This window comes from Denticeps clupeoides, chromosome 7 (assembly GCF_900700375.1).
Source record: "Denticeps clupeoides chromosome 7, fDenClu1.1, whole genome shotgun sequence".
In the NCBI taxonomy this organism is placed as follows: domain Eukaryota; kingdom Metazoa; phylum Chordata; class Actinopteri; order Clupeiformes; family Denticipitidae; genus Denticeps; species Denticeps clupeoides.
The window spans coordinates 10823336-10965914 of NC_041713.1; the positions used below are offsets into that span (position 1 = coordinate 10823336).

At 41.0% G+C, this 142579-nt stretch overlaps 8 protein-coding genes and 1 long non-coding RNA gene across 14 annotated transcripts; 7 read left to right on the forward strand and 2 right to left on the reverse strand.

Moving 5' to 3' along the window:
- The first annotated feature begins 2643 nt into the window (after positions 1 to 2643).
- Positions 2644 to 5526, forward strand: dnal4a (dynein, axonemal, light chain 4a). Of its 2 annotated transcripts, none has more exons than XM_028987056.1 (4): positions 2644 to 2752; positions 3287 to 3370; positions 3466 to 3549; positions 4326 to 5526. In XM_028987056.1, exons 2-4 carry the CDS (start codon positions 3299 to 3301, stop codon positions 4488 to 4490), a joined length of 321 nt encoding a protein of 106 aa, XP_028842889.1. In that variant the 5' UTR covers positions 2644 to 2752; positions 3287 to 3298; the 3' UTR covers positions 4491 to 5526. The 2 variants fall into 2 exon arrangements, with proteins under 2 accessions (XP_028842889.1, XP_028842890.1); XM_028987057.1 differs by having other exon boundaries at positions 2668 to 2752; positions 3260 to 3370.
- Positions 5527 to 16058: 10532 nt separating this feature from the next.
- LOC114793817 (uncharacterized) lies at positions 16059 to 37699 on the forward strand. Its single transcript, XM_028985946.1, has 36 exons — positions 16059 to 16225; positions 16337 to 16497; positions 16620 to 16788; positions 18899 to 19003; positions 19230 to 19408; positions 19524 to 19692; positions 20004 to 20048; positions 20318 to 20422; positions 20994 to 21200; positions 21331 to 21450; positions 21657 to 21854; positions 22471 to 22575; positions 22695 to 22828; positions 23025 to 23066; positions 23339 to 23366; positions 24314 to 24372; positions 24446 to 24512; positions 24720 to 24859; positions 24963 to 25031; positions 26226 to 26344; positions 27395 to 27497; positions 27599 to 27673; positions 28057 to 28200; positions 28288 to 28345; positions 31454 to 31632; positions 31853 to 32018; positions 32254 to 32397; positions 32511 to 32555; positions 32626 to 32730; positions 33245 to 33384; positions 33495 to 33563; positions 33821 to 33939; positions 35637 to 35751; positions 35886 to 35960; positions 36624 to 36767; positions 36856 to 37699. The coding sequence occupies exons 2-36, from the start codon at positions 16354 to 16356 to the stop codon at positions 36946 to 36948; spliced, it is 3978 nt and encodes a 1325-aa protein (XP_028841779.1). The 5' UTR covers positions 16059 to 16225; positions 16337 to 16353; the 3' UTR covers positions 36949 to 37699.
- A 424-nt stretch (positions 37700 to 38123) lies between these two features.
- Positions 38124 to 41235, forward strand: LOC114793380 (uncharacterized). Of its 2 annotated transcripts, XM_028985084.1 has the most exons (7): positions 38124 to 38753; positions 38852 to 39020; positions 39693 to 39797; positions 39898 to 40014; positions 40130 to 40225; positions 40311 to 40703; positions 40874 to 41235. In XM_028985084.1, the coding sequence occupies exons 1-6, from the start codon at positions 38613 to 38615 to the stop codon at positions 40697 to 40699; spliced, it is 1017 nt and encodes a 338-aa protein (XP_028840917.1). In that variant the 5' UTR covers positions 38124 to 38612; the 3' UTR covers positions 40700 to 40703; positions 40874 to 41235. The 2 variants fall into 2 exon arrangements, with proteins under 2 accessions (XP_028840917.1, XP_028840916.1); XM_028985083.1 differs by having other exon boundaries at positions 40311 to 41235.
- A 1166-nt stretch (positions 41236 to 42401) lies between these two features.
- On the forward strand, positions 42402 to 45599 carry LOC114793378 (uncharacterized). Its single transcript, XM_028985082.1, has 9 exons — positions 42402 to 42541; positions 42764 to 42939; positions 43038 to 43215; positions 43419 to 43523; positions 43624 to 43758; positions 43875 to 43994; positions 44073 to 44206; positions 44358 to 44407; positions 44537 to 45599. Exons 2-9 carry the CDS (start codon positions 42799 to 42801, stop codon positions 44979 to 44981), a joined length of 1308 nt encoding a protein of 435 aa, XP_028840915.1. The 5' UTR covers positions 42402 to 42541; positions 42764 to 42798; the 3' UTR covers positions 44982 to 45599.
- A 748-nt stretch (positions 45600 to 46347) lies between these two features.
- On the forward strand, positions 46348 to 53004 carry LOC114793377 (nuclear body protein SP140-like protein). The gene is made up of 13 exons (XM_028985081.1): positions 46348 to 46506; positions 47391 to 47569; positions 47768 to 47933; positions 48181 to 48324; positions 48944 to 49111; positions 49326 to 49394; positions 49496 to 49629; positions 49923 to 49976; positions 50588 to 50706; positions 51012 to 51126; positions 51261 to 51335; positions 51973 to 52107; positions 52207 to 53004. The coding sequence occupies exons 1-13, from the start codon at positions 46497 to 46499 to the stop codon at positions 52285 to 52287; spliced, it is 1449 nt and encodes a 482-aa protein (XP_028840914.1). The 5' UTR covers positions 46348 to 46496; the 3' UTR covers positions 52288 to 53004.
- Positions 53005 to 53811: 807 nt separating this feature from the next.
- LOC114793376 (nuclear body protein SP140-like protein) lies at positions 53812 to 62835 on the forward strand. Of its 3 annotated transcripts, none has more exons than XM_028985078.1 (16): positions 53812 to 53829; positions 54129 to 54385; positions 54555 to 54726; positions 54939 to 55091; positions 55720 to 55839; positions 55958 to 56091; positions 56200 to 56250; positions 56487 to 56517; positions 58434 to 58685; positions 59420 to 59559; positions 59670 to 59738; positions 59982 to 60100; positions 60334 to 60448; positions 60585 to 60659; positions 61797 to 61940; positions 62068 to 62835. In XM_028985078.1, exons 2-16 carry the CDS (start codon positions 54242 to 54244, stop codon positions 62167 to 62169), a joined length of 1821 nt encoding a protein of 606 aa, XP_028840911.1. In that variant the 5' UTR covers positions 53812 to 53829; positions 54129 to 54241; the 3' UTR covers positions 62170 to 62835. The 3 variants fall into 3 exon arrangements, with proteins under 3 accessions (XP_028840911.1, XP_028840912.1, XP_028840913.1); XM_028985079.1 differs by having other exon boundaries at positions 58437 to 58685; XM_028985080.1 differs by lacking the exons at positions 61797 to 61940; positions 62068 to 62835 and adding an exon at positions 61379 to 61401.
- Positions 62836 to 62983: 148 nt separating this feature from the next.
- Positions 62984 to 74401, forward strand: sec14l1 (SEC14-like lipid binding 1). Of its 2 annotated transcripts, XM_028985077.1 has the most exons (17): positions 62984 to 63224; positions 63313 to 63397; positions 64692 to 64841; positions 65988 to 66119; positions 66302 to 66430; positions 67151 to 67334; positions 67631 to 67740; positions 67816 to 68005; positions 68990 to 69078; positions 69183 to 69253; positions 71332 to 71503; positions 71901 to 72035; positions 72280 to 72414; positions 73139 to 73390; positions 73598 to 73776; positions 73885 to 73986; positions 74240 to 74401. In XM_028985077.1, exons 2-17 carry the CDS (start codon positions 63335 to 63337, stop codon positions 74247 to 74249), a joined length of 2103 nt encoding a protein of 700 aa, XP_028840910.1. In that variant the 5' UTR covers positions 62984 to 63224; positions 63313 to 63334; the 3' UTR covers positions 74250 to 74401. The 2 variants fall into 2 exon arrangements, with proteins under 2 accessions (XP_028840910.1, XP_028840909.1); XM_028985076.1 differs by having other exon boundaries at positions 62984 to 63397.
- LOC114793381 (uncharacterized) lies at positions 67324 to 67846 on the reverse strand. Its single transcript, XR_003750243.1, has 3 exons — positions 67793 to 67846; positions 67663 to 67716; positions 67324 to 67365 (listed from the first exon to the last, which is right to left on the reverse strand). It is a non-coding gene; the product is annotated as an uncharacterized LOC114793381 (long non-coding RNA).
- A 28728-nt stretch (positions 74402 to 103129) lies between the features above and the next one.
- nptx1l (neuronal pentraxin 1 like) lies at positions 103130 to 107291 on the reverse strand. Its single transcript, XM_028986644.1, has 5 exons — positions 106784 to 107291; positions 106323 to 106530; positions 105081 to 105325; positions 104580 to 104759; positions 103130 to 104407 (listed from the first exon to the last, which is right to left on the reverse strand). Exons 1-5 carry the CDS (start codon positions 107222 to 107224, stop codon positions 104186 to 104188), a joined length of 1296 nt encoding a protein of 431 aa, XP_028842477.1. The 5' UTR covers positions 107225 to 107291; the 3' UTR covers positions 103130 to 104185.
- Positions 107292 to 142579: the final 35288 nt, after the last annotated feature.

Consider the following 142579-nt stretch of genomic DNA (forward strand, 5'->3'; position numbering starts at 1 on the left):
CTGCTTGCACATTTATATTTTCTTGCATCAAACATATATCTGATGATGTGAGCAAAGAGTTGGATGAACTTGAATGCAGCAATCTATTGTAAAACACAATGGCATCTAGGGGATTATGTTCAAATGACTTTAGACAGCATATAAATTGATAATTCCCTGTAATCCAAAACATTACAAAGTATTTGCTGTCAAACATGATTTGGCCTAACATATATGTTTTTTTTACAGTCCTCTATACAGGGAGTGCAGAATTATTAGGCAAGTTGTATTTTTGAGGAATAATTTTATTATTGAACAACAACCATGTTCTCAATGAACCCAAAAAACTAATTAATATCAAAGCTGAATGTTTTTAGTTTGTTTTTATTTTTAGCTATTTTAGGGGGATATCTGTGTGTGCATGTGACTATTACTGTGCATAATTATTAGGCAACTTAACAAAAAACAAATATATACCCATTTCAATTATTTATTTTTACCAGTGAAACCAATATAACAACTTCACATTCACAAATATATATTTCTGACATTCAAAAACAAAACAAAAACAAATCAGCGACCAATATAGCCACCTTTCTTTGCAAGGACACTCAAAAGCCTGCCATCCATGGATTCTGTCAGTGTTTTGATCTGTTCATCAGCTCTCTGCCCTTCACCAATCCAGCCATGGGCCCATCAAGACTCACTCTCATTTCATCAGTCCATAAAACCTTAGAAAAATCAGTCTTGAGATATTTCTTGGCCCAGTCTTGACGTTTCAGCTTGTGTGTCTTGTTCAGTGGTGGTCATCTTTCAGCCTTTCTGCACACCTTGTGCTTTTGGGCACTCCAGTGATGTTGCAGCTCTGAAATATGGCCAAACTGGTGGCAAGTGGCTTCTTGGCAGCTGCACGCTTGACTTTTCTCGGTTCATGGGCAGTTATTTTGCGCCTTGGATTTCCACACGCTTCTTGCGACCCTGTTGACTATTTTGAATGAAACGCTTGATTGTTCGATGATCACGCTTCAGAAGCTTTGCAATTTTAAGAGTGCTGCATCCCTATGCAAGATATCTCACTATTTTTGACTTTTCTGAGCCTGTCAAGTCCTTCTTTTGACCCATTTTGCCAAAGGAAAGGAAGTTGCCTAATAATTATGCACACCTGATATGTTGATGTCATTAGACCACACCCCTTCTCATTACAGAGATGCACATCACCTAATATGCTTAATTGGTAGTAGGCTTTCGAGCCTATACAGCTTGGAGTAAGACAACATGCATGAAGAGGATGATGTGGACAAAATACTCATTTGCCTAATAATTCTGCTCTCCCTGTAAATGTATAGTATATTGAGGCAAGGTGACAGACTGCAGATAATCCAGAGATAATGAAATTAATATTTCAGTTCCTTATGTGACTATAGTGCTTGGTGCTACTCACCAGACTAGATCAGAGAATATTATTTCTATAGAAAGTTCTGACCATAGACAAGCTTTTATTAGACAGACAACATTGATTTGAGGAATATCTGATATCAGTGCTGTGTTTCACTATAACTGGTCTGCTTTTATGATTTTATCCAATACTATGTAGTCCATCAGTGTTTATAGGCAGACCTGACACTTCAATAGCAGTCTTCTCAGCTGTGTGTGGTATGCAGGGGAGGCAGCATCTGTTTGGTGGACATGCCATGGAACTATGGCTCTGTGGTTGGCATGAAGCTGGACACTTTAAACTCCAGCAGAAAGTGGTGGAGAAACAGACCCAAAAAAAACATCCTGCTATCAAAGAAGGACAAGGCCTTCCACCCTTTGCACTGCACCAACAGAAAAGGAATGGATTCGGTGGCAGACTGCTGTCTCAGTGGTGCTCAACCGAGAGGCTGAGAAAATCTTTCATCCCCCCAGCCATATGGCGTATTAACTCCTCCCAGGCATGTTCGGGTGAGGCTGACCACTGGGAGCAATTTTACCATGCTGGCTCAATGTAACGTCTTTTTGGACCCAGCTCAATGCATTACACTTGAATGTATTCTACTCTACTGCACTGAAATAACTTTTCCTTTGCACTCTCTTCATCACTGATGTACTGACAGTATAACTGCAATGACTGTGTTCTTTTTGAAGGTCTAAATTAGCACCTGGATGCCTACATTTTTTCTTGGAATGAACAAAGTAAAGTAAAGTAAAAAGTAAAAAACACATCCAGATAATCTGTCTAAACTTTGTTAAATGTGAACTTTGTAATAAAATAGTAATTGTCCACGATGAAGTTTCACCAAAACATGTATTGAGAAGTGCCAATAAAAATTTCACCAGAGCAACGTCCAAAGTTGACAACCCTGTATTAAATAATACATATAAACATTTTTAAACATATATTTCATTTTATTTAATGTGCCTTTCAAGACATCAAATAAAACTATGGACTTTAAACAATAATGAATACTATACTATACTGATACACTAATTTGTGCTAAAACTATATAAGTAGAATGAAGTAAAATACAATGAACATAAAAGTATTATAAACAGAAGGCTTTTGGTATTGCTTAAGCACATGCCTATAGGATAAGTGTATTTCTGCCAGATTTAAGCAACACAGTGCACTTATTCGGTCACCATGGAGAGGATGCCCGCATCCAGGCACAAAAAGACGCTCAATGGAAAACGAACACCGGAAGTGACGTTGGACTAACCGCTACCTAGCTGTTGCCATGGCTGTTGTCGTGTGTTTCTATGTCAACCTTTGAGCAAGCCTACTCTTTCTACTGTACGTATGAAACATTTTTACCGACTTATCACAAACGTCTTTTTTTCCCGTAAATGGCGCCGAGGGGATTTTCCCGCGTAGACCCTGCCTGATTAACTCTCCCAGCTAGCTAGCATCTGCAATGCTAAAAACAACAGTTAGCCTTTTATAAGAAGCCGTCTTCATGCGTGAGTGAACGTTAGTTACGTTACTTACGTAGCGAACCGACAAGACAAGAGGTTTATTTGAACTTCTAAACCTGCTGACCCAGGAGCAGTTGAGTATGAAAGCCATTGACAATGGGTAGCGTTGTAGGTGCTCTAGTGATTAGATGTGTTGGCATGAAAAAGGCATGGTCGGTAAATAATTACTCTACTGAGACTCCCTGCGCTTGTGTGCACCAATGTGATTCATTGTTATGTGCTGCATGTCAAATGCTTCTCTAGATCAGCCTGAGACTACTTAACAGCCTGGTCCTGTAGGATTTGGAATTTTTTTTTTTACCCCTGTATCCCCGGCTTTAAACAGTCTCACGTTGATTTGTTGCCTGGTTAGAAGACGAAGGGAATGGCAGACACGGTGGAGAGCAAAAAAGAAGAAGCGGATTACAAGAAGCTCTTCAGCTTTCCCCTCATCAGGGTATGTGTGTGGGTTTTGTGGCTTGTGAAACATTATTTTGTCTTTTGCACGCATGCTTCATCATGGTGGTAAAATACTTAATGCGCCCGAAACAGAACACAGACATGCCGGAGGAAATGAAAGTGGAGACCATGGAGCTGTGTGTTACCGCCTGTGAGAAGTTTGCCACCAACAACGAGGTGCATGTTTTTGATAATTTTTGTAGTTTAACTGTTAATGGTGATGGGTGTGTATGTTCATTTTATTATTGTTTTTTTTTTTTTTTTTTAACACACTGCAATGTCAAAATGTACAACATGTAGCATTTAGCTTCAGTAGCATTATTAGTTATCAATCTCAAAATAATGCATAGCAAGGAAGTGGATCAAGGTGCTACTGGGGTAAATGCCTGGAGAAAGTACCGTCCCCACACAACGCTTTCGCACTGCTCAGTAAGGATGATAGGTTAAATGCAGAAGATACATCTCACCGTGCACTTTCAGATTACAGTGTTAGATTGAAGTGTCAGGACATTCAACGTAACGTTTTTTTTTGTTTTTTTTTCTCCTCCACTAGAACATGTAGTAGCACATTACCACGATGTGATCTGGTTCCTCTCCTTCTCACCCTGATATAACACTCAATAAGTGACACCCTACTTACTTTGGCCGGAAATGGCTTTGGCCAGAATGTCCCAGCAGCTCAATGTGCGGTCATCTGTGCTGGCAAGAAATGGTTGTTTTCCTCCATCTGCTCTCGCTCTCTCACTCACTGCTATTTTTACCTTGCATCACTTGAGGCCGTGCTGCAGTTCCTTTTGATGCACTGAACTTTGGCCTTCGCTGATTCACCTGCACTTTTTGTTAGGATAGAATTACACTTTGCCATTCAGCAATGACGACATAAGACTTGATTTAATTTTTCAAATAAGCAATTATCATGTCTATTTTTCCCCCCTCTCCCTTTTGTTTTTCAGAGAGCAGCAAAGATGATAAAGGAGTACATGGATAAAAAGTTTGGCAGTTCGTGGCATGTGGTGATTGGGGAGAGCTTTGGTTTCGAAGTGACGCACGAAGTCCGGAACTTGCTGTACATGTTTTATGGCGGAAGTCTGGCCGTTTGCGTATGGAAGTGTTCATAGCACAAGCCATGACCTCATTCCCTATCAACACGCCCTTTCTTCCTCTGTTAAGCACTACCTTTTTTAAAAGCTGTATATTTATACAGACCCACACCTTTGTATTGTACACTAAACTATGCAGTTTTTGAACCTGATCTAGATGTGGTTTTGGGTTGTGAGCGAAAGAAAGAAAGAAAGAACGAACGAACAAATGAATGAATGAATGAATGAGTGAGTGTGTGTGTGTGTTGTAGGATGGAGCACTTTGATGCCTCCTCTGTGTCGTCCAGTACCACCCATCTCTTTCTCGTCCACCTTTACCCCCCCCCTTAATGTGCCCTAATACTAGTTTGCCTTAAGGAGCTGTGAGAGCATGAGTCTGTGAATTTGTGTCTGTGTGTGAAGCACAGTTATTAAAAATGCATCTTGCTCTGTGCGTGCCATTTCTGCACCGTCTCTCTCCCTCCTCTGGCACGCCAGCATGCGTCTCTGTGGGCTGTCATGCCATCTGTTACATACCTTTTTTCCTTTCTCTGGCAGCATCTTGGACCCTTTTTATTTTTCTCTCTCACCACGCTCGAAGATTTGCTTCATCTTTTCCTTTGTTCTGATCTGGTTGTCCCACGTCCTGCACCTTCATCTGTCAAAGTATGTCTGTCTATGATTTCTACAACTTTAGTACAGGGACTTCTTCAGAAATCTTACTGTAAATACTTGAATACCAATGTTTTGGGGTTTTTTAATTGCATCATGTTCAGAAAGTAAATCCTTTTGTTTCTTTTATTATTTAATAAAAAGGGCTGAGTATTACAAAACACTTAATTTTGTGATCACCCCCTTCCCTGTAGTTTGTGGTCACAACTCTTATATAGAGAGCCAGTTCTGTGTATAAGAGTGCAGAGAATTCCACAATGATAAGCACAAGTCCTGTTTATCTTGTTTGATGTCTGCTGCCCTTGCTGCTGCGAACACCAGTGCTCTGGTTTCTGGCCCCTGTTAACAAATCAACATCTTTGTATGATTGCATAAATAAAGAAATAAACTTTGACCAATGTGGTGTCTGTGTTGAGTTGGTCTCGTTGAAGAAAACTGTAGAAAATACCTGCTGTTGGAGAGAGAAAAGAAGACATTAAAATGCCTTGTTCTTTTGCTTATTTATTAATTGCTTTATTAATAGCATTCTGGGGTGATAAATAGCAAGTAGTAGGCATTACGATTAAAATTTGATTCACGAGACTGGTATTTATTAGGTCTCGTTCCACTTCTAATTTAAGAAAATGAAGCTGCAGAAAAATGCACCCCTAAAGCAATGAATTATTTATTTGCACCTCAGTAATATTAAAACAGTGATTCAGTACCAAGTAGTAAACAAGCCAAGATGTAGCTGGTAGTTAGTAGCCATAGAGTCTCACATATAGCTTCTTTATATCCATGCGCCTGTCTTACTTGCTTTACCTGAAAGTGACCAGATCTGCCTCAGTTGTCTGTCTTGTTTGATTTAGTGCTAAGAGCACTAAAATTTAAATGCCAATGTCAGATCCAGTGGTCGCCATTTCCTCCGTCTACCCTCAGCCTGTATCGTGACTGTAAATGTGCAGAGTAAAGCTGCACCCGCTCAGCTAGAGGAAGATCCCCGGCTGGGGATGGTTGGGTTTGCCCCTGCTGACCTCCTCGGTCTTCTCCAGATGGAGTCGTCCCTGTGGGGGTGGGTTCAGGCCACCTCAGTGTCATCAGGCTAATTAAACGTTGTCTTGGCAAGACCCGGGACCTCCACAGGGCTTTCACGCTGCGTTTGGAAGTCTCGGGTAGCCTGCTTAACGCTGGCCAGCCACGGCAGAGTGACTGATGTGTGATGTTGGTTTTGCTGCCGTTCTCACGGACATGGACGTGGTATTCGTTATTGGCCACTGACTAACAAGTCAAATGAGCAGTCATATGCCATTAGTCACAAAATGCTCAAAATGTCAAATTCTACCACTACATCTGTGTATAAATTAGACTAGATGTGATTTTAACCCTTTTTGTTATTAAGTTATTTAAAAGCAACATTTAAATTAACTTGTTAAAGGGATGATATTTCCAAACGTTTTAACGAACACATTTAAAAAAGTGTGATTTGTTTACTTGCTGTGTGATTTCAACCTATGACATGGATGCAAAATTATCCATTAAACATGGAAAGGGATCTTTGCGTGTGTATTTACATTATTTTCAAAAGCAGTCAGCTTCACAACCTCAGTCTATTACCTGGATGACTTGTAAAATTTACTACTACTTTTGTTTATTTTGCTTCTGTTCGGTAATTTCCTTCAGGATTAATAAAGCTTTCTGATCCCAATTGACTAATTAATTCCAGCCCTGCACTGTCACAGATTGACAGATGGGAAGACCCCTCTCTTAATTAACTATTGAGGTTTCTTCCTCTTCTCTTCAGAAAATCTTGTCATTTGAAAGGGTTCTATTAAAAGTACTGATTTTGGGCTACACAGGAAATAAATGCTGTGTTTGTTGACTGTGAGAGGCATGAGGCTAATGCTATTAAACGTGAGTCGTTGGTCATATCAGGTTTTTTTGTTTTTTTTATTGACGGCATTCTCACTCATAGCTATACAACTTTACTGCCAGGGTGTCAAACTCCAGGCTTACAGTCATCATACTGCATCAGCTCTAAACTACAGTGCTGAGGCTTCCTGGGACCCCTTGAGTGGAGTCAGAGCGGCAGAGAACCGATTGTGCTGCACTGCGTCCTCCAGGAGCCTGGCACCTCATTCTTAGTCACAAACACTTGCATCATATCTGTTTGTTTTGGCACTCTTTCTCTTCCCTCCTTCTTTTGACCTTTGCCACCTCCCTCCTGTGCATCTTCACTGCTCATTTTGGTGCTGGCAGTACTTCTTTCATAAATTCTATTGTATTTCTTTAAATTCGTAATCATTCACAAGGCGACAGATTTTTAGTATTATATCTAACATTTTTCTGTTTGAGGAAATGGGAGGGTTATCTGCCAGGACTTCAGATCCCATCTGGAAGTGGGATTATGTCTAAATTACGTAACGGTCCAGCCGTGTGCATGTGTGAAGCCTCTTCTATGATCATCCGCTAGTCGCTTGACACTTTTGCATTTTCATGATTGTTGTGCTGAGGCCGCTGCTGGACTTATTTAAATGCACATTGGAGGGTGATTTTTGGGACGGGGCTTTATATCCTAAGGCTGTAATCCCATATCTCATTTTCTCTTTTTTCATTCCCTCCCCTCCTTCCTTACCAACACATGGACGTTCAGCATATAACCAAGTGTCCTTTGAAGGGGTACATGAAATATTCATAGGTATGCAGAGTGTACATTTGGAGACTGTGTATCAGCTTCACATCTCAGGCCTACAGTTGCTTCACGCACAAACATCAATATTTAGGCACAACACACTGCGCATGCAATAGCAGCCCTTCACAATCTTCATCACTGCTTACCCCTTGTGAATTTCATATATGCTAAATGTGATGGGCATCTTTCTTATATCTGTCATCATTCCTCTTACAAGAGAAAGACAGCAGCAGAATAACATTCAGAAATTAATGGCAAGGGTTGCTGCTACTGTTTCATAGCAACACAGATCACTCCTGAACTGCTACATTTTGTTATGAGAGGGTGTATGTTTTAGGACAAGATGTTACAGCCTTATTCCAAAATGGATTTAATATGTTTTTTCCCCTCAGAACTCTACACACAACAATAATACATTTGCTGCTGTTGGGGTTAAGGGAATAGCCCTCTCCTGGTTCAGGTCATATTTGACTGATCGGTATCAGTTTGTGGACATTAATGGTGATTCGTGGAGTTTGGTGTTCCACAAGGTTCTGTCTTAGGTCAATAGCTTTTTTCCTTATACATACTTACATATACATACTTTTAGATAATGTTTTTCACAAACACAGTATTAACTTTCACTGCTATGCCGACAACACACAGGGGTATGTATCAGCATTGCAAGACAAGCGCCAGCAGCTGAGCAGAATAGAAAATTGTCTGAAGGACATAAAACAGTGGATGGTTGTGAAATGGCATGCTTGTCAGTGTTTGTGATTCAAACATAGTCTCAGTGCTTAAATCGAAACTGAAAACACATCTATTCACTTTGGCCTTCTGTTAAAATCCCAGACACAGTGTAAATCATTAAATCCTTTTTAATACACATCTAGTCAAGGATGGACAGTGTTCAATGCACCTTAGGCAGGCTGTCCTAGTTAGGGCACCAGGCCACTTTTGCACTAGAGTACCACCATAACCTTGTAACCTCGTATTTCTGTACCAGTTGTACAATTCCACCGTCTGCCACTGTTTCTGTTTGTTCTCTCCGAGGCACTGAATCGAGCGAAAAAAACACCTCTAGAGTGCAATGATGAGACCACCAGAGGAATTCTGGTCCCTGGCAATGAGCTTCTGACAAAACGACCCAACATGAAATGTACCAGAGGGTCACTACAGCCACCAGCTTAACAGCTAAAGCTTCAGGGATTTTCAAATGAACCAGTAGCATTATAATGGACATGCAATGTAGACCATGACACTGGACTGAAACCTACTCTGCACTGTCCACTACCTCCAAACATGGACAGATGCTCCATAGGGGTCCACAGTGAAAGGAAGGGAAGATGAAATAAATGAAACGGGGGAGGAGAACTTTGGACTTTTCCACCACTACACCTATTATACTTTTTTCCTTTTCTTAGACATCATCACCAACCCTGCACTGACACCAATTGCAGGCTCACTCTGCCCTGGAAGTGGTCCCTCCCTGTTTCACTCCTTCTCAAGTTCCTTCTTTTCGTTTCTTTCAAGTTTTTTATAATAAAAGTTGTTGTTGTTGTTGTGTAGAATTCTGATGGAAAAAAAATATTTAATCTATTTTGGAATAAGGCTGTAACATAACAAAATGTGGGAAAAGTGATGTGGTGTGAATACTGTCCAGATGCACTGTATTACACTTGTGTTTTTTGTGCATGTGTATGTATGCATGTGAATTGGGACTGGGGGTATAGAGACTTGAGTCTTATTATGCAGATTTATTACTCTACATCCCCACAAACAAACAAAACTTGAGTTTGTGTGTGTTTGTAAAAACACACTTATAATATATATTACATAGATTATGCTTATAATATATAATATATTTACATTTACATTTACAGCATTTATCAGACGCCCTTATCCAGAGCGATTTACAATCAGTATTTACAGAGACAGTCCCTCTGGAGCAACTTAGGGTTAAATGTCTTGCTCAGGGACACAATGGTAGTAAGTGGGGTTTGAACCTGGGTCTTCTGGTTCATAGGCGAGTGTGTTACCCACTAGGCTACTACCACCCATATTATGTCATATATTGCCTTTCAATGTAGATGTAATAAAACCAGACAAGTATGTGGCTCTGGGTGGAAAGGGGTCCACAGTGAAAGGAAGGGAAGATGAAATAAATGAAACGGGGGAGGAGAATTAACTAGAAATGAATTTTTGATCTAGCCTGTGCCAATGTGAGCTGTGTTTTGTAATATTAATGTCTGACAGTAGTACTGCTTAATGCTGCATTCACAACTGAAACAGACAGAAGGCTGCAGTAAGCACATATATCTGAGTATTTAAGGGTTGTGTTGCAGGATGTACTTCATTGAAACCTGTTAAGTTTTGGCTCTGTATCACAATTCAGACATCATCACATTGCAAGACCAGTGGAAGTGTTTGTTTGAATGATTTGTGTAAATGGAACTGCGCCCTCCTACATCAACACACTACTACCTAGATACACTCCTACACGCTCTCTCAGATCGGCAAACGAAAGGAGACTAAAAATTCCTTCTTCACGGGGTCTCCGATTCCAATCATGTCTGTTCTCCGTTGTTGTCCCTGGCTGGTGGAACAACCTGCCCTCCTCCACACGACTAGCCGAGACTATCACCACTTTTAAGAAGCAGGTGAAAACCCTCTTATTCCAAAAATATTACAGACAAATTTAACACATACACATGCATACACATTTAACAAACAAATACAAAATGTATAAATACATTATAATTTTTCTTAGTCTAGCACCCAACACTCTCCGAGCATGTTCTTCAATGACAAGTCTAAGCCTTATCAGGGCTCTTAGTTTGTATACTTGATATTCTATAGAAATCGAACGAGAATTGCTGGTGTCTTCCCATTGTAAGTCGCTTTGGATAAAAGCGTCTGCCAAATAAAGTAAAGTAAAGTAAAGTAAAGAATGATGCTCACTATACACTATACTGTCTATTACTTATAATTTAACAAAAAATAGATTGTCTTCCTTATTTTACCAGTCAAAAGAGGATAACCTACTCGACTGTTAGTTGACTGTCAACTAATATACATATGTATATGAAATGTATAGATCAACTTCAGTAAATCTGCTCTCCATGCCCAGCACACAGGTATCAGGTCGTGGAGTCTGCAACCCTCCACGTCTCCTAGCCACATGTCTCACCACAAATCAATCCACAAGGTTGTAGCAAAAGGCTTTATAGCCACAGGTACATCCTTTCAACATAGTCTATATCACAATGTATTGTGTGGAGTGCCAGAAAGGTTTCATGTACAGTGATATTTAAATATGTAGACAGTTGAAAACATCAAGTCTGTGCCAGGATTTCTGAGCACTTGAAGTCGGAAAAACATTAAAGCTAATTATCTCTGTAAAACAGACTCTGATATACCTCTGGGGAGTTAAATGAAACATGTGGAGTTCTGCTTCCTGCAGTCACATCACAAAATCAGGGAGAGGAGAGCAACAAAGCCGCTGGGACAAAAGTGGAATACACATGAGGGATGAGCAAAGGGAGCACATGCAAAATACAAAGAAAAAGAAAGCGGTCTGAAGCTCAGAGGGTGAGGTATGTTAAAACTCCATCCCTCATGCCGATGGTCCCCGGTGACCTTAAGTGTCTCACAGACAGAGCCCCAGGTTACATAAAGGAGTCAGTCATCAGTAAAGATTTAGATGCACAACTGATTGTGTGAATGTGCCTGACTCAGCCCATCACGGATTGCCTGTTGAGCTGAACAAGAACCATCTGTCTGTCTCCTGTCCTGTGATGTGTTGGATTATTATGTCAGGCTTTTGGGGCTCAGTCATGTGCCTGTCTGTCTATAAACAAAAAAAGCTTCATGGTTCATTAAAAACAAAACACCAAGACCATAGGATTAAAGAGGCTCACCAAGTTCTTCAGCAAAAAAAAAAAAAAAAGATATTTAGGACATTTTAATTTAGGGGTGCTAGTAGCCTAGTGGGTAACTCGCTTGCCTATGAACCAGAAGACCCAGGTTCAAATCCCACTTACTACCATTGTGTCCCTGAGCAAGACACTTAACCCTAAATTGCTCCAGGTGTGACTGTCCCTGTAACTACGGATTGTAAGTCTCTCTGGTTAAGGGTGTCTGATAAATGCTGTAAATGTAATATGTAAATGTAAATGTAAATGTTTTAATGTGCTGACATTCTAGTAGTTTTACTACTGAAGTGTAAAGCTAAACATAATGTAATTGAAAAATAGTTATGTCATATATTTTTCAGTTTTTGACTGTGTAGCGGTGTTGGAATTACTAGAGCTTTCCGCTTTTAACTATGATGTGCGCAAGTCAAGGGCAAAATGTGCATAAACTGTATTTGCATAAGACACGCCCACATTTTGAAGAAGCATATCAATCAGTCCAGCCAATGGCTGAAAAGCGTGCAGCTAAGCATAGTTTTCAATCTATGCTCATGGACAGACAGGGTCCTTAACGCATAATTTTTAATATGTCAAAATGACATGGGTGGCAGGACCAAGTAGAAAGGTCAGGACAACAGAGGTGTAATCTGTGGTCTCTGGAGGAGAGGCATCATTCAGCAGCAGGGAGGGTGAGGGGGTAAAAAGATTACTCCTAACCATTGAAATCCTCTGGTTTGATGGCCCTAAAAATCCTTTCCGCAGCATGGAGTCGCATTGTGCTGCACTAATGTTCTTCAATTCAACTGATGGCGGTGCCAATGGTATCACCGTACGTGAAACATCTTGCTGTGTAATATTCCGAATTTCAAAAATACTTAAATATATTATGAATAACTATATTATTTATAAATTCAATATTATATAATATTATTAATATTATAATAGTATTATATTATTAATATAAAATTAACAGTAACAATATACATGTTGTCTTGCTAATAAAACATATGGAATAAAAATACATCCTTTAATTGTTTTTTGAAGATATCTATCAAAATGGATTTCTCTTGCCTTCATTTGCCCAGGGTCAACAAGTCTTACCCTTTGCTGTGTGACACAGCCCTGATCTATAAACAAAGTCAGCTTTTGTCCCTCTTTATTATTTTTTTCACTCAGATGTTCATTGGTGTGAATGAAATCAGATATGAGTTCCCTTTTCTGGATTACAGTATAAACCAAACATGCCGATTGTGCAGCCACATCAGGATTGGGTCAGATTATATATGCCCACATCTGTTGCTCTATAACACTAATGACATGCATATCCATGGCTGTGTGCCACATTGCCATATATTTTCGTTTATAAGTCAGTGTCCAAAATATATTTGTTGCATAATTGTCAGTTTGGTAATTTAGTTAGCGCTGTCTAATTGCAGCAGAGCCTCCTACATCATTTTTATAAGGATCACATACAGACTAGTATGCAAACACATTCACTGCAAAAAAAGACAGAGACAAAAGACAAGCAGAAAAGCTTTTTCTACCCTGCCGCTTTATGACATCAAACCACAAAGGTGTTTTACTGCCCTCTAGCGTAAAGACTGGCAGAGTACATTAACACCAGCACCAACATACAGTACAGGCCAAACGTTTGGACACACCTTCTCATTCAATGTGTTTGCTTTATTTTCATGACCATTTACGTTGGTAGATTCTCACTGAAGGCATCAAAACTATGAATGAACACATGTGGAGTTATGTACTTAACAAAAAAAGGTGAAATAACTGAAAACATGTTTTATATTCTAGTTACTTTGCTCTGATTACTGCTTCGCACACTCTTGGCATTCTCTCGATGAGCTTCAAGAGGTCATCACCTGAAATGGTTTTCCAACAGTCTTGAAGGAGTTCCCAGAGGTGTTTAGCACTTGTTGCCTTCACTCTGCTCACCCCAAACCATCTCGATTGGGTTCAGGTCTGGTGACTGTGGAGGTCAGGTCTCCACTTTTTGTTAAGTACATAACTCCACATGTGTTCATTCATAGTTTGGATGCCTTCAGTGAGTGTCTGCATTTTTTTCCTGATTAATAATGTAACATGCATTCAATAAAAGAGAACCAATCTTCCTGGTACCACTGCTGCCACCATATTACAATTCTTCCCTGAGGGTTAACATGCATAGATACCGAAAGAAAAAAAAATCCCTTGTCACAGTTGGCTGCCTGCGCCAATCAGCCTGAAAACAGGGCCCTGTTATAAGGAAGGAGCTGTTAGCAGAACAATGCTGCTGTATTAATATGGTACCTGAGACTGACCTTTATGTTTGGGTTGTTTCAGTTCCTGTCGATTTCACACACGCCTTCAGGTTGATTAAGTTTCCTTTTGTCTTCTTTTCAGCCATCATGCCCATTATGTTTAGTTTTAATAAAATCCATTTTTTCAATGGCAACCTTCTGCACACCGAACTCCGGTTGTGGCATCCCTGAACAGAAGTACACTCTGTTCCCCCCACAAAAGCTATGTGTTCTCAACAGCCAGACTGTACAACTTAAATCTGTATGTTGATTTAATTATTGTCTGCCTCCAAAGTCCCACAAGCCAACCAGATTTTCAAGGCCTCCTTCTTTAGCCTGACGCCTCTCTTAACTGTGTGTAACCACCTCGCACCTAGGTGAGCCCAACAATATATAGACAGTATCTCTCTATCTCTCGCACTCAGGCTCCATTCTCGCTACAGAGGTTATGCTCCATGTCCCTAGAGCCAGTTTTTAACCATTAATTTGGACTCTTTTTCTCACAGATGTGTCCATACCTAAGCAAGCTGGTGTTAAACTCCAATTAAAGCTTGTGTTATTTATTTTTAACGAGTATATTCTGATGCATTATGATGTGATATGTATTACGACAGTTCCCTACCAACGAAATCTGCAGTATAGGAGGGGTTTTCTGGGTTTGGGACAAGAGAGAACTTGTTTAACTGTGTTGTGGCAGTAGGATGAGACAAGATCGAAACTCCTCACTCATGTGACCTTATAGTTTTGATTCATCATTAGTCATATTTTGTTCATTGCTTTGTTCTCAACAAATTTGTAGTTTCATTTTTAATATTTAGTTCATTGTGATCCAATGTATGCTTCAAGTTTCTCCTTTGTATTAATAGATTTTATTTCAATTAAGCAGTTCATTAAATCCTGTGAATAAATAATGTCTACTACCGCAAATCTTCAGCAGCTTTCCTTATCACTGATCATGTGGTCCTTTCCATGTGATCCTTTCCTTCTCAGCATCATGTGGTCTCTCTGGCACAATCAGTTAGCATGAAATGTTGGTGGTTAACCGAAATGTTGGTGGTTCAAGGTCTCCCAGTGTCTGTGTTGTCATTTAAGAGGGCAGTGGTTGGCATAGTGAGTAAGGAAGTGGACCCGTAATCAGGAGGTTGCCGGTTTGAATTGCTGCTCCCTGCTGCTTCAGGGGTTGGGTAAAGTGCAGAGGACACATTTCACGGTGTGTATTGGGTGCTGTGCTGTGGTATGACAATTAATCACTTTCTTTCTACTGTCTAAATATACTGGCCATAGTCTGAACTGGTTGCAACCTGCAGTGGATGGCCTAGTGGGTAAGGAATCAGACCTGCAATCAGAAAGTTGTTGGATCGATTCCTGAACCGCCAAGGTGCCATGGGGCAAAGTACCTTTCTTGGCTGCCCACTGCTTGCTCAGGGGATCGGTTAAATGCAGAGAACACATTTCACTGTGTGCATGTGAATAATCCCTTTTACCTTACTTCACTGCAGTGCCATCAACATATTCCCTTCAATACTTCCACAACACAAGATTCCCACTGACGTTATGGTGTCATTATAAATTCAATTATGAATTCAAGCTCACCCCCTACTGAGGAGCAGACAACAGTACTCACTCAAAAAAATAATAACAATATCAGTATATACTATATACAGTATATACTACACATATCTTTGTGTTGTCATGTGCTAGTATCAGTACATTGTCCTGTCAAATGTTAAGCCTTAACAAGCTGACACTCCCCTATCCTATCCTACAAAACAAGAACATAAACATTATTGTCTTTTTATTATTAATAAACATGTTTACAAGTAGTCTCTATATGCAGTTACTGTATGAGAATGTGACGTGACTGGAGTCATTTTTCTGGGTTTGGGACTAGACAGGACTTGTTTAAGTGTGTTGTGGCAGTAGGATGAGGCAGGAACGAAAGTCCACATCCACGTCACATTATAGTTTTGATCCGTTTGTTTTGTGACCTTTACAGAAGGTCCTTTGATTTAGATTACATAAAATCTCCTTTACATATTTTAAATTTACAGCAAATATTCAAAATGTCACTAAAGATGCCACAATATTGATATAATTTATCTAAAGGAAATGAAAGCTTTTATGGCCACACCCAGACTTTCGATCTCAACACGTCATTCAAAGCTCATCTGCATGACTGTATTTCAACCAGTTGCTACAACGCATCCCAAAGCAACTGCTTTGCCACTGCGGACTGTGTGAAAGGTAAGCAAAACTATTATAATAATGATTTTTTAAAAAGAATAAACTGTAGACAGCACAATTTTAATGCATTGACTAGACCTTCTTTTTGTTCCCCTCTGTACACTTTGGCAGCAAAATCAGTGAACAACATGGACGTGACTGATTATTTTGCTATTGGTGATCTGTACCAATTTTTCCGCTCCAAGAAGACAGAAATGTCATGCATGGAAAAGCCGGAGCTGTTCCTCAACCATCTCTGTGATCATGACCTGGTGGAAGAGAATCTCTGCAATGTGAGATTATGTTTCTATATGCAGGATGTGTGCCTACAGTCTTTGAAACCAAACACTTTAAATTGATTAGGAAATTAAGTCCCACACTACATTTGGGTCTTTGTCTCCCTCCTTCATTACAGGAAGTCATCCAGATGAGGTCTGAGGAGAAGGTAAATGGTGTATATGAGGTTTTGAAGAAGCTGCAGGATCAACCCCAAATTATAAAGACTTTCTGGAGTTGCATCTTTAAAAAGCACATGCTGCAGAAATACCCTACTCTCCAAGAGCTGTACAACGAACTCAACAGCAGTAAGTTTACATAATGCAGACACACAATAGGCATTTAGGGATAATATTTCTTTGTCATTCATTCTACAAATTATCTGTGTAGTTGTTTCCTTGAGTAAAACAGGAATTTAAGGAATTAACTAAGAAAGTTATTTTATTATTTTATTTCACCTTTTCCACTCAATGAGGCTGAATAAATTAATGTATTACATTTTAATAAATTATACTCTATCTTTAATTAAATTATAGGCTATCAGTTGACAACATTGGAATCCAAAACAAGAATCAGGCAGGGTCCGTAAAATTCTTAAGAACAGTCAGGCAAGGCAATCGATAGGAAGCAGGGTCAGTCAAGGAAAAAGGTGAGCAGGAACAAGGGAAAAGCAATGATCAGCCAGTGCTGAACAAGATGGCTGTAGGATGATGAGTGGGCTTTACGTAGATGGGATACAGGCTGACTCTGAGGGAACGGGGCAGGGAGAGGGGTTGATCTGGCAATGTTCTCAGAATGGACCACTGAATCGGTGGTGGGGCTGGGGACCAGTGGACACTTCAAAGGGTGAAATCCCTGTGGTGGAAGATACATGCTGGTTTCTTGCGAGTTCTGCCAGGAAGAGGTGCTTAGACTAGGTGGTGGATAAATAGCATGGGCGGAGCAATAGCAGCAGACGTACTTCTCTTGATTTATTTGCTCAGTCTGGCCATTGGATTCGTGGGGTCGAGGGAGGGGGAGAATGAGACCTTGGGGATGCTGGTTTTGCAGGTATATCCTGCAGTACTGATCTCTCTGCTGTTGGCAAAACTCGAAGTGATGAGGGACGTGGCCAAGTCACACTGAAGCAATGTCCTTGATGACTCCACTAGCCAAGGGAACTCCAGCAGGATGGGGTCGTGTGGAATGAACCGCCCAGGTGGGTTCACAAGGGTAAGTGGAAAGTCTAAGGTGGGTGGCCAGGTCGACATCCATCAGATTCATGGACACTCTGGTGGGTACCAGCGGTCGGAGTAGTCCAGCTGGAGCGACTGGAAGCATACAGGGGTGTTGGAGCAGGGGTTTTCAGGGCTCATCAGCTGTGCAAACCTTTTCATTTTCTGGCATCTGTCGGGGTCTTCTGTTGGGACACTCAGCGCTGTAATGGTTGTGACCACTGCAATAATAACAGACGTGCTGTGCCTCCTAGCGCTGTCGCTCCTGAGGTGTGAGTGGTCCCCTAGCATGGCCAAACTGCACGGGTTCTTCCAGTGCAACAGTCACTGTTTCAGTGGTCCATGGTGCAGGGGGTTGAGATGGGGGAGGATTCTGGCATCATTCCTAGTGTCTCTTGGTCTGTTGTCAGTTGATAATGGTGACCAGAGTGATGAGACTGTTCAAATACTAACCCTACTCCCAGGGCTTGAATGGCAGCTCCCAGCATTCTGCTGTTGCTGTGCCTCTGCCTGCTGTTGCTGCCAGGCCTGTTGTTGACATTGCTGGTGGTCGAGTTGCTGCTGGAAGTACTTTTGCTGTAGTTGCATGATAGCCAGCAGCTGACTGAGTGTGGTGGCGCCAGCCAGATGGTTCACTGAGTCTTTAGGTGGCAAATTCATTCTGTCAGAACGAGGGACGTTGGACGCAATAGTGGCTGGCAATTCAGTCTCTGGTGGGAGTTCGTGGTGTTGTGTTGGTACTGTGGCATTCAGTGGAGATGAGAAGGGACTGAGATGGGGGTTGCGGCTTTTTTAAGGTGTCCATGGAGTTCGCATAACAGCATGGGAAGATTCGGTGCTAACCTCTGAGTACTGGTACTGGCGGCAGGATGTAAGCATAGTCGACAGGCGTGGGGTTCTTTGGGGTGGATGGAGTTTCAGAGGTAACGCGAGCATCCAGATCAGGGACAGAAGAACCGCTCAAAAAATGTAGGGTTCCAAAAAATGCCAAAAGGGTCATCCAAAGTCGTAGTCAAGTTCTTCTGGTTCACCGGAGTTGCAGCTTTCGGAGCACCCCCTGGCATCCCAGTGGCTGGTTATCGGCCATGACACCCTCAAAATCCTTCAAATTTATCAGCCTCATAAATTACAGTTGTCTTTAACACTGTTTTCTCTTCTGTTCCATTTGGTAACTCACTCAAGGTTCTATGTTTATCTGTTTTAGCTTCCCTCATTAGGAAGGACCAGCAGAAGGTCATCATGAAACCACAAATCTTCATGACACCTGTGGGGACATGCGGGGGGTTGAACAAGGAGGTGACTGGTAACGGTAGGGAACCCTTCATTGTTGGAGAAAAGTGGTGTCTAAAGTTAGTTTGAAGAGCTGATTTGGATGTTTAAATGCCTTGAGGCAATCCACCTATTCACAGGATGTGAAAAATAGACTCGTATATGACTGTTTGTGTTCTGCTGGGTGAACACGACCTGCTGGTGAACACGACCTTCTGATGGGTGAACACGATTGTGTGCTGACTTCTTTCTGTCCCACTCTTTAGACTTTGGCAGTAACTGGACGAAATCAGTGAGCAACTTAGACATGCCGGATTATTATACGATTGAAGACCTGTACCGATTTTTCCGTTCCAAGAAGACAGAAATGTCATGCATGGAAAAGCCAGAGATGTTCCTCAACCATCTCTGTGATCATGACCTGGTGGAGGAGAATCTCTGTAAAGTGAGACTGTGTTTTTATATACAGGATGCGTGCTTACAGTCACTTTTAAACCAACCATTTTAGATTGATTAAGCAGTAAAGTTATTTTGGACTTTCTCTCCTTCCATCATTACAGGAAGTCATGCAGATGAGTTCTGAGGAGAAGGTGAATGGTTTATATCAGGTTTTTCAGAAGCTGCAGGATCAACCGCAAAGTATAAAAACTTTCTGGAGCTGCATCTTTAAAAAGCACATGCTGCAGAAATACCCTACTCTCCAAGAGCTGTACAATGAACTGGACAATAGTAAGTTTACACAAATGCAAATTCCATCAAAAGACATTTGGGCATAATATGTAATATATTTCTTAGTCATTCATTCTAAAAATTATCTTTGAGTAAAACCGGAAATTTAAAGAATTATGCAAGATTTTTAGAAATTCAGTCATTGACCTCTTCACTGAGACATGGCTCAATGCATTTATTTCTTATGTTTAAAAATATTATAGGTTAATTTATTGATTATATCACAACATTAACAGAAATGGCTGTGAGACCTTCCAGAATAATAATTATTCAAATGATTTAAATCAAATGAATTCCCTTTTTTAAAACAGGGCTCTACATTAACAGTTCTTCAACTCATGCCCCTCAAGGTTCAGGTACTGCTGATTTCTTGCCAACCTCTAACTGAGGGTGTAAATGTTCTGTAGCCGATCAGAATTTGTAAATCCCGGGCAGAACTGAAAACAAGGCCTGGTTCCAGTTGAAGATCTTTGTTCTACATGGTAGCAAAGTGGGAGGGTTTTTTTTTTCTGCTCAAACACCGGAATTATTAGATCTTTTTCCGTTCCTTTCAGTTTGTCTTTAATACTGATTTATTTTCTGTTCCAGTCGGCAGCTCACTGAAGGTTCTATAATTGTTTTATAGTTTCCCCCATTAAAAAGGACCAGCAGAAGATCACCAGGAAACAGCCAATCTTCCCATCACCTGTGCAGAAACACTTGGTGCTGAACAATGAGGAGGCTGATAATGGTAGGAGCCATTTTCTTAAAAAAAACAATAATAATAATAATTCTACTGTCATATTTAATTTTTGGTGTATTTACTGTTTGCGTCTTGAGATGACAATCATTTGAACATTGATACTGAAATGTCCTTGAATGTGGCATACCTCTAATTTAGGATTAGACGAGGCAGAAGAAGAAATAAGAGCGATATCAGTGAAGAGGAAAAGGGACAATAATACAGAGGAAAATGAGGAGGGTGATGAACGTCCAGGGCCTTCCACTTTTCATCTCCCTCTCACAACTACTCAGCAACAGAATGCACAGGATCCCACATTCTCATAATCGTTGAAAAATTTCAAGCCAACTGTCTTTTTTTGAGTAGAAGGCGTGTCAGTCATTCCTTCCTCCACATGGTCACACAGTTCACTTCGCACTCATATAATATATTTTGTACCTGTTGGCTGCTTCCTTTAATAAATGTACAGCTCACAACTTTGATTCTTGCTCCTTGCTCCTTTCTCATTTCTAGTTTCATTTAAAATTTTCATGTTTCATGTGATCATTTATTTGATTTGTTAAATCATGGGCCAACACAGGTGAACACACAACACATAAACTGGACGTCCATCACCCTGTGTCAGATGGCGAGGCCTACTTCAGTCCAGGACATGGCAACACCTCAAGTCCAGTCCATGCAGACACCACCTTTCAACTTGCAGGACTTAAAGGACCTGCTGCTGATGACCTGGTCCCAGATACAACAGCACACGTTCAGGCGTCTAGTGGAGTGTGTGGCTTGATGGGTCAGTGCTATTTCGGGGTTAGAAAGGCTGATGATCAGTAAATATGGTCTATGCATGTCTTTATCATACCTGTTTTTTAATGAACAACACACTGCATGTTACGATTAACAAAAATCTGTATTATTCACAGAACTCAGACTCGGGGATGTGACGACTCAGGGATGTGATAACAGTGAACTGACAACAGCCGAGCATGAAATGGAGACGTTTATACCCCCTGTGGAAGATGACTGTATTGATCTTGGCACAGGTGAAAAGCCAGCTCTAACAGTCCCTGGTACTGGAACATCACCATGATGGTGTCTTAGCATTCGCCAATCTTCTCTAAAATGGTTTTGAACTTCTTTTTGTCTTTGCTGAAGTGTATTTATAATGCAATAACTTAATTATTGCAGGATAGACCAAACCGTCTCCTATAACTCATTGTATTGACATGATGTTGCTTATATTTTTTAGGGTGGTCTGCATTCTGTCAAACACCACCAGTTTCCGACAATGAGAGGTGTGTGACATATGAGGAGCTTGACAAAACAACGTCAAAGAAGAGAAAAAAGAGTGAGAGTAGTGAGGAAAATGAGGAGGAGGATGAACAGCCAGGACCTTCCTCCCAGGCCACATCACCCCAGGAACAGAAAGCCAAGAAATCTGTACGCTGTGAGTTTACACACATGATGTCTCTGTTCTTATATCACACTTTCATGTCCCTCATATTCAATGAAGAATCATTTTTGTGTTCTGTGTGATGATTACATCAAGCATCAAACTGATCCAATCAGGGCCGTGAACCTTCACTGGTGTCATGATTCAATTTGAGTACAATCCCATCACTTTTTTTTTTACTTGTCACACACACAGTCATACAAGACACGATATGATAAGTAAAAAATTGTGCAAGTTGGGGGGTTGAATCCAGAAGTGATTGAAAGAGAAAGGACTGGAGTATATTAGTGTTATGTCCTTGAAGTGTTGTGGTTGTTGAGAACTCGTATAGCACAGACTGAACACTGACATTTTTCTACTCAACACGCTCAGCACCAGCATTCGGTCAATTGCACGCAATCCAATGCTGCGAAACAAATACTTAAGAAAATAACTAATCATTATGATATAATCGATTGTTCTTTGCAGTGCATCAGTGCCACGTTGGCGTCATGATGCATCGATTATGTTTGTCGATTATGCATGAATGTCTACATTTGGTTGCTTATCTTAGTCTTCAAATCTAGTATTTCCAAACTGCACTTCAATAAACATTTTGTTCCTGTCATAGTTTCTTCCTTTCTTAAGGAGCAGCAGGAGGACATCTGTAAAGGACACCTTTGTGTCACCTGTGGGGACAAAGAAGGGACACTCTGTAGAGAAAAGTTTGCTAAAGGTAGAAATTTGTCTTCATTCTTCCATTATGTTTTCTTAAATATAAGGCTCGTTCATACAGTTATTCTGTAAAACATTAAAGAAGAAAGTGGACTCTTGAGGTTTTCTCTCTGTTTTAAGGGGCAAAGTGCATTTTGGCCGAGGGTCGCTGGTTCACTCCAACTGAATTTGAGGAATTTGGAGGCAGGAAGAGCAGCAAAAACTGGAAAACCAGCATTCGCTTCAAGGGTAAAATGCTGCTAGTACTGATTCAGGTCAGTTGAAACATGAGTACTAGAACTGTACTAGATTCTTTCTTTCTATCTATCTATCTATCTGGAGAGAAATACAGACAGACAGACAGATTGGGTCTTGTTAAATGTGCTAATTGAGCTAAATTGGAGAGTGTTGAAATAGAATGTTTTCTGAAAGGATTTTAATTGTATATAAATTCTTACACTTTTATTTCAGGAGGGTCATTTGAACGCACCTTCACGAGGGACCTTTCAATCTGTAAGGGTGACTAGAAAACTGCTTTACTAATAAATCACCCAGGAAGCTGTTCAGCTAGTTTTGAATGGCCTGCTTCCATATCATTTCATAATCCACATATTCATATCCTGGCTGTCACTCTACGGTGACTTACCTCAATAACCATAGATTAGATGATCTGTATAGGAATCTAAACCTGTTATTTACTGGGGGTGTCAGTGTTGTGTATATGTGCATTGTAGTTGCAAAACTGGATTCATATTAATTTTTTTTTTTCTTTTTAACTCTTACAGGCAAGAAGATCGCTGTTCAACATCAAATGTTAGTATTTTAATTAATTCAAACATTTGTAAATGTGTATTTCTCATATGGAAATCCTGTGGTGATGTGGGTTCTGTGAAGGTTCTGTGATGTGGGTTGTGGAGGGGGGTTATTTATATCTGTCTTTTTATTTGTCTATTTATGGGGACAACTAGTGTTCTGTTGTTTGAACTCAGGAACTTGTTTATCTGAGACAGTTTTATTGAGGCTGAAAGAGGGTGTTGTTGCTGTAGCCATCATTCGTCTTGACTGCTTTCTTTATGATTTCTCTTCGTTCCATTGAAAGCTATATTTGTTTTGAATTTGGTCAAAAGTCATGGGCATCCCAGGCTGGTTTCTCATCTTTCTTTTTAAATTATTGATTATAAAAATGTGATTAAGGGGTGAGGGAGCATGGCTGCAGCTTTTTATTGTTTCATTAGAATTGGGGACCGAGTTGTCAAGAATGGAGAACCAGGCTGGGGGTGGGGTGGCAGGGATCATGGCCAAAGGTTGAATGTCATATTGGCAGACTCTCAGTTTGCTGGTGATTTGGTTGCTATGTCTGGATGTATGGTCAAAAAATCTTGATGAAGCCTTTTTTATTACGGCATATTAATGATATTATGGATTCCAGTCAGTGTCTTGCTCTATAAGCAAGACTTCAGACAGAACTAAAATTGCTGATCCAATATATATAGTTACTGTATTTATCAGATGCCCTTATCCAAAATGACTTACAATCAGTAGTTACAGCAGCAACTCAGGGTTAAGTGTTTGTTTAGGGACACAATGGAATGGAACCTGGATTGGAATGCATTTGTACGACTGCAGGCGGATTGTAGAATCAATATCACTTTCACTGACAAAATCGTTTGATACACTTTTAACTTCCCCAGATGATCTATTCTTTTTACAGTTGGTCAAGTCTTGTGTTTTTGCAATGGGTAACTACTTTTTTTCAACAGATGAATCAGAAACTGATGAAAAGGAAGATGACAGTTGCGAAGAAGAAGATCAGGGCATGGTAGTAACACTAACAGATGCATAAAAGACCAGGAACCAGCAGCCACGATGATGCTGACATGTCCATGTTTCAGGGAGAACCTCTGTCAGTCCAGTGTGGATCAGTCACAGCAAAACTCTACAAATTCCGCTTTGCATCAGGTGCTGTCTGTGTGTGTGTGTGTGTGTGTGTGTGTGTGTGTGTGTGTGTGTGCGTGGGCTTGCGTGCGTGTGCATGTGTGAATGTCTTTAGAATATGTTTTCCAATCAGATGGCTAACTATAATCAAGTTTTGCATCAGTGAAATTTTATGAAATGGATTGGATTTACCCATCAACTGAAATGAAATGCATCACTGGACTGTTCTAGGAAGTAAAGGCAAGAGCATTCGAACAGAGAGATGCTGGCTGACCCCATCAGAGTTTGTGCAGCAGGAATCCAGCATTACTGATAGCAAGTGGACGAAGCACATCCTCTGCAATACCAGGCCTCTCAAATACCTCATAAAGGTAAGGAGGAAATTTTAAATAAAAGATATTGTTGTCTACATCCACCTCTTTTTATGCACAGTAATCTACTGATTTCTTTCTCTAATTGTTTTTTTTTTTGTAGAAAAAAGTACTGCAGGTCCATTCTGCTCTGTGCAACTGTGAGCTGTGCAGTAGTGAAAATCAACACCTAGTAAGAGTATTTAGGTCTTATTCTACATCAGGCAAATGTAGTAAAACTAATAAATGAAAATCAGAAACCATATTACCTTCAACTAGCCTGCCAAATTGAATAAGAATAGGAATTCTTATTCAAATTGGATCGCTATTGTTAACACCCACGGCATCTGCAAAAAGCCTTGGGGTTTGGATAGATAACAAACTGAGTTTGAACCATCATGTTGCTGCGATCTCCAGATCCTGCAGGTTCACTCTCTACAACATTCGCAAGATTCGGCCTTTTCTCTCACAACAGGCTACGCAGCTCCTCGTCCAGGCAATGGTCATCTCCAAACTCGACTACTGTAACTCTCTCCTGGCTGGAGCCTCTGCAGTCACCATAAAACCACTCCAGATGGTCCAAAATATGGCAGCCCGCCTCATCTTCAATCAGCCAAAATACACCCATGTTACACCTCTCCTTACCTCCCTCCACTGGCTCCCGGTAGCTGCTCGCATTGAGTTCAAATCCTTGATGCTTGCCTACAGGGCTGTAAATGGAACTGCGCCTTCCTACATCAACACACTACTACCTAGATACACTCCTACACGCTCTCTCAGATCGGCAAACGAAAGGAGACTAAAAATTCCTTCTTCACGGGGTCTCCGATTCCAATCATGTCTGTTCTCCGTTGTTGTCCCTGGCTGGTGGAACAACCTGCCCTCCTCCACACGACTAGCCGAGACTATCACCACTTTTAAGAAGAAGGTGAAAACCTTCTTATTCCAAAAATATTACAGACAAATTTAACACATACACATGCATACACATTTAACAAATAAATACAAAATGTATAAATACATTATAATTTTTCTTAGTCTAGCACCCAACACTCTCCGAGCATGTTCTTCAATGACAAGTCTAAGCCTTATCAGGGCTCTTAGTTTGTATACTTGATATTCTATAGAAATCGAACGAGAATTGCTGGTGTCTTCCCATTGTAAGTCGCTTTGGATAAAAGCGTCTGCCAAATAAAGTAAAGTAAAGTAAAGTAAAGTAAAGAAAACAAAACAGAAATCACCCGCCCCCCAACCATGCCACCAGTCCCTTTTGCCCAATGCTATTCTATTTGAGCACATTTCGAATTTTACAGAGGTTTATCAGATGTTGAGTGATAAATTTTCAAAAAAATTTGAAATTTTGAAATTTCATTTTCAAACTTCACAGCTTGAGCAGGAGAACGATGACTGGTGTCTTGTCTGTGGAAGGGACGGAGAACTGGTGTGCTGTGATACGTGTCCCAGGTCCTTCCATGGGTTGTGTCACATTTCCAGACCTTCTGGCGGGTGAGTTCAGAAACAGAAAAAAGAGGAGATTTTTAGCCCGATTTTAGAGTGTTAACCACAATGTTGACAAAATCCATATCTAATATATTCCATCACTCACTCACTGTTAAAAACTCTAAACTGACTGCATTTTCACCATTCAGCATTTCAGCATTGCTCACATGTACATTACAGACCCAAATATTGATGAAAAATGTCACATTCCCAGACCCCCTGGCAGGTGAATTCAGAGACAAAGAGAGAAAATCTTTAACTAACTTCAGAATGTAAACCACAACATTGGCAGCATTGATATGTAACATAATCACTCACAGCACTGTTTAAAGTAGAGAAGCCACTCTAAAATTACTGTGTTTTCAGCATTGTTTACAATCTGTGGGTTTATAAGAACACCATTTACATTTACAGTATTTGTCAGACACCCTTATTCAGTGCAACTTCAATCAGTTATGGGGACAGTCCCCCCTGGAGACGCTCAGGGACACAATAGTCGTAAATGGGTTTTGAACCTGGGTCTTTTGGTTCATAGGCGAGTGTGTTACCCACTGGGCTACTACCACCCTGAGATCATCAGAACATTGGAGATCTAAATAAATACACCGACCAAACCAGTAAATGCAGAATAAAATTAAATTTAAAACTTACCAGGCAGTTTAGTAATTCTAATCCTACATTTTCATGGAAATTGACTATTTCTGACTGACAAGTCTGTTTGTGTCAGTCTCTGAATGGCACTGCATCAATCAACAGACTAAATCTGTTCAAGCTTACTGTTATTTGAAGAAGAAAATGCTATTTTAGTGATTTCAATAAAATATACATTGTCATATTCAGATCAAGAAAATAACTAGTGTCTCAAGAAAATAGAAATTTGTAAAAAGAAAAAAGAAATGTTGAGTTAACAAAAAAGTTCAAAAGTGGCAAGACCTCTACAGACATCCGTAGTGTACCAGTGACTTTGGCTGTTGATCAAAAAGTTCAATTAAAGTCTTGTCTGTTTTTGCTTTAATTTTTACATGTATTAAACTATTTGTTTGTGTTTTCCATCAGTGATAACAAATGGTCGTGCACCTTCTGTTTGGTGGAGAACAACCAGAAGGACCAAATTACTGAACAGCAGGCCCTGGGCAGACCCATCTCAGAGTATATGAATGTATGGACGCCAGCCATTCTCTTCACCTCTCATTAAAACACACAATGGCAAACTATTATGGCTACAAAGAGATATTTGTCTTCACCTGTGTCTGGTAACAGGAATGCCAGGCTCTCCTGATGAAATTGCTCAGTGAAGATAAGCAGCGCAACTTCACACCTGACCCTTCTACCACAGTGAGTGTGTGTTACTGTACACTGCAGGTTCAGACTCGGGCGGTGCCACTACAGCCAACAACAGAGGCTGTTGTGGTGGCTTTACTTCACAGAGCTTATTCAGTGTCCTTGTTTTATACTGCAAATTGTAACAGTGGAGGGGTGGTAGTAGCCTAGTGGGTAACACGTTCGCCTATGAACCAGAAGACCCAGGTTCAAACCCCACATACTACCATTGTGTCCCTGAGCAAGACACTTAACCCTAAGTTGCTCCAGGGAGACTGTCCCTGTAACAGCATCTGATAAATGCTGTAAATGTAATTGGTTTGGCCATTTATGTAAATGGTTTGGCCATGTAATCAGAGAAAGCCATAAAAACCTTTAGACTTTTTTTTATTCCACAGGTTGAACGTCACACTGGGTTTATTGAAAAGCCCATGTGGTTGGAGAGAGTAAAGCTGAATCTACATTCAGGTGAATATGAGCTTGTACGGGAGTTTGTCTCAGATGTACGGCTCATCTTTGAGAACTGTGCTACCTTTAACAAGGTAAAAAGCAAGTTTCTAAAACTAATACTGTCCTTATTATTTGAAAGGTGCAGAGGTCACATTCATGTGTCCTTTTTTCCCTAACAGAACAATGAATTTGGAAGAATGGGGGCTCAACTCAGCACCACGTTTGAGGAGGAGTTCCGTCACTTATTTAAAATCCAGTCGTCACCCCCCTGATGTCCTGTCCGTGCTCCATCTGACACTGGACTGGGTTTTAGTCTTCGCACTGGCCTGGCCCTGAAACCAGTGACCTTTGAGGATGGCTTTTTCTCTGGCTTAGACATGGGATGGACACACGTGATTCTTTTGAGGCTGTTTATTCTGATTTCATTGCATACAAAAAATAGGTTGAGATGTTCAGATGTTTGATTCAGTAACTTTCAGTCAATGTGAGGAAATCTACTATATTCAACATTCTCAATAAACATTTGAAATTTACTTGACTAAATCGTGTTTACAGAAGAAACACATATAAGAAACAGTAGTGGAGGAGTGTTACATTTACTATATTTATTTTTGCAATGTCAGTGTAGTGCTCAACGACAAATCCAGTTTTAAAAAAATTATAATTACACTTCAGTTTTAATATAGTCTATGTACTCTCATTACAGGGGTTTATGTTTTAAAGGAAGTGAATAAGACAGAAAGAAGGGATTCAAAGACCGTCTGATAAAACGAAACCATTTTAGGCTCCTCTGCATTTTATTTGTTAAACAAAGCATTTCTTTCTATTTATTTAAATAGAAACACCACAACAAATTAAACAATGTGCATCAGAAAAAATGTCACAGTGTTGAAGTTTTCCGTGCATGTATTTACTTATTCTTCAGCGACTACTATTATTACAGTTATTACCATACTGCCCAGCCATTTATTATGCTTGAAAACGCTGGCACTACCATATCAGTACATAACTCCACATGTGTTCATTCATAGTTTTGATGTGTCACGTCCATGCGGGCCTGTGATTCACCATTAAACCCCTGTGGAGTGACGAGGAATGAAGGACGCTTTCACCTGACATCACGGAACAGGGGTTTAATGGTGAATCACAGGACAGGGGAGACATCCGAGACGTAGACACTAGTGAACACGGAACATAACTTCAAAGACCTGACAGCGGACAGAAACGAACAGGGCAGCTTTATACAATTAACACAGGTGAAAACGATTAGGGAACATTACACAGGACAACAAATAAACTCCGGTACGGATCCTGATCCTGACCCGGACCGGAGTAACCCCCATTTCGGACCGGATCCTGACATGATGCTGGTTAGATGTAAATGGTCATGAAAATAAAGAAAATACATTGAATGAGAAGGTGTGTCCAAACCTTTGGCCTGTACTGTATAAACAAATAAAAAAAAAATCTAAATTTTCCAATGTACTTTTTTTTTTTTTTTTACCTTCCTAGTAACCTTTAGTAACGGGACGGTTTCTCAGTCATTGTACAAACACTAAAATATAGTTTTGTCTCCTGAATATGATTCTGCGGTTTTAGCGACGTGCAGACATGAGTTCTGTTTCATTTTCACGTCATTCCGAGCTCTTCCGCGTTAAAACCCCCTGGGAAGCTGAACCTGGCCACGCCGGATCAAATATCTCCTTATTAAATAAACGCCTAAATCCCGCGCCGTGCTGTTTTGGAGAAGGGGTTTGAGGATGGAGAACGGTAAGATGAACTTTTATTCCCTTCTTTCAGTCGAGTGAAACGACATCAAATTCGGGAGACGAGTGAACGTTTTGGGGTCTCAGGGCTGGAGACGTTTTGCTTGCGGTTGGTTTATTTTACACCAAAATAATTACATATGCAGCTCTCTAATATTAATATTATTTCTACATGTAGTTCCATTTCACATTAATATTTCTCTTTCTCACCATTATGATTTCACTGGTCAAAATTCCAACTAAATCAGCTGAATAACATTCTTACCAGCAGATATCTAAAACCTGGAAATATTAAATTAGAATATTTCTTTAAAATATCAGGTGCAGTATTCACAGACTGTGTACTGCAGATATTCAGGGTTCTTCCTAGTCAAAATACATTTCACAATTTTCCTATCCACAATTGTTTTATATATCTATAAATACATCAATCTATCTATTTTTATTTATACAGCGCTTTTAACAATGCACATTGGCACAAAGCACCGTACAATAGAACGGTGCTCATGTCCCCTGGTCAGCAAGTCAAAAGTGACAGTGGCAAAGAAAAAGTAAGAAACCTGGAGAGCAACCGGGCTCAAAAAGAGGAACAAATTGTCCTCTTCTCAGCACTAGGTTCTATCTACAACATCACTCTTACCAGGACAAATGACCTCACTTTACATTTACATTTACATTTATAGTATTTATTGGACGCCCTTGTCCAGAACGACTTACAATCAGTAGTTACAGGGACAGTCCTCCCCCCTGGAGCAACTTAGGGTAAAATGTCTTGCTCAGGGACACAATGGTAGTAAGTGGGATTTGAACCTGGGTCTTCTGGTTCATAGGCCACAACCATTCCCCTCACTTTCTGTCCTTAATTCATTTTGGGCTTCCAGTTTTAGACGTCCACATTTACGTCCACGTTCACACCATTTTCAACAGGTATCCATAAATACATTTGTGGACAGTTACAATTGCGATGTGACTAAATATAATTATATTTCTACATATCTGAATAGTATAGTCATAATATATATATACAAATAATATATATATATATACACACACACACACACACACACACACAAATGTATATCTGGAACCTTATTTCATAACAAGGGGCAGTGGTGGCCTAGCAGTTTTGGAAGTGACCTTGTAATCTGAAGGTTGCCGGTTCAAATCCCAATCCGCCAAGGTGCCATTGAGGTGTCAATGAGCAAAGCACGGTCCCCACACACTGCTCCCCGGGCGCCTGTCATGGCTGCCCACTGCTCACTAAGGGTGATGGTTAAAAGCAGAGGACTAATTTATTTTTGTCACCGTGTGCTGTGCTGCAGTGTTTCACAATGACAATCAGTTCTCTTTCACTTCACTAGTAACATTTGGTTTGTGGATATCTAAAATGGAAGTTTTTCATAGGAAGATGTCTTTAATGAAACGTCCCAGTGAGAATGACATTGTGGATACCTGAAATCACAATTGAAGAGTGTAATTATGAATATATGAATTGTTAATTTAGATGGATTTCTGCAATTCACATTCAGTGGACACAATGACTGGTGGTCACCTCAACTCTTTCTGTCTAATGCTGCAGAATCACACTTCAGTCGTGTGGAGGTCAGTGACCCGGCGAACCTGCTCGACTTTGTGACAGATTCAGAGCTGCTTCGCTTTTTTCGTCGCAAGAAGACGGAAATGTCGTGTATCGAACATCCGCAAATGTTCCTCAACCAGCTCCGTGACCATGACCTGGTACCAGAGGACCTGTACAAGGTGACGTGATCATGCTCTACATTTTTACAGGCTGCAATGCACAAATTGTGTTGAGCCTCTACTGCAGCTAGTTGCTCAATATGGTTACCAAAAAATCTATAAAGATATTTTAAATGAATTAAAGGATTGACTTTACTAAAATCAAATGAATTTTACTTTTATTGTGATTTTTTATTATTATTGTCTGTCAGTACTGCATTTATGGTCTCTCTTGCTTCAGAGCTGTAAGCAGTCTAAGAAGATTCAGAAGAATTGTGTTTATGAGATTTTGGATCACCTGGAACAACAGCCTGAAGTGATGAAGCCTTTCTGGAGGTGCATCTTCCAGAACCACATGCTGCAGCTGTACCCTGCTCTTCAAGCCTTGCGCGGTAGTCTCACTGATGGTGAGTTAGTCCGGTATATGTAGGTTCTGTACACTCTCTCATATGGACATTGCAGTGCACAAATACATTGATCAACCATAATAGGGACCACTGAGAATGTCCACCACCAAATTGGTTACATGAGACCTGGACCATAGAGCAGTGGGGGCCAGGTTCATGCACAATTATTCATATCTGTTTTTATTAATTAACAACCAAATACATGATGACCACATAACCATGTGTCTATGCTTAGAATTTAGACTAAGATGTGAAGACAGTGGACAGACAATGACTGGGTATGAAATGGAGACATTTATACCCACTGATGCAGATGAGCATAATGATCCTGGCACACAAGATGTCTTCACAGGTGGAAGGCGAGCTCTAACAATCCCTGGTACTGGAACTTAATCATGAAGGTGCCTTTGCACTTCTGATCTAACATGCCTTAACTTCTTTTGGCTCTGCTGAAATGCATAAGTGATTAATAATTATTTGTTACTTTTTTAGGTCATGGTGGTGTGGGGGATAGTGTTGTGGTCTCACACCTCCAAGGTCGTAAGTCTGAGTCCTGACTCTAACCTTGTGTGTATGAAGTTTATATGCTTTCCCTTTGTTGGTGCAGATTTCCTCCATGATGATGTCGACCTGTCCATGTTTGAAGGAGAACCTCTGACAGTCCAGTGTGGATCAATCAGAGGACGTCTCTACAAAGTCCGATTTGCATCAGGTGTCGCCTGTGTGTGTTTGTGTGTGTGAAAAACTAGTGGGTAACACACTTGGCTATGAACCATAAGACCACAAAGTCACATGTTCAAACCCTACTTACTACCATTGTGTCACTGAGTAAGACACTTACGAACATAGTGCTTTTCTTATGTGTATTATGTGTATATATCGACTCTCTACATATATACATTCAATAATTCTAGGTATACATGCATACAAATATTTTAGTTATCTAAGTTGGCATATTCACATACATTTATATTTTAAATACACTTGTCCATACTTTTCAGCACTTTCTGCTGTGACTAATGTCTCAGTTGTGGGACAAATAAAGGATAATTTTATCTTATTTTAACTCTGAGTTGCTCCACAATGGGTGTTCCTATAACAACATGGGCATCTGATAAAAGCCATAAATGTATTGTAAATGTAACTATAATCAGCTTTTGCACAAATGACAGCTTATCAAATGGATTGTATTTACACCCAGCTGAAGTGTCCTTGGAATGTTCTAGGAAGTAAAGGGAAGTGTATTCGGACAGCGAAATCCTGGCTGACCCCAACAGAGTTTGTGCAGCAGGAAACCAACATAACTGATGCCAAATGGAGGAAAGTCATCCTCTGCAATAGCTGGCCTCTCAGCTTCCTCATAGCGGTAAGGAAAGAATTCGAGAATTATGATAGAAAATATATGAATACAGCATTATTATTGTTTAATAAGCAGAAGACACACTTACAATTTCTGTATCTCATTATTTTTTGCAGAAGAAAGTTCTGCGAGTCCATTCTGTTCTGTGCGAGTGTCGACTGTGCAGTAGTAACGAACAAGACCAGGTAAGAATATCCACATTACACTATTATTTTTTTTTTTACACTAGACAAATTTAACATATCGAATCTTTAAAATTAAGAAACTGCAGTATACAATAAAACTGTATAAAATAAGATCTAACATTAGCCTGTCAAAAATCATATGAAGTAGATGAAAACCTTGTTACAAAATATCAGACTTTGACCCACTGACATTGCTGTGTGAAAATTGAGAAAACATTTTCTGAAATGTACTGCTTTTTCATTTTTATATTGCACAGCTTGAGCAATGCAATGATGACTGGTGTTTTATCTGTGGAGAGGACGGAGACCTGGTGTGCTGTGACGAATGTCCCAGGTCCTTCCATCGTCCGTGTCACATTCCCCCACCACCTAGCAGGTGGGTTCAGAAATCTGTAGCCTGACTTACAATGAAAAAGACATTTAATAATGTAACTTACAGGATGTGGGAATATATATCCAAATATTAATCAGACTGACTCAATCTAAACTGAGTGCATTGTCAACATTGATCACAGTCTGTGGGTTGATAGGTACATTACAACAACAACAACAACAACATTTATTTCTTATGTAGCCCATAATCAAATACAGTCTCAATGGGCTTTGACAAGCCCTATAGTTGACACCCCCCACACTTAACCCCTCTGTACACAACGAAAACTCCACACAAAAAAAAAAACTCTAGGAGAGAGAAAAAAAAAGAAAGGAAGAAACGTTGGGAAGGAGTGATACAGAGAGGGACCCCCTTCCAGGGTAGAGTGAACCTGCAAATGGTGTCAGTGCAGGGTTGGTGATGATTTGTCCAATAAGAAAAAAAAAGTCCTACAGTTGTAGGGTTGTAGGAGTCCAGAGTGTAGTCCAGTGTCATGGTCTACATTACGTGTCCATTATGATGTTACTGGTTTATTTGAAGCTGGTTCGTTTCATGCTGAGTCATCCTTTAGCAGTTGTCAGGAACCAGGATTTATTTGCTGGTCTCTTCACTGGGGTCTGCCAGTAGTCTGTGCGCTTGATTCCGTGTCTCTGAGAAAACAAACAGAAGCAGCGGCAGACGGTTGCACTGTACGACCGATACTGAAATATGTGGTTATAGCGGTATATTGGTGCAACAGTGGCCTGGTACCTTAACTAGGATAGCCTAACTAGGGTGAACTTAACTCTGTCTGTGTCTAACAGGGTGACTGTGTGATAAAGTGGACTTTATAATTGACACTGTGTCATAGTGAAGTGAAATGAGTGTCTGGGCCTTTAACAGAAGGCTCGAGTAGTACTGACACTGACACTGTGTCTGAGTCCCGGACACTGACTGGCAAGCCGTCCCACAATTGCGGAGCTCTATATGAGAAGGATCTGCGTTGACCTTCTGTACTTTTGGTACCAGTAGTGACCCTGCACCCATTAATCAAAGGGGGCGTGGCAGGTCGTAAAGAACTAAAAGTTCACTCAGGTACTACGGGGTGAGACCATTTAGAGCTTTATAGGTCAAAAGTTGGATTTTGTAGTCAATCCTAAATTTGATGGGTAACCAGTGCAGTGATTGTAAGACTGGGGTGATGTGGTCAAAATTCCTAGTTCTAGTTAGAGCTCTGGCTGCAGCATTCTGAACTAGCTGGAGTTTCCTCATGCAGTACAGTATGGCGTTGCAGTAATCTAACCTTGATGTAATAAATGCATGGACCAACTTTTCTGCATTGTGCATTGAAATGATATTTCTTATTTTTGCAATATTTCTGAGGTGAAAGAATGCTATCCTGGTGACATTATCTACATGCAAATCGCATGAGAGACCTGCATCAATTATGACACCTAGATCCTTTATTTCAATACTTGGTGAAATAGAACCTGGGACCTAGGACAGAACCTTGTGGAACACAAACTCTACTTTACTATGTAAAGACGAATCACCATTGGTGTCCACAAACTGATACCAATCGGTCAGATATGATCTGAACCATACATGGGCTGTTCCCTTAATCCCAATAACATTCTCTAACCTGGCAAGGATAATCAATACTCTTAGATATAAGACATTATTTTGTTTATATAATTCTTTGTTTTTTTTATTTTATGCAGTGGTGATAAATGGCTGTGTACTTTGTGTGTGTGGGAAAACTGCCAGGCTTGGCGTTATGATGACCAAATTACTGAACAGCAGGCCCTGGACCGTCCCATCACAACATACATGACTGTAATGACACCAGCCATTCTCTTTACTTACACCTAAACATAAAACACACATTGTGTGTTTTATTGTGGCAGACATCAAAATTATATTGTTGCCGTAGTCATTGTATTTTTGTCTTCATCTGTGTCTGGTAACAGGAATGCCAGGCTCTCCTGATGAAATTGCTAAGTGAAGATAAGCAGCGCATCTTTACATCTGACTCTTCTACCACAGTGAGTGTCTGTTACTGTGGCTCTGCTGTATTCCTCTTTGATAGAAATGAAGCCAGAACCCCTCTGCCGTGTTGCTGTAGTCTGGTCAGCAGATAGTGAATTATTTAGCAGACCCACCAAACATTCATGGTCATACAGACCTCTTACAAGGAGTAAAGTAAAGTGAAAGTGAAGTGAAATTGAAGTGATTGTCATTGTGAAACACTGCAGCACAGCACACGGTGTTACAACAAAATGTGTCATCTGCTTTTAATCCATCACCCTTAGTGAGTAGTGGGCAGCCATGACAGGCCCCCGGGGAGCAGTGAGTGGGGATGGCACTTTGCTCAGTGGCACCTTGGTGGATCGAGATTCGAACCGTCAACCTTCTGATTACAGGGCCACTTCCTTAACTGCTAGGCCACCACTGCCCAATAAGTGGTACAATAATGTTTCAGTGTAGAACTTATGAACCCTACAACGTTTGAAAAATGACAGAAAATAGGCTTTTCAGTCATAGGAACATCTGGGTGGTTCTACTGCACTCAACCAGCAGGGGCGCTAAAACTCTCGGGGTTTATCTTTAATGAGTATATTTATTGTATATCTGTTACTGCCTTTTCCATCAACAAACCTCTCATGTGAAAAATCACAGTAAGTCATAAAAATCATTTCATTCCACAGGTGGAACGTTACACGGAGTGTATTAAAAAGCCCATGTGGTTGGAGAGAGTAAAGCTGAACTTACAGTCAGGCGACTATAAGTTTGTACGCGAGTTTGTCTCTGATGTACGGCTCATCTTTGATAACTGTGCTACCTTCAACAAGGTAAGACACCTTATCAAACAGCAAAAAGAAGCATCACTATTCTCTGAAATGTGCAGAGGCTGGACACATTTTTGTTCTTCCCTGACAGAATAATGAATTTGGAAGAATGGGGGCTCGGTTCAGAAACATGTTTGAGGAGGAGTTCCGTCACACATTTAAAACCCAGTCGGCATCCTCCTGATGTCCTGTCTGCATCCAACTGACTCTAGACCGGATTTTAGAAGTTTTGCATTAGACTGGTTTTGCATTGACAGTATTTGTCTTGCATCTCTCTCTTTTTCTCTCTAGCTCACTGGTCTGGCCTGGAAGCCAGAACATTTTCTGAGAAATCTTGAAGATGTCTTTTCTCTGGTTTGGCCATGGGATAGTGTTTAGAATTTTTATTCTGGTAAAGTTTAAACCCTAAATAAGATATTCTTCAGTTGAAGGATCTGAGAAATAAACTGGAGCATAGTGGAAGGAATCCAGTGAACAGGTGGTTGAAATGGATAAAGATCTCAACGGATGTCAGAACAGAGAAGTATTTCAATGTCTAGCAAGGGGAGTCCTTGGAGTGTATTACAGGTGAGACAATGAGTGTGGAAGGGTGGGAATGAATGTGCTAATATTTCTTCAGAAAAGTTTGCAAACTCTGGCAGTTATTGAGGACGGCGCCGGCAACAGTCCAAAATGTAGGAATCTAGGAAGTCTCTTGGACATACATGGGTTTAAATTGTAAAAATTTTGAGCAACTTCTTTCAATGCAACACACAATTATGGAATTGTTATGAGGATGTATAATTGCTCATGTATAAATGTATCCTGGATGTTTTCTTATGTGCTTTTGCGATTTTTCATTTTTCTGGTTTAAGTGAAGAGTTGCAACAGTGCAAACTGTTATATGTATGATTAATATGCAAGATTAAATAATAAACCATTTAGTTGAGCTTTCATTAATGTCTTGTTCTCTGACCATCAATGAAGAAAATATTTTAAAATCTGCGGTAGTATTTGTGTTTGAATAATGCAGCAGCACGACTGATCTTCAACCTTCCAAAATTCTCCCACACCTCCCCTCTGCTACGTTCCCTTCACTGGCTCCCAGTAGCTGCACGCATCAGGTTCAAAATACTGATGCTGGCCTACAAAGCCAAACATGGAGTAGCACCATCCTACCTCACAGCCCTTATTACACCTCGCACTGCACCCTGTTTACTCCGAGCCTCCAGTACTGCTCGCCTGGTCCCTCCATCTCTGTAGGTAAAAGGAAGACATTCATCTAGACTCTTCTCCATCTTGGCCCCTCGGTGGTGGAATGCCCTTCTCCAGAGCCACTTACAATCAGTAGTTACGGGGACAGTCCCCCCCTGGAGCAACTTAGGGTTAAGTGTCTTGCTCAGGGACACAATGGTGGTAAGTGGGGTTTGAACCTGGGTCTTCTGGTTCATAGACGAGTGTGTTACCCACTAGGCTACTACCACAGATTAGAACAAATGATCAAAATAACAATTAAACTGTCCTGCCAAATTAGGTCTGAACAAACCTGTTCTAACCAGGAACATAAAAGCTTGTATACTTATTATTTATTTGTAATAAATATATTCTGATGTAGTTTGAAAGTCTCTTATGATGTGAGGTGAAGGGATTAATTTTTCTGGGTTTGGGACAAAACCAGATTTGATTAGATGCCTTGAGGCGATCCGCCTATTTTACATAACATGTAAATAAACTCATGTAAAACTCATGTATGACTGTTCGTGTACTGATTGGTGATCTGACCTGCGTTTGTGCTGCGTCAAGTGTGCTGACTTGCTTCTTTCTCACTCTGTAGACTTTGGTGGCAACTGGACAAAATCAGTGAGCAACATGGACTTCAGTGATTTTACAATTGAAGACCTGTACCAATTTTTCCGTTCCAAGAAGACACAAATGTCGTGCATGGAAAAGCCAGAGATGTTCCTCAACCACCTCTGTGATCATGACCTGGTGGAGGAGAATTTCTGCAAGGTGAGATTGTGTTTCTGTAGAAAGTTGATAAAGTCCTAGATTACTTGATCCTTCTTTTCTCTCTCTCTCTTTCTCTATCCTTCTCTCCCTGGCTGCAGGAAGTGATACAGAGGAGGTCTAAGATGGAGAAGATGAAAGGAGTATACCAGATTTTGGATAACCTGAAGGGTCAACCCCAAAGTATTAAAACTTTCTGGGGTTGTGTCTTCAAAAAGCACATGCTGCAGCAATACCCTACTCTCCAAGAGCTGTACACTGAACTGAAGAGTAAAAAACATATTTGTTATTTAATTATTAATGCCAAAACCTTCAAGTAGAATTATCAAGTGATAATAAAGTAAAATGACCTAAATCTACAAAGAAAATAAAATCATCAAATGATGAGAGAATTTGTACAGGAAAGTGAACAGTAAAAATAATTAACACTTTATTTCAAGTTATGATTTCCTGTTTATGGTGTATGTACATGAGAGTTACAATTTTTTTTCAAAATCCTTTGATTTGTCTCCTAATTCTCAAAAATCATTTACATCAAATCTAGAATGGATTATATTTTGGATTAATAAACTCAAATTTTCCTGCCTTTCTCTAGCGTTGTAGCCAATCAGAATTTGTCACTGCCTGGTACAACCGAGAGCAGGTCCAGAGTTGAAGATCTTTGTTCAACATGGAAGCAGACTGGGAGGGGTTTTATTCTGCTCAGACCCTTGAGGTTTATTAGATATAATCTTTTTATTCACTACGTTGTAGTTTCTATACATAAGACAGACAATATGATGGTTACAAGTTAATCTAAATATTAACTAAAGAGGAAGGTCTTACGCTGCGTTTGAAAGTGCTCAGTGACTGAGCTGTTCTGACCTCAAGGGGAAGTTCATTCCACCACCGAGGAGCCAAGATAGAGAAGAGTCTAGATGAACGTCTTCCTTTTACCTTCAGAGCTGGAGGGACCAGATGAGCAGTACCAGCAGATGGACATCAGGAAGAATCAAATCTTGCCTGTGGGGAAACTCGGGGTGCTGACCAATGAGAAAATTGGTAGAGGTAGGGTCTTGTCATTGTTGGAGCATATCTATTCACTGTGGTATGTGCCTTGAGATGACACTTTGGTGCTATAGAACTCTATACATCTTTCAAAATTCAGGATTAGACATGGCAAGCTTAATCAAGTGGAATAATTACAATCAAACAGAGGAACTTCCAGGGCCTTCGTCTCAGGCCGTAAGTTCTCAGCAACAGAATGCACCGGAATCCTCATACAGTGAGTACAGGTTGTTACATGATTCTCTTATGATGGCTGAAAAATTATTTTGGACTTTTGGACTGTTCCAATTTGCACCTCATTTAAGGTTTTATGTTTATCATTATTTTTGCAGTGGTCCCTGTTGAAAAGGGGCAGCAGAAGGTTATCAGGAAACGTTTCACCTGTGGGAGAAAATATGGGATGTTGAACAAAGAGAAGCTTGCTAAAGGTAAGAGCTCATCAGTGTTGGAGGGAGTAGCTTTCTAAAAGGGAGGGATACGTCCATAAAATGTCTTTTTGTCAAATTATGGTAGGGAACACATGGTACCATCCAACTGAATTTGAAGAGTTTAGAGGCAAAGGAGACAGCAAGAACTGGAAAAGCCTGTCCTGCAGTTCTGATTGGTCAATGGGTCCAGAGTGTTCTTCTGCAGTGCCACCCCAACCAAATCCACAGTTCCCAGGTGCCCGCAGGGTGAACCCAGTGCCAGCAGCTTTTCCTGGATCACATGCTGGCCTTCCAAGGTTCTCAGCTGCCCTTACTGCTCAGCCACCAGCTCAGACCAGCACAAGTCATGGAGGAGAAAGACAATTTGCCAGAGTCTTGAGGGGCCAACTTTCCACCACAACATCTCATAGACCTGTGGATTGTTCTAGACCCGTGCCTAATGACAGGACAACCAACTTTAGACCTTTACAGTAAAAAAGTGGGTCTTTTGTTATTAGTTAATTGCACCTCTGTATCTGTCTGTTTATCTCTACTGCTTTTCATTATAACATTTTATCATGGGCTCTTTGGCTTAAATGGTTTTCCATGGGATAGTGTTTAGAATTTTTATTCTGGTAAAGTTTAAACCCTAAATAAGATATTCTTCAGTTGAAGGATATGAGAAATAAACTGGAGCATTGTGGAAGGAATTCAGTGAACAAGTGTTTGGAATGGATAAAGATCTCAACAGAAGTCAGGACAGAGAAGTATTTCAATGTCTTGCAAGGGGAGTCTTTGGAGTGTATTACAGGTGGGTCAATTGTGAGAATGAGTGTGGAAGGTTGGGAATGAATGTGTCAATATTTCTTCAGAAAAGTACAAACTCTTGCAGTTATTGAGGATGGAGCCGGCATCATTCCAAAATGTAGGAATCTAGGAAGTCTCTTGACATACATGGGTTTTAAATTGTAAATTGTGTAAATTGTAATTGTGTTCCTTCTTTCAGTACAACACACAATTATGGAATTGTTATGTGGATGTATAATTGCTCATGTATAAATGTATCCTGGATGTTTTCTCATGTGCTTTTTCGATTTTTCATGTTTAAGTGAAGAGTTACAACAGTGCAAACTGTTATATGTATGATTAATATGCAAGATTAACTAATTAATCATTTAGTTGAGTTTTCCTTAATGTCCTGTTCTCTGACCATCAATGAAGAAAATATTTTAAAATCTGCGGTAGTATTTGTGTTTGAATATTTTTAGAAGCGTTGTTTGATAGCTCCACGTCAGAAAAGAAGAACCAAAATGGAGAGGTAATTAGCGTATTTATAAAGATGAAGAGTCTGCACACATGAGGTCTGTAACATGCATAATGCATAATAACTGCTAATGCTCTTCAACACTTCGCTATAATATTTCAGTAAGTGTTGTAATGATTGTCACGCCCTCAGCCTGTCTGCTCTGTGTGTCGTCGTCTGCATCCTGTCTCAGGAACGTGTGCAACGCTTGGATTGGAAGACATAACAATTACATTTACGGCATTTATCAGACGCCCTTCTCAAGAGCGACTTACAATCAGTAGTTACAGGGACAGTCCCCCCTGGAGCAACTTCGAGTTAAGTGTCTTGCTCAGGGACACAATGGTAGTAAGTGGGATTTGAATCTGGGTCGTCTGGTCGATAGGCGAGTGTGTGTTTCCCACTAGGCTACTACCACAGATTGGAACAGTTACACCCGTTTCCTGAATCACACATGAAATGTGTGTGTGTGTTTACATGTAAATATATATAAAATGATAAAAAAAACTCTCCTGCCAAATTAAGTCCAAACAAACCTCTTCTAAACAAATATGGTTTGTTCTAAACATAAAAGCTTGTTTACTTGACTATTTTTTGTAATAAATATATTCTGATGCAGTTTGAAATTTTCCTTGTGATGTGAGGTGACGGGAGTAATTTTTCTGGGTTTGGGACGAGACCAGACTTGTTTAACAGTGTTGTGGCAGTAGGGTGAACCCGAAACGAAAGTCCACACCGACGTCATCTTTTAGTTTCAATCCGTTATTTTCTTGACTTTTAGAGAAGCTTCTTCATTTCTTTGTTAGGTCCCTTTTGTGTCAGTCCTACAAAGCCATACAGAAAAATATCCCGAACTACAAGAAAATATGTAAAAAGAAAAAAAAAAATCTAAAAATGAAACTAACCACACCCAGACTTTCGATTTTTGCACAACACTACAAGCTCATTTGCATTATTTTTTGCACCAGTCGGGACAACACGTCCCCAAAGCAACTACTGCACTTTTTCAGAGGAACGACTCTGTGAAAGGGAAGGTATGAATAAAAAATCTTTTTTTTTTATACGAATAAACTGCTGAATTTTTAGCTAACTTACTTTTGAAAAATTGTTTTAAGCGTTTAGATGCCTCCTATTTTACATAACATGTAAATAAACTCATGTAAAACTCATGTATGACTGTTCGTGTACTGATTGGTGATCTGACCTGCGTTTGTGCTGCGTGAAATGCGCCGACTTGCTTCTTTCTCACTCTGTAGACTTTGGTGGCAACTGGACAAAATCAGTGAGCAACATGGACTTCAGTGATTTTACAATTGAATACCTGTACCAATTTTTCCGTTCCAAGAAGACACAAATGTCGAGTATGGAAAAGCCAGAGATGTTCCTCAACCACCTCCGTGATCATGACCTGGTGGAGGAGAATTTCTGCAAGGTGAGATTGTGTTTCTGTAGAAAGTTGATAAAGTCCTAGATTACTTGATCCTTCTCTTCTCTCTCTCTCTTTCTCTATCCTTCTCTCCCTGGCTGCAGGAAGTGATACAGAGGAGGTCTAAGATGGAAAAGATGGAAGGAGTATACCAGATTTTGGATAACCTGAAGGGTCAACCCCAATGTATAAAGACTTTCTGGAGTTGTGTCTTCAAAAAGCACATGCTGCAGCAATACCCTACTCTCCAAGAGCTGTACACTGAACTGAAGAGTAAAAAATGTACGCTATCGGTTATTTAATCATTAATGCCAAAACCTTCAAGTAGAATTATCAAGTGATTATAAAGCAGACATGGAAGCAGACTAGGGGTGGTTCTGCTCAGACCCTTGGGGTTTATTAGATATCACATACAGTTTGTCTTTGATACTGATTTCTGTTCTGTTCCAGTTGGTACCTCACTCAAGGTTCTGTGTGTTTTGTAGTTCCCTTCATTAAAAAGGACCAGCAGATGGACATCAGGAAGCAGCAAATCTTGCCATCACCTGCGGGGAAACTCGGGGTGCTGACCAATGAGAAAATTGGTAGAGGTAGGGTCTTGTCATCGTTGGAGCATATTTATTCACTGTGGTATGTGCCTTGAGATGACACTTCGGTGCTATAGAACTCTATACATCTTTCAAAATTCAGGATTAGACATGGCAAGCTTAATCAAGTGGAATAATTACAATCAAACTGAGGAACATGAGAAGGGTGATGAACTTCCAGGGTCTTCGTCTCAGGCCATATGTTCTCAGCAACAGAATGCACCAGAATCCTCATACAGTGAGTACAGGTTGTTACATGATTCTCTTATGATGGCTGAAAAATCATTTTGGACTTTTGGACTGTCCCAATCTGCACATCACTTAAGGTTTTATGTTTATCATTATTTTTTGCAGTGGTCCCTGTTGAAAAGGGGCAGCAGAAGGTTATCAGGAAACGTTTCAAGGACCAAACAGAAATTCTTGTCACGTGTGGGACAAAACGCGGAATGTTGAACAAAGAGAAGCTTTCTAAAGGTAAGAGCTCATCAGTGGTGGAGGGAGTAGCTTTCTAAAAGAGAGGGATAAGTCCATAACATGTCTTTTTGTTTTTAGGGGAGATGTGCATTATGGTGGGGAACACATGGTACCATCCAACTGTATTTGAAGAGTTTGGAGGCAAAGGAAACAGCAAGAACTGGAAAAGCAGCATTCGCTACCGGGGTAAACCCCTGCTAGAACTGTTCAAGGTCTGTCCAAGGAACCACACCTGCTAGTTTTAAAGATCATCCATTAATGCCATTATTTAAATTAACATTAATTAAGGCCTTAAATCAATGTATAAGTTGTTAGAGGTTTATCACCAAGTTTGGTGCATTGTGACATACATTGTGTTTCTAGAAGCATCTTCTGATAGCTCCACGTCAGAAAAGAAGACCCAAAATAGAGAGGTAATTAAGAGTATTTATAAAGTTGATCTTTATCTTCAACCATTGTTCATTTAACATGCTATACTGTATTATAATTCATTTTTGCAATATGGCCTGTATGTCTGCAATGACATCTGCACTTATGACCAGGACCTCAAGTTCAGGCCAAAGTCTGCCGTCCTTCTCCAGCTCCAGTGAGGGACATGGCCCTTCAACAGGAGGATTCGTTAGATCAAGATCTTTATGTGTCAATTATCATATGTCAGTTGATGCCAGCCTGTCCTGCAGTTCTGATTGGTCAATGGGTCCAGAGGGTTCTTCTGCAGTGCCACCCCAACCAAATCCACAGTTCCCAGGTGCCCGCAGGGTGAACCCAGTGCCAGCAGCTTTTCCTGGATCACATGCTGGCCTTCCAAGGTTCTCAGCTGCCCTTACTACTCAGCCACCAGCTCAGACCAGCACAAGTCATGGAGGAGAAAGACGATTTGCCAGAGTCTTTAGGGGCCAACGTTCCACAACAACATCTCATAGACCTGTGGATTGTTCTAGACCCGTGCCTAATGACAGGACAACTAACTTTAGACCTTTACAGTAAAAAAGTGGGTCTTTTGTTATTAGTTAATTGCATCTCTGTATCTGTCTGTTTGTCTCTACTGCTTTTCATTTTAACATTTTATCATGGGCTCTTTGGTTTAAATGGTTTTTTTTTTCATTTTATCTACAGTTTAATTGTTTTTGCTGTTTCTGTTAAATGTTCATCGCTTTACCCATTTTCAGTAACATCTTATGTTCGTGGGTGCAGGATCTTATCCTGGATTATGGAGCACATTCACCCTGCTTTGTGGGGGCCAGGGCACAATTTGAACATAGTGATCAATTTGGTCCTTTAATTTGTTTGCAAATTTCATTCCTTTTCCCTGGTATTGTGCTGAACTTGTGACCTTTTACATGCAGCATCTTGATATAAACTGTTATCCTGTACAATGCATGATTGCCTTGCTTTTATTATTTTTTGTTGTTGTTTGAGCATATTTTTTGTAATATGTAATTCTGGGCATACAGGTTCCTTTTGATGGAAAAGGAAGTGCTTTTGGAATGTAAATGCTTTTTTGCTTTTCTTACTTAAGAGGTTGCCCAGTTCTGCCTTTGTGACCAAGCTTACTCCTTCTTGACATTCTCTGCAGTCTCAGTAAATAAAGGATTACGGGATAAAGCATCTGGCTTAATTCTGTGTTGATGGAGGGCGTGCCATGTACTCTTTAGTGACAGTGACGGTGACACGATGTCTGACCAGTTTATTCAGTATACTGTACAGTGATTTCTCCACCCTAAATTTTACACTAATTAATTTGACACTAATTACACACTTGCAGACTGTCACACTCCGACTGGAACATCTACATTTTTCAACTTTTATCAACCTTAGAAGTCGCTTTACTAATACTTTGTTAAATACTGTCCCTTAGATAACTTTTCTGTAACCTTCCTACTGAAAAGCTTTCACGCAAATTTAAATATGCTCACATATCCAACTAAACATGTTCTCGTACAAATTTATTAAACAGACATGCACACACACTACACTGAAAAACACACACACGAGTGAGATGTTCTTACATAAACTACTGAAAAAGTCCTTTTATGTGTACTGAAACCTTGCTCACACACTCAATGGTAAAAAGGTGCTTACATACACAATCAAAACGTCATCTGTACTGCTTTTCTGTACTGTCTGTACAAGCTCTTACTGTTTTTATGAGAATATTTCAGCTGTTTGTGTGAGACAGTTTCAGTGGGGAATGTGCATGCATTTCACTTGCATGCGTGGGACGATTTCACTTAAACGGAAAGCTGTTTTTCAGTCATTGTACAAACACTAAAAGGTACTTTTGTCTGTTGAAGTATGAAGCATTTCCATTCCCTCCTGAAGTATGATTCTGCGGTTTTAGCGACGTGCAGACATGAGTTCTGTTTCATTTTCACGTCATTCCGAGCTCTTCCGCGTTAAAACCCCCTGGGAAGCTGAACCTGGCCACGCCGGATCAAATATCTCCTTATTAAATAAACGTCTAAATCCCGCGCCGTCCTGTTTTGGAGAAGGGGTTTGAGGATGGAGAATGGTAAGATGAACTTTTATTCCCTTCTTTCAGTCGAGTGAAACGACATCAAATTCGGGAGACGTTTTGGGGTCTCAGGGGTGGAGACGTTTTGCTTGCGGTTGGTTTATTTTACACCTAAAAAATGATATACGCAGCTCTCTAATATTAATATTATTTCAACCTGTAGATCCATTTCAGATTAATATATCTCCTTCTCACAATTATGGGTCAAAAAGAACCAGCAAGTCAAAAGTGACAGTGGCAAAGAAAAAGTAAGAAACCTCGAGAGCAACCGGGCTCAGCAAGAGGAACAAATTGTCCTCTTCTCAGCACTGGATTGTATCTACAATAGTCCTCTTACCAGGACAAATGACCTCACTTTACATTTACATTTACATTTATAGCATTTATCGGACGCCCTTGTCCAGAGCGACTTACAATAAGTAGTTACAGGGACAGCCCCCCCCATAATCAGAAGGTTGCAGGTACTAATCTCGATCTGCCAAGGTCCTGAGGTGCCACTGAGCAAAGCACGGTCCCCACACACTGCTCCCCGGGCGCCTGTCATGGCTGCCCACCGCTCACCAAGGGTGATGGTTAAAAGCAGAGGACACATTTCGTTGTGTCACCGTGTGCTGTGCTGCAGTGTTTCACAATGACAATCGCTTCACTTTCACTTCACTAGAAACATTTGGTTTGTGGATATCTAAAATGGGAAGATTTTCATAGGAAGATGTCTTTAATGAAACGTCCCAGTGAGAATGACATTGTGGATACCTGAAATCACAATTGAAGAGTGTAATTATGAATATATGAATTGTTAATTTAGATGGATTTCTGCAATTCACCATTCAGTGGACACAATGACTGGTGGTCACCTCAACTCTTTCTGTCTAATGCTGCAGAATCACACTTCAGTCGTGCGGAGGTCAGTGACCCGGCGAACCTGCTCGACTTTGTGACAGATTCAGAGCTGCTTCGCTTTTTTCGTCGCAAGAAGACGGAAATGTCGTGTATCGAACATCCGCAAATGTTCCTCAACCAGCTCCGTGACCATGACCTGGTACCAGAGGACCTGTACAAGGTGAAGTGATCATGCTCTACATTTTTACAGGCTGCAATGCACAAATTGTGTTGAGCCTCTACTGCAGCTAGTTGCTCAATATGGTTACCAAAAAATCTATAAAGATATTTTAAATGAATTCAAATGAATTTTACTTTAATTGTGATTTTTTATTATTATTGTCTGTCAGTACTGCATTTATGGTCTCTCTTGCTTCAGAGCTGTAAGCAGTCTAAGAAGATTCAGAAGAATTGTGTTTATGAGATTTTGGATCGCCTGGAACAACAGCCTGAAGTGATGAAGCCTTTCTGGAGGTGCATCTTCCAGAACCACATGCTGCAGCTGTACCCTGCTCTTCAAGCCTTGCGCGGTAGTCTCAGTGATGGTGAGTTAGTCCGGTATATGTAGGTTCTGTACACTCTCTCATATGGACACTGCAGTGCACAAATACACTGATCAACCATAATAGTGTGACCACTGAACATGTCCACCTCCAAAAGTGCCTATAATGGTTACACGAGAACTGGACCATAGAGCAGTGGGGGCCAGGTTCATGCACAATTATTCATATCTGTTTTTATTAATTAACAACCAAATACACGATGACCAAATATCCATGTTTTTATGCTTAGAACTCAGACTAAGATATGAAGACAGTGGACAGACAACGACTGGGTATGAAATGGAGACATTTATACCCACTGATGCAGATGAGCATAAGAATCCTGGCACACAAGATGTCTGCACAGGTGGAAGGCCAGCTCTAACATTCCCTGGTACTGGAACTTCACAACGTTGCATTTGCATTCGCATTTGAGCTAAAATGCTTTTAATCTCTTTTTGACATTAATGATTATAATAATTAGTTACATTGTTGGATCATGTTGGCATAGTGGATAGTGGCCGCAAAACTCCAAGGTTATGAGTTTGAGTCCCGGCTATGGCCTCATGTTTACATGCTTTTTTTGCATGCTTTCGGTGCAGTGGTGGCCCAGCAGTTTAATTAAGCGTCCCCGTAATCAGGAGGTTGCTGGTTCCAATTCAGATCTGCCAAGGTGCCACTGAAGTGCCACTGAGCAAAGTGGCAATGACAATCACTTTACTTTTACTTGCCTGTGTTTTCATGCTTTCCCTGTGTTGGCACACTTTCTCTTCCGGGTTCTCCGGTTAATTGGTGACTCTACACACTTGTGTGAATAAATGGTGTGTTCTGTTTGTGTGTGTGTGTGTGTGTGTGTGTGCGCATGTCCTGTGATGTCCTGACAGCAACTCGTATATGGAATTAGCGGTAGTGGTTAGTAAGTGGGTGGGAGTAATTTTGATCGGCAGCATAGTTGAAGACCTTACTGTGTCAATACTGCATTGGATTTAAAAGGTGTTGCTTATATTGTTTAGGGTCATCTATGTTCTATCAGACACCACCAGTTTCAAATGATGAGAGGAATACAACACATGAGCAGCCTGAAGAAACGATTGCTAAAAAGAGGAAAAAGAATGAGGAAAAGGAGGATGAACAGCCAGGGCCTTCTTTTCTGGCCAGATCAACCCAGGAGGCCACACAATGTGAGTAGCACATTGCAACATTGCATATTTGCATGTGTGCATATATATATATATATATATATATATATATATGTGTGTGTGTGTGTGTGTGTGTGTGTGTGTGTGTGTGTGTGTGTGTGTGTGTGTGCCGCTTAATTAATTAATTAATTGATTAATTTATTAATTATATATGCATGATTTCTAATCTCTATTCATTTCTATTACTGTCCAATAGATCCTGTAGGGCTTCCTGTCACATGTGGAGATAAAGAGGGGCTGCTCAACAGAGAAAAGCTACAAACAGGTGGGAGCTCATCATTCTTGGAGCTCAAAAAAAGTGCTCAAAAAAAAAGGAGGGGGGGGGCTTACTACTAACCAACAGCCAAGTATCTCTGTCTATTTTTAGGGGAAAGTGTATTATGTCCCAGGGTCGCTGGTTCACTCCAACTGAATTTGAGGAATTTGGAGGCAAGAGTAAATGCAAGAACTGGAAAACCAGCATTCGCCAGAATGGCACAGTCCTGCAGGATCTTTTAAAGGTCTGTTCACACAACTTTTACATTTAAATGTGCTAGGTTGGTTAATTCATTGGTTGGTTCACAGCTTCAACCAATCAAACATATTTGAGTATTTATTTTGCACATAATATACTAATTGAAAATATAGTTAAGAGATCTTTAATTAATAAGAATATTTCTTTTACATATCAAACAGTGAATTCATCCATTCTCAGGTCAAACCAGTCTCTCTTTCAAGTGTTGATAGAGAATGTTGTGTGAGACTTTTAGCAAATTCTGAAAGCAGTTTCATTATTATAACACTTTTTCTTCAGAACGGCGATCTGAAAGCTCAACGTCTCAAAAAAAGGACATCTACAACTGGACAGGTGAATTTATTAGATTAGTTCTTGCTTTGTACAAGAAATCTTTTCATTACTTTTGCACTGTTCTGTATCCCTATGTAATAGATAATTGTGCTTTATTATGTGTAAATTTGCTACATCACATGCTCATTATAAGGAATTCCATTTAAATTGAGATAGAGCTGTGTTTTCCATGCAGTCTCTTTACCCAAAAGCCTTTGCCATATCATATTGACCTTGGCTTTTTAACAGTAATTAAAAACTCATTCTAAAATAACATTTAGACCACAAATGACAATGCAATCATTTCATATTGATAATTTGATAAAGCAAACCCTGCCTTCACTGTATTTTCACAAAAAAATATAGTTACAGAGTATTTCCATGAATGCACTTTAAGGTCTAATTTTCCTCAGGGTCTGGTTGAGTTCACTAGTCAGTGGGAACAGTTGAGTGATACAAGCAGACCAAGAGTGCCGTTATTGTATGCAGTGGCGTATGCCAATGTATGCCAACAGTCAGTTCATGATGTAGCTGGTCAGACCCTACCTTGAAGTGGGATTATTTGTTTATAGTAAGTTTATTTGTTCCTCTCAAATTTCTGATCTTGGGAGTTTTTTCTTCCTACTGCATAGCTCCAGACAGACAGCAATAAGCAGTGCTTTATCTGTAAAGCTTGCGGGAACCTGGTGTGCTGTGATCAGTGTAAAAAGTATTTCCACCAGGACTGTCACCTTCCCCCACCTACCATGAAGTAAGTAGAAGGAGGTAAAGCCTTACATCTGACACACATAGAATACTGACTATATTATTAAGCATCAATGTCCACAAGCAGTAGCCAATATCACAGTGTAATTTGCATTATAATAATGGATTTAGCCAGCCTTTCACTGTTACACCTTACACTGATGACCTTACACTAGTGAACAAGCCCCATTTAGCACATAGTTTTGCACATAGCTACAGTTTTGAAAATATTGCCCTCAATGTCCTTTTTAACTGGCTGCTGTTTTACTGCCATTGTTACCTTTTTAACCCTTGGTTTGTGTTTTCGCACAGGGACACCAAATGGTTGTGTACCTTCTGTGTGCTGGAGAAGACCCGGGCTTGGCGTTATAATAATAAAATTACTGAACAGCAGGCTCTGGACAGTCACATCTCACAGTACATGCTTGTAAGGACATCAGCTAATAGCTTCCAGGCAATCCCAAGAGCTACATTTACTCTTAAAAGACATCCCTGTTACTAACTTGAGATTAAGTGGTCTGTTTAATAATTGTATGTTCCCATGTGTGTGCTGTGTAACAGCAATGCCATGCTCTCCTGCTGAAACTGCTCAGCGCCGATAAGCAAGGCATGTTCACGTCTGAACCCAAGCACAATGTGAGTGTTACAGTGTTGTACTGCATGCTGCATGTTAAGTGCATCAGCTTTTAAAAGCATGGATGCTGTGGCTTCCATTCAATTAAATGGGAGGTAAAAGGCCTATGCCATAGTCTCAGAGTCTGTGCAGTAGAAGTGAGAGTCCATGCTAGATATAAATCCTGCAGCTGGTCTGTTCTGACTTCTTTCAGTTTTGGTTCAACACACTCACACACACACACACACACACTTAGCAGACACCGTAAATGGGAAGACAGTTTAAGATTTAAAAAGTTTTTTAGATATGAAAATTTTACATATGAAATGTAGGGTGGTAGTAGCATAGTGGAACATTCACCTATGAACCAGAAGTTCCAGGTTCAAATCCCAATACTACCTTTGTGTCCCTGAGCAAGACACTTAACCCTGTCTCCAGGGGGACTGTCCCTGTAACTACTGATTGTAAGTCGCTCTGTATAAGGGTGTCTGATAAATGATATAAATGTAAATGAATTGCTTTCTGTAAGGTCTTGAGATTTTTTGTCTTATACATTGTCCATCTTATTAAGCATTTTGAATTGATTGATCGGATCATCTCTGTGATCATGCATGGGTGATCATGTGATAATGAATTATTTTTTGTCCTTTTGAACCGCAGGCTAAATGTTACTCTGAGTTAGTTCAAAGACCAATGTGGCTGAAGCGAGTAAAACGGAAATCACATGATTATAAGTTCGTACGGGAGTTTGTCTCAGACGTACGCCTCATCTTTAAGAATGCTGCCCTACACAAGGTAAAAAATCAACTCACAGACCAAAAAATACTAGCAATTATTATTGTTACTCTTGATACTTTTTCATTTGAAATGTGCAATATTTGTTTTCCTTGACAGAATACGGAATTTACAAATATGGGTGTTGAACTCGGAAATATGTTCGAGGATGAGTTCCGTCGCTCCTTTAACATCCAGTAGCTTTTCACTTCACACGTTTCAATGGACAGATGGATGAACCCTCAGCTGCTCCGGGGGACTGTCCCTGTCACTACTGATTGCAAGTCACCTTGATAAAAGTGTCAGCTAAATGATCACAGTGTTACTTGTTTGGCTAATTCTGTTAATCTGTAAACTCAGGGGTGGCCTAGCGGTTAAGGAAGCAGCCCCGTAATCGGAAGGTTGCCGCCAAGGGTGACATTGTTTACATTTACATTTACATTTAAGGCATTTGGCCTTATCAACGTGCCATTGATGACAATGACAATCACTTTCATTGTCTTCAGTTTCCTCTTTTTACCTTTATAAACGAGTTCAGTTTAAGCCTGTGCCAACCCATGAATCTTATCTTGGTGATTTTGTTTTTTCTTGGGTCCTGTCCCAATTCTTGATTTGTGTACTCTTGTAAAAATGGCTTGCCCTTGAACCGGTGTTCATCCATTTTTAAAAACATGATCTCATTGATAGAATTTATTTCATACCTCCCTACTGACTTGCGGTGTTTTGCAGGGCTGCTTTGGGCACCTACTGTTTCTAATGTTTGCCGTGTTTTATAAAATGCACATCCTTGGGATGAATAAAAAGATGTGTGTGTATGCATGCATGTATATATACTGCCTATAAATTGTATTAACATCCCTTGGGATTTTTCATGTTTTGTAGACCCACAACCTGGAATTAAAATGGATTGTTTGAGAATTTGCGTTTCATTACAAGCAAATGCCTACAAGTTTGAATAAGTATTTTTTAAGCAAATAACAAATAGGACAAAATAACCGACAACATCAGCATTCATAACTGTGTAACTTGCCCGGTCTGTGAGTTTTCTGAGCAGCCTTCTCTTGGCAGGTTTGTTGTGGTACCATGATCTTTGCATTTGAAGGATTCAATTGGTGGATTTTATGGTGCTCCTGATTAAACCTTTAATCAGAAGGTTGCCGGTTCGAATCCCAATCTGGCAAGCTGCCACTGAGCAAAGCACCGTCCCCACACACTGCTCCCCGGGCGCCTGTCATGGCTGCCTACTGCTCACCAAGGGTGATGGTTAAAAGCAGAGGACACATTTTGTTGTGACACCATGTGCTGTGCTGCAGTGTATCACAATGAAAATCACTTCATTTTCTCTAACTGTATAATACAGTTCATTATACACATTTAGCTAAAGTAACATTTCTACATGTATACACAAATAAATATTTGTTATACAGTGACTCCATCTCATTTATCAAATTACCGAGAGGATGTAAGTGTCTGACTGTTAGTACAAATAATAATACTGTCCCTTTTCATCATTTTTTCCTCGTATGGAGTCCCATCCCTGTTCACTTATATATTTGGTTTACGTCATGACTCCTGTCTCTGCTGTACCTGCCTGCGGTGGGTATTAATTTTTGACAAAAAAGCACGATCGGAAGACACACTCTCGGTTAATGCACGTGTGTAGAACAGAAATGAGCTTTACTGCGCATGCGCTGAATCACATCTGTACAACTGTATGAAACTAGACGTATTTCGTTCTGTAAGGTAAATTAACCTTTCACGGCTACAGCTATTTGTATTTTTTTATTCCTACAATGTAAATGTGGCGATGTTATGCGGAGGAATGTTATTTTGGTAAAGCAGCCTACGCAAATACATCATTCAGATAGAAATAATTACGAATAAAATATAAAACCAATAAACACTTAAGCTAAAAAAAAATATTTACACAAACAACGTACATCGTAACATAATTAATTGGCTCAGGAAAAAAATGAAACTGTGTTCTAACATTTATTACAGTCTCTCTCTCGGTCTCGGATTTTCTTTCGCTTTCGATTCAGTGACGTCACTTGACGGGCTTCCGCGTTGCGTTTGAAAATGTGAAGAAGAAAAAACACGCATCTTAGGCGGGAAATTTTGTCTGCGCGCCATTTTTACCGTATAAAGCTGGCGCATGGACCCGATGGACGCCATCGAGGACGAGAAGCTGCTCGCGTTTTTCCGTCGCAAGAAGACGGAGATGTCGTGCATGGGGAAGCCGCTCATTTTCCTCAGCCAGCTCCGCGACCACGACCTGGTGTCGGAGAGAGTCTACAAGGTAGGAGGGGGTCGCCTGCCACTCGGAGAAGCTACAACTGAAACCTGGTGATTCGTGGAAAGACGACATTCTTTTTAGGGTGTTGCTTTCAGGCACATTGTTTTTATTTGCTCACTTCACTGTACACTTTGCAAGGGGTGGCAAAATGTTTGCATCTCTCTCGCTGCAGAATGTAATCCGGTTGAGGGCTAAGAACAGGAAGGTGAAAGGGGTGTATGATATTTTGGATAGTCTGGAAGCGAAGCCAGAATGCATGAAAACGTTCTGGAAATGTGTCTTCATGGACCACATCCTGCAGGAGTACCCTGCTCTCCGAGTGATTCGCAACAGCCTCATGGACGGTGAGTTCATCCACAATGCATCTGTATTTTCTTAGTAATTACATTATTAAAATGTAATACATCCTATACTGTAGCACTGGTCTAAAGTGATTTATTATATGCATTCAAAACAATTGTACTTTTTTCCATTTAATGCAGAATAGTGCAGACCAATTGTTATCATCTAATGAATTGTATTGTCAAGATATTGCTTATATTGTTCCCCCCGCAAGTGAAAGAAGATGTGCAGCCTGAGGGAAAAACAAAGCCCAAGAAGAGGGAAACGATTGAAAATATTGAGGAAAATGAGGAGGAGGATGAACAACCAGGACCTTCCTCACAGGCCACAACACCCCAGAGACAAAGAGCCAAGAAGCCTGCACAATGTGAGTTTTATACCATTCCACTTCTCTAATTACTGACGTGTTCTGGGTAATGATTATATGAAACTTCAAATCGCCGTCATTTGGAATGCTTTCCATGAGTGAGTGTGTTCTTGTTCTGCTCAGACACCACACAGTAAATATGTTTAATGTTAAATTAACACTGCACAGAGAGTATATGAGTCCAGTCCAAACCAGTGTTAAATTTAACACTTTCAGTGTAGAGTCTGCAAAACGGACACTCTTTAGTGACAGTGACTCCGCCCCTTTCTAGGTAACAAGCCCATATAGGGCAGTGGTGGCCTAGTAGCTAAATATTTGGACCTGTAATCAGAAGGTTGCCGGTCTCGAACTGTCAAGGTGCCACTGAGCAAAGAACCGTCCCCACACACTGCTCCCCGGGCGCCTAATTATCATCAGACGCCCTTTACAGCATTTATCATGGCTGTCCTCCCTCAAGAGATGGGTTAAATGCAGAGACCACATTTCACTGACTGCATTACAGTCGACACAATTACAGTTGTGTCTTGGTGGCTCTGTTCCGCTTGTAGAACTTAAGGAACATGTTTCTGTGAGGAGCTCAACCAACTCTTGTTGACTCTTTCCTTACCTTTTCCTGTGTGTTTCATAGTTTCTCCCCTTCTGAAGGGGCAGCAGAGGGACATCTGGAACTGGCCTCTTTATAAATCACAGCTTCCTGTCAACTGTGGGGGCAAAGAGGGGACACTCCATAGAGAAAAGTTGTCTAAAGGTAGGAGTTCTTGTCATTGGGGCATCATGTCTTCTACAAGAATGTATAATTTAATTTCATATGGTCTATTAAAAAAAAAAAATGAACTTTTCTCGAGAGCTTCTCTCTCTGTCTTTAGGGGAAAAATGCATTTTCTTCCAGGGTCGCTGGTTCAGTCCACCTGAATTTCAGCAATTTGGAGGCAAGAAGAGCAATAAGAACTGGAAAATTAGCATTCGCTGCAAGAATAAAACACTGCAAGCACTGATAAAGGTTGTTCAACCATCCTGTCCATCCATTCATCCATAAATCCATTCATACATCTATCTTTCTATCAGTGACATTTATAAAATATGTAATTATCATTAAACCTTTATTTAGGAGGGTCATTTGAAAGCCCCATGTCTCAAAGGAAGACTCAGAAGTGGACAGGTAACTAATGCATTAAATACACTGTGCTGATAGATTATACACCACCACGGGATCCTGCTTCCACATTATTTAGTGGATAATATATTGACTTCATCCTATGTAATCATTGTGTAAATTTCATAGGTCCTTCATAACCTTCCTTTCATGTTTGAATAAGGCAAAAAGGTTACATGTGCCAGCATGTAATTGTTATGTGAAACATCACCATTTTTTCTTCTTCTTTTTATTTTGAATAGACAAGGAGAGCGCTGTTCCCCTCCAGCGAATGTTAGTATCATTCATCAACTTTTTGCCAATGATTATTTATTTAAAATTTTCAGCTAGAAATATTACCTTATTCACTGTCATACAGTGGAGGAAATAATTATTTGACCCCTCGCTGATTTAGTAAGTTTGTCCAATGACAAAGAAATGAAAAGTCTCGGAACAGTATCATTTTAATGGTAGGTTTATTTTAACAGTGACAGATAGCACATCAAAAGGAAAATTGAATAAATAACTTTAAAATAAAAGATAGAGACTGATTTGCATTTCATTGAGTGAAATAAGTATTTGAACTACTACCAACCATTAAGAGTTCTGGCTCCCACAGAGTGGTTAGACACGCCTACTCAACTAGTCACCCTCATTAATGACACCTGTCTTAACTAGTCACCTGTATAAAAGACACCTGTCCACAGAATCAATCAATCAGGCAGACTCCAAACTCTCCAACATGGGAAAGACCAAAGAGCTGTCCAAGGACGTCAGAGACAAAATTGTAGACCTGCACAAGGCTGGAATGGGATGCAAAACCATTAGCAAGAAGCTGGGAGAAAAGGTGACTGTTGCTGCAATTGTTCGAAAATGGAAGGAGCACAAAATGACCATCAATCGACCTTGCCTGGGGCTCCACGCAAGATCTCACCTCGTGGGATCTCAATGATTCTGAGAAAGGTGAGAAATCATCCTAGAACTACACGGGAGGAGTTAGTTAATGACCTCAAAGTAGCTGGGACCACAGTCGCCAAGAAAACCATTGGAAACAAATTACACCGCAATGGATTTAAATCCTGCAGTGCTCGCGAGGTCCCCCTGGTCAAGAAGGCACATGTGCAGGCCCGTCTGAAGGCCCGCCAATGAACAACTTGAATGATTCAGAGAGTGACTGGGAGAAGGTGCTGTGGTCAGATGACACCAAAATTGAGCTCTTTGGCATTAACTCAACTCGCCATGTTTGGAGGAAGAAAAATGCTGCATATGCCCCCAAAACACCATCCCCACTGTCAAGCATGGAGGTGGAAACATTTGGGGGTGTTTTTCTGCTAAGGGCACAGGACAACTTCACCGCATCAACGGGAAAATGGACGGAGCCATGTATCGTAAAATCCTGAGCGACAACCTCCTTCCCTCTGCCAGGAAATTGAAAATGGGTCGTGGATGGGTGTTCCAGCACGACAATGACCCAAAACAAACAGCAAAGGTAACAAAGGAGTGGCTCAAGAAGAAGCACATTAAGGTCATGGAGTGGCCTTAATCCAATAGAAAACCTATGGAGGGAGCTGAAGCTCAAAGTTGCACAGAGACAGCCTCGAAACCTAAGTGATTTAGAGGTGATCTGCAAAGAGGAGTGGGCCAAAATTCCTCCTAAAATGTGTGCAAACTTGGTCATCAAGTACAAGAAACGTTTGACCTCTGTGCTTGCAAACAAGGGTTTTGCCACTAAGTGTTAAGTCTTTTTTTGTTAGAGGGTTCAAATACTTATATCACTCAATGAAATGCAAATCTTTTATTTAAAATTATTTTTTCCATTTTCCTTATCTGTCACTGTTAAAATAAACCTACCATTAAAATGATACTGTTCTGAGACTTTTCATTTTTTTGTCATTGGACAAACTTACAAAATCAGCGAGGGGTCAAATAATTATTTTCTCCACTGTACATAGAAAGCATCACCGTCTGGAAATGTTTAATTGTGAACGTGCCAACAACTAGTCAGTTTGTCCATGAAAGCTGTTCTAGGCATTATTGAAGACCTTTTCAACATAACAAATGTTTAATCTTTCAATAGTTTCAATAGTTTCAATGCTAATGCTTAATGCTAGCATGAACATGATGTATGTCTATTAGAGCTCTGTTAGGGAAGAGGCTTGTGAAATTGGTGAAAGTTCGATTCTCACATCATGGCCAACCACTTTTTACAGCAGATGATTCACAAACAGATGAAAGTGATGATGACAGTGGTGATGAAGAGGAAGAAGTGATAAGAGGAGAAGAGGAAGAAGTGATCAGAGGAGAAGAAGAAGATCAATGCACGGGAGAAGGACAAACTGATGCAGAAAGGCCAGGAACCAGCATCGATGAAGATGTTGACCTGTCCATATTTGAAGGAGAACATTTGATAGTCCAGTGTGGATCAATCAGAGGAAGTTGCCACAAAGTCCGATTTGCATCAGGTGTTGTCTCTGTATGTGTTTGTGTGTGTAAATGTGTTAACTGGTTGAAACCCCACTTACTACCAGTAGCGGGCAGTGGTGGCCTAGCGGTTAAGGAAGCGGCCCCGTAATCAGAAGGTTGCTGGTTCTAATCCCGATCCGCCAAGGTGCCACTGAGGTGCCACTGAGCAAAGCAACGTCCCCACACACTGCTCCCCGGGCGCCTGTCATGGCTGTCCACTGATCACTCAGGGTGATGGGTTAAATGCAGAGGACAAAGTGCACTGTGTGCTGTGCTGCTGTGTATCACAAATGCCAATCACTTCACTTTGTGTCCTTGAGCAAGACACTTATGAACATCATAGTGTTTTTTAATGTGCAATGTCTATATATCTTCCCTGCTCATTTTTGTCCTTGCATATACATACATACATATATATGCAGATTATTGTATTTATCTAAGTTTCTAATACACCATATTTATTTGTTCAGCTAGTTTGTAGTGCACTTTTTATATGGTAATATTGCTATAGTTTTTTTTATTGTATTTGTCTTTTGCTCCTCTTTTCTGCTTCCCCACTTGTGGGACTAATAAAGAATAGTTTTATCTTATTTTAACCCTGAGCTCCAGGGGGCTGTTCCTTTAACAATCTGCTAAATGGCATTAATGTAATGTCAATCAGCTTTTGCACAAATGACAGCTTATCAAATGGATTGTATTTACACCCAGCTGAAGTGTCCTTGGAATGTTCTAGGAAGTAAAGGGAAGTGTATTCGGACAGAGAAATGCTGGCTGACCCCAACAGAGTTTGTGCAGCAGGAAACCAACATAACTGATGCCAACTGGAGGAAAGATATCATCTGCAATAGCTGGCCTCTCAGCTTCCTCATAGCGGTAAGGAAAGAATTAGAGAATTATGATAGAAAATATATGAATACAGCATTATTATTGTTTAATAAGCAGAAGACACACTTACAATTTCTGTATCTCCTTATATTTTGCAGAAGAAAGTTCTGCGAGTCCATTCTGTTCTGTGCGAGTGTCGACTCTGCAGTAGTAACGAACAAGACCAGGTAAGAATATTACACTTATTATTATTTTTTTTACACTAGACAAATTTAACATATCTAATCTTTAAAATTAAGAAACTGCAGTATACAATAAAACTGTATAAAATAAGATCTAACTCTAGCCTGTCAAAAATCATATCATGAAGAAGATGAAAACCTTGTTACAAAATATCAGACTTTGACCTGTGTGAAAATTGACTGAAAATTTTCTGAAATTTACTGCTTTTTCATTTTTATATTGCGCAGCTTGAGCAACGCAACGATGACTGGTGTTTTATCTGTGGAGAGTACGGAGACCTGGTGTGCTGTGACAAATGTCCCAGGTCCTTCCATCGTCCGTGTCACATTCCCCCACCTCCAAGAAGGTGGGTTCAGAAATCTGTAGCCTGACTTACAATGAAAAAGACATTTAATAATGTAACTTACAGGATGTGGGAATATATAACCAAATATTAGTCAGACTGACTCAATCTAAACTGAGTGCATTGTCAACATTGATCACAGTCTGTGGGTTAATAGGTACATTAGACAGGTACAAATAATTTTTAGCATTAATTCTTTTGTTTATTTAATTCTTTGTTTTTTTTATTTTATGCAGTGGTGATAAATGGCTGTGTACTTTGTGTGTGTGGGAAAACTGCCAGGCTTGGCGTTATGATGACCAAATTACTGAACAGCAGGCCCTGGACCGTCCCATCACAACATACATGACTGTAATGACACCAGCCATTCTCTTTACTTACACCTATACTTAAAACACACACCTTTCATGAACAATTGTGGCAGACATCAGAATTATATGGTCAGAGTAGTCATTGTATTTTTGTCTTTGCCTGTGTCTGGTAACAGGAATGCCAGGCTCTCCTGATGAAATTGCTCAGTGAAGATAAGCAGCGCATCTTTACATCTGACCCTTCTACCACAGTGAGTGTCTGTTACTGTGTGCCGTGGCTCTGCTGTCTTCTTCAGTCAGAACCCCTCTGCCGTGTTGCTGTAGTCTGGTCAGCAGATAGTGAATTATTTAGCAGACCCGCCAAACATTCATGGTCATACAGACCTCTTACGAGGAGACCAATTGTAAGTGTTATGGACAATGTTAAAAGTTTGAAAAGATTTAATTATTATGGGTTAAATGGTTTATGATTATTGTTTAAATTAATTTTAGTTTGAAATACATTGTATGCATTTATATGTGATTTATAGTTAATTTCAAATGTAAGTATTTATGGGTAAAAAAAAAGAGATACATGATCCCTCAAATGGACTGCAGGTGGAGGCTCCGCTAAAGTACAAGGTTAAGTTAGAGCGAAGCTATCTCTTTTCAAGACAAGCGGCCAGCCAGGTACTTGTTAAAATGTTCTGTTTATGTTCGTGTTGAATATTTGTATCATTTAATTGTTAACAAGTTATACAGTTTATTTAAATACAGTTCTCACGGCACAAGGTGCATGGTGCAAGTTGCAAGAACGTCACGCAATAAAACCCGTTTCGAGAGCCGACCTGTGTCTGCGTTGTTTTGAAGAGAGTAACACCAACAATGTTTCAGTGTAGAACATATGAATACCTGGATATGGAAATTTACAACTCAAATTAGACACTTGAAAAAATATACAGGCCTGTATTTTTTTTTTTATATTTTTCAGGCCTGAGGTGGCCTAGCGTAAGGAAGCGGCCCCGTAATCAGAAGGTTGCTGGTTCGAATCCCGATCCGCCAAGGTGCCACTGAGGTGCCACTGAGCAAAAGCACCGTCCCCACACACTGCTCCCCGGGCGCCTGTCATGGCTGCCCACTGCTCTCTAAGGGTGATGGGTTAAATGCAGAGGACAAATTTCACTGTGTGCACCATGTGCTGTGCTGCTGTGTATCACAAGTGACAATCACTTCACTTTAACTTTAAAGTCATAGGAACATCTGGGTGGTGCTACTGCAGTCAACCAGCAGGGCCGCTTTAATGAGTAGATTTACTGTTTAATGAGTAGATTTCTGTTAGTACCTTTTCCATTAACAAACCTCTCATGTAACAAATCACAGTAAGTCATAAAAATAATTTCATTCCGCAGGTGGAATGTTACACGGAGTGTATTAAAAAGCCCATGTGGTTGGAGAGAGTAAAGCTGAACTTACAGTCAGGCGACTATAAGTTTGTACGGGAGTTTGTCTCTGATGTGCGGCTCATCTTTGATAACTGTGCTACCTTCAACAAGGTAAGACACCTTACCAAACAGCACCACGAATAATAATACTATTAATGCTGATAATAATAACAAAAAGAAGCATCACTATTCTCTGAAATGTGCAGAGGCTGGACACATTTTTGTTCTTCCCTGACAGAATAATGAATTTGGAAGCTCAGATGAATTTGGGGCTCAGCTCAGAAAAATGTTTGAGGAGGAGTTCTGTCACACATTTAAAACCCAGTCGTCATCCCCCTGATGTCCTGTCTGCATCCAACTGACTCTAGACCGGATTTTAGAAGTTCTGGCCACATTGTGGCAATGTCTTGTGAGGATCTACAAAGCCTTGTGACAGTATTTGTCTTTTTTCTCTCTCTGTCTCCTTTTCTGTCTCTGACTCACTGGTCTGGCTCTGAGGCCAGAAACCTTTCCACGGAATCTTGAAGATGACCTTTCTCTATTAATAAAACAGAAAACATTTAAGACAACATAGTAAAAGATTTAAGAAAGGACTGCATAAGAAACCACATAGAACACTGCATAAGAAAACCGTATAAGAACCACGTCACACTGGGTTAAAAGCCAGGGCATAAAAGTGAGTTTTTAAACGAGATTTAAACTCAGTTATTGACGGGTGCCTGTCTGACACTGATTGGCAGGTCATTCCATAGACTAGGGGCGGCCACTGCAAAGGCCCCGTCACCTCTGAGCTTGTAATGTGACCGAGGGACAGACAATAGTCTCTGGTCCGAAGACCTGAGAGGACAAGGAGGAGTCCAACAAAGCCCGAACCTGAGTGTATTTGTTCATCTGGGTGCGCCAAACATGAACCCTATAAACCCGTTTTATTGTCGCCTATTATTAACATGGACCACACGCAGGAAACGTGCCACGGGATAGACAGAATAAAACAATTTTTTTCACATTTCTTTATTTTGGTGTGGCTCATTTCTGAAGGACGAGTTTATGAAACACAGCTCTTCCTGCCGTAAAACATTCGTCCCGGCACCGAAGGAGCTTTAATGTCCCCGCACCTTGCAATATATACATTTACATTTACATTTGCAGCATTTATCAGACACCCGTATCCAGAGCGACTTACAATCAGTAGTTACGGCACAGTCCCCCTGGAGCAATTTAGGGTTAAGTGTCTTGCTCAGGGACACAATGGTAGTAAGTGAGATTTGAACCTGGGTCTCCTGGTTCATAGGTGAGTGTGTTATCCACTAGGCTACCACCACCCCTGTCAATCATTTACAGACGACACGCGTGGAGCTGGAAACGGCGATCCACGTTCCGCGCCGCAGAACGTAGGTAGGTTTGCGGTCGCTGCGGGATACCCACTTTTTACCGCCTTTTTCCCCGCCCTTGATGTCGTGTTCCGCGGTGCAACACGTCTCAGGTCGGCGAGAGCAGCGGCGACCATGGTGCAGAAGTACCAGTCTCCCGTGAGGGTCTACAAGCGGCCGTTCGAGTTGATAATGGCGGTGAGTGGGCAAATTTGCTCCTTCCTCTCGGTGAGGGAGCCTGTTGCGCTGTTACCTCGGTCACTTTCAGGCATTAATAGGACCCTTCTATATGCCTGCCTTAGTTTCAAACAGCATGATTCAAATGTGTGGAAATATGTGTCACAATTGAATTTTAAGTTAACCCAACAAATCTTTTTTTTTTTTTTTTGAGTGCGTGTATAGAACTTCCACCCTTCCCTTACAGCAAATAGATATTTATTCTTTTTGTGCCGACTCTGTCCTATTTCTTGTTTTGCTGCAACTGGAGCCTCATCGTTTCGTCTTTCTGTATACTGGATGATGACAATAAAGTTGACTTTTAGACTTTTTTTATTTTTATTTCTTTACTTCACCCAATGGTGAAAAGAAGTCTTGGCCATTACGAATAACACTTGCATTACTGCATTTTCCCTTATCGCTTCGGTTCCATCGGTCAACTGTACAGATGTTACATAAGACATAAGAACCATTTTACAGCAGAGGTTTTACAGCCTTGCTTTCGGTGGGCCATCGGCTCAGCAGATTGTTGAACACAGGGCGGGGACGGCGGTTACGAGTTGTGGCTATGGAGTGACCCCCAGAATTCCACTGGCCAAAATGACTCCAGTTTTCGTGTGACTCATTTAAAGCGTATGACTTGGCCCAGTGTCTGGTCACCCAGTTCGGTGCAAAAATAGAGAGTGGGCGTACTATACAGTAAAGTTTTTCCCTAACATGAGGCCCTGTGCGTTATAAGGTGTAAAATCAGACAAATATATGGTCATTGCTTAAAGACATTAATTAAACGTTGCTGATGAGGCATGTTCATTAATCACTCTCTCCTTGGGTATTTTGTGATATTTGTGATCATCACATTTGCCCCTGGTGTATTAGCTCTGTATTATAGATGAAGAGTATTATTGTAGAAATGCTCGCTTTGCACTTGTGTGTGGACCAACAGCCAGTAGATTTGTGAGAAATAGTTTCAATGGCCTCTTGGTCTAATGAAACTGAGGATCATATGAACGATCAGGTTCTTTGTTTTTGACTGCAACGTGAGGGTAAATATTGACAGAGCATCTGGCCGCGCTCGAGGACAACCGGCAGTCATAAGAAACTGCAAAAAAAAAACAGGAAACAGAACTCTAACAGTCGATTTTATAGAGCCAGAAATACAGATTCAGCCACTTTTTTTAAAGGTGCACTGTACATTTTTTCCCTCAATAGCGTTGTGATATTTTGATGTGCTCACTATTTAATTGAATTTAATTGAACTCTCTCCCTTTTCATACAGGCGTATGAGCGAAGGTTTCCGACATGTCCTCTCATTCCTGTGTTTGTGAGTAGTGATGTGGTCAGCGAGCAGAAGAGCCCGGATGGGGCGACCCACGTCATCGAGCGGAGATGCGCATTGGATATCGATGCCCCTCGTCTGTTGAAGAGGGTGATTGTTCAGCACATAGCAACGGAAATGACATCAGGCGGGATAATGCAGAGAAAATAGCAAACGCTCCTGGCCTGCTGAATTCCACCACTGGAATTTGACCTGTCTGCTGGCTAAGCAGAGCCTAACACAGTCACATGCTTCTCACATAATATAATTGTATTATATGAGTCGTAATATGCTTTTAATGTACAAATGCATTTCGGCATTCTGCCTTCTTCATATTGCTTATTGCGAAGATAATGATGCATTTGACATTAAATTCATTGTCTGGACAAAATAATTGCGACAGACCTTTAGTTCATTCTCCATTTACATACATTTATGAAACGAAATCGGTTGGTCTGAAGACCTCAGTGACTTCAAGCATGGTATCGTGTTTGAATGCCACCTATGCAATGAGATGGTTTGAGCGACTTTATCCCTACTGGCTATTCCAGGGTCAACTGTAATATTGGCATTGGAGGGTGGAAGCATTTAGTAAAGTACATGGTGTGTAAAAGTCTCCAAATGCTCTGCTGATTCCATTGCTAAAGAGTTTCAAACTTCCGCTGGCACAACAGAGCTTCATGGAATGGGTTTAGATAGCTGAGCATCAGCAGACAAGCCTCACATTACCAAGTTCAATCCCAAGCATCAGATGCAGCGGACTTTGGTGCAGCGAGAACGTTCTATAGAGTGACGTTTCTGTTTTGGCAGAACCTGCCTGACCTCATTATGTCAACTGTGAAGGTTGGGGAACTGTATTTCAGTCTCAGCCCATATCTAACAGTGAAGAGCTACCTTGTTTTTGGCTTCAGCATTGTGGACGTTTATGGAAGGCCTGGTTGGATGAGTTGACTGGCCTGCACAGAGCCAGTGAGGCCTTCTTCCCTAACACCAGTGCCTAAAAATGCTCCACAGAAGGACCCTAAAATCTAACAGAAATGCTAACAGAAACACCCTAAAATCTGTTGGAAAGCCTTTTCAGAGTTGCAAGTCTGTATATTTGAATGCAATGTCATTAAAGTTAATATAATGATCACGGTGTCCCAATACCATTGCCCATATACATATCTTACACATTGTTGTTAGCATTATGAATCTCATATATGGCATAAAATGGAATGTTTTGCAACTGATTGTAAGCACTGAACACATTTGCAGATTGCTGGAGTGGACTACCTGTACTTCATCCAGAAGAACTCCCTGGATAGACGGGAGAGGACGTTGCACATTGAAGCCTTCAACGAGAGCTTCTCCAACCGTGTGGTGGTGCATGAGCACTGCAGCTACACTGTGAGTTGCCATAATGTTGAAATGAAACGCCTGGAGCCATCTGCTGGAAGGCTCAGCATTCCATAAAACCGGAATAATTATAGTCAGTCCTGTAACTGTTCTGTAAGACAATTAATTAGTAGTCACAACAGTCATGCATGCATTGTTAAAATACATTTATATGATATTCTACGATGGCACAGGTTCACCCAGAGAATGAGAACTGGACATGTTTCGAACAGTCTGCCAGCCTGGACGTCAAGTCATTCTTTGGCTTTGAGAGCGCAGCTGAGAAAATTGCCATGAAGCAGTACGCCAGCAGTATTAAAAAAGTGGGTGAAAATGAAAATGCAGGTCTGTTGAATGGTTGCACTGCTAGATGGGTCATTGTTTTTACAGGGATTGCTTTATATATGAATGATGCAATGCCACTTCACTAGCCTAATATCAACAGCACGGAGCACGTCAAATGAAATTAATCAAATGTGATTAAATTATGCTGCAGCTTTGCGTCTCTCAAATCTGACTTCAAAGCTCACTAACACGCAGCTAAAGGGGAAACCACCCAGAAGCAGAGTGTGTGTTATGATGCAGAGTTCTCAAAGCTACATCAGTCCAGGATAGTGTGGCTATTAAGGACCCCGTTTTTGTGCCATACTGCAGTAAGCATGGTGTGGCTTTTCTTTTTTAGTGTGTCCTGGGAGATGTATTTAGGCCCATTGTGAATTCCAAATAAGTTTCATGAATATCATGCTGATGACTGATGACTTACTTCAAAACCAGACTGAAGGAGAAATTTTACCTGATATAGGAAAAACTGATCATATACCAGGCACAGTTACATTTGTAAAACATATTTAGCAATACTACAAAAAGGTCTTAACATGTTAATGTAAGGATTTATTCCACATTTATTTTTACCACCTGTCTCCCTTTCCCCTCTTGCAAACATGCAAGATCAGTGTTATGAGGCTTGGTCTGAATGACTTGTGATTCCTGACACGCCTAAATGAAGTTAAACATTTTCATTTTGCTCTTCTTTATGCCTTTAGGGAAAAGAGATCATCGAGTATTACCTGAAGGAGCTGGAGAATGATGGGATTACCCACGTGCTTCGTTGGGCACCTCCTGCTACTCCTACAGTACCCATTCAAATACCTGTTTCCAGCAACAGGAATGTCCACAGCAGGAAGGGCGGCAGCAACCTCTCAACCTCTCTCCCAGGAAGCCCAGATGGTAAGGACCAATGTTCAATACCACCAGAATACTAATGGTGCAAAGAATTTACATAGTAATGTCCAAAAGCTCCTGGAGGAAGTTGGATCTGACCTACACTTCAGATTACAATTTGCAGTTATGGGAATAATGTGATTGTTTTCAGGACATAGTTAAAGCAAATGTTCATCTAGCAGTCCCAAGAACCAAATCTTAAATGGCGAAGTGCACTAAAAATTGCTTATTAACATTGTATCATCAAAAGGTTGTCATCTTAATATGTGTGTGTGTGTGTGTGTGTGTGGATGTGCAAGCAGATAAGCTTGATGCTGATTGGATCCGGCGTTACCTGGGAGAATTGACCCCAATGCAGGAGAGCTGCCTCATTCGTCTGAGAAAGTTGCTGCAAGAGACACACAAGGGCAAGGTGACACGCACAGGTGACACACAGAGACAGACATTGGTGTTCATATACTCACATGTAACTTCCACACCCCGTCAGATCCCTAAAGACCAGCATGTCCTTCGCTTCCTTCGTTCACGTGACTTCAATCTGGAGAAAGCCAGAGAGGCGCTGTGTCACACACTCACCTGGCGCAAGCAGCACCAGATGGACCATCTGCTCGACACCTGGCAGTGCCCACAGCTGTTGTGTGACTACAACACAGGCGGCTGGCACCACCATGACAAAGGTATGTTACCTTTACCGCTGTATGACATAGACTATGGCCGTGCCATCTGGTAGTGGCAATATTTTGGCAAAAGTCACAGCACTTGAACACATATTTTAGTTAAACACATCCATAAAGCATCTACTTTTCCCAGAAGTCCACTGACTACCCATGGCTGCCTTGGTGCATTTGACCCTCTTGCTATGCACTGTCTTCTTGTGCAGCATTTCTCAAACTATGGACTGTCAATTGGTCAGTCTGACCCATTAAATTAAGTGGGAGGGACAAATTTTTTTACAGATCATTTTTGAGCATTCATGGGAGCAGAAAAGATTTCTGAACCTGAACATGTTGCTGTTCGTGCAGAGGAATTTATTGAGGTATCAGGAGTTATTTCAGGACTTTCTGACCAATGGTAGCGCCTTGCTGGAAAGGACAGGCTAGATCAGTGTTAGTCCCACCCACTTACTTTTAATAATCTCTGTCATATTGAATAAATTAATTTCCCATTTTAAATCAATAATGAAAATGTATCTATGTAATTATTATCTATTTAATTAATTTAATAGCTCTCCATACTAGGAGTGGTGTTTTTTTTTGGAGCTGATACAGAATGCTTGTTTCGAACATACATTCATGTCATCAGTCATGTACTTATTTTCACTATGCATCAGAGCCACAAAATAGGGCTGTAAGTTTCCAAAGTTTCTTCTGGGTCTGCACCCATCCTCTGTAGAACATTGTCTGGCATCATCATCCCTACAGACAAGGCAGTCCCATTCCAGATTGTTCTCCTTTGTTCTCTACAACAGCTCTCTGATCAGCTGGAGGCACATTTTCCCCTCAGAGCAGCCTGACAGCCTGTCTAATTTACATGGATTGTCTTTGATGGCATCTTACATTTGACCAGTTGAAGATAATTGGCCTAACTACTGATAATATATTTGTCGGAGTGATAAGAAACGTTGTTATTATTATTAACACCATGTCTGTGTGTGTTTATAGATGGACGTCCTCTCTACATTTTGCGTCTTGGACAGATGGACACTAAAGGTCTGGTGCGGGCTTTGGGAGAAGAGTCTCTGCTGAGACACGTGAGTAAAAAGACCCTTACTTCATTTCACTTTACAAACAGGCTAAATGCAATGTTCAAGACAGACAATGTTAACCCTTACTCAACTTCTCCTCTACCCAAAAGGTCCTCTTCATAAATGAGGATGGGCTGAGGCGCTGTGAGGAGAATACTGTTGTCTTTGGCCGACCAATCAGGTTTGTGATCAGCTGTTTGTTGTTTTGCCTTCACATTGCCTGTATAGAGCAGGTGTGTCCAAATTAGGCTTGTCACGATACTGAAATTTCAAACTATTGAAGTTTCATAGCAATACTAAGGATGGTACTTGACAGGGGGAGTACAAACAAACACAGGTATTTTAACATATAGTTTTTAAATAAATAAAGAATATTTAACAAATACTAAATAAATAAATAAAAAGATGAATTAATAAATACATGAATAAATTAATTAACTAAATAAATGAAAGCAATGTATTTTTTGAGCCAGACTTGCTTCTCATGCTGCAGAAGTGAAAAATATATGCATGTTGAGCAATTAGAGCTGTAATTGGGCCTGAAAAGTTAGGCCTGACCCGGCCCAAGCCCAACCTGTGTCAATCCAACCTGAAAACTACAGCTGTGTTTTCGTTGCACAAGCTACCAGCCCTATACACGGTTTCACCTCCTTAGCATTTTTGTATCTCTCGTGATAATTTAAAGTAATCACCTGAAAATGGTGTCTGCGAATAGAAAAAATTCTATGAACATTTCTAAAAAACAAACTACAACGTGCGAAACACTTTTACAAACCACTGAATCAAATTTGACTGATCGTTTACCCAAGCCCGACTAAATTTATTATATAAACTCAGTATTGATTAATATCTGAGAATCCATATTCAAACTAGTCCAAATTTTTTCCTAGTAGTGTATTCATGATATCACAAGGGTGGACACAGGGCAGAGACAAAATACAAGAGGGTTAGGATTCCAGGTTGGTTTATTGCTGATATGACAGTATAAAGAGGGACATGATCAAACACAATTTTCAGGGTCAGTACTTTGGGAAGGGGGGTTTGGACACGGGGAGTGGGAAAGGGTGACACAGTTATGGGTTCAAGACACAGGGGGCTAGACTCAGACCAAGGGAGGCGACCAACCTGGAAGGGAACCACAGACAATAGTTAACAGACACAGTTAAAGACTGACAACATGAAACACAAACGGTTACACATACAGTCATGGCCAAACGTTTTGAGAATGACACAAGTAATGTTTGCTGCTTCGTTGTTTTGAAATCTTTATAGATCTTTCAGTTGTTTCTTTGGTGTATTGAAGCTTAAGTACAAGCATCATTCTGTCCTTCATGTTTTTCTTGGAGAGAAATGGCTTCTTTTCTTCCCTTATTGACACCAGGTTGTCCTCCAAAAGTCCTCTCCTCACTGTGCATGCAGATGCACTCACACCCCCAGCTGCCATTCCTGAGCAAGCCCTGCACCCTGATTCAATAGCTGAATCACCTTTGGGAGACGGTTCTGGTGCTTGCTGGACTTTCTTGGGCACCTGAAGCCTTCTTCACAACACTTGAACCTCTGTACTTGAAGATTTTGATGATCTGATAAATGGTTGATTTTGGTGCAATCTTAGTAGCAGCAGTATCCGTGCCTGTGAAGACCTTATATATGTAACACAATGATGACTGCACGTGTTTTCCTGGTAACCATGATAACAGAGGGAGAACAACGATTTCAAGCATCACCCTCCTTTTAAAGCGTCCAGTCTGCTATTCTAACTCAATCAGCATGACAGAATGATCTCCAGCCTTGTTCTCCTCAACACTCTCACTTGTGTTAACGAGAGGATCACTGAAATTATCTCAGCAGGTCCTTTTGTGGCAGGGCTGAAATGAAGTGGAAATGTTCATTGTCATGGCAATGAGGGACATTGCAATTCATCTGATCACTCCTCATAACATTCTGCAGCATGTGCAAAATTGCCATAATAAAAACAGAAGGAGCGAACATTGTGAAAACCAGTGTCTGTGTCATTCTCAAAACTTTTGGCCACGACTGTAAAAACCTATGTCTGCTCCACAGTGCGGCCACATGAAAGGAATAACACACAGGCGACTTGACATGGACAGATAACGGGACATATGACTTGGACTAAAACCGCTGGTGCTCCACTCCTTTTGAAAGACGGGAGACAGGTGTAGGGAATCGTGAGGGGCCGTCATTACACATGAGAAGTTTTTCGAATGGATATTTGGTACTTACACGTCTGCTGATCTGCAGCTGCTGGACGTGTCTGGTGGATCTCGAGGGTTTGAACATGAGGCATCTGTGGAGGCCAGGTGTGAAGGCCCTGCTGAGAATCATAGAGGTTGTGGAGGCAAACTACCCTGAGACATTGGGTCGTCTGCTGATCATCAGAGCTCCCAGAGTTTTCCCTGTGCTCTGGACACTGGTAAACACACACACACACACACACACGTTTACTTTTGCCTTTTGTTTTTGTTTTTTTTATGACCATACTGAAATCATACTCAATGCCAATTATGCATTGTAATAAATGTATTATATATAATTCCTAAATGTGCAAAATGTGCTTCTCTTTTCAGCCTATAATACTACAACAAAATTTTAACCTCATTTCATATTTTCCTAGTTTTGTGGATGGTGTTTCTGTACAAGAACAAAGACATGAAACCTCCTCATAAAACTAGAATACTTGTGCGTGCTTATCACTGTTCTTCTGTTAACACACAACAGCTAGAATATGCTGTCTTGCCCACATCAAGAACATAATAAATGCAATTTTCTGTTACTAGCACAATTTGTTCAGTTTTTTGTTTTTTTTTAAGGTCAGTCCGTTCATCAATGAGAACACACGCAAGAAGTTCTTGATCTACGCTGGAAATGATTACAATGGACCTGGAGGGCTATTGGAGTACATCAGTGCAGACATTATTCCAGACTTCTTGGGAGGGGGTTGCATGGTGAGGCTGAGTTCAGGAACCTGACACATATGTGTCCTCTGGATTACTGCATGACTGCATGATCTCTGAGACATCATTATTATACATTGACACATTTGTGGCATTTTAGTCCCAATTTATTTGGTTGCATAACTGGAGTCATGTCTTATGATGGTGTATATGTTGGTGTTCTTGAATGCTTCAGCAGCAGTGGTGTAAACCTTCCGTTGTCTTGTCTTTCCTTTCTCTCTTGTTCTCTTCTCAGTGTGGCATCCCAGAAGGAGGTGTGGTGCCCAAGTCCCTGTATAGGGCCACTGAAGGGCTCGAGAATGAAGAGGTGCAACTTTGGACCGAAACTATATACAAGATTGCCAGTGTCTCCAAGGGGTCTCCCCATGAGGTATTACACCTTGTGGTTTGGCATAAAAGATTAACCCTAAATCCAATCTAAGTTACCATCTGAAAGAGATTAATACATATACCTAATAAACCAATATCAGTTTGCAAGAAGATAATACTATATAATCAAGGAACCATTAGGGCAGTATTTGGCCAAGGAAACAGATTCGTAATCGGAAGGTGCCTTCACTGAGGTCTCCTTAGGTACTGTCCCTACACAATGCTCTCTGGGCGCCTTTCATGGCTACCCACTGCTCCCTCAGGGGATGGGTTAAATGCAGAGACCACTGTGGTCACTGTGTGCTGTGCTATGTTGACGTCACTTTCACGTCACTTCACTTTCACCATCTGATTCTAGATAAACTTAAAAAGTGAAGTGATTGTCACATGTGATTCACAGCAGCACAGCACACGGTGCACACAGTGAAATTTGTCCTCTGCATTTAACCCATCACCCTGATTAAGCAGTGGGCAGCCATGACAGGCACCCGGGAAGCAGTGTGTGGGGATGGTGTTTTGCTCAGTGGCACCTCAGTAGCACCTTGGCGGGTGGGGATTCGAACTGGCAACCTTCTGATTACGGGGCCGCTTCCTTAACCGCTAGACCACCACTTAACCACTACCAACTTAACCTGTCACAGAAGTGTTTTTCAATGATGTATGGATGAAAAAAAAGCTGATTTTGATATTTTGTTACTTTCCATTACCTCCATTTGTCCCTTTAGATTTTAATTGAAAACACAGAAGCCTCTTCGGTCATCACCTGGGACTTTGATGTGTGCAAAGGTGACATCATGTTTAGCATCTACCACTCTAAACTGACTCCCCACCCTCCAAAAAAGGATCCTTTAGGATCCCATGGCATCATGGGCATAGGGGTCAACAATGTGCAACTAATTGACAAGTCATGGATTCTCGGAAAGGACTACAGTTTGGTGGAAACCTCCCTTACTTGCAGGGAGGGGGAGAGTATACAGGTAACCTCTGTCAAAAGTGTCTCTTATAAGTGACGTATCATTGTTCACTGAATGTTGTGCATTGGTATTGGCCGACATCACTATGCATGAGTGTATTAGATGCACAAATGAAATAGCTTCTATTGAGATCAGACTTGCTATTAAGATAACATTCATAAATGGCAATGGCAATAGCAAATTGTATTACACTGTTGCACTTGCATGTAGGGGTCACATGTCACACGCTGGCCAGGCTTCTACATCCTTCAGTGGCATTACTACAGTACTCCTGCATGCACTGCCTCCAGCATGCCGCGAATGGATGATATGCTAGCATCACTGCAGGTCTCATCACACAAGTGCAAGATCCTCTACTACACTGAGGTGCTGGGATCTCAAGACTTCAGGTGAGTTGTGTAACTGGATTTCAAATCAGTTGGGTAACTGCTATCCAACCATTGCATCATGGATAGTGTTCTGTGAAAATCCCTAATGAAACTGGTCTTTTCTTTCAGGGGCTCTATGACAAGTCTGGCCTCAAGCCACAGTGGTTTCTCTCAACTTAGTAACGTGACCACCTTCTCTAGCCAATCACATTCCAGTTCCACTATCTCTAGGTAGAAGCACCAGATTTCTTAAAGTGTTGGAGTGCAGAACTGATAGTAAAAACACAATTAATCTTTAATAGTAGGTAAGGGTCTTGACTGGCAGTGTATCGCCATATTCAGGGAACTTTTTTATATGTTGATGTCTTTTTAGGCCTATGACCTACAGGGGTAATGCTCTGTAAATGTTGGTGGTTTTACAAGAGGACTTGTGAATTGTGTCATTTTAAAGTTGTTCTTTTGTTTTTTAACCTGTTATTCACAGTTCAAACTGAGCTTGTCTTAGAAACCGTGAGAACCATCACAGTATTTGCAGTGCAATGCATCTAATCCACCACTGGAGAGCACCACAGTTCAGATATAAGCTCTTGTCTTATCATGGCCCGAAGACACCAAACATCCCAACACAATAAATTTTAGTATTTCATCTCTGTCTTTTTTTTCGGTTGGTAGGTCTCTATTGCATTTGCCTGCATTTTGTTTCATGTAGTATGTTTGACTGGTGCCCTCTGGCATTAAAAAAAAACATCCATGGTGAACCAAACTATTTTAACGGCCAGGACCCAGTTGCACAAAACAAGGGTTTACCCAAAGGCATTATGCTTAGGGGAAAGTCTAAGAGAAAATCTTTTTTTTTTAAAGGCTGCAACCTGTAGTTATGCATTGCATTGTAAAATGAAAACAGCAAATCCTGAACTCATTCAATTCAGTCTATGTGATGACAAGATTTTTGAATCTTAAATGGGCTTCTACAGAACTCACTGTAGAACAGAGAATACAATTATATTATAATATTATAATTATAACAATTTAATTATAATATGAAAATAGGCCTTATCAATGGTGATACTTATGTGGCCAGTGCCTGTATATTGCAAGTAGTACTAATGATACACTTGTACGTCCTGCCTTTGCAAAGATGCCAAAGTAAATCTTTCAATCTAATTTTTTTTTTTATTATGATATTTGTTCGACCCTGAATTTAAAATAGCTTTTCAGGACTGTTGTAATTAGTCATTCAATGTCAGAACATCTGTTTCTTTATCATTCATCAAAAAGTAGAACCTTATAAGCAGACATTATGTGTAATGGCATTATGCGACTTTAGTTTAGGTCAAGTGGGTTAACAAAAAATGTAGAAATTATAATTTATCCGTTAGCTTTGAACATCAGCTCATTCTCTAAGAACTTGTTTTCTGTCTAGTTCAATGCACACAAGCAGCTAATTTCCATAATGAAATCCCACATAGAACTTTAATTTCCATAATCTCATCCATTTCCTGAAGCTAAAGTTATTCTTTATCTGTTTTTTTGTTGTTGTTGGTTCTTCCCCACAAAGGGCCTGCATCACCTTACATTGTTTACTGGAAATATGTCATAGTCAGTCCACACAGCTTGGAGGCTTAGACCAGACTGCGGTTTCTTTTACTTTCTTCTGCTGCATATTAATGGAAACGGATAAGCAGTGAGGTTGAGTAGGCCAAATAAAGAAGTTAAGCTGACACCAAAGCGTACACACCCGTCTGGTGAGATGCATTACATGCTATAAGCTACATTTTCCTCTTGACTTGGAATTCACAGACCATCAGCAATAGGTTGCAGTGTAGAGCAGAGATCTGTTGTTGTACAGGAAGCACCGAGAGGGAGGGTGGGTGATCAGGGCAGGCCATTGGTAAAAAGCCTGGTCGCCAGCCAAGTTCCCTCTGGCTGCAGTTGCCAGTATTGATTTGTGGGTGCATGATGAGTGCAGCACAGCAAGGTGAATGATTCTATATCATGTACCGATTTCCTGTGCCTCCTTCCATTCAGATGGAGGCTTATTTTTCAGAGAGCTCCGGGCGTAAGCTGCATCAGATTTGGGAACAGACTCCCATATCTTATTAAAGCCATAAAAACAATTTACCTTAAGGGCACTGTTTACTATCACCTGTCTTCCAGTTTTACTCACACTAGATCTGCTATGCACAGTAATTCGCAATGAGTCGGAATTAGTTTCAGAGATCAAACTGCTTCTTGATTGTGGGAGGAGAAAAAATATGGCATCCACATACCTGTGTCTCTTTGCTTATTTATTCGTCTCTTTTATGATTTAACAGTAACTGTCTAGCAATGTCTAGTCCTAGTAGACTTTAAAGTATTTTTTTCTGTCAATCCCTACATTTTTCTTTGATTTCTTCATTATTTTTATTTTAGGCCATTTGGTTTGCCCAGGTTGCCTCTGGGTCCTAGGGTTCCGTCCCGCCAGGACCCATGCATTCTACATGAATTTGTAACTTGCTGTAGGTGTGCATGTGTGAGCAATGGGCTGGTGCCCCACCCCTGGGTGCACTCAGTGTACCAGGATGGGTGTCAGGACGCCACGATCCAGATCTGGATTTGCCTGTCATGGATTGTGGATGTGAGTTAGAGGGTGTTCCTGTATGTTCAGACCCAAGGAACAGGACAGATTTATTAAATCTCCTGATTTATTTTCCTTTTCTTTGGCAAGATGTCAAAACAACATGCATAACCACAAAAAAAACTGTCTGCAAAATGTCATTGCTTTAGAGACAGGATTGATCCTGTAATCAGCTTGCCGTGAAGTCATGGACCAAGAATTCCTCCATCACACTGTGCTGATTGCCCCTAGTCTTTCTTCTGGTCCCCCAGTTGCTTTGCCTGCCATAGGTAAAATGTCATTCTTGTAAAGTCCTACCCAGCTTTTGAAGTTTGTTGTATAAAGACAGACAACCAGCAAGATGGCTGCAACAATAGCATGTCCTTACATAAATTGGTGAAGTTTGGTAATGTTTGCTGGTGTTATGTTCTGGTTTGTCCCTTTACGCAGCGTTTTTAATAGCATTCGCCTCTATGGCTGCTCAGCTAATTTCGCTTATGTGGGAATTCGGTTTCTGATTTACTGCTTCGTAATGGGGTAATTAATTGTTTCTCAGAGACAGTCAGACCTGTTCATTTTACCTCGCCATCTTGCTTTTTTCCTGTTTATTGATTTTATGAGAGTGAGGGGCAGTACCAATTTAGTCTCATTTAAGACTAATTCTTATCACTCACCTTGTCTGTGCCTGGCTGCCTGGGTTTCTTTTCAACTTGGTATAGTGGGTCCTTGCTGGTATTTTCTGGAGAATGCCTTGATTTGGTGACATTTGCGTCAGGGTTTTTTCTTTAAACTGGGGCCAGCATCCATCTTTTCAATGAGTCAAATAGACATTCCAGCCATTACGAATATTGAACATCTGAAAGTGAAAGAAAGTGAAGTGCTTGTCATTGTGATACACTGCAGCCCAGCACACGGTGCACACAACTGTGCAAAATATACGTACTTTAAATACAAAAGGACAACAATAAAATCTCTTTTTTTGCATATTGCATGTCTAGCTGGATTTAAAAATCCCTTTTGGGGATTTTACTGTTGCATTAAGCATGCTGAATCTGCAATATTGCAATATCATCATTATCATGGACAACATTTTGGTTTCATCGTGTTGAGTGTCACCATGTGATTCCCACTGCTAGAAGACATTGATGAGATTGCTATTTTTTGCCCTGTAATTCATCAGTAATTCATTTAACTTTGCTAACTTAATCTGGATGATGGAACTTTCTGAACCTGGGTCACCTCTGGAGAAAGTTTGCCTAGATGAAGAGACAAGAATCTGACCTTTTTGAAGATCTTATCTTATCCACGTTTTAACCGTAAAGCTGCTGGGACAGCCCTCTTACTTTGAGAACTGCTCTGAAAGTGGACCAAGAGAGACACAGAAAACTGAAGAACAGACTCTTCGAAGGGAATGATAGGATAAGGAGTGAAAAGAAAAGCGATGCTCTGAAATGATCCCCGGGGGCTAGTTGCCTCTGGGCCCAGCTCTCTCTGCTTATCGGGCATGTAGAAAACCACTAGAGCGCTCGATGGATGAGACGCGTTCTCCGGGCGATGTCTTGGCTGGAGACTGTCTGTCTCTACGACTCCCCGTCAAGTTCTGCTCCACTTTCCAGGTTTTTTTGTCTGTCTGTCGTGTCCTTCATGGTACTTGTGTTAACTATATCTTTTATTTAAAAGGCTTATATACAACAGGACTTTCATGTAGAATGTGCAGCAAGTAAAAACATGTCATCAGAAGTAGAATTTGATATCGTTAATTAAGGAGACCAGAAGTTTTTTTTTAAGTTTTCACTGTAAGCACCACCTCCTAGAATGTTTCGCACTACAAGTACCAGGATTGAAATAAAAATAGTAGCTCATGACTATTTTCCTTGTTTACGCAGAATCTAGGAAATATTTTCCGATTTTTATTATTCACAGCAAAAAAAGAACTACACTGCATATAAGGATACACTACATATAAGGATAGCTACATACAGTAGCTATAAATATACCCAATTCCACTAGAGGTAGCTCTAGAGTACCACCAGTAGCATCACAGTTTGAGAACCAAGAAAACAGACATTTTCACAACCACCATTTTTAGTTATATTTTTTTACATATGACTACTTCATCCACTTTTTAAAATAATTGTTAGTCATCATCATGCTGTGTGGTTGGGAATCTGACATCATTTCAATTAAATACTGCATACTGTGCCTGTCCTTTCATTCATCTGTAAGGAAACAGGGAGACAGTTTGTCTGCCCTCATTGTTTTAGGAGGCTTGCATTGGTATTAATTGAGTGAATTTATTGACAGTGCCAGAGGGGTGCTGATCCCCATTAAAGCCAGTGGCTGAGAGGTGACTCAGTTGATAGCATACTGAGTGGTGGCAAGCGCTACGCAACAGGGGCATGAAGCTGAGTGGAGCTTAAAGACTGACTGCTGCTCCCAGGGTCTTCTGTCTCATCACATGAAGTGTTAGTGCAGATGCAGTCAACACAAATCCTATGAATTAATGTGTGTGTGTACTTTCTCAACCATCTGCTTTATTAGTGAGTGATTAAGATTGCTCATTCATTGCTATTCAGGGACTCTGCTTTATTCATATTTGATTGCAGACATCATCAGAATGAGGAATGTTCTGGTGTTTGAAGGTTTCTGAGGTGGCACTTGCTTAACAGAATCAATATTCAAAGCTGAAGCTTGAGACAATTCTAGAAAAAAACAGAGCTGCAGAGAAAAACGCTATATATCATTTCATACAGACATGAATGGCCTTATCATTGATGTTGGGAGGAAAATTATGACAGGTGCAAAAGAGGCAGCTGTTGATTGAGATGACTGCATTGATGTGAACTAGAGTGATTTACCCTGTGTCCTAGGTTCTGGCAATTGCCACAGGCCTGAGGGCTAGTCTGAGTTTGTTCCTGTTTTGTTTTCCCTTTTTGGCCATCGTGCCGTTTTCTTTGTGTCTTCCATTAAGCATGATGTTCATCGCCTGCACATCCTTCCTCGTTCAGCCCTGTTCAGCCCTCAATCGTGATAGATCTCCTTTAATGGAAAAAATCCATGATAGTATCTGTAGGCCATAAATGTCACTAAACAGCTATTGGTAATAAAAAGATGCTGATGATAGTGATTGTTTCTGTGGTAATTTGACAGTTTGGGATTTGAATCTGCAACGAGTTACAACTCTGCTTCCTTGACCACTTGGCCACCACTGCCCCAGATCATACGATATAACCAGTTTTCCACCCAAATGAACACCCATGGGACATGTTTGAAGCAATGTCGGCATTGCTAACACCACTCTTACAAAAAAAAAAAGAATTAGGGTGCATAATTTGAAAGAATGACATTGGGACCTCTGTAGTGTAATATAGACTGGAGGATCTCTGTCAACATGTACTGAAGCAGTTTAGACAGCTCCCATGAATGAGCTTGTAGGAAGACAGTAGGACCAAAATGTCTTTTAACGTTGCCCAGCTCTTCAACACCTCCGGTCATACGTAATACTCTCTGATGGCACAGAGAGCCAAGGACCCAGCTGAATGGGCAACCATTATAGCCTTTAAAGACCATTTAAGTCTTAACCAGATCAAGGGTCTTTAAGCTGTCCTGAGCTCCTAAGTCCATTATGCACTTGTGTGTAAAAAAACAATGATGGTGCCAGAACCTAAAGGGATGAATGCAGGCCTTACCTCAACTGACCTGCAGAGTTTAGATGTTTTTGCCCTTTTTCACCCCTTGGTAAGTGGCTGAGGACAGTCCTGAAATGGCTGGTTTGTGTTTTCACAGCAAGTTCTCTGGGTTGACTTGAGGTGAACACAATGGGTAATTGGTTTTCTGAAGACATGGATTTAAAAGGTCTTTCCCACATCTCATGCAAGCTTAATGGAAGGTGGGAAAAAAGGGTAATATGGGGACTGGGATTTCAGGGATGAAACATGGTGGAAAAAGAATCGGTGAGCAGCAGAGGCTTCCTTATCAATTATGAAAGACCAATGTCATCCTCTGAAATGATGCGATAATATCCTAATGACGATTCTTCAAGATCATTTAACATTTTGGGGCATTTAGAAATTGCCTTCCGAGCAGTCTTGTGATGTAGACATGAACCTGGTGAACCTCGTAATCACTCTTCCTAAATTTCCTGGCATTATTATACATATATGCATAATTTACATAATGTTTACATTTACAACATTTAACAGATGCCTGTATCCGGAGTGACTTACAATTAGTAGTTACAGGGACAGTCCCCCCTTCCTTAACTGCTAGGTCACCACTGCCCCAACCGCTAGGCCACCACTGCCCCAAATAAGTCCTTCGAGAATTGAATTCATCCTGAATTGTCAGTGAACTATAAAAATCATTTAGACATAAATGATCAGTTCTGCATTAATGGCAGTAATTCTGTGGAAGGTGCTTGAGGTGGTATTATCTTCTAGAGTTCATTTTGATTGAACTTTTTAAATTTTGTTTCACATTTTGCTGACATTTGTTCTTTCTATTTGTTCAATAAAGCACAGCAATTTTTTTTATTGTAGAGTAGATTTGACATTATAATTAGAATGTTGTTAATGGAGATTTCTTTCTGATATGTCCGATAAAAAAAAAAAAAAAAATGTTAAATTTGTCACAATGAAAGCCCTTGGGGTTTTTTTTACAGCCTTCATAGGCTTTAAACTGTAATGTACTGTAGCAATTGCTTCTTTATGTTAATGCACATTCTGTTGATTTATCCTTTCCAAAGATGCATTCAAGATTGTTTCATAGTTCATGCATTGACGTGAATGCATATTATATACAACACCTATGTCCCATTAACAATACATTAAGCCTTTGATAAATACTGTTTTTTTAACTGGTAAATGATATTTACATTATAATGAGCAACTGGTTGAGATTCATGCAATGTCTCTTGTTGCTGAAGCCCATTGTTCACCAAGCATCTTTATCTGCAACGCTTCTCTCAGAATAACAGACTGAGACAGATCAAAGTAAACCGAAATCATCATTTCAGATTCTCCGCCTGTCACCAGATCAAACGCTACAGGTTGTTGGCCTTCTGTGTAGGAAGGTGTTAAAAAAAGATCACAGTTCTTGAGCCGTTCCCCAGACACAAGGGATTTCCCTTTCTTAACCTGAGATGAACCAGGAGAAAGTCAGCAAGATCATCACTGCAAGAGGCTCCTTTTCTGACTTTTCTACTTTGTCCGACAGCTTAAAACACAAAACAACATTGTCTATACACATATTAATACTTTGTATTTCTTGAATTTCTTGGCTCCTCTGTCCCTCCATCTCAAAGCCCATTACAGAAATGCAAATGATCCATTAAGAACATTCTCAAAGTGCCGGTGGTCCCCACAAGCTTCAGTGTTGATTGCATGAGCACAACAATAAAAATTCATTATCCGGACCGCCTCAGGTGGATTTATAAAACATGCAGGATTTCTTTTTGACGCTCCCGGGAGCTCGGCAGCACTGCCAAAATGTAATTTTGCTGGGAGTTGCTTTAGAGACCTGAGAGGTCAGAGCCTGTTCACGGGCCTCCCATGGACACACACAACTAAAAAAACTGTGCTACAATAGACGGGTCCTATGACAAATATTTTATTGTGTTTTACCTGAGTACTCTGTCAACATTCTTTTTTTATGGGTATCTTATGTATAAAAAAATAATATTTATGATCATAAAAATATATAGTAGTCTCTTGGATATATGGTTTGAATATTTGTAGCAGTTAGAGATATGAGGATCTCTGGGTCTCTATGGGCACCACAGAGCTTAACTTGCATTCATGAAATTTAATACCAGGCCTTTATAGGGATCCACAAAGGAGCAGTTGGCACTGTTTCCTCATCTTGCTTTCCTAACTCTAAAGTTGCACTGGTGTCTATTTTGTGTCTGTATTAAATGATGGAATATGTTTTTTTTCTTTCTCACAAAGACTATGTATAAATGTAAATATGTATTTAAAAGAATCGTTAGCATGTGAAACAGAAGTCATGCAATTTGCAAATACCATGGTCATCATAAAGATTTTTTGTGTGAGGTTGTAAGATAAATGGGTTTGTCTTTAAATAATCACTCTGTAGGCTTAACATATGGCCATGCATAAATCCGGAAGAAAGCGATTTGTTGGCTGCACATAAAAAAGGCGACACGTTTCTGATTTGCTGTGACAAATTAAATATTTTTAATATCTCCACTCTCTTTTGTGCTTAATTGGATCATTTCCTTTTCATCCATTCCCCTACCCTCCATACAGTACCCTCCCTTTTCCCTTTGTTATCGTTCTTATTTTAAGTGACGCTCAAACAAATGACACCCCAGCTGCCTAATTCAAACAAATGAGCTTCCATGTGGCAAATCCCTCATCTGAGCCATTTGTTCATAATTAAGTATGAGGGATCGGCCCATCAAGCAATTAAAATAACATATCTTGATTTGCCATGCTGCTATTGCGGAAGAAGGGAAGAACTGGGGTGGGAAGGAATCATGTGCAAATTGTTTTAGGATTTTAGGTTTTAGGTTTAGGATCAGCATTGGTAAAGACACCATAAAACCACCCACTGTTCAGCTAACCAAATGGTACCAATAATAACCTTGTCACTTTGTGCATTGAAGTCAACCTGGAAAACTTCATCTGGAAGAATTATATATATAAATCAGAAAGACTGATGTTGAACTTTTCCCATATTATTGCTATTATTATTATGAATTTGAGTATTTGAAACATGCTTTGATTTAATTACTCTGGTTTAAAATGAAACAAGTCTCTGATGTATAAAATTCTGTCAAAAGGCAGAAATGTTTCATTAATTTATTATGAGACTTAACCATGCATGTCTGGAAACAAAAGTACACAGCCCAAATGTGTTTTTTTCCCAAGGTAAAATTAATTCACCATAAATAATAGATCATTTTTCTGTGCCGTATGCCCCATGAGAAAAAAAGAAAAAGAAATTGCGATCATATAGACCATCATTACTCACAGATTGGTAGCAATGACAGTGTTAACATGAACAGCATGAATTAAACACAATCCCTGCATCACAGGTATCATTCATAGTATATATATATATATTTTTTTTGTAAACTAACTTATATGAATAAGATCAAAACAACAGCTTTTTGTGTCTTAAATAGTCACGTCTTCTTGATTTGAAAGACCATCAGGATCTCGTGAATACATAATATCATAAATATGCTTTGGAACCAAACCTTCCACCTAATTCTTCCTTTTTTATGATCTGAATGCTGTGGGTGCGCTGAATAATAAAATATGTGTCTCCGGTGTTCATCCCTGGAGTTCAAGAACGTAAGTGTTATTGAATGTTTCTGTTTCAGAAAACTGAGAGTTTTTTTCCTCAGTGTTTGTAAGACCAGTATTAGATTAAATGAGTTTCCAGGCATTGACATCAATATATGGAAGTGTTGGACGTGTAGACGTTCTATAAAATAGATGTGTTCACGTCTGCACACTAGAGTAATATTTCATAGATCAATGTTGCTCACTTTGATAAAGTGAACTTGGTCCTTGTAATATACTGGACACCCCAACTGCTCAAGCACGGTTCATTCAGTCTGTCTTCCTGACATGCCAGTTTTTTTACAGACCCAAATCAAATCAAAGTATTCAGTAATCAGCAGTATGTGCAAATTCCATTTGCCTCTGCACATAGGGTGAACTCTTTTTTTAAAGTCAGGAGTTGGGAGGAGGTTTGGCCACTGCCAGTCAAATTAAAACTGATTAATAGGATGTGAGTCGTGCTTTCGTTGTGTCCATTAGCATTCCCAATTTTATCACTTATGTCACCTGTCTAAATGGCAAAAGTCTTTTTATTGCTAGATAAGCTTGATTTGGGTTCTCTGAACTGAACCCCAGTTCTAGCCCACAGGTCACTGGTCCTTCAGTCTCTGTGCCACAGATCTTAGCTGGCTGGCTTTAAAAGTCCACTTTCAAAGGTCATTCAAAGGAACATGTTCCAAAACTTTAATCAGCTTATTGAACACATTCACAAACGTTGTTAGGAAAGGTCAAGTGATGCACATTTTAAAGCTTAAAAAAAATTGCACTTTCCTTGAAATCAGTTGCCATGGGCTGTTCTGAGCAACTGCACACTTACGAAACAGGAGAAAACTATAGCACAGCATTTCCAGGTATCTGTATTCTTATTAAAGAGGTGGAGGTCAAGTTGGGTGTATGGAAGACCTAGAAAACTACTGTTACTACTGTGCTGCACTATCTGAACAAATTTGACTTTCGCGGTTGGCTAATATTGCCAACTTTCCTGCGTTCAAGGAAAAAAAAAAATGCAGCGGCTGAAGTTTGCACATGAACTTATGAACAAACGTGATGCATTTTGGAAATAAGAACTGGTGATCAGTGACATCATAATTGATGACAGCATCATTTTTTCTATCTTTTTGTATTGAGATAAAAATGTATTCTTGCTTAAAATATCAATCTTTATGCCTTTTGGTGATCAGTTTGTGTGACGCCACACATGATGGTGCATAACCATTTTTTTTATTTTTCTGACCACATTTTGGATTCTGACCCTTGGGTGATTAAACATTCTTACAATACCATTATTTGAGCTCCTCATATGGCCCATAGTACAGGCCAACACTTTTCCTGTATTCAGTTTTATCTAAATAATCATGCCTCCTCCTTTTCTCACTCTCTCCGGGAGTGTGGGAGTGCCGTATGGAGGAGATTATCTTGGTAATTCTTTGGCCGCTGTCAAGTTGTACCCAGAGCTGAGGAGCACCTGGTCCCTCTCCTCCAGCAGCACTGCTTCCCTTCCCTTCATCTCCTGGCACTCTCCCTCTCACGCCCTTCCCCGACTTTCCTCCCCCTGCGCTCTGTTTATTTGTTTTTCTCCTCTTCTCCATGGTCACTGCCTCACCGGAGCTCCTGCAGCATGTGCCCGTCCCTCATCCTCTCATTCCATATTCCTTCTACCTGACAAGAACCACCTGCCCTGCTATAAACTGCCTCTACCCAGAGACAGCCATATGCCTCCCAGATGTTTTGGTGCCGGCATGTCAAAGTTATTTTATTATTATTATTTGAAAAAATACTTAAGAAACATGTGGCGAAAGACTTTTCATTTTTTCACATGGATTGAAGTTTAGATGTCCCCTAAAAACAACTACAGAACGAGAGATGAATGCTTCTCATCGACTCCAATCCACTTTGAAGGTAATAGTACCATTCTAAATGCCTTAACTTGTTTCCCTCCAAGCATAAGGTTGAACAAGTTAAAGGTGTTACGTGCTTGTAAATACAAAGCTTATGTCCCTATTTGGTCATTATTGGCCTCCATCTCACCATCAAGATCAGTTTCCTTTTCATGGATTTAGCCGTCGACTATACGTTTTTCAATGTAGAACTTCACTAGCCATATCGCCATATAAACTGATCCCTTATGTATTAAACTAATGTATTCATTAATACTTTAGTATAAAGAAGGGTCAGAAATACCTGATGCCTGATAATAGTAAACCAAAATGGTCTTATGTCATGATCCGGTCCGGCAGGGGTGACTCCGGATCCGGAGTTCGGACCGGAGTTTCATGTTCGTCTCGTGTAATGTTCCCTGATCGTGTTCACCTGTTGTATATTTATATCATTGTATAAAGCCATCCCGTTCGTGTCTGTTCGCCATCAGGTTAATGTGTGGTGATGTTCCCTTGTCGCGTGCATTCTGTATTAAACCCCTGTCCTGTGATGTCGTGCGTATGCGTCCTCCTTCCTCGCCATGTCCAGCGCAACGTGACATCTTAGTATGTTAATAGTATAATTTTTTTTATTGTTGCTTTAAAAAGCATGGTGTGATTAGTGAACCCAAAGATCTTTGAATTCCATTATGAACAACTTCAAACTGGCAAGAGCCATCTCATCCCTCACAGTAGGTCTTCCTCTCTGTTTTGTGTGAAATGCTGCCTCCAATTTGTATGTGAGCCGGGTCAGACCACCAGAGATTAAATCCACTATTGAAATGTAATGTAAACCCACATTCGCCATTTGACCAATGCCACACTGAATCATGTGGGATCGATAACGGTGCCCCAACAATAATCAGCAGTGACCCCTGGAGGTTCCGCTGCTCCCACATCATTAAGAGGCCATTTGTGGACGCTTATGATGTGAAACATCAGCCAGGCAAGGACACTATTTCTCCAACTCTCTCTTCTATGGGATAAATCTCTCATTCAAGCCCTGCACCCCACCCCTCACCTTGTTTGGCCATTTCGGGGTGTGTACGTGTGTGTGTGTGCTCTGTCAAGACCTCCCTTAGCCAGGATGAATCATCAACAAACTCCCTCCAAGCTGACAAATTGTCCACCGACACTTTTCACCAACAGGGCTATTACTCACAGGAGAGAAGCTGGCCAGACGGCTTCGCACCATGAACGTAAGGATGGAGGCGCAGGGACGGGAGAACAAGAGCGAGGGAGCGATGATGGGGGACAAGGGCAGCAGAATATCGATGAGCTCAACGAAAGAAGCATGCAAAAATTATTTTGCGAGAGCTGAATACCATCAAAAGGACTGTTGGCAAGCTACCCACAGAAATTCGTTTAAAACCACACACACACAAACAAGAATCACACTGACTTGCCAGGAAACAAATATGTTGGTTTCCCATGAATAGTGCAGGCTGCAGGCCAGTTGTCCAAGGACAGGTCTGGAGTTGTCAGACATTTCTTTTAATATTTGTATGCAGAAAACACTTTAGGTGGCTCAGGCTCAAGGAGAAGTTCAAGGACTAACATTTAACTACAAAAATATGAAATAAAATGGACAAGCTCTGAACAGTTTGTACACCCTCCGAGTGAAATAAGGTATAAATAAACCAGCTTGTGGTCCAGTCGCATTCACACCAGTGTAATTGGATATTACCCCCCCATGAAACTCGTGGGAAGAATTACTATTAGATTTTCTTTTAGGACTGAATGGAGAGGCCGTGAACACTAATTCAAGGCGTCTGGCATGCGTAACTTCCCACGCACACATTTTATCATGGTAGTCAAGACAAAGTCATATTGTTTTATTGTTGTGTGTTAAACAATGTGAATTTTTTTCCAGAAATAACATGATCAGTGCAGAGAATAATACTTCCATGCTTTGAGTCCCTGGTGGTAATCAGTAGGAGAGTGAGTTCTTCTGATGTATATAACAGGCCAGATGAAGATCACCAAAATGTATTGACTCCTTTCCCCAAACCTTTACCATGACTGAATGTCACAAATCACTCGCTTCATGAGCGCCTGCTTACAGACAGACAGCCATTCTACAGAATAGCTGCTGAATGCCATTTGAGGACCTCTATGATATTAATATTCATGTCATTTTCTTTCGTCACAATAGCCTGAATTTTAATTCATTCTCTAAAACAAATTTGGGTAGAACAGTCTCTGAGTTTAATTACAAGAGCGTGAATATTTTATAAGGAGAGTCATTTCTAATTGACTTAATTACAGCGTTGATTAAAAATTTTATTAAGATTTCGTCATCTACAACACTGTGCTTATCAAGCAGATCCTCTCACACTCTAATATGATAGTCATATAGGGTGTATTAACACTTGTCAGAATTTGCTTGCACAATGTTTTTATTAAATTTTTTAAAACTAAAATACTATAATAATGAATGAAAATGTTAGCATTTTAAAAGCATTACCACAATTATTGCATTTATATTGTGAAAAATGCTACTTTCTGGTGTGATTCACTATCCACGAGGCTATCAATGATGAAAAATAAATAAATAAATAATTTTAAGCCACTAAAATGGTAAAACCAAAGAAACTAGCAAGCAAGCATATAATCGTATAGCTTGTACATTGTCTACAACGTTTTGGCAAGGTAAGAAATCCATTGTTGTGCTTCGGTTTTATATCGTTCACCAACATGCTTGATGTACTGTTGAATGCAACTTTTGCACTTTTTATTAACAACAATTGAAAAACAAATGACCAATGAAAACGGGAGACATTTTTCAAATCACGGGCCCAAGGCAGCTCTGCCCTTGGCTGCACTACAAGATTACATTTATTCAATGCAGTATTATCAGATCATTTTTGTCATAAAAATAACCAAGCGTGCTTGCAGGAATCAGATGGCAGTAATTCCGATGTTGATTCTCGGGAGGGACAATTTTACAGAGGTCACCATTACCGCTCCTATAGGGCCAGGAAGTTAAGATGTTCATAGTTATGCAGGGAGAGGTACACACCTCACACAACCTCCTTCCAATTTTCTCTCGTTTCCAACCAACCCACTTTTTAATGATTGGCATTTAAAGATACAGAGGGCTAAGGGTTCAGGCCACTGGTGTGTTTCTCCACAAATCTCCCCAATCTGAACAGGGGAAGAGAGCGACATTTCATTACCAGCCATCCCTGGTTCTTGTCTGTAAAGGTCAACTGCCTCTGCTCACCTTAAACTCACACCTGGGCTTTGTGATTTTCATCTTTTTTTCTTTCTCTGCTGCTCTCAGCCCCGTCCTTTCTCTGTTTCTCCTCTCCCTCCGTGGCTGAGAAATGAGTTTTCCCTGAGCAGCACATTATTAATATTGAAGCAGGGAGCTCCAAAGCGGTGCCTTGCTGTTGAGAAAATGTCAGATAAATGTTTAAGGATTGGAGTAAAATGTCTGCCTCGGCCCCAGAATCGGTAATAGCCCGGCCTGCAAACCGTTGGCTCATTTCGTATGGGTGATTTTGCTGAGTGCAGCACAAGCTTTGCCACAGTTTTCCTTCCTTTCTGTGCATGGGTGTGTGCGCTTCTCACCCGCAGGTGCTGGATCAGTGCTGCACACGCCACCAGTGGCATTCGCTATAAAACCAGACCCCGCCTGTGAGGGCTGGGCCAACCTCAGAATGGCGCCCTAGCCCGGTGACACATGCCAGCTTTTCAACAAGCAAATCCTGAGTGCAAAACCCATCTGAACAGATTACAATTTATGTCCCGGTGTAGCAGAAATTATACCAGAGCTGCGTCATCTGGGATTAAGGAGCATACCGGTTGGTGGCTTCATTCACACTGCCATGGGGAGGGATGACCCTTCTTAGGAATAAGCAGTTATGAAATTGAGGTCGGGTGAGTACAGCCTGTTAGGGCCACGCAGCTCCTCGTCCAGGCAATGGTCATCTCGAAACTCTATTGTTCCAGGCAATGGTCATCTCTAAGACTATTGTAACTCTCTCCTGGCTGGAGCCTCTGCAGTCACCATAAAACCACTCCAGATGGTCCAAAATGTGGCAGCCCGTCTCATCCTCAATCAACCAAAATACACCCATGTTACGCCTCTTCTCACCTCCCTCCACTGGCTCCCGGTAGCTGCTCGCATTGAGTTCAAATCATTGATGCTGCCTACAGGGCTGTAAATGGAACTGCACCCTCCTATATCAATACATTACTAGCTAGCTACACTCCGGCACGCCCTCTCAGATCTGCAAATGAAATAAGACTGAAAATTCCTTCTTCACGGGGTCTCCGATTCCAATCAACTCTTTTCTCCTTTGTTGTCCCTGGCTGTTGGAACAACTTGCTCTGCTCCATTCGACTTGCCCATACTCTGAGTTACAGTCAGTTGATACAGGGACAGTCCCCTGTGGTTAAATATCTTTCTCAGGGAGCGAATGGTGGTAAGTGGGGTTTGAACCTGTGAGTTTGCCCTTTTCACGGGCAAGTTGGTTACCCACTAAGCTACTACCACCCCATACTACACTCTATGTGAGTCATCCAGCAATAAGTATGAACGTCCTGAAGGTCTTCATGTTGTCCACGGACAACATAGATAAGCCAAGCTGAATCTTCCAGAAGTTATGGTGAAACATAACAGGTTAAAGTATCAAACATCAAAGATGATTTGAAATAATTACCTTTCAGACCCCAGCTGGACCTCCTGTTGCTCATTTGATGTAAATCCACCGTGTGCTGTTTAATATTTCTTCATCGAACGGCATTGGGATCTTGCATGGCTGCTTCGCAGATTATCTGCATCATTACAGCACCTTGGAGACGAGTTGGGATAATGGAATTTACGGTCAGATTCTGAGTGAATGTCATGTTGCCACTACAGAGGTTGCCACTACTGCTTCTCCCTGCTGCCAACTGTACCACATCACCACTAGCTTGGAGACGAGAAATTTAATTTTTTAAAAAAATACTACGGTGTATCTGAATAAAAATGGTCAGTCATACAGTCTGATCACAGTGTTTGCACAACACAGAGGGATCTTTGGGTTTGATTAGTTTTGAGATAGGGTTCAAAATGCCATCAACTAACTGATGATCGTCTGTCTGAACATTTGAAGCAGTAATTTCCCACTGGAGGTCAATAAAGCTTTACGGGCCACAGATTGAGGACGTTATTATTATGCTGTGCCTCTTACTGTGGGCGTCAGATTCCCCCTAGGTGGCCAAACAAATGACAGCAGTATGTATTGACTCCCTGACTTTTAATGACACACTGCAGAGATTAAAAGCTTCTTCTCTGGACAATGAAATCTCAGATCAGGAAGATATCTGTGTTTGTTTTCGTTATAACAGCTTTGATCATTTATTCACGCCAAACAATGCGCATCTACGTAAGAAATCACTGCTGATTTTGACCTAAACATACAGGCAGTGATTTTGTGACGCATGTGTTGAGTCATTGACGTGAGGTAAGTCTGAACAAGGCCAGGGTTGATTTGCAACAAAAGCCACACAAATCTCATTTGGATTGTAGATTACATGCATCGCCACAGCAATCTGAGTTGGCCTGGCAAAAAAAAATTCAAATGGAAACATATTGCTTGTGTAAGTCTGGGAAGAGTAATGCTATTTATCACTTTGGGAAAAGCTTTCATTCATCACATTTGTCAGCTAGGGGGAGAAAAATCAGAGACTCTATCTTCATGAACTAAAATATCTCAGTAAAGACAGAGTTCTGTTTTTTTCTGACCATATCTATGATAAATATGTTTTAAAACTAAAAAACATTAATGTCACAACATGAAAGAAGGGGAGGACCCAGGTGCAGATGCTTCGTACAAAAAACTGTAAGTATGGGACAAGCATATAGGAATCTAGGGGAATGGGGGAAAGGAACACTCACACCAGCTGAAAACACAACACAAACAACCATACGTAAATACTGGTGACTCTGAGTTACTCAACTCCGTCAGGCTACGACCAGCAATCGCACACAGACCACACTGGACGCTGGGGAGAATCTTTCAAATTAATGAAGGATTTAGAAATGCTGGATTAAAGACCAGGTCTAAAGTGAAAAGTGCAGCTGCCAGCTAAACATTACTCTTGTTGTAGATATCAGCAAGTCTTTTTCTAAGTGTATTAGTACCAATTTAATAAATAATTAAATAATCAAAACTGTAAATTTAATGTGAATCACAATGTGATCATAATAATAATAAAATACATTTTTATTATTATTATTTTTTAGAGAGAAAGAGAGATCTTCTCTAAGTAAGGGACATTGCTACTGTGTTAAACATTAGAACATCTGGATTGGACCCATTTGTGGCCTAATTTCTGTTTATAACTATGAGTATTTTTATGGTAATCCCCACCCATGCAGTTATCGGATCTGGCTGAAGCAGGTTTCTTTACAGAGCGTGATTCCCAATGGTCTCTTTCACCAGTAGAAGTATGGAATGCTCAATTTTTTATCTCATAAAACTACTGATGTACCACTAGAGTGCTTTGGTTAATTGTGTTTCATTTAAATTCATTGTAACTTGACAGTTAATGTTATAACTCAAAAGAGTGTAAAGCTGTAGTGTTGGAAAGTGACATTGGGATTAAACTTCGATGCCTCAGAGGCTAGCCAGGGCCAAAGCCACATTCTAGCACCAAAGGAGGATGAGATTAAATACGGCATCCTGCCAGTGTCACGCTGGGATTATTCCATATCTATAAAAAACTATGAAGTCAGTCGAGGCTGAAAGGCCCATGTACTGACAACCTGCTGAAATGCATATGAGATACTGGGTAATATAAAAAAGCTACCAAGTATAAAATTTATCAATTCATTCAATTATTTTTCCATAGAAATATTTAATAATATAAGACACCTTTGACGATACCTTTAAAAAAATGACCTTGATATCAATCTGTATCTTGTATTAAGGTCTTATTATTCCATAATAGCTCGCCATTTATTGCAAATGTATGCACATCTGTTTAAATTACAACCTAGAAACCTATAATAAGATGATAGCACATTCTGCAAATTTGTGCAAATCCCTGTTTGAGGACATTTTGTGTTGTTTCAGCACCTGGCATAATTTGCTTCATATTGAACGTTAACAAGCCTAATAAATAGGCTTTGCCAGGCGCTGGCAATTACATCTGCTGTAAATTAGACATGAATTTGAGTCTGAGGGACTTCTGTTTGCCCTGGATAAACAACGAGATGACAAACAGCCTGGTCCTCTTGGCACACACAGCTCAGTTGCACAGTAACATTTTTTTGCATGGCAGTAATGAATCAATACCGCAATACTGCGTGTTTTCCAGTGACAACGTTTTGAAGCCTGTGGTATTTTTTTCCTGATCAGCATTTCCTGCCTGCTCAGTAGGATCTACTAGTCTTCATAAGCACTTGATATGTTAGTTTCCTCCTCTGTGTGTGGAGTTTGCATGTTCTCCCCATGTTGTTGAGGTTTTCCAGGGACGGCCTCTTGTAGCTGCAACCACATTCGGACCACATTTGTCTCTAAACCAAACTAATTCAAGGTTCACTTACATGGTAAACCTGTGGTATAATGAATAACTCTTCACTCTTCAAAATTTGCATCTTGTCAGGCTCATGACAGCAGCGAAGCTTCTCTTCCTTTCAGCACCACCTTACTGGTCATTTCGTTTTGGGCCTTGCAAAGGTCGCCATTTTGCTGTTGTCTACATGAAGGCCTGATCAGGAATAATGCATTATGTACCAGCACAGAGGGAATCTGAGGGGGAAAAAAAGAGCGCTACAAAAGAGCAAGGCTTGTTTGACGGCGAGCTATGCCGCAGGGTTCGGTTAACTGACGTGTGTATGACCTCACCTGGTCCACAACCCTCCCCTTGCAGAAAACACAGGCGCCAGGCCAGCCTGCTTCGCTGGGTAAACACACACCCTGGTGACAGGGCCTCAGAAGGAAACGACAGCGCTGACTGAAGCTCTCTGACAGGAAGGATTACTTGCTTTCCATTAAAAAGGCACAGGAAAAGATCTGGACAAATCTAGATAGGAGCAAGTCTCTGATGTATTGCAAGTCTGGCTACAAATGCTAACTGTAAACCTGAGATTTTGTTCTTGTTTCGACTCTCATTTGATAAAGTCAAAAGCCAACTACTAAATGTAAAAATCTTAAAATATCTGCATAAAAGTAGAGAATATGAGGTTCTGTATATTAAGTGTGTAATTTGCCATTTGTTGTTGTCAGACTTGACCCCAGCTGGCAACCTCACCTGGAACCAATCCTGACAGTTGTAAGTGTATTACACCTTAATTTATTTCATTATCATCAAAAATAATGAATTGTTACTTAATCAATTGTCATTATGATACAGCTTACAACTTGGAATGTAGGCCAGGCGAGCCAAGGCAGGCAAAAGCCAGATCACGGGAACGGCATTAGATAATCAAGCAAGACACGAGGGTCAAAAGTTCACTGGCAGGAAGAGCCAACCCCAACAGGGCGTGGCTAAGTTCCTCAGTCCTTTGCCTGGAATGCTCTCTACCTAATGAAAACTGTTAATTGAATCCAGTCCGACATCTACTTCAAACTGTGGGTGTGCGATTAACGAATTACTGATTTGTTTTGTGTAGTATCAAACACACTGCTGGGTCGGACTATTTTTTTTATGTGCTGTATACCAAAACATGTCTAATTGTCACTTCACCAAGGAAGGGGAGGACCTAGGCGCAGGTGGAATACAAAAAAAGTTTACTGAAGTACGGGACACTCCACACCATAATTGCGGTACTGCGATATTCATGTGGCTGCCTGTTGAGACTAGCATCCTGCCCTTTTGACATACAAAGGAGGGGTTCGTTTTAGTTTGTTCCTGGTTTTTGGCCCTCGTGACGCTTTTGTTGTAATAAAGTCTTTTTTTACCCAATTTTCCCATTCCTGCGCTACCTTTCTCCATCAGCCCTCAGTCATGACAATGCCAGTCAGGACAATGCCATCATTACCTTAATTGGTACTTTTGCAAATGATTAACATGTCCCGATGCAAATGCAGTATCTCAGCATATTTAATGACAGCTAAAAGTAGCTGACAAAATGTCATAAATGTTTTATTATTGTATTTACCATGCCCTTGTTAACCTTCATTTCTGGTTCCCTAGTGGGGAAGGCACATGACTATTTTATGAGGCACAAAAACTTAAGTGCTTTTGCACATATATATCTGACATTTGACCAGCTGTGGAGCAGTATAATTATTTGCAACGTTTTACACCCCCAGTGACTGTCAGATTTTCTGAAATAAAGTCACAGTTTTTTATAAGAAAACTAAGCTCATGCAGAACTTGTTATGATGGTATTCTATGCCGGCTTCAGAGAGATAAAAAAAAAAAAAGACTGGGACTCTGTACAATTGGGTCAATCAATAGACAATATCGGCATCGGTATCCTTAATTCCACGTCACCAACTCTCATTTTTCTAAATGGCCTTTCCCAGCTTGCATGGTTAACACGTCAAATAAAATAAATATATTCACACACAGAAAATTGACCTCCCTATGCCAAATTAAGCTGACTACTGCTCTTTTCCATGTCTGCTTCAGCAGCACTCTGCTATGAACGTGCCAGTTTTTCATCAAGAATTACTGCCATGTCTGAATGACTCCTTTTCATTTACAAGGACTTCAGTAGCACTAATGCTCTTGAGATGGCCCAATATTTTATGTTTGTGTGGGTGCTACTAATGGTCTTAATTAGCTAGCAGTATGTGGTAAGACTGTGCATTTGAATGGCTAAATAAAATGAGCTTCAAAGCAAGTATGCATGTGACAATTGTGTTGTCACAATTTATTTTAATCTTTTGTGGTTTCTCTCACCAGAATGCAATGAAGAAGAATGGGACATATCCTTAAAATAACCTGTCATGCCATATGGCGGTCACACAAGAGCCTATCAGAATAAGGTGTGGTTGCATGTGGTCTTCGTACTAAACAATAAATCTTAGGCATATGGGTGATTTGCATTAGCTTAATAATCAACATGCTCCTGTATGATTCTGATATTCATTGTGAAGCAACATGCATCTGTTAATAAAATGATGCTGCATGCTCAATTAAAACGTAAACCTCTGATGTGTCATGTCCCTGATGATGAGCTTATTGGATGATTGGTTCCCAGGAGTTGAGAACCTCTGCTTTTGCAATCAATATCTATTGCCATGAGTTCCCATGAGTCCACGCACAAAACTAATTGGGAGTTTAATGCAACGATTGACCATGGCTGCTGTCTATTAGCGATACAGAGGCTTAGATGCATTCCCTGATCTCCCTGATCATCCATGTCAAGGATGGACTCTTTTTGCTAAACGACCATGGCCTTCATATCCTGGTTAAGCGCAAAATAAGTGGCCATAATTCAGTTTTCAGTTAAAGGGATTGGTATGTCATTCTAAAGCAGTCTTTGAGACCAACAGGGAAAAAAGAAGGCTGGGGAATTGAGGATTGAAATCTTCTCACGTGTCACAATCAATTCTTGGCTATTTTCAGTTCGTTGTGAACCACATATGTGAACAAGTAAAAAAATTGAAAATAAAAATAGGACAACTAATAACTCGGTTGGGTGCTGTAACACTGCTAAATCAATAAAAATTCAAGACAGGCGGGAGATTTTTATAGCCAGTTCATATTTTTATGCAGCGTTTGAGTATAAGCCATAGCAGCTGCCAGGAATGTCTCATTAGTTGTGTTGGAGAGTTGTGCTAGAGACAGGCACAACGCCACACTGCTGCTAGCTGTGCTTTCTTTCTCTACCTTTGTATGTGTGTGTGTGTGTGTGTGTTTATGAACGCATGTGTGCCCTGAGACGCTGCGTGCATATACGCTTTGGTATGCATGTTAGAATCCGGACTGTTGGGATGCCTCATTATTAAGGATCCTCTCTCACAGGCTGAAAGAATGCCTGAGGTTCATGGCTATTTCTCTCTGTTTTTCATGAGCTTGTTCAAGCCACTCACTTCCAGGACCCAAGTGATAGGATTACATTTTTTTTCAGGCCCAAATCCGTGCTTAAAATGAACAAATATATATTCAGAAAGTTGATCATGTCTCTCATATATTTTTGAGTTTTTATTAGTCTAAATACTTTCATTTAGAGTAAAGTGCCTGTTCTCTAAAGGGAGTCAAACACTAGAACATCTGTTCCTATAAGTCACACCAAATGTGTAATGTTCCATTCTTGTTACAGGTCACAATTCTGACTATCACCAAATTGATATACACTACCAGTCAAATGTTTGGATACACTTTCTAAATTACCATGAGCTTTGGTAATAAACTCAAAAAATTGCAAACAAGTAAAAAAGGTGATTATTTATTCACACTCTTGGCTTCTCTCAACCACCCTATGTTAGACACCGGGGATGGTTTTCCAGTCCTGAAGGTTGATGCTGAACACTCATTTTTTATGTCTAGGCTTTTAAGGACCTTTGTAATATATTCCATGTCAGGTACAGTATATGTATTGTATGTATTGGATTGCAGGCCTGCCTTTGGATGGGTGGGAGGAAACCGGGACAACACAGGGACAGCAAGTCCAGGATTATTAAATGTAAATGATTATAATATGTTACAAATTCTAGAAACTGTGATCATTGTCGTTGGATAATTCGAGTTGCGTTGAGTCCTGTGCAATTTGGTCCACCTCCCCCCGTCTGACTTTTCCTCCTGCCACTGCTCAGAAGTGAATGATTATGTTGGCATCGCTGCTGCTTATGTATGCTGCACAGCGACTTGCTGGCTTTTTACGAGCTCACATCTGCAAGACTAATGTTGAGGCCATAGGCCTTTATTGAGTGGGCTCTTTTAAACAGCAGAATGGAAGAGAATCTGTTTCGCTCGTGGCTCTTACACTGAAGGAGCAGAGACGTTTTGCGTTGGCGAAGAGAAAAAATACAGTAGCATCTCTGCAACTGGTTAGCTGCATTTAATTAAAACTCCATGTCCTTGATGGTTTTAGTTTTAATCATTTTGCCCACAAGTACAGATTTTTTGGTAACCCCACTCTAAGAAAAGGGGAGAATGGAGTTGGAACGGTGTGTACCTGACAAGTTGATTTCCCTGTTTTTTTTTTCTCTTAACCTGCCTGACATTTCTGCTGCAATGTTATTCTGCACCAAATCAGGCCCAACCGAGACCCTCCCTGATAAATAAAAGGGCACCTGCTGACAGGAGCAGTTACAGACCATCACAGCGCCTCGTGTCACAGTTAATTGTTATGTGAAGCATTCAGTTCGCTCTCCTGTCTCCAAAATAACCTGTCAAAATGGCTGGGCTATTGACAGCTTAATGAGAACATTGAAATTAAAGTCCTGCACTGGCGAGCCTGGTGCTGGATTTCCCAGGACGAAGGTGCTCCTTCTTTTCCCTGTGCACTGTGAATACACGTGTGCAGATATAAGGAGAGAGCTGATCGCCTGTGAGGCTTCACATATGAACATTTTAAAAAAATAAACCAGCCCTGCTGGGCAATGGACACAAGAGGGATCGGCATCAGAGAACAGTTTCTTGATCTTTCGAGCTCATAAATATCCTTCTCGCTCACTTGCTCCCTCTTTCATAATCAATATAGCAAATACCAGCCCACCCCCAAGTCCAGAAGCACTGTTAAATCTATTTATTGAGCAGTTTTTGTGAATTACGCACACATCAGCATTAGGCCACATCGCGTTCTGCCATGAGTTATAACAACACTGAGCTTTCATGCTTTGCACTGGCACAATGTGTTTGGAATCAACATATCTGAAAGGTCTGTTTTGTTGGGGCCATTAGTGAGCAGGTGACTAATGGAAGCATTTACTGACCTGTATTAATGTCCGCTGTGCTGCCACACAAGCTTTAGATTGGTCGGGTTCTATTCTAGGCTTGTTTCTCTGGCTATGATGCTGTGGCTGAGGTGAGCATGATTGAAATCAGTTTTTGAGAATCACGCTGTTTTAAATAACCGTATTCGGCCTGTGCTCTGATCTTCAATGTTTGGATGCTTGGTGGTGCACAAAGATCAAGTGAAGACGAAAACTAAAATGATTTCACATTTGCATGTAGTTAATAGATACATTCGAGCACAATATGCAATAAAAAACTCCACAGCACTGCAGGGGAATTGAATGTCCCTTTTTTTTAAATTAGAAGGTCAATGCACCAGTTACAGTTCAAGTTCACGTCCTGAGAGTAAAGCCAGCCCAGACTCACACATCCCAGCAGTGCTGTCTTTCTGTCTGTGCACAGGAAAGAAAACTGCTGTACCATCTCACACAGTGAACTGTTGTCCAGCTCTCCTGGTTTATAATAGATTAGTCACTGTGTGATTCATTTATCATGTCAGACGCAGGCTTAATTTCAAAGGTTTGTACTATATGAGGTCAGCCGACTAGAGCGAGTGAAAGTTAATTGGCTGCAATGTATGTACACAGTAATGTAACATGGCCATGTGATGCTTTAAAGAATTCATCTGTTACCATGTCGTGACTATTCACATGTCAATTTCAAACAATGCATTATTTCATAATATCAGTCAATGTTGGTCGGAATGGAATTTGACTTAATTATGAATTCAGTCAAATTAATTATGAATTATATATGCTGCCTGTGCTACATTCTTATACCTAAGGGACTGTTTTTCATACATACAGACTAAATCATGGATAAGAACATCGCAAATGTGCCAGTGCAGTGGTGGCTTCCCATGCTGTTGCTGAAAACAAAGATATTTTTCTTGGCATGAAGCAAGAATTATTTTAACCAAGGCAAAAAATGTTAATTGATTTTGCAGTTTAAAAAAGCATTAAAAAAAAAAATGTATGTCAGATGCCCGTTGGAACTGTGGCGCTGTAAATGGAATAAATACATGTAGAGTGGGGTTGTCAGAAGGTTATAAAATAACCTTTTCACTCCTCCGCTGGGAAATTGCGGGGTTGTGCTCAGGAGCCCACCCCTCTGGTTGATAACAGCAAGTCTGGCTAAATGTTGGGATGATAATTGCACAGATTTCTGTCACAAACTGCATTTCATTTTTTTATGGTATTTTTAAGGTCCTTGTTTTCTTTCTCTTTTTCTGCAGTGGAAGTTTTCAGGTACCTGTTTTTGAAAGCATTGAAGCCGGAGGTATCGTGATTTAGATTAAGAAACTCACTTGTGTTGTACAGATCAATTGAACAAAGTGTATGTGGCAGGGGTGAACCATATAAACTGCTTATACACCAAGATTCAAGATTGGTTTATTGTTAGTACAACAGTATACACAGTATACCATGTACTGAAATAATGTTTCACACAGACTCCCCCATAGTGCAATCATAATTGTTTGTACTTAACAAAAAAGGTGAAATAACTGAAAACGTGTTTTTATATTCTAGTTTCTTTGCTCTGATTACTGCTTTGCACACTCTTGGCTTTCTCTCGATGAGCTTCAAGAGGTCGTCACCTGAAATGGTTTTCCAACAGTCTTGAAGGAGTTCCCAGAGGTGTTTAGCACTTGTTGGCCCCTTTGCCTTCACTCTGCGGTCCAGCTCACCCCAAACCATCTCGATTGGGTTCAGGTCCGGTGACTGTGGAGGTCAGGTCTCCACTTTTTGTTAAGTACATAACTCCACATGTGTTCATTCATAGTTTTGATGCCTTCAGCGAGAATCTACCAATGAAAATGGTTATGAAAATAAAGAAAACACATTGAATGAGAAAGTGTGTCCAAATGTTTGGCCTGTACTGTATATGTGTGTATATATATATATACATATACATGTATATGTATATATATATATATAAACTTTTATTCTGTACAATGAACAGGACAAACAGGACAACATCATGTAGGACCCAAGCACGTGGAGACTGGTTACCATCAGGTAAAACACTCTGGATGTGACGCCGCTACCATGTGATTCTGACCTAGATAAGCAGATTATAAAATTAATGGCTGGATGGCTGGTTGGGCATGTGATCTGTGTGACATCAGGTGCTCACAGTGATGAACATGTGGCCATGGCGGGAACGGGAAAAGTGTTTTATACCTGGTCCCCATTCATCTCGCCACTGCCCCAGTTTGAGCCGCGGTTGTTTACTCTCGCAATTCATGCATTTTTCATCAGGCACCAGTGGGGAAGCCACAACGGGGACCCCTTTCATTAAGCATGCAGAACAGGTGGCGGAGGGCTGCTGGGGTTTTCGGTCACCCATCCAGCGCCACAGCCCACTCACATCCACACGCAAGCACCAAGGTCAGGCTCCTGAACACTAAGCTGTGTGTGTGTGTGTGTGTGTGTGTGTGTGTGTGTGTGTGTGTGTGTGTGAAGGAGGTCCTCACATTTTATGAATGATGTTCACTAAACAGAACAGCCATCCCAGATATCATTATTGCTAATGACAAACAACTATGATTAATATGTCTATCCGTTCTCAGTTCAGGGTCAGATGGAGTCTCAACAAACACAGGAACAGACCACGGTACATGATCAATGTAAAATGAACACAATCCGTCATTAAAGACAAGAGGAAAGTGCAAACTGAGAGATATAAATCGGGGGAGAATGAAATCACGGCAAAATAGTCACTCCAATTCTCACGTTTTGTGAACTTATGGTAATGTGTAAGGACATGGGCCACAGACACAGAGAGAAACCTAACAAAGTCTAGTCCAAGGTGGAAGGGGGGGGGTTATTCTGCAGCATCTTAACACACGAAACCCAACCTCGTGCGTCTGTCCAGGCCCAGAATGCAGTAATGGCTGTATCTGTAATGATGTGGCTCTATAGGGAAACAGGAACTATTGACGTGTGCATGATCCCTGGTCTCCGGGCTCCAGAAGAGCTGCAGCCTCCCGGCAAAGGTGTGGCAAGTGGGAACGACCAGACCAAGAACGCGGCTGCATCCGTCCCGGCGGCCGAGCAGCTCTAATGAAAAGCAGTTATTATTGAACTGAAGTGTTTTTTGGGTGCGGGGCAGTCGTGACCAGGCACGGTTGGCAGAGATTACTGGAGACGTTGCTGGGAACGTGCTTTAAGCCTCCTTAATGAAACGGATACCCGGCTCTCATCGTAAATGAGTGGAGGGGGAGGGGAGACTGTGCAACAATTAGAAGACTTATTACAAATAGAACACTGGCACTGTCTGGCAGCTGGGAAAGTTTTTATTTGAAATATTTTTAGGGAAATTTACTTAAATAATTTAGCAGCGCTAGATGGTGTAAGTGTGTCTTCATTTGAAAAGAATTCGAGTATCACGTCAGCCTGAAGTCAGTGCCTCAGTAGTTCTGCCAATGATGATCACAAAATCAATAAATGATTCAAAGTTTTTGTGTCAGCATGATACTGTGGGCAATGCCTCTACAGCAAAATTATCTAAAAGTATCTTTGTACAGAGAATGTTTTGTAAGGCCATGCTTCCTTTTGTACTTGTGGGTTACATTTTACATTTACGGCATTTATCAGACGCCCTTATCCAGAGCGACTTACAATCAGTAGTTACAGGGACAGTCCCCCCTGGAGCAATTTAGGGTTAAGTGTCTTGCTCAGGGACACAATGGTAGTAAGTGGGATTTGAACCTGGGTCTTCTGGTTCACTCTTGCTGAAATGTGCAATGCAGGGACTACATGACGTGCACTCTGAAAATGACAAGCATATGATCTGCCAAGAATTTTCACCTTTCACGTCATGAGTAAAGAATTGTGGGCCACTGCTTATTTCACATTAGCAACATCTAGGTGCTCCCAGTCAGAAAACGTTCCTCTCCAGAGAGGTTGGCTCCCACTGCCTCAGTGCACGTGCACATAGCCAGTAGGCCACTCGCACAGTGCACACTGACATTTCATTACCTGGAGTGGTACATCCCCGCTTTAATATGTTGCTGCAGGCCAGCTTGTGAGCACACTTTCCAAAGTGCACAACGATAGTTTTTGGAGAAAGATGCGTATTTCATTATGGCTGCAATAATAGATAATGAGAATATTTCTTATGCAAGGATAATAATGGGGAAATCATGTGTTTACTGTGTTTAAATGAATCAGTAAATAAGCTGTGATAAGTATTTCTCAGTCTGGCTATGTAACACTTTAATAAGAATCTCATTTACTAGTCACTAAAAAAGGAGCATTTTGCCCTTTGGGGAAAGCATAATTTACTTCATAAATAAGTTATGTGTCTATTTTAAATTTTAATGTTATGTTCTTCGTGTCAGGCTTTGTTCGAACATAATCCTTCAGTTGCCGACGCAAATGCAACTTAAGACATTCTGATAAAATGAATACTCTTTCATCAAACTACACTCAAAGCTGTTTTGGTTGAGAAAAGAAAGGTTTAATCAGTTTGTGGCTGGGTGGACGCAGGATTGAATGTGTAGAAAGGAATGGCCAAATGGTCTTTTCCCCAAGCTCCACTATCGCGTATGGGAGGTAAAAAAAAATATCTTAGTAGCTCATTTTGTTGCTCGGCTTTGTGCCTCTGGGACTCCACTGGTGGCTCGAAAAATTACAGGTAAGATCACGGAGATGCTACAAAAACAAACCAAAAAAAAAAGACATTTCACATCCTCGCAGACTTTAGGTATCACAATTTTATTACAAAATTAGACCATTTTTCATATTTCAGTGCTGCCATGCTTTGAGCATTATAACAATACAGTATAAAATCCCAACCCGAACAGAATAGGAAAAGAAGATGTCGGTTAGACACTGCTGCAGCATTTCACCTTCATGCTGTTTCTGTACAGAGAACATTCCTGGCAAAGTAGAAACAACCGCCAAATACATGACCTCAAAACAAATTTCTTATCGTTGCTTTGAAATGACTTTTAACTGGCTTCAGCACGTTCAGCGTAACGCAGCATTTGATTGCAACACATTGCCACTTTTTCCGAATAAAACCACAGCAGTAAATAAAACACACAAATACAAATATTTAGCAGATTACAACCAAAAAAAAAAATGTGCTGAGTTTATTTATTTTTTTAAAAGCCCAAGGCACCCAGGCTCGCAACATATTGGCAATGAAATCATTTTTCACACAAAAATATATACGTAGGATGGAAGTGATAAGGAAATAAATAGGGGAAAAAGAAGCATTTGTTTTCATCCTTAATATATATATATATATTTTTTTTGTTTTACATTCTTTTGCAAATCCACCCGTAGTTCACAGTGAAAAAATCCCAGGCAGTCGGGAGAGACTTCATTTTTTTTGGAAAGCTCCTACACAAACTTCTCTAAGACTAAAAGTGGATGCAATGACCCACGTGGTCCACCAAGGACACCTGTGCTGTGCTGTATCTGGTTCTTTAGACATCCAACATTGTTCCTCAAAAATAAAAAAAACGAATCTTGAAGTAAAAATGCCATCTCTGTCTCCAAGTCCGATTCGGAAGAATTTTGATGGAAAAAAATGTGAAAATTTAATTCTTCGACCAAAATTCTGTCCACGCAAGAATTCGATTTTTTTTTTTTTTCAAATATCTTATAGAAATTTTGGACACTTTCAAGAAACCTGTGTGTCAAGAAAGAGCATTGCGGCTGAACAATGACTTTCACAGAGGTGCATCGATGACGACTGACCGTGACTTCCCGGTCACCCGCTCACATTTTCTCGCCGGGGTTTTAGTTGAGCTGGCGGCAAGCCTCGAAAGTCCATTTAGAAGCGCCGCCATAGATCTCGATGCTCGTCTCCATCCATGAGAAGACATTGCCCACCTGTGCTTTGCTGCTGCATGTTGCCAGGTTGTAAATCTCCCCGAGAGAGAGCTTACGGTCCCAGATGTTAAAATTGGCCATGTCGCCTACGAACGCCTGCGTGGCATCAAACCCGCCTCCCAGGGTGTCCTGTTGGACGAAGACAACCACGTAAGTGTACATCATTTGTGTGCCAAGAAAAGCAATGATCCCTGCTCAGCCTTCCCATCTGAACACAAAAGTTATCAAACTAAACAGTTGAAGCGTTAGATTTGAAGTCTAGTGGTACTGGAGATTAGGACCAGATTAGCGAGCCATGTACCTGTTCTTGCCCCAGGATTAGCACCCCTTGTGGCTTGATGGGATGGTATGGTGCCAGGTTCTCCCCACTGCCCCTCATCACACCATCCTGGAAGGCTTCCCAGACTCCGTCACGCGTCGTCCAGGTGACGCAGATGTGGTGCCACTTCCCGTCATTGATCAAGAACGGAAGCTTCGCCACCTGGAAGAGGTTGGTGAACACTGTCAGGCTTTACTCGCCGCTAAAAGTCCAGGGTATGCAACCATTGTTAGGATTTGTTGAAGTGAAGCGATGTGATCGTCACTAGTGATACACAGCAGCACAGCACACAGTGCACACAGTGAAATGTGTCCTCTGCATTTAACCCAGCGCCCGGGGAGCAGTGTGGGGGGACAGTGCTTTGCTCAGTGGCACCTTGGCGGATCGGGATTCGAACCGGCAACCTTCGGATTATGGGGCCGCTTCCTTAACCGCTAGGCCACCACTGCCCCCTTGTTGGGTTGATGTGGCAGGTTAACTGACCTTGTCGTTGATCAGGATCTCCATTGGGTTGTTGCCCCACTCGATCAAAACCAGTTCATTTGCCTGGCCAGGAACTGCATAGGAGAACGGCGTTCCCACTCCGGGAGACGCGTTGGACTTGATCCACATGCAGATGCTGAAGGCATACATCTCTGGCAAACTCTTCTTGACTTTAGCGTACATGTAATTGGTCCTCAGCGGGAAGGTGAGCTGGAATTTGTCCAGCGGCCGGTTTTCTTTCTGTCCTGCAACATGATGGAGATGTCGGCTTCAGACCCAGTCATCACATGACAAAATAATCCACATTCAGTACAACAAAGGGCCAAAAAGCCAACTGCTTTTTATCTATGCAGTGGTGCAGTGTCATGACTCTAAATATATTTATTCAGTATTAAACACACACATATCGTGGACAGACTACATAATACTACACGACTAGTTGCGTGACATTAGTTCATTTGTTAATGGCTTCATCCGTGACTGTCCACGGTGATGAAGGCCCGTGGTGGTTGTACTGAAGAAAAAGATCACGACGCTCTCTGCGCTGTCCAGTCAGAGCGGTGACGCAATAAGGCGTAATAAACACGTCACACCTCCGCGTGGGTCGAGGTGCCGCGGCCCCACGCGCACGGCGTGGACTTTCTTTCTTTTTTTACTGTGATCAGTATTCCGTGCGCGTCCCGCGTGGAGGGGTGCAGGACCCCACTCTCCTCGTTTTACGGCGATGCAGCGCCGCGCAGGACTATTCGGTCGGCGGTAAATCAGACGCGCGCGCGCGCGCTATAAAACCGGTAATGTGGAATTGGATATGCAAAGTAATGCGGATCCCAATTCAGCAACAGCCCCCACCCCACACACACACACACACACACACACACACACACGGCTTCTACTGTCTTCTGCGACACTGCAGCCGTTTGGTGCCTGTGCGTTTCCAAACTGTGTCGCCGCGTATTAGAGACACGGACACGCCACGCAGAATTGGTCTGTAATCGGTGAACGAATTAACTGGACAGCAGCATCGAGACGAGATCCTGAGGTTAAACGTCGACTCGAACTTTTTTTTTTTTTTTTTTTTACTACCCCTGACTGGAGCGCCAAAATAAAAATGCGCAGCCGCGGCGTGGCGCGGACGAGCCGCCGGGCTCTGCGACAGACCTCCCGGCATGCACCGCGGTCATCACCGTCGCCACGACACGCCACAAACTTGTCCCAGTGGGGTGACGGGCCACGCGCGCTCACCTTTCTCCAGGTCCGTGATCCTCTGGTGCAGAGACGTCAGCGTGGACTCCACGCGGCCGCGCTGCTCGGTCTCGTTGCGCAGCCCCGGCCTGCCCTCCTCCAGGCTGTTGACGCGGGACAGGACCTGCTTCTCCAGGTCGTCGATCTTGCTCTGCAGCAGGTCCTTCAGACTGTTCGCCTGCACCGAGTTGTTGTTCCTGCTGAACTGCTGCGGGGGGCCGCGGGAGTGGGGTGTGTGGGGGGGGGGAAACGCGAGTTAGAACCCCGATCCTCACACTGACAGGTCAAGTCACCAAGATCCCTTTACGTCGCAATCATATTATTTTAAAAGAAAAACCACTTATTTTCTCGGTCTAGTCTGCCTCTGGTATGAGTTATAATTTACTTTTAACGTAATGTTGTATTATTATTAGAAAGTTATAATAATTTCTCATGCCTGCGTGGGTAAGAGTCACGCGTACCTCGAGGTTCTCGAGCCTCTGTTTCAGCGACTGCAGGGTCTGGGACAGCTGGGACAGCGTGTCCGACGGACCCCTCGACACGTCCCCCATGGTGTTCTTGGAGCCCGGCTCCTTCCTGCGCCCCCCCACGCGCGAGTCGCCCGCCTCGCCGCCACTCTGGCCCTCGCAGCGGGTGAGCTTGGAGGTCAGCTCCCGGATCGTCTCCTTCTGGTTCATGATGGTCTCCTTCTGCTGGAGGACGGTCTCCCGCAGCTGCATGACCGTGGTCTTCAGGTCCTCCCCCGGGACGCTGTTCTGCAGCGTGGCGGAGCACAGGTCCACGTCCTTGGGCACCGACGTGCAGATGAACTGCGTCTGTCCGAAGTCTTGCGCCGACCCTCCCGCCACGAAGCAGGAGAGCAGGAGAAGCCTCCACGGGAGCCCCCTCGCCCCCGCCGCCATGGCTGCTGTCGAGTGTCGGTGGTCGCGGCGCAGGTTCCTCGGCGTGGTCTGCGGGGCGGAGTCGCTCACGTCGCTGTGATCCGCTCGTGGCGCGCGGCGCCGGTTTATATAGCGCGCGGGCTGCGCGGGGTTGCCAGGTCCGCTGCATCCACGCGGGGCTGGGTTGGTGTCAAACGACGTTTAAAAACACCGGCTTTCGATTGCTGTTTTTCTTGTGGGTAACTCAGACCTTAATGTTTTGTTTTGGATAATGAAATTACCAGCAACATTGGACATTTGCAATCATGACATTGTTGATTTCAAGTACACACTCGCCTATGAACCAGAAGACCCAGGTTCAAACCCCACTTACTACCATTGTGTCCCTGAGAAAGACACTTAACCCTAAGTTGCTCCAGGGGGGGACTGTCCCTTTAACTACTGATTGTAAGTCGCTCTGGATAAGGGCGTCTGATAAATGCTGTAAATGTCCAAATGTCCAAAGTAACAGATAGATAGATGGATGGATGGATGGATGAACGATCATTTTATTTTTGTCAATGCCAGTTTTATTCTCTTACCCTGGCACAGATCTGAGTTATTCTTTCCTGTACAGATGATTAGTTTAGCAGAACATAGTTTTGGATGAGGGAGGTCTTAAAGTGGGGCAAACCATGGAAAGCTCTGGTCTATGTCTGTTGTGAAAGTGATTGCTTTTGTCAGTGTGAAGCACAGCACAAGGTGCACACATCGAAACGGGTTTTCTGCTTTTAACCCATCAACCTTGGTGAGCAGTGGGCAGCCACGACAGGTGCCCGGAGAGCAGTGTGTGGGGACGGTACCTTACTCAAGGGGACCTCAGTGGCACCTTGGGTTGTTCGAACCCACAACCTTCTACTTCCTGACGCGCTAGGCCGCCACCGTATAATAAGAGATGTTGCACATAGGTTACTTGGTTTCAAGACCTGGCAACCCCCATCCCAGCACTGTCACCTGCCGTCCTACAAAGGTGGGCAAGAACGCAGACGTGGAGAAGGTTTGAGGGGGTATTTCCTCATGACGAATGGATCGTTTTTTTTTTTTCTGGTCTCGGTTCTGTAAGTAATGAATCACGGGGGAAGCTCGATATTTTAAACTCTCACCGGCTGCCCGTGTATTACAAATACCGAATTCACAAGGCCTGAGACGTTTAAGCAGACTAGAGCGATTAGACAAGTGTTGCAGGAGTTAATAAAGACATTGTCTGACTCCTAGACGCTTTCCTTCGTACGATTCCTTCTACGTGGGGAGAAACACGCACCACGACTCATCCTGCAGTTACGGTCGCACTGTCCGCGGTGCTGATCCAGCCACGACATGTAGGTCTCCAGCATTTATTACAGCGACTTACAATCAGTAGCTACAGGGACAGTCCCCGAGGAGACACCCAGGGTTAAGCTCTGGGACACAATGGTAGCAAGTGGGGTCTGAACCTGTCACTGTGTGGACTTCTGGTCCACATGCGAGTGTGTGACCCACTTGGCTACTACCACCCTAGATCCTCTATTTAAAGTCTCATTGTGTACATTCCTTTAGCATTCATTAATTTGAACTCTATGCTAAAAGCTTGAAAGCTATTTACCTTTTTTTGTGAAGTATATAACTCCACATGAGTTCATTCATAAGTTTTGATGCCTTCAGTGAGAATGTACTGAATGTAAATGGTCATGGAAATAAAGAAAACACATTGAATGAGAAGGTGTGTCCAAACTTCTGGCTTGTACTGTGTCAGTCATGTTTTGTGTTCTCAAGCTTTAACCGAACAAGTAAGTCATGACTCTTCCTGTTTGCATTGATAATTATCTTGTATTGATCAGTAAGTGGACCCTTGTCACGGAAGGCTTCCTGTTTATTATTTAATAAGCAAAATATTGGTGAAATATAGATTTTTTTTTTTATCTCCAGAGGCTTGTCAGACAGCGGCTAATACGTGTTTTTTCTTCATTTTAATGTCTTAATGTTCTGGTGCTATTAATTAATTAAATTAGGGTTTTCTGATATTTTTCTAGAGTATTTGATAATATTTGAAAAAAAAATATTTTAAGACATCGATTTTTCAAATATAAAAACAAGTTTTTAAGGAATAAAGAATTTTGATAGATTGGTTACATAAATGCTTAAACCTGTTGTGGAGTGGTTAGTGAATGTGGCCTCATGCCTCCAAGGTTCGAATGGCTCTCCCCGTGATGGTGCATGACTTCTCTGGGCTCTCCGGTTTCCTCCTGCCGTCTAAAGGCATATACACTTGGTGACTCTGAATTGACCGTAGATGTGTGTGTGTGTTTGTGTGTGTGTGTGTGTGTGTGAGTGAGAGTGAACTTTCTGTGCATAACCATGGTCAATTCTAAACGGACTATTTCTGCAGGAAGGACCATCAGCTGTCGGCCCCTAGAACCTTTCACATGCCCAGCAGTTCTGACAATGGGGAAAGAACGGGGTTTAAATGGGATTTTTCTAAAATATCACTGTTACGCTTTAACTCCATGGATCAGTACCAGGGACAGCTCTCCTAAAACTTCTCGCTGAGTGAATGTAGTACAATTTAAATTGAGTATGTGTCTGAATTTAAGATAGACTTTGGGTCTGTATAATACTATTTCCCTTTGCACTCCAATTCAAAGTTCCAAACTATAACTTAGTTGGAGCTATAACTTAAAAGAATAAAAGAAATCCAGTGCTGTCACATAACAAACAAATGTTTTTTGTGACATCAATTCAATGTTGTGTGGTTTGAGTGACAGGAAAGTGGAATGTCTGTATTTTCTAGAATGTTTTCACTGCAGCAGAGATTTGTGACCATGTGGATTTGCAATGATTGTCACGTGAAGGGATTTTGGTCATAAAACCCTACTGTTCATTGGAAAACACCCCCCATGGCCCATTTCATGCCCACACGTCTGACATGAAAGAGGGAGGCTGAAAGGATTGGGGCTTAAGACCTTCTCTCTGCTCAGTATTCAGGTTTGAGGGTTGTGCACCTGTTGGCCTTACTTCAAACAATACAGCTGTGTATCCCATCATCCCATTCATGCAGTGATGCCGTAACTGGCAAAAATCAGGAAGGCAGTTCTCCAAGTCTGCTGTGCATGCAGGCTGTGTAGTCTGGGGTGGATTGGCCTGTCTGTTCTGGCTCATTTATTTGTGCAGGGAATGATGGGATACCAGTGGATCTCATTATGTAAATGTAATTGGCTCCATGTGTCTTTCATAGTAATACATTGTCTTCCTGTTCATCCTTTCACTGTTCTGATTCATGGTTATATAAAGAATCAGGAATGCCTGGTGGAAACGAGTTGTGGCCCTGGCCTCCTGAGTCCCACCATAATGTCACCTTCTCAGACGATGTGAGATGAGACTGAGATCCAGAATTCATAATTATGTGATTGCTGTAAATGTGAGTTACATAAGAAAGCGTGCAAGGTCAGGCTAAGCTCTCCTTTATTTTCCAGGCTCATGTCAGCTTTCTTTTGTGACCATCACAAAAAAGGAGTCGGAGAGGCTCTTGACAGTGGTGATGGAGAGAGACTGGTTTTCTTTCACTCTTTGTCTTCTGTGGGCTTGTGAGAACTTGTGAAAGATGTCATTTGAACATAGACAAAGAGTTTTCTCTGTGACAATCTTACGTAAACACTGTTAAAATATTAAAATACCCTTCTGAAATTATTTAATTAAAGGCATGAAATTGAAACTTGCTATGCAGTTGACAAAAAGCTTGACGAATAATTCTTAATTCCACTTTTGACTTTGAAAATGTTTGGTTCATACAGTATACAGGTTATTAATACTGAATGGCTAAATTCACTTCCCACACAGAACAGAGACCATATGTTCCTCTGCAACATTCCGCACTCTGTTCGGTTCTCCATGAACGGAAAAAAAAATCCTTACCTTCAACTGACCCTACTCAACTTTTCAGCAGCTCAGTGACCTCTATATAATGATAGGCATTATATTTCATCCTTTCTTCCTGATACATCAGGCAATTTGTGCGATCAGGACTGTGTGGGAGAATTCTGCTGCCGGAACTGTTTGTTTCTTTTGTCTTTTTTGCAATGAATTTAAATTATTTTATAAATACCTTCTAAATTGCTATGAACATACTTTGTTTTGATCCAGAAGTCCCTCCCAGCTTGTTTTTGTCATTTCATCATAGAAGATTTGTACTCTTCAAAAAGACCCCAAAAATTAGATGCTGTGGCTCTGAAACACTAGCCCTCAATCACACCGTTAAACACAATTTGAAACAATACCTAGTAACATAACTTTAGGAGGGACACATCAAATTTCAACATAGAGTTGGGTGATTAAAGGGCCCCATGGTGGTGCGGTGGTTAGTGTTGTGGCCCCACACCTCCATGGTTGTGAGTCTGAATCCAGACTCAATCTTTTTGTGTACAGAGTTTGCCTTGACACATTGGCAACCCTAAACTGTGGGTGTCTGAGTGACACAGTCACAGTTCTCGCCATGCACCCAGGACGGTAAAGAGTGAGTGGGTAATTTAGCACTAATTTAATGTTACTGTTTAATATTATTACAATTGTAAAAAAATGATTGTGATGTGCACAAACGGTTGTTCAACTATCATCTTGGCAGTGTCCTTGGAGAATCCATTCTAATAATGTAGCATATCCGGACATTCCTAGTGATTCCAGTTAGTACAGTCGGCTGTCTGAGTGCCCTTCCTCTTCTTTTTTACCATTTCACAGTCTTTGCTCCCTCCAGCATGTATCAGTATGTGCTGTCCACCTGACAGGAAATGTCTATGGCGAGCTGTGAACAGTGGCACCCGGGGAGCAGTGTGTGGGCACAGTACCTTGCTCAAGGGGACCTCAGTGGCACCTTGGCGGTTCGGTGTAGAAACATTGACCAGCATCCTCATCTTCAAGGTTTTGGTTTGTTCTCAGCAGCATTTTTCTGCTCACTTGGAGTCGTTTTCAACACAGCATACTGTGTGTTGGTGCCAGTAAAAAGCACACACATACACACAAACCACAGTGCTCTTACCTGCCTCCCACCTGTAGTGATGTATCGGCGCGCAGCACCCGGTAAATAATGCATTCTTATGCAGCTGAAACACATTCGGCAACGGCCCGAGATCAATGGCTATAATTTAACTTGCTGGCTTGCAGCCTCACCAAAGCGTGGCTCCCCTCTCACTCACTCTCACCCCTCCTCTCTCCTGGCTTTGTTCCCTCTCACTCACACGGGCTGGGATATATGCTCACATGCTGGATGTGCTCGTGTGCTGCCGTTCATATCCAAGCAAAAATGCCTGCGTGGGTCACATTTGCCTTTGTGTACCGGTCAAACCCGAGTGGTGCTCAGTAGCAAGATGCATTTGTGTTTGTTTGATTGCTGGTTTTGGTTTACTGTTATTGACATATTTGTTACTTACTCACTCACTCACTCCCACAATCCTTAACTGCTTAGTTCTGTTACCCATCCCGGGACATTGGCACTGGGTGGGAACTCATCCCGAGCAGGATCTGGTCCACCAAAGAGTGCACACACACACACACACACACACATACACCATGCACACATGCCTATGTTCAATTTAGAGTCACCGATCCAACCTAGGGTACATGCCTTTTGTCTGGAGGGAGGAAACCGGAGAAATCAGTGGAGACCCACGCCAATATGGGGAAAGCATGCAAAATCCAAGGTCTGAGCAAGGATTCAAACTCACAGCCTTGGATATGTGAAACTGCCATGCTACTGTCAGCCTAGCATTTTTATTTTTTGTACTATTGCAGAGTTTTACTTTGTGGAACTGGATCAAGCCAGAAATTCACTGTAAACCCTTTGACCCTTTACCAGGGCATGCACTTTTCTGTGCAAACTGCATGCCGCCTTTTCCTCTTGACTCTCTGTTCCGGGTTTATCTTCACCTGATTCCAGCGGGCTCCCCCAGGGCCTACAGGCCCATATACCACTTCTGGGAGCGAAAGTCATCTTTCGCGGTGTGCGAAAGCAGCCATGCTGTTAAAACGCTTCTAATGAATCCTTTGAAACGTTCCCAACAGATTTTCCTGTAAGGTCACACTGAGATTATGGAGCTCCATTACGAAATGTGGCACATCGGCTGGTCAGATAAAGGTTGCTTATGCACATGTGAGCAGAATGGGTCACATTTAACAGAATCAAAACTCCTGAAGTTACTTAATAATAAAGAGGGGCTGCTGGCATGCTAATTCTTCATAATTAAAAGCTTAAAATAACCCAGCACTTCATGGGTCTAAGGAGAGTAGATAAAAGCATGTTGTATAGAAGAACAATATGACCTTATATAACAGGTCAATGTGATATTAGGTGAAGTAACATGTGTGCTCTGTGTCCTCTGCATTTAACCCATCACATTAGTGAGCAGTGGGCAGCCATGAAAGGCAGCCAGGGTGCAGTGTGTGGGGACGGTACTTCGCTCAGTGGCACCTTTCAGGATTTGATCCGGCAACCTTCCAATTACATGTCCACTTCTTTTCCGGCTAGGCCACCATTGCCCCATGTGTGCAGGCGATTCTTTTTTTGAAGCAATGTGGCATTACTGTAGTGCAAAGTCAGTCCTGTCTTAAGCATAGTTTACACTACATGTTTTTTTTTGACAACAGTCTCTGCAGAAAAAAAAACACAAGGATGACTGCAAACAAGTAGGACAGATCTCCACAGAGCCTCTACGTCTCCCGGCTTTCCTGTCAGGTTCACTCCCTGAGCAAAGTGGTGCTGTCCAGGAGCGCTTGGCTTGGGCTGGAGGGGTGCGCATGCTGTGGTAGGTGACAGCAATGGGTTGAAAGTGCGCTTCATGTGTTTAATACCCCTACGCTTGGGGGTGGCGATACTGCATTAAGTGGTAGTGGTGGCCTAGCGAGTAAGGAAATGTCACTGAGCAAAGCATCGTCCCCACACACTGCTCCCCGGGCGCCTGTCATGGCTGCCCACTGTTCACTCAGGGTGATGGTTAAATGCAGAGGACACTTTGTTGTTGGGTGCACCTTGTGCTGTGCTTGCTGTGCTTCACAATGACCATCACTTCACTAAAGGGCATGGCTGTAGTCTCAGACATAAGCAATTATGCCAATATATACCAAACTGCACCTAAAAGAGCCAGAGCAGACAACCGGCAACAAATCCACACACATACAACATACAAAGCAGTTAAACACCACAAACCGCGTACAAATGTACCCCACTGCAGTCCTTATTGTCTCCCCTTGTGTGACTCTTCTTCTCTTTATGCGGAGCGCAAGTGATGACAGTGGTGTGACAATGGTGCTCCTCCATGCTAGCGCCTTCATGACCGGGCATTGAATCCAATTAAACCTGGTCCCTTCTGTCACAGAGCCTATAGATGTCCTTGCCTGCTGCGTGGACTATTTGCAGTCGCCTGCTGGTCGCTGGAGCCACGGTGGGCAGTGACGAATTTGGGCAAATGCCAGCCGGCATAAAACATCAGCGACAAACAGTCCAAGCGTGGCTAATTAAACTACCTCCTTCATCACTCTCAGCCCTCCACCCCACCTCTGACTCCTTTCCTCATGTAAGTTTGCAAGCAGGATTCTTGCATTTAACTCACAGCCTTATTATGCGTTATTAAAAGTTATAATTTCATTATTTTTCATATGTGAGCCCTCCTAAATTGATCCCATGCATCATTTTAAAGTTGAGCCGCCCCCACTGTCGATATGACATTATTTTCACAGCGCACACGTCAGCACGCTTATATGTTTTTTTTTTTTTTAAATGGGCAATATTTTGCAACACAAAGCATACTGCCTGCGCATGAAGATTTCACACTCTGTGTCAGATATCAGACAAAAAAAAAAAAAAAGAAAGAAAGAAAACATTAAGCGTAATGGAAATTTCCAGTGTGCTGATGTGGTGATATTGCCTCACAAGGCTGCACCCATTCATCTCCATCAGAGATGTTGCAGCTCGTGTGCTCGTACTGCAATTTGCAAGATGGTGCAATATTGATGGACTTCATTCAAAATCTCGCAGACAGTTTGCTTTACAAATGTCCTGATAACCTAATAATGCCTTCTGATAATGCCATCAGGATAACGAGCAGCAACCTTGCACATTATTGTTAGGGATATACAGAAATATATTGAATTATTGGAGGAGAACAAAATATGTCATTTTAATGCAGTTACAACTCGTGGACATCGAGAATGCTGAGAAGCTGTACATTTTTAACCCTTTGTTAAACGTTGTGCTCTTCTAATAAGATGACTTCAGTATGTTGGTGTTCTTGGCACAAGAAAACTTTGTACAGTATATTGCATGTGGGCAGAAAGCTGTAATAACTATCACTTCATCTGTCTCAGAACAATGCCCTGGATTCCAACCAGTCTAGCCGCAGAACAGGTCAACATGCGGCCAAATCAGCAAAACTCTCATCTGTCCTTATTCTCCTCAACCTCTCTGCAGCATACAGTTAACCAAAGATTCTCCTGTCTATACTGAAGAGACTTGGAATTCGGGGTTTAGCATAGCAGTGGTTCGCTTCCTACCTTGATGAGTGGTCATACCAAGTAACTTGGATATGTTCCAGGTATGCTTCATCCAGACTTTCTACTGGCGTCCCTCAGGGCTCAGTACTCGTTTTTTCTCACTTGGTGAGGTCATTTCTTCACATGGGCTATCCTACCACTGCTATGCTGATGACACTCATTTTCTCTTTTCCTCCCTCAGATGCACATGCTTCCTCCAAGATCTCTGCATGTCTAACTGATATTTAATTTTGGATGGCAGTCTATCTTCTAAAACTCAGTCCCACCAAAACCAAAGTAATATTCATTCCAGCAGATTCTTCACCACATCAGGATCTTGCTATTTACACAATCTTGGAGTACCTATAGACAACCAACTCTCCTTCTCAACTCACATCACCAATCCACCAATCCAGTCATGTACATTTACAGCATTTGTCAGACGCCCTTATCCAGAGCGACTTACAATCAGTAGTTACAGGGACAGTCGCACCTGGAGCAACTTAGGGTTAAGTGTCTTGCTCAGGGACACAATGGTAGTAAGTGTGATTTGAACCTGGGTCTTCTGGTTCATAGGCGAGTGTGTTACCCACTAGGCTACTACCACCCCCTCATGTAGATTCCTTCTATAGAATATCAGACGTATCTGCCCTTATCAACACAGGACACAGATACAGTCCCTAGTAATCTCACAACTGGATTATTGTTACTCTCTTCTAGCAGGTCTACCTCTGAGTGCAATCCACCTACAAACATGAGTGGCATCCTAAATCACAAACCTTATTATACCTCCCACTGCACTGCACTCTCCGACTGTCCAGTACTGCTCGCCTGGTCCCTCCACCGCTGAAGGTACGAGGAAGACACTCATCTAGACTCTTCGGTCCATAGGTGGTGGAATGACCTTGCCCTCAAGATAAGAACAGCACAAATGCTGAGCGTTTTCAAACATCCTCTTAAGACTTTCCTTTTTAGAGAATACTTAGACTAGGAACTTTCTTATAGTCTGACTTATTTAGGAAAAGATCAACTGAGCGACTAAAATACATTTTATTCATAGTTGAGGTCCTAGTAGGCCAGAACTGATTACTTCATTGACGGTAACATGAAAGCCCGTTGTATACCTACTGTTGGGGATGTATCAGCTGGTATGGGCTTGCAATGACTGCTGCAAACATGCAATGTCCTTGTTCTCTCATCACATCGAAAGAGATGTTTCCATAGCAACGACTCCAGGTAGTGACCTCAAGTGGCCTTTTCGATGTTCTGTCTTGTCTGTCTAATTCATCTTTTCATGTGAGATGTGAGGGGCAGGCTCTGGCATTATCGAATATCTGAGACGGGGCATGTCCTGTTCTACACTCATGACTCATCAAACAACCTATTAAACTTTTAAAGCTGCTGTTCTCAGCTTCCTTGTGTGGAATAGCATAAATGTTTTCCCTGTTCCTTTTACAGCTTTAAAGTCCAGAATGCTCTCAAAGATATAATGTGAAGTATAAACTAAAGACAAGACTGGGTCAGGGTACATTGAGGGACCTGGAGGCTTACTTGAGCTCCACTTTCAAACACTGTTGCCTCTTGATTACTGTGAAGGCCCTATGGGGACTCATGGTAGTCATCTTTTACCCTACATGTTAAGTTCTTTAAGATCCACGGCTTTTGTATGCACTACTTTTTCCTTGTATTATGACATAAAAAAGCTAATTATGTATGAATTATATTTATAGTTACTGTCCAATGCTGCTTAAAAGCGCTTTAACTCTGCTCTCATTGTGAGGACTTAGTATACGAAGCAGGGGTCACAAATTGCCTTTTTATTTGCATAAGACCTCACACTTTGTAAGCAAAGCAATGTTCCCATTGAGGAGCAAAAGTGGCAGGTTTGCCAGAGCTTTTCCCTGACAGCTCAACATTTCCACCGCCGCGTCAGGTTCAGTCACATTCGGAGGCATTCTGTCACTTTTAATTTCACATTCTGGTTCCAGGCTCCCTTAGACAGACCCAGGTTTTATCAGGGAAGGCATTACATGTTCCCTCGATGGAATAAGACTTGCATCTGCTTAGCCAAATGTGGTGCTCTGAATTGATTTGAGCATTCATATTAATGTTATGTCATGTAAAATGGGATAATCTGTCACAGCTTTAGCCAGGCGCCCCGACGGGTCTCTTTACAAATTCTGGGGGCATGTCTGGGACAATGCAGATCACTTTAGAGATCAAGAGAGGGGAACATCCGTCTGCATCTCTCTTTTTTTCTTTCATACAGCCATAGCGGAACTAGGTGCCATTCCCTGCACTGAAAACGGAGTTAATCTTCAGCACTAATCATGCCGCAGTGCTGCGACAGCAGCGCTTGCATCAGACGGAGATAATGGGCCACTGACGCAGGAAAGGTGGGCGTCAATTAAAAAGCAACTTAAGGAAACGTCCAGATTAGGATCCTTCCCACTCAGTTGTTCGCAGCAGTAATTAGCAGACAATTAAAAGATTACCCCATCCCCGGCATGCTGTCCATTGCTCGGACCTGGCACTGTGCCGAGATCAGCAGTGTGCTGATGAAAGGTTAGTTACAGTGCGAGCAGAGCAAATTAGCTGCTGTACAGAACATTGTGGTGAGCTATTTACATTCTTGCTAATAATCATGCTCATCAGATTACACTAAAATTTTGGTCAGTTCCTAATTGGAAAAACAGAACAATTTAGGAGTAATGAGGTTGAGCTCATTTGCCTAAAGGTTTAGCCTATAGACAGAAAAGTGAGGGCACAGAACAAGCATGGCCAGGGGAGATGTGCCACCAGAGATCCAAAGATTACTGAATTGTCTTTAATATGACATATCTTTAACATATTTGTTAGACACAATCATTTACTTATTTTCTTTCTTTCATGAGATTTTTTTCCACTACACAACTATTAGTAATTTTACTAAATTAGTAAAGTTATCTGCACTGTAAAAAATGACGCTGAAGACAATGTGGGAAAAAATTCATATATGTTGGTTCAACATAATGGTTGTATCAAAAAAGATAAATATGCTTTGTCAATTTTTGTATTATTTTCATTACTCAGTTACTTAAATGTCTTGGAGGCAATGAGTATAACTGTGTTCTTGAATCATTTTACTGTGCGCAAACTATTTTATGTTGGCCAAGCAAGAGGGATCTCGGTGCATGCGCAAATGCCTAATTTCTGATCACCAGATTTCCAGGATGCAAAGTATTCAGCAGATTTAGGTTTATAAGATAAACATATTATTGTTATTATTATATAGCAACCTTAGCATATGTATACTTCTGAAAAATGATCTGGCATTACAATTTTTTTTCAGCTGGTACATAGATTAACATTAATGTAAGGTGTTCAGATGTCCTCCACAAACACTGGTTTTCACAAAGTTTACTGCTTGTGTTTTTATTATGCCAATTTGCATATACTCCAGAATGTTATGATCAGAGTGATCAGATGAATTGCAAAGTCAATCTTTGCCATGAAAATTAACTTAATCCCAAAAATATGTCCACTGCATTGAGATTGTTTGAGACCTGCTGAGATCATTTCTGTGATTAATGAATAGTGATTAACACTCTCTCATTAACAAAAGCGAGAGTGTTGATAAGCACAAGACTGTCATGCTGGTTGAGTTAGAATAGCAGACTGGATGCTTTACAGGCAAGAATATTGCTGCTTATAAGATTGCAACTAAATCAACCATTTATCAGATCAGTGTTGTGAAGAAGGCTTCAGGGCTCCCCAGACAGTCCAGCAAGCACATGGACCGAAAATGATTCGGCTGCTTGATCGGGGTGCCACCAGTGCAGACCTTGCATAGAAATGTCAGCAGGCAGGTGTATGCACAGTGAGGTGAAGACTTTTGGAGGATGGCCTCATGTCAAGAAGGGCAGCAAAGAAGCGTTTCTCTCCAAAACGTCTCAAAATATCCCCCGACTTCTCCCAACCATCCAAGAGCAGTTTGGTGAAGAACAATGCCTTTTCCAGCATGATGGAGCACCGTGCCATAAGGCCAAAGTATTTTATGTCACTCTCAAAATTTTGGCCATGACAGTACACACACATTCACTTCTCGTGGATCGGATTGTGGAAGTACCGCTAGCAAACCGCCTAATGTTTTGACTCCTTAACAGTTGATTAACGTTATAATGTCTGAAAAAGGGTAACAACTCTTAAACTTTCTATCTAGTATTTTTTAAATATTGGCACAATTCACTATGGTTGTTGTAAGGTTGTGAACTGCAAACAAGAACCTAATCAGTTATTAATATATTTTCCATTTTGTATTTCAGGTATAACTAAATGCAGTGCAGCTACTCTAAATTTTCTACACAGCAGAAAGTCATTTGCTCAAACATTAGAGCCTTCATCACTGCCAAGCTGTACCTTTTGACTGAGTAATATCAGTATGTTTGGTTTTTCAATAAACTATTTTGAGCATGATATTAGTAAGCTTTGTAACCTGATTGCAACGGGCACTGTTATTTGCATTTTCAAATGTTCTTTGCATAAATCGTTCATTATATGTTGACATACAGTGTTGCTGGATTGCACTTCATAAATGTTGATAGGCTTTAACAGGTGTTTAAAGTTCACATTTAAAATAGTAATCATGTTTACTTATGACAATTTTATTTGAAATGTGTCTACTGTGGAAAAACTCAAACACGCTTTCACAGGCTTTGTCCAATTCAAAATCTACCATGCAACCAAGTCAACTTGGAACATTACATTGACTCAACATAATGTGGCGGCGGAGGCCGGCCAAATTTGCAAATGCGTGTCATGTAAATAGTGTTAGAATGTCTGTTACATATTAGTATGTGCCTGTTGTTTGGGGGTTACACATTTATGGAAGGTGAGGGAGTTAGACCCCGTCAGGGAGTGTGCAGGACCTGCGCCCACACTGCTGGATAAGCCATACTGAAAGTGGGTGTTGACTACTGGATTGTCCAACAAAATAAAATAAAAGAACGAGTGAAGCTTCTTTTATTCTCCTGCTGCAATATAAGCTCAATTTGAGTCTGTTGTACATTTAGATATGATAAGCACAACAAATTTAATCAACTAAAACTTTAAGGAGCATCGAGTCACTAGACCGGCTTTAGTTGGAGTAACCAGAATGGTTTTACAGTGCAATTCGTAATGTGACGTTCAGTCACCTTAGAACATCTAACCATAGAAGATTTAATTGAAAATTTTATATTTTACCCTGGGGCTAAATTTAGACGTGATAAGCACAACAAAAATAAAATAAAATAAAATAAACTTCAATTGAACATACTAGAAGCAACAGGTCATTAGATATTTTTAGTTGGAATAGCCAGTGTGCACATCCTGCAGTGATGTTCTTAGTTTTTCCCATGTGCTATGTTGATTTCTATCACCGTTTCAGTTGTGTATATTTATGATAACACCATCGTCTTGCATATTGTAATAAACACGTGATGTGGTATGAAGAAGAATTTGATTATTACTATCTATTAATTTCCTTGGAGCCATGGTCCATGGTCATGTAGATTAGTTGGAAGCATATCACTGCCAGCCTTGGCTTCAGAGAGACAAGACAGGGAACCTCGCTGTGCGCAACCAGGGTTCCCCCCTGTCTTCACCACCTCCTTTCACCTCCCGGCAGTTCTACTATGGAACCTTGGACTGGGGAGAGAGCAGCTCATTAAAGCTCAGCCTGCCCGAACATCTGCACTGTTCTCCGTACGGAGGTGGAAAAGTTGTCTATGGAGATGACCTGAAGCATGGAGACACAGTTCATTTTCCATTCTTCCTCTCACACTTTCTATGTGTGTGTGAGTGTGTGAATGTTTCCCCACCTCCATGTCTCTCTGACAGGGCTGAGGAGGGCTACACTTGCGCTTCAGCATAAATAATGCAACTGAAGCTTTCTTCCCTGCATTTAAAAATAGTCTTGCTTTTTTATTTTGTTGAATATTTCATCCCCGTTACCTCTGTCTTTCCCTGTCTCCTTTCACATTTACCAACAAAAAGCTGGGGTGCGTAGGGTGGAGCAGTTAGATGTACCCCGCCTCATTACCTTCCCCAAAACACACACAGCGGGCTATGATATTATGACGCTCTCAGAAATCTCAGAGATCAGAAACAACATTCATTCCACAATAAACTGCTCAGAGCCATTGGGCCAGGACCTCTGAAGACCTCTGAAGACATCCTTGGCGACCAAGACATTAGCAGCAGATCGTGTAAGATCTGGAGGTGGAGGCTCCATTGGTGGTGTATTAAAGCCAGAGGGCATCTGCCAGAGGGCGCCAGGGCAACCTCGACCTCACCAGCCTGGAAGGACTCCACACCCAGGGCAACAGCTAGCTTAGAATCGCGGCAGGAAAGCAAGAACAAACACAAACTCCTCCATCGAATTCTCTCATGTCTCCTGCAAGCCTTTTTGGATTGTCACAACCTCGGGCCGACTACCTTTGACCTGACCACCTTTCTGGATTGCCCTTCTGCCTCTTGTTGCCCTCAATATAACTGCCCACTTTTTACACCCACAACAACGACTGCGTCTCTGACATTTCATCCGCTCCCGAAACCACCCATGTTCATTGACCCCGATTACATCGAGTTGCCTTCCTCTTCCAGGACTCTAGGGCGGGTGCCGCCCCGCACCTCCTGTCATGCTCCTGAATGTAGCCGCGCCCGCTCACCCTCTCACGCTGCTGCACGGCCCCGGCCCAAGCGCCCACGTTCCGAGCCTTTCCACGCCAGCCGCCAGTGCGTCCCACAAGACCTCTTTGCTCTTTCAAGACCTCTAATGGAATTAGAGTTGTGCTTACTAGATGCAAAATGCCCCCCCCCAAGCAAAATGCCACCCACTTCACCCATATCAAAAACTGCCAATGTCCAGAGCACCAGACTTCTCATTGATGCCAATTGACCCAGTCATCAAGTGACCTCGAAATCTCAGATCCTTTCACTTGGATCATTTCAACTGCAAGAGCAGACAGGTGCCAGTGTGACCAAATGATCAATATTATCAGTCTGACTGGTGTGTAAATGAGACAATAAAACATCACCTCCATGTGTGTCGTACTGCAGATTCTGCATTGGCAGTACCCACACCTGTTATTCCCAGCATTCCTGTAAAACATCAAGAAGTTCAGCTCGAAGTTCAGTGTTTTGCAGCTCCTCGGTGGTTCTCGCGTTGTTTTGGTGTCTCTTTGTTATGCTAATGTACCAGCAGAGCACAGTGCATTCTGGACACCGAGTTCGAAGTATAGGACTGTATATTTTTTCATCTGCCAGTGTTTGTGTCTTTTTCCTCGGTGCATATTTTTAGAACTAGACATATTGTGCGGTGAATTATTCTGTACTCTTCTCTTGAATGATAACTTTCAACAATGCTTTTTTAAGTTCTGTCCATATTAGGATAATCCTTCTAGCTCAGCTGAACTTTATTTGGGGACAATTTGATTCTCTTTAATCGATGGCCGGTTTAAGTTAGATGTCATCACTTGAATTACAACAAGCTTCCCCAAAAATCTTTTCAACAGAGGTTTTGACACTTTTTTAATGTCACAATGAAGTTGCTAATCACAGCTATGCAATTACCCAAAGAATCTGTGAATATATACTTAGCACCTGGATACATGTGTGTGGTTTGCATGCTTTTCCCTCACAGCCTTAGGTTGTATGGCTCTCTCTCTGTCTGTGTGTGTGTGTGTGTGTGTGTGTGTGTGTGTGTGTGTCTCTCTCTCTGGACAAGTGAAAATGGACTCTTCCCCATGCACGATGACTGTGTTGTCACGCTCCCTCAAATGGCCTTGACACTCACCTCAATTCCGTTCCAGGTTACATCTGATAGGAGATTCAGCTTGGCTGGCTGTTAATGACTTCTGTCTCTGCTCTCTGTCTCAAACCTGCTGCTTCAGACTATCCCATGCCTCTGTTTTGCCGTTCATCCCGGAATAACATCAGATCTTAACATTATGGGTGGCATTATTGTTACACATTTTTTCTTGCCCACAAACAGCCAGTCTGCAGGGTTTAGGCAGGAGGCAAACACAAAATTTCAGAATACACTGAATACGCTACTCAGAGGGCTCTATTTTGACAATCTAAAGCGTACCGTTAAACCCAAACAGTCAGTGGCACAATCACAGAGAAATTTGTATGAGTTCATTTTCAATTAAAATATTGCCTACATGCCGTCTTTCTACAGTGCAATGTTGGTGGTGCTCCCATGCATGAGGAACCTAGGTAACTACACAAGTCATAATCACACAATACACCAAAAATCTTGCACTCCTGTCATGCTGAATTATTAAGAATGTTAGGACAACCTATTTCGTAACCTATTGGCAGGAAATAATTTTTTTTATGCTGTCAAGATAGCAAAATGGACTTGGACAGGCCTCTCATTTTTTTACATTTCTTACCAAGAAAACAAAGTATACATTTGTCCAAGTGTTATCGACTAAATCAACTAACTGGTTGGTTTTAAAAAAAGTGTTTGTTTGATTTTTGAGCAATCTGAAGGATTCTGTTCAGAAGAGCAGAGATGCTCCTCATGCCTCATGTGTTTGGCAGCTGAGTCATTGCGCCGCTGCGTTTACCGACACTTATGTAATATTGCAGCATTCCAGCGTCTGCTCTTTGAAAAACAAAGTGCCAGCATGGTTGCAAAAACTATTCAGTGATAACAGGATAAAGCATCTAGATTGCTTGAAATTGCTTTTGCTTCTTTTGTGTGTTTTGGAGCCCTTGCCAAAAGTGTGTTCTTGTGAAAAAAGGTTTTTGAACTTTTATGCATACGTCTTATGCAGATTTTAATGTCTAAAGTATGCATATGAAAGCATTTTTAAAACAATTTAACGCATCCTTGTGTGGTTAGTATGTGTTAGTATGTGCCGAAAAGCCTATATGCCTGACAGGAAAAAGGCCAATAGTTTTATAGTTTTGTCCAGTGACCTTTTGGCCTTTTGCAGCACCAGTTTACCTACTCTGGTCTGATTGCAAAAGGGAATCCACATGGAGATGCAACCCCAGGTCACTTTGTTGCTAAGCAACAGCTCAAGCATTTTATATATAGTTCGGATGTATTGATTGATTGAAAGTATTAAAACCACTGCGCTTCTTAGCCTCCTGCATTTTTGTGTCTCAAGAGAATTTGCAAAGGGTATAAATAAGTTATTTCTTTAAAAACGAATGTGTCATGCCTCCTACAGAAGAAGAAAGTCTGTGGGAGCTGTCAGCAATCAGTTGCTTCTTCAGTACAACATCTTGCATTGGGGCAAGGCTTCTCAAGAGATCCCATTTCTTCATCCTCCCCATGCTTGCAGTCTGTGGGACAGGGATCTCTCCTGTCCCACGCGCAGCCCAGCATTTCTCATCCCTCCAACTGTTTTATTCACAACGTAGGATGGCGTGACAGCAGTATCTCTTTACGTCTGTCTGGCGGGGAAAAAAGTCGGAGTTTTCGGAGCTGACAGGCAAGCTGGTGGCCTACATGCCCACTCCTGAATCAATCTTCCCATGTTCTCGTTCACAAAGTTCTTACCTAATTTACCAAAAGTTTGTAAGGGTTTCTTAATGTGGTGAGGGGCAAAGGTGACAGGAGGGGAAAAAAAGAATCAGAGAACTGTCAGGCACGACTCACCATGATTTGTGCTCAGAGGTCAGAGGTTGCTGTTCTAGCCTTTTTGTGACAATGACAGACGATGTGATATGTTTGATTATCTCATTAAAATGTTGCAACTTTACCCTGAACTCTTATATGAGCATTTATAACCTATAACCGCTGCAGTTGCAGTGAATGAGTATAAACTCCACGGACTGAAGGGAAAAAGGTACAGCATGAAACCCTTGACCATGCAGGCCACAGTTCAAAAGCCCCATGCTAACACTCTGCTGATTGAGGATTTCAGCAGCTTTTCCTTAAATGCAGTGTCTGGTATTTTATCTCCACGACTTCTTCATTAATAGTTGAAGAGTCCCGCAGTGGCGGAGAAATTTGATGTGTGTTCAGCCTGCAACAAACATTACACTGGAATAAAGAGGTTCTGCTGGCATAAAAGATTGATGGGTCAAAAAAACTTTCGATGCAAAGTGAATTATATATCCTATCTGTATCAAAATAAGGTAGAAGATAAAAAATACACCAGTACCAGGTACAGCCAGGTGGCTCCAATGTATCAGGGCAAAAAATGCTTCAACTTCACTCAACTTCAACTTCAGCATTTGCTAAAAAAACAGCAGTCTGGTGCCTCACAATTCACAATTGCCTGTTCTGCTTTCTAAGCCTTTTGAGACATCGATCAGAGAAAGCCATGGCCAAGCGTTCAAACGAAGTTGATTTTGCACATTTCTGCAAAGTCGAAGTGTGTGGCCCTCTCATGGCGCTGAAGGTTGTCTAGCAGACTGCTGACCTTGCTACCACGGACTTATAGTGGAGCAATTCAGCACAAGGGAAGAGAAAAGTTGAGATGGGGAAAGAAGGGATTTATTCCTGTTATGTTTGGATCAAGTGCAATTATAAAATAAAGGATGTCAGAAGGACAGAAAAAGTCCAATCAAAATATGATACCATAAAGAAATGAAGAAAAAATAAGTAGATCGGATAAGCAATATTTCAAAGACATACCAGAGCTTTTAATTATTATATTTTTTCTTTCTAATTCAGGCCAGGAAGTCTGGAGGTCTGAAGGTGATGATTGCTCAGAGATCTGATTTCTCTCACAGTAGCTCCTTTTCCCATTTTCTGATGTGAGAGAAGATTGAATGAGTTATTCCATGACAAATCAGATCTCTAAGCATCATCACCTTCAATGGATGTGTGTATGGAGTATGTCTCAGTTCAAGGCACAAAGAGCTCAATTCTTTGAAGACTGAACATGTCACAGTTGCACATCTACAGTATCCCTTCACAAACACACACTTCTTTGTCCAATGGATCCTTTGCAGATGAATACATCCCCAGATCCACTGAACACTGGTGACAGTTGATGATGCAAATATGAAATTTTCAATAGGAATTTTTAACTATGCTTGGGGGCTGCAGTCTTTAAAGGTTCATGTTCCATTTAGAATCCAGTCCATGCAAAAGTTATAATATGGTCAATGGTTTCAAAGGCACAATGCGATTGAATGAAAATGGGTGGTAGTGGCCTAGTGAGAAAGACACTCGCTTTGCACCAGAAAGACCACAAAGTCACAGGTTCAAACCCCACTTACTACCATTGTGTCTTTGAGCAAGACACTTAACTCTGAGTGTCTGCAGGGGGACTGTCCCTACTGATTGTAAATCGCTCTGGATAAGCGTGTCTGCTAAATGCTGGAAATGTAAATAAAATGGGTTACAAAACAGGAACCAAGGTCCTTCAATTCAAGGTGTTATACTAAAAGCAATTCTTTGTTCTCTTATTTCACTTTTTTTCACAAACCTAACTCAAATAAGAACCAACAGAGTTGTAATATTTCAACTATGACAAGGAAATGCATCCCAGTTTCACCTTTACAAATCCTGCCAACAAGACTGGGTACCCAGGGAGTCTAGGTGAAGATTCACACATGAGCTGCAGTTTATTTTGGGAATCAGGGTTGGCTCTAGCTGAGTTTGGCCTTTGTTACAGCCTCTGCGAGTGATGGAGCCACAGCCCTACATATGTGCCGTGGCAAATCGGACCAATCTCATGACCCCCAGAGGAGAGGCTGATGCTCAGTTTCACTACCCACAGTCTCTAGGGCTCTGTAGAGTGTGTGTGTGTGTGTGTGTGTGTGTGTGTGTATACATACATACATATATACATATATGTGTGTGTGTGTGTGTGTGTGTGTGTGTGTGTGTATACACATGTGTGTGTATACATAAATACAGTGGGTCATAAAAGTATTTGGCAGCTCCCAATTGTGCAAGTTGTCCCACTTAAAAAGATGAGAGAGGTCTGTAAATTTCATCAGAGATACAGTTCAACTGTGAGAGACAGAATGTAAAAAAAATCCAGGACACTGTAATTATTAGTAAAGATTTTTTTTTTAATAAATACATTTAATAAAATTCGATACTGCTTGGCCATATCTGTAAAATAATGCCATAACTATTTAAACTCTACATACTGGTGAATAAAATAAGAGGATATGGTTGTAGTCACACTGGTAGTGGGTGGGATGTATTAGGGACCAAACAGGCAAGCATAAAGGTCACAAGTTTCACATTGTGATGTCTAGACTGCTGGGTCCCAGTATCTCCAACGGTAAAACGGTAGTTCATGTGAGAGGAAAACCACTGACATGGAACCAAGATGTTCAATAGGATGTCGGCAAGCTGGGAGAAGCACTTTGGTGTTCTTCTAGGAAACTTTGGGAACTCACATGCATGCGGATCTTTGCCACACTGCCACATACATGAGCATTGTGAGTGACCATAGAAAACGGCATTCCCAAATGGCAGCATAACATGCCCTAACAAACCACAATGGTGGTGAAAGAAGGGTTTGAGGAAATCAAAGGAATTTGAATTCTTGACTTATGCATCTGTGGGATGTGTTGGGAAAAAAAATCAGATTTGTGGAGGTACCACCCTTGAACGTAGAAAACTTGAAATGTCGTCTACCGATGGCTTGGTAGCAGATAACACCTTCAGAGGTGTAGCAGTCAGAAGTCATGCCTCTGTAAGTCATCAAAAGTTAGGACCTGCCATCTTTTAATGTCATGGCTGTCGATCAAATATGAGCTGCTTCTTTAAAACATCTTTTGCACCCTCATAAAGTCACTTGTGTTACCAGTAGGCTTGTTTCCAGACTTCTTTCTGCTAATTTGGGCTGGACGGTTTTCAGCCATGGCTCAGTAACTGTGCCAGGAACAAACTCGGCTAAATAAGGAAAGAATTATAACAAACAGTGGTCTATTAAAACAATAAATTCATTAAAAAGCTTTCTGTCCCCACTCTCTCTTTTTCTCTCACTCCCTTTTCATGTTAGTCAGACCTGGAAAATTGTATATTTCTTTTTATAGGTCAGGGAGTGTGCGACCCATTTTTTTTAATAAAGGCACATAATGAAAGCTGAATTGTCCAGATGTTTAAACCCCTTATTAAAAGGTATCCCTCATGCTTTTCATACCGAACACCAACTGCCCTCAACGTGAGAAAAGCCAAAGTGAGCCGCAGAAGCTGGGGTGTAGTGGGGAATGCTAATTAGGGTGCCGTATGTTTGAAGACAGAACAGTGACTCACTCTGGTGTAGGTTCTGTGCTGCTCACGGTGCTGCCTGAGGTGTGAGCGAGGTTACCAGCTCAAACCACACAGTCGATAGAAGGCGGAGAACGTGCGTGTCGGTTCAGAATGAAAGCGGTGGCGAGGGATGGAGGCACAGTCTAAAAACATCATAAACGCCGGCCGCAGATTGTGTGATGCTCAATGCAATGTGACCTTTGAATTATAGGGTTTCTCGCTGACATTTTGAGGTGGGATTGAGTTATTGACATGGACATACCAAACAAAGCTGTCCTGTAAATGTCTGACATTACCGGCAGTTGATTATTTGGCCGGCCAGAGGTATCTTATACGAAATCTATTTTCTCTTTACAATCCAGGTGGAACTTTAGAACTCTGTGTCCAATTACCTTTTACAGTAGCACTTTCTGCCATGTAGAACCTTATCAGTCTTAGGTCACAATAACATGAAAATGAATGAAAGGGAAAAGCAGAGAGCCAAAAGAAACCATCAGTACATGTGAACAGTGGATATGAATGCATACTGAGTGAGGGGAACTGTGTCATCCTGGTTCAAAAAAATGCTCTTTGAGAATCTGCAGATTTCAAGAAATCCAGGAAATTTCTAATACCCTCCCACACATTCTTCTTTTTCTCCTTGTTTGTGGTCCTTAAATGCCAAATGCCTAACCTGGCTCTGGAAACCAACAGCATTGGACCTCAAAGGTTACCGGCCCTAGGATGACAAAGAAAATTGTGCCCTTGAAAGGCTCCCAGTCTGCCTAATTGGGATGCTCCTAGATCCATCCAGATATTCCCATTTTTTTTTCTTGGAATGAGTCTCCATTCTTTAATTGGAAAGGCAGTCTTGTTAGTTGTTGGTTGTCTGTCTGACCTTATTAACGGAGGGAGAAAATAATCCACCGGCCGAGTATACCAGTATGGCTGAGTTCTTTGGAAGCCACGTTTCGTGACTCAGTGTGTCAAAAGTTATTTGACAGGCTCAGGACATTGCTGCCGGCCTGTTATAGCACTGTAGCCTACAGTAGTATGTAGTAGTATAGTATGCACAGTAATGCTGTAGTAAGTATACCAATCAGGGCTGTCAAAGTCAACACAATAATATCATTCGTGTTATTTTTTCTACTTGGACCTTAAAGAGTAAAATTGGGTATTTATTAAGTAGATTGCTAGATGCCTTTATTGTCACTACACAAGCACCGTCCCCACACACTGCTCCCCGGGTGCCGGGATCACAATGACAATCACTTCACTTTCACTTTCAAGTACAGTGAGATAACATTTAGAACAAATACATAAAAAAACAATAAAAAAAAAAAACTAAATCATTCATCTTTATCTGAACAAGCCATCCATCCATTTTTTTTTAAAGCCCAAACATTACATCTGCAAGAAGGAACATGTAGGCTACAAGACAGGAATAAGCACAGAACAGAGTGTCAGTCCATCACAGTCTGGACAAACACACAATGACAAATTTAGAAAAATCGGGCTAGCCTACATGTCTTGTTATAGGAAACCAGCACAAACTGTCAAAACCATTTAGTTGCAACCCTTGTGAATGTAATTTTCAAGATTTGTTATAATTTGATTTTGCTCAGGGACCAGGAACACACTTGGGTCTGTGTGTGAACTGTTGTTGACAACAAGCCTTAAGTGGCTTGTGGCTTAGTGTCTGCAGAATAAGGTACAATTGTCCTCACAACATGTCTTCTCCACTGTCACTCAAAAGTTTACTCCCAGGCATAGAATGAACACGAAACAGCAGGTAAGGCTGTCAGGTTTTACGACCCTCAAACATCTCAGGCCAGGGGGTAAAATTTGACAGCAAGCAGACACACACCCAGCACACACATAGACATACATTCGCACAAATAGACACACAGCGCATTACATATGCTGCCTAGGTTTTCCTATGTGGCATTTATTACAATGTGGTTCACTGGATTGCACAGCATAATATGTAGGCAAGTTTGAATATGTGTGTTTGTGGATGTGAGGGATTTTTTCCCCCCGTTTTGTTGTGCCATGAAATAAGTGTCCCAGTGTCTGGGAGTGTGTGTGGGAAGAGTATATTGTAAAACAGAGAGAGTGAGTGAGTGGCAGAGAATGGCCTTGTGGCACAATTTTATTTATGCATCATAAGCAGCTGCAGGCAGAGCCCACGATTTATAGATCAGTGTGTGTGTGTGTGTGTGTGTGTTCCCTCATGTCCTTACAGAAAAAAAAAACAAAAAAATGTAACTAAACTAAAAACAAAAACTGAGGTTAGGTTTATAGTGTTAGGGTAACTTTATGCATAGAAAAGTAAATCAATGCTTTTGTGCATTTTGTAATGTAACAAAATTACTACAACAAGTCCTTGCCAAGATTCTAAAAATCACTAAAGTCGAGAGCCTTAAAATGTTTTTCATGAACGCTTGGCACTATAATGCAGAAATGCACAATCGCCACAATCGCCATTGACGGCACAATCGCCATTGACGGCATGTCGTTGACTACAACACATTTAATGAGTTTAACAGATAAAAGCATGGTACATCCATACATACAGTCCAGTGTCAATACCAGATCTATACTTTTTGCCCATTCTGTTCTGCCAAATCTGCAGCGAATTAGACTTCGAGGCAGAATGCGACTACACATCGGTTCAGACTGGTTCGTTTCAACATTTAAATCAGTTTTATGAACAGTGTACACTCAAATGCAAACAAAAGCCACCAATTTTTTTTTTATATACCACAAATTCATTGATTTGAAATGTTCACTGCAGTAATACAACATATTTACTGAATGGTAAAGTCCGTACTGAATGATAAACACTGTCTGCTGCCCTGATACCTGGAACATCCTATTCAACCCTCTGCTCTAGTAAACATGGAGATTGTGGATGCGGTGAGGACTCATTGAATGTGCACACACGAACATAACACAGTCTAAGTATCCCACCTGATCCATCTGAGCACGTTCAATGCTGCTGTATCGACATCATAAAAACAGAGAATCAGATTAACATTTTAGCCCGGATTAACACAGTGTTTATTTGGAGCAAACCTGTAATCCCCTTGCTCTCCGTCACACTTTCCCTCTCTCTCACGTTTTAGTGACTTTTTTTTCTCTGGGTGAAGAATGACGAGTGCCACGGTGCCACATTTGAGAGTGTGGGGGAGTGGGCAGTGGTGTCCTTGGTTAAATGCATTGTGGCCCATCAGTTTTTCCCATTCATCAGGGGGCTGTTGAATTGCGGCCACATTGAGTGAGCGAATGAGTGAGAAGGAGCAGTGGAGCTGTCAGTGAAAGGCTTGTTTACGGCTCATCCGAGGGCCTAGTTGGGAGTGGGCTTGATAAAGCACTTGAGTGGGAATAAAGGGCTCCATGTGAATATGTGCGCAGGGAAAATATTGTGTTCTGCTCACCATTTTCTGCCACAATGCCTGCAACGTGTGGCATTGAATTTTATTCAAGTTCATTTGGGATCAGTATGTTTTACGCCTACGAGGCATACATTTCTGTGCCTGCTGTTAACTCGTGATGTTCCTAGAATACAATAAAAAAAAAATACAAAAAAAATAATTACTGTTTGAGATTTCATATTATTAATACACTCTTACAGTGTCTCCTGGGGAGAATAAGATATGAAAAGTCTCTCATTTTGCCCTCCAATATCATGGTCATTTGTCATGTTTCAGGCCCACAAAAAATTGAAGATAAAAATAACTGAGCTGGATTTTGGGTTCAACTTAGGTTCAAGTTTATTAACGTACCTTGCCAAACAAAAAATATTAGATGATTGCATTTGTTGAATTTGAATGAAAAATATTATTACAAATAAATAAAAGCAGCCCAAATGAACAGAAACACTAAAAATATAGAGATCATCTATGCAAAACTGTAATTAGCATTAGTCTTCTGCATGTTTGTATTGAGGTTGTTCCTGTTTGACCCCTTTTTTGTCATTTGAAATCAGGTGTCTGTCCCTCTGATTCAAAATTGCTGTCTCAATCCCCTGTCCAGATGTTGTCTCGCATGGACTGTGCTTGTCTGCAGAATTCAGTTGTGGACATTCAATTTTCTGATTGAAGCTTAGTGCACCTGTTAGCATGCAGCCTACATTTGTTGGCACCCATTAATGTCGTCTGACTCTCACGTGTCGAATTCTGTCTAGCCCAGAAACAACGCTTGCTCTAGTCTGGACAGGAGCCGACAGGGTTCTTCCATTAGCCTTTTGTTATGAATACCTTGTTATGCAGTACAGGCATAAGTTTGGACACACCTTCTCATTTTACATGTTTTCTTTATTTTCATGACCATTTACGTTGGTAGATTCTCACTGAAGGCATCAAAACTATGAATGAACACATGTGGATTTATGTTTTCATGTGAAATAGCTGAAAGCATGTTTTATATTCTAGTTTCTTCAAAATATCCACCCTTTGCTCTGATTACTGCTTTGCACCTTCTTGGCATTCTCTCGATGAGCTTCAAGAGGTCGTCACCTGAAATGGTTTTCCAACAGTCTTGAAGGAGTTCCCAGAGGTGTTTAGCACTTGTTGGCCCCTTCGCCTTCACTCTGCGGTCCAGCTCACCCCAAACCATCTCGATTGGGTTCAGGTCCGGTGACTGTGGAGGCCAGGTCTCCACTTTTTGTTAAGTACATAACTCCTCATTCATAGTTTTGATGCCTTCAGTGAGAATCTACCAATGTAAATGGTCATGAAAATAAAGAAAACACGTTGAAAGAGAAGGTGTGTACAAAGTTTTGGCCTGTACTGTGTGTAATTTCAGAATGCTAGTAATGAATGTATTGCAGGCATCAGACCAGTGCAATCACTCCCAACATGAACATGATTTTGTCCATTTGCTGGGTATCATGTTGGAGACTCACAGAGTATTTCTTACTTTTCTTAGCTGTACATGTTTGACCTTTTAGATTGTGAAAGTAATCTAGGATCATACAACATTTCATCAACAGCCATACACAAACACCAAATAGTGCCAAAAAGATGGTCAATGAAATATTGACCCAGACAGAATATTGATTGTAGCGGAAAAATAGAAATGCAGGACTTGACTAGGCTTAAACTTTGGCTTTGCCATTCTGATTATTTAGCTCCCAGGGGAGCATAAGACATTTTGCTTGAAGTATACAGACTATTGGCCTTTTCTTCACAGTCTATAAACACAGGGGTACAAACGAATGGGTGTACCCCTGTGGGATACACCCATGTCTGCCTTCAGAAGGTTATCATGGGCATAGTATCACTTTTTTTGTTTTTGGTCTTTGTGTATTCCGTTTGGGTAAATACACCGCAGAATCTTTGAACATGGTGATGATGTCAGGAAATAGGACTGTGGGTCTCTGCTGTGCTTAATTTTTCATTGGGGCATGAGTCGAGGTGGTGAATGCAATTGCAGGAACAGCTGAACAAAAACAGAGCACAGAACCCTAGAATACAACAGAGAAACAAGACACAGCAATTCAGCCAGTCGTGTAGAGGGCTTAGCATTCAACTCAAAAGCACTCAAGGCTTTGCAACAAGGCAGTAGAAGGCTATAAAGGATTAGTAGGGATGGAGGGTGTTCAAAAGAATGGAAAAAAAGAAATAGGGTTGTTATGGTTTACCAAAAAATGGCATCCATTTGGAACACTTAGCAAGTGATCTAACATTTGTGGATCATGCATCATTTGATGAATGATTACACTCAAAACTGCTGGAAATGCAACCTGGATTCGTTCAAGAACCCCCATTGCCTGAAACAAAAATGATGATATCTATATGATTACACATTCTGTGAAATTGAATAATCACAAATCATTTCAAAACACAACCTTGGAAACTGAGCAATGTGGAGAAAATTCTGAAATTAACACCCTTGTCCTCCTCATCAACCATCTGTGCTCAAATCAAGGCCTCCTACTTTGGTTATACCACACACTTTCCTAGACTTTTTCATTGGTCACGTTCAGTTTTATGCAACTTTCAGTAATAACTCTAAGCTGCATGCACATCAGCCACATGCCATTTCTTCAAAAGTACGTCTATATGCGTGTAAAAGCAGTCGCAATAATATCACATTTTGTGTGCATTTTTGTGAACACGGAAACATTGTTCCCCTTCGCTGACAAGTAGACGTTCTCTGATTTTATTCATGCTGAAATTTGTCAAAGGTAAATGATACCTTCAATGACAACAAATAAAAGTATGTAGGTACTCTTTAAGTTGTTTTAGTTGTAACATCACACCGCACTAGCAATCCTGGCTAACCCTAACCCTAACCATGTCAAGAGTCACATCTAATAGGAATTTAGTCCTAAATCCTGCTTTGCAGAACATGTCACATGGAAACACAAGTTTCAGTTCACACAATTTGCGCAATAATATAGTGTCTTGCAAGTGTCTCAGGGACACAATGGCAGTACAAGGCACCCTAGACTGTGGCTTATGGGTGAGTTTGTTTTTAGGGTAGTGTCACACAGAAGATGAGTTGTCTTGCTGGTCATATGCGACCAATGCGAAAATGCGAATCCTATTGCATGTCATGGAAGAGTCAAGTCCTCAACTGAATTCCACATGCCTTGGACTGTTTCTCTTATTTGAACAGCCTGATTAATCTATAGACTTTCATATGAGGGCATATTTAATAGCGCCTGCCTTTTTATTTTTTCCTGAGAGCTCTTTCTTTTACAAAAACTGTGGCACTCCTTCACGGACATCTCCACTTGGATGACAGGCCACATTTCTTCACCCACTTGCTGGCAGAGCTTTAGTCCAGACTGGGCTGAAGCCTGAAACTCAACTGAAATTCCAAAGATCCCATGTCAAGGGAAGGCTGTTACACTCCACTCTGGTTGGCTCCTTCTCTGATGTCGATTTCCCTGCCTAATGGCCTGTGGAATTTTCCGACGCAAAACTTTTTGACGCCTGTCTTGAGATGTTTTTTTTTTTTTTTGTGGAGTGGTAATGGGAAGGTGACAGACAGTTATTTAGCAGGCAGGCTTGCACCGTGTGGTAGAGGTTGTTCCTGCCGGCTGCGGTGTATTGGGTTAGCTGTACAGTTTATGAGGATCATCTTTTCTGTGTGCGCCATAAATCATCACAGGAAAATTGGCTGCACCGCAGCTCCATTAGCAGTAATGAAAGAGAAGGAGCTGCACAGAGATGCACAGATTCAGAGGACGCATTTTCTTAACAACAGCAAACCGCCCTTCCACACCAAACATACATAAACACTCACCCAGACGCACACACACACACACACACCTTCAAAGCAAATAAATGCTGGTTAAAAGCTGCTTTCCCCTTAGGGAATGCCGTACCACTTTTCACGGCACACGTGTGATTGTGTGTGTGTGTATGTGCATGTGTGTAACAGATCTATCAATTTTACTCCAGGGGCTCATCAAGGACCTCACAACACGTCATAATTACACTCATTAATAAGAGTGAACACAGACATATTTAATACGTGAATGGAGGCCAGATCAATTCCTTTGTGATCATTTTATCAAGGATCCAGCTACTTAATACATGAAAAGGCTTTAACCTCTGCAGTATGGACAAGCGATTTAAAGATGGCTGTGTTGGCAAACTCTGCGGAACAAGCTGCTGAATGAGTAGCACAGATATTTTCCTCTGGTGTTGGAATTAGAGCATGTTTTGGCAAATGCAGAGCATGCTTGTCACAGTTGGCGCCCCCAAATAACACCAAAGAGCAGATGGGATGTGCCCTTCCCTTGGCCTGAATGGCTCAGAGACAGTTGTTTACTGTCAAGAACTCTGGGTCTTGGGATTTCGGAGTGACAGTGGAATAGGAGATCCCTCTGTTTTGGACAAGGTGCTACAATACATTTTAACTAAATAATTAAAATATTTGGCAATTCAGGATGTAGTGAATGTTTTAAGTGAATGTCATAGCTTTTTATGTAAAAAACAATCTGGATGGAACATAATTTACTTCAAAAGTCTTTGAATGTGTATTGACAGACAAGCTCTTTCCAGTTTAGACTGATTTCTGTGTCCACAGGATTATCTTTTCCGGGCTGAACTTGATGGCAGACTGGCAGACTGCACATGATTCTGCATTGCAAATGATTTAATATCAAATTCGTTGTTAGTGCAAATTGGTTGACTTGAGGGTTTTAAAATGTATTATCAAGAGGCTTATGCCTTTTTGAATTGTGATGAGGTGATTGTTTTCCCAAAAAGAACATTTGTCACAAGGAATTTCATATTCAACTGAATTACTAATATTGATACTGATGTTTTTAGGATCTCGCACTGTCAGTGTTTGGTGTTTGTGTGCTCTTGGTGACACGAAACCCTTGACCTGTGACTGAGGGGTCAAGCTGAATGAGACAGTTATGGCAGCAGCTTGTGTTTTAAGCTGACACGCTAAACCCAAGCTAAACCCAATTACCCATGCGTAAGAGCACAGGTTAGCGCATGTGACAGGTATGACATCATACAGCACAGTGCAAACCACTGAAATACAAACCCATCTGATCTAAGCTATCAGTAGTAATATTTAGTAACTATTTATTTATAAACTTAAACATTTATTGTAAGATTTTAATTAAACATTGACGTTATGTGTACATAGAAAGACTCTGTTTGTCTCTGAGCAGAAATATAATATAAATATAATATAATATAATAATTATATATATATATATATATATATATATATATATATAATTATATTATTATATTATATTTATATTATATTTATATATATATATAATTATATTATTATATTATATTATATTTCTGCTCAGAGACAAACAGAGTCTTTCTATGTACACATAACGTCAATGTTTAATTAAAATCTTACAATAAATGTTTAAGTTTATAAATAAATAGTTATTATATATTCTATAGTTATTATATATTCTATGAATCCAAAAATATTACAGACAAATTTAACACATACACATGCATACACATTTAACAAACAAATACAAAATGTATAAATACATTATAATTTTTCTTAGTCTAGCACCCAACACTCTCCCAGCATGTTCTTCAATGACAAGTCTAAGCCTTATCAGGGCTCTTAGTTTGTATACTTGATATTCTATAGAAATCGAACGAGAATTGCTGGTGTCTTCCCATTGTAAGTCGCTTTGGATAAAAGCGTCTGCCAAATAAAGTAAAGTAAAGTAAAGTAAAGTAAAGTAAAGTAAAGAATGTGATTATTAATTAGTTGACAGAGTTTGCAGAGGTTAACCACCAGTTCTTGTAGCAAAGGTCTAGACAGTTTTTCTGAAGTCTAATAAAATTATTGCCACTTTAACTTAATACATGTTATTTGCATGCTTTGCGCTTTTAGGTAGTCCCTTCCGGAACAATTTAAAAGTTGCTGTTGGGAAGATGACACAACTGTAATTAGTTTCACTGCTGCCTAAAGTGAAATTTTGAAATTCCTCAAATTCCTTAGAATTTACGATAGTCACAGGGACAGTCCTCATGGAGACACTCAGGGTTAATTATCACACAAAATGGTAGTAAGTGGGGTTTGAACCTGTAACTCTGTGGTCTTTAGGGGAGTGTGTTACCAAGTAGACTACTAGCACTCTTTTTAACAGCGTGGCACTTTTAAGAATTAAGATTGATGATGACACGACATGAGTCAGGGCTGCATGTTGGTCGGTTATGTGACTGTTCCGCCACAAGACACTTGTGGATATTATGTTTGGACCTTGTGTTTATGTTTTGTGATTGACCCTTTTCTTCAGTATTTTATTTACGATTCTATTTAATCTATGCATTTATTATAAATGAAAAACTTTACTATTTTAAGCCTTCCTCTCTGAGCCATTCATTTGCCTCCCATTTTCTTTATTTTATATGTTACTTCCAACTTCCATTGGACATGACTTCCACCAGGACATGACTGCTGTGCTTTTCATTATGTGGTAATAGTAAAATCTCTCTACTCTCTACTTTCTACTATACTATAAGTGCTTGTTTTAGGGAAACAAGCAATTATCTTGGCATATGTGCTGACAGGATCTTATTGTATAATCATTCAAATTACATAAAATTTGTCATAATGGCATCAAACTCAAATAGAGACACATTCACATGCAACTGGTATTTTGCAGTCGCCCCCCATGAAACAATGAGAATTACTACCATGGTTACTACATGGTTACACAAAATTAATGAATCTGCATGGAACTACAGGAAACAAATTGTAGGGATTGGATGTTTGACAAGTATGGGTTTTACAAAGGTCAAGGGGTCAATACCAGCAAACAGGTCTTTGGGTCTGTGGTCCACACACTGAGACGGCACATAAGGACATTGGGGCTTAAAGATTAAACCTAAGTGGTCTGCTCCACTGCATCCCAACCAAATCCAGCAGGAGGCTAGTTAGTGCTAATTGAAGCTTTGTCTAAGAGTCCCCTTTTTTCAGCCCTGTCTTTGGCTTTTAGTTTTGCTTGTAGATTTTGTCCATCAGCTCTGATTAATTAGCACAGCGTGTGGTGTCTCCCCTTCCCCTTTCTTATCCATTCATTTCCTGCTGGTGAACTTCCCGCAGCTAAAGAGCAGAGGGACTCTGTACACGAGTACTGAAGGAGATGAGTGCTTATTCTGGTTACCAAACTAGACTTGGGGGGTAAAACATTGAAACCCATTTACTGCTTGCCATTGAATGTTAATTGATTTCGCATAATTATTTGAATCTTAAAGAACTAAGCATTCAGATCTCTAACTCTTGACCAATGACCTGTGATTTTACATTTGTTAATGGTTCATTAATATGTATTTTAGACATATTTTTATTGTTTGTCTGTGGGACTTTCTATGAAATTTTAAATTTTGTTATATTTTCCAGAGAATCTCTGGCAACCATGGCAGATACACATTTAAATTTGTTTGTTCCATGTTGTTTCTTAATTGTTAAGAAGAAGGGCAATTTTTGAGGGGCATTTGATTTTGTTTATTTTTCAAGGAATGTATTTATTTTTTATTTATTCTTAAGACTAAAGCTGCTTTAGACTATGCAGAGAAAAATGTAGGAAAAAGTCTCATGGAGAGTGACAGGGATTTGATCTGGACATGTAAATCATCATTAAAAGGTTCAGTGGTGGCCTAGCGGTTAAGGAAGCGCCCCCGTAATCAGAAGGTTGCTGGTTCGAATCCCGATCTGCCAAGGTGCCACTGAGGTGCCACTGAGCAAAGCACCGTCCCCACACACTGCTCCCCGGGCACCTGTCATGGCTGCCCACTGCTCACTCAGGGTGATGGGTTAAATGCAGAGGACAAATTTCACTGTGTGCACCATGTGCTGTGCTGCTGTGTAATGTGACAATCACTTCACTTTCAAAAGGTAATGAAGCAAACTCATAATCAGAAGGTTGCGTGTTCAAATTCTAAACTGCCAAGGTGCCACTGTGGTCCCCTCAGTCCACACACACTGCTCCCCGGGCAACTTTCATGGCTGCCCACTTCTCACTAAGGGTGATGGGTTAAATGTAGCTGACACTTATTATTGTGTGCTATGATATGCTGTGACAATAACTTCACTCTCTTGTGCAACTCCATCTTTATGGATTGTCTCTGGTAAGGTCTGAAGCGGAATTGCAGCAATGAATGTGTTCATTTTGGTGGCCCAAATTTTTTGCTTGCATATTCATATCAAGAACATGTCTGTTTGCTGTTTCATAGCATCTGTCCACTCATTGCTTATTAAAAAGCATTTGTTATGTTCTTTGATGGCTATAAACAGTGGCAGTGGGGTGCTGTGAGGTTGTTTTTAAGAGGGCGAGGTTTTAAGACGTCCTGGGCTAGCCTTGCAAAGCCTCTTACAGCATCCTCCATAAGCACAAACACGGATGCCATGGATGAGGTGAGTTCTCAACTGGCTTGCGTGCTTTTCATTTCACCCCGCTGTCGATTATGTCAGACGCTCTGCGTGTGTGAGTGACATCACAGCTTTTCATGGTGATCTTTTCTACAAATTCCTTGGATTTGAAGATTATAGCTATGCGTCCATAAGCACAGTTTATTTTTTTATTATTCCTGATTGTTCTGATATAGAATGGAAATTGCAGAGAATCTTTTATCTTCTTCAGTCATCTGTCTGTCTCAAGGACAAAAAAAAGAAGCATTTAAAAAAATCCATCTAAATGTGTCCCAGCATAGTTTTCATTTGAAACACACATGCAGTAATATCCACACTATAAACATATCACACAGATACTTGATGTGCACACACACTGATTGTAATTCCAAATGATGTACAACTGTTTTTATAGCATGAGGTTGTTGGTTGTTTTTTCCTTATTCCTTATTCCTAACTATATGGTGACAATCAAATACGGTCCTTTCTTTTAACAGTATAGGCAACTTGTGTAAAATAACATTTAAATACAGTAATAGTGCTTAATGATATCTCTTTCTCTGATAAATGACTAAGCCTTAGTCATGTGTATGAAGGGCATTGCATTTTAATAAGGCTTTAATGTACAAGGGAAATGTTGAATAACAGCCTAATTATGATCCAGGAATAACGTATCCCTGTAACAATGGTGGCAGTGGTAATGCTGCTGGTATTACCCAACATCTCAGTAACTCTACTCTGATTCAGACATTCGCACTGCACCCACACTAAAGCTGACAGTGAGGTTGGTGATCTGTGAAGGGGTTTTTATAAACCAAAAAAAAAAAACTCAAAGCTCCCCGGCTAATGTACTGGTTTTGTCTCCCTGTTCATTTGTGCTCTTCTTTTTATAGCTCTTTCATTGTACCAAAACCTGATTAGATCATCCTCCTGTCACATTTTAAAACTTGTGCAATGACAAGGGTGTGTGTATGTGTGTGTGGGGCGGGGGTCTGGGGGGGGGGGGGTTCCTCTTCTGTAATCCTTGATCTGTCGGGTTTTCTACAGAACAGCATCTGTTGCCATGGCTGCGAAAGAGGTGCTGAGCTGGATGGGTCTGGCTCACTTCCAGAAGCCTGGAGAGAGGGAGGAAATGAGAGAAAGAGAGAAAGAGTGGAGACTTTAAGGGTGGGCAAGTGGCCTAGAGAAAAAAAAAGAAGAAGAGTGTGGAAGAAAAGAATAATCTGTGCTCTGGCTCTTTTGGCCACAGGGTCAGATGAAGGGTTGAACAAGACATTATAAAGCCCAAAACTGCATTATTCTAGCCCTGAAACCAAACCATAAGCTTCAAATAATAAGTCTTATGGTTGCATAATGCATTAAATTGAGAAAAATGAGTTCTGCTCTTCTATATTAACGAGGTAATCAGTTCGAATACCTCAGAATCTTGCAAGAACTTCTTACCTGTATACGAACAGGGACGACGTCTAAGGTGCTAAAAGCACATTTCTTGCTAAACTGAAAGTAAAAGTAGTAAAATTACATGCATCTTCCAGTTTTGTAAAATCCAAACCAAAATAAAAGTAGAATAGGCAAAATTGGCAGAACGTGCTTGTTTCAGTTATACTGAGCCCTGTAATGAGTTTTCTCATTCATTTTGAAAAAAAACATTGTTTCCTTGTTATTTAAAAAAGAAATGAAGAACTTTCTTCCCTTGAAAATTCGATCTCATTTTCAATAATTAATAGAACAAATTTCAGAAAATATTTAGAATTTCATTACATTTCCATGGAATAAGCTCAAGA

Bases quoted from the DNA above. Each gene is read 5' to 3' on its own strand.
- LOC114793376 (XM_028985078.1), top strand. From the start codon at position 54,242: ATGGACCCGATGGACGCCATCGAGGACGAGAAGCTGCTCGCGTTTTTC. The intron at 56,518-58,433 runs GTTAGTATCATT...CACTTTTTACAG, and splicing joins GCTGTTCCCCTCCAGCGAAT to CAGATGATTCACAAACAGAT. The intron at 59,560-59,669 runs GTAAGGAAAGAA...TATATTTTGCAG, and splicing joins CTCTCAGCTTCCTCATAGCG to AAGAAAGTTCTGCGAGTCCA.
- LOC114793380 (XM_028985083.1), top strand. From the start codon at position 38,613: ATGGACTTCAGTGATTTTACAATTGAAGACCTGTACCAATTTTTCCGT. The intron at 39,021-39,692 runs GTAAAAAACATA...TTTTACCTTCAG, and splicing joins GCTGTACACTGAACTGAAGA to AGCTGGAGGGACCAGATGAG. The intron at 40,015-40,129 runs GTGAGTACAGGT...TTATTTTTGCAG, and splicing joins TGCACCGGAATCCTCATACA to TGGTCCCTGTTGAAAAGGGG.
- LOC114793377 (XM_028985081.1), top strand. The intron at 49,395-49,495 runs GTGGGAGCTCAT...TGTCTATTTTTA, and splicing joins CAGAGAAAAGCTACAAACAG to GGGGAAAGTGTATTATGTCC. The intron at 49,977-50,587 runs GTGAATTTATTA...CCTACTGCATAG, and splicing joins GGACATCTACAACTGGACAG to CTCCAGACAGACAGCAATAA.
- LOC114793378 (XM_028985082.1), top strand. From the start codon at position 42,799: ATGGACTTCAGTGATTTTACAATTGAATACCTGTACCAATTTTTCCGT. The intron at 43,759-43,874 runs GTGAGTACAGGT...TATTTTTTGCAG, and splicing joins TGCACCAGAATCCTCATACA to TGGTCCCTGTTGAAAAGGGG. The intron at 44,207-44,357 runs GTCTGTCCAAGG...TTGTGTTTCTAG, and splicing joins CCCTGCTAGAACTGTTCAAG to AAGCATCTTCTGATAGCTCC.
- dnal4a (XM_028987056.1), top strand. From the start codon at position 3,299: ATGGCAGACACGGTGGAGAGCAAAAAAGAAGAAGCGGATTACAAGAAG. The intron at 3,371-3,465 runs GTATGTGTGTGG...CGCCCGAAACAG, and splicing joins TCAGCTTTCCCCTCATCAGG to AACACAGACATGCCGGAGGA. The intron at 3,550-4,325 runs GTGCATGTTTTT...TTTGTTTTTCAG, and splicing joins AGTTTGCCACCAACAACGAG to AGAGCAGCAAAGATGATAAA.
- sec14l1 (XM_028985076.1), top strand. From the start codon at position 63,335: ATGGTGCAGAAGTACCAGTCTCCCGTGAGGGTCTACAAGCGGCCGTTC. The intron at 67,741-67,815 runs GTGACACGCACA...ACACCCCGTCAG, and splicing joins AAGAGACACACAAGGGCAAG to ATCCCTAAAGACCAGCATGT. The intron at 72,036-72,279 runs GTGAGGCTGAGT...TTCTCTTCTCAG, and splicing joins TCTTGGGAGGGGGTTGCATG to TGTGGCATCCCAGAAGGAGG.
- nptx1l (XM_028986644.1), bottom strand. From the start codon at position 107,224: ATGGCGGCGGGGGCGAGGGGGCTCCCGTGGAGGCTTCTCCTGCTCTCC. The intron at 106,531-106,783 runs GTACGCGTGACT...GGCCCCCCGCAG, and splicing joins AGAGGCTCGAGAACCTCGAG to CAGTTCAGCAGGAACAACAA. The intron at 104,760-105,080 runs GTCAGTTAACCT...AACCTCTTCCAG, and splicing joins AGATCCTGATCAACGACAAG to GTGGCGAAGCTTCCGTTCTT.
- LOC114793817 (XM_028985946.1), top strand. From the start codon at position 16,354: ATGGACGTGACTGATTATTTTGCTATTGGTGATCTGTACCAATTTTTC. The intron at 21,855-22,470 runs GTGAGTTTACAC...TTCCTGTCATAG, and splicing joins AGCCAAGAAATCTGTACGCT to TTTCTTCCTTTCTTAAGGAG. The intron at 33,385-33,494 runs GTAAGGAAAGAA...TATTTTTTGCAG, and splicing joins CTCTCAGCTTCCTCATAGCG to AAGAAAGTTCTGCGAGTCCA.